At 45.1% G+C, this 106,029-nt stretch overlaps 7 protein-coding genes, 2 long non-coding RNA genes and 2 other non-coding genes across 36 annotated transcripts in view; 6 read left to right on the top strand and 5 right to left on the bottom strand.

Annotated features, from left to right (window-relative positions):
* LOC125879424 (lectin-like) overlaps positions 1–240 on the top strand; it is a 9,362-nt gene extending 9,122 nt beyond the window's left edge. The window contains exon 5 of the mRNA XM_049561303.1: positions 1–240. This exon is cut by the window's left edge and continues 942 nt beyond it. The gene's annotated coding sequence lies outside the window, so the exon portion shown is untranslated.
* A 3,915-nt stretch (positions 241–4,155) lies between these two features.
* Positions 4,156–9,857, top strand: LOC125879419 (properdin-like). The gene is made up of 11 exons (XM_049561297.1): positions 4,156–4,333; positions 5,813–5,951; positions 6,042–6,205; positions 6,322–6,489; positions 6,657–6,866; positions 6,948–7,115; positions 7,299–7,490; positions 7,640–7,813; positions 7,923–8,120; positions 8,331–8,442; positions 8,616–9,857. Exons 1-11 carry the CDS (start codon positions 4,264–4,266, stop codon positions 8,743–8,745), a joined length of 1,725 nt encoding a protein of 574 aa, XP_049417254.1. The 5' UTR covers positions 4,156–4,263; the 3' UTR covers positions 8,746–9,857.
* A 3,830-nt stretch (positions 9,858–13,687) lies between these two features.
* LOC125879427 (uncharacterized) lies at positions 13,688–16,129 on the top strand. Its single transcript, XR_007447889.1, has 3 exons — positions 13,688–13,764; positions 13,842–13,929; positions 16,070–16,129. It is a non-coding gene; the product is annotated as an uncharacterized LOC125879427 (long non-coding RNA).
* Positions 16,130–22,681: 6,552 nt separating this feature from the next.
* On the top strand, positions 22,682–29,745 carry LOC125879420 (uncharacterized). The gene is made up of 2 exons (XM_049561298.1): positions 22,682–22,708; positions 26,571–29,745. Exon 2 carries the CDS (start codon positions 26,573–26,575, stop codon positions 28,223–28,225), a length of 1,653 nt encoding a protein of 550 aa, XP_049417255.1. The 5' UTR covers positions 22,682–22,708; positions 26,571–26,572; the 3' UTR covers positions 28,226–29,745.
* Positions 29,746–34,444: 4,699 nt separating this feature from the next.
* On the bottom strand, positions 34,445–52,910 carry LOC125879416 (uncharacterized). 2 transcript variants are annotated; one of them, XM_049561291.1, is made up of 10 exons: positions 50,481–52,910; positions 45,112–45,173; positions 44,657–44,761; positions 44,397–44,525; positions 43,680–43,819; positions 43,415–43,583; positions 42,846–42,974; positions 42,126–42,261; positions 40,800–41,086; positions 34,445–39,831 (listed from the first exon to the last, which is right to left on the bottom strand). In XM_049561291.1, exons 1-9 carry the CDS (start codon positions 52,229–52,231, stop codon positions 40,822–40,824), a joined length of 2,886 nt encoding a protein of 961 aa, XP_049417248.1. In that variant the 5' UTR covers positions 52,232–52,910; the 3' UTR covers positions 34,445–39,831; positions 40,800–40,821. The 2 variants fall into 2 exon arrangements, with proteins under 2 accessions (XP_049417248.1, XP_049417249.1); XM_049561292.1 differs by lacking the exon at positions 44,657–44,761 and having other exon boundaries at positions 50,481–52,909.
* Positions 52,911–54,238: 1,328 nt separating this feature from the next.
* On the bottom strand, positions 54,239–54,320 carry trnas-uga (transfer RNA serine (anticodon UGA)). The gene has a single exon. It is a non-coding gene; the product is annotated as a tRNA-Ser (tRNA).
* A 1,564-nt stretch (positions 54,321–55,884) lies between these two features.
* On the bottom strand, positions 55,885–76,143 carry kpnb1 (karyopherin (importin) beta 1). Of its 4 annotated transcripts, none has more exons than XM_049561290.1 (22): positions 75,806–76,142; positions 74,829–74,887; positions 70,669–70,851; positions 70,368–70,568; positions 69,874–70,026; positions 69,518–69,577; positions 69,305–69,394; positions 68,163–68,273; positions 67,954–68,055; positions 67,252–67,476; positions 66,861–67,052; positions 66,602–66,732; positions 64,785–64,932; positions 64,192–64,263; positions 63,935–64,079; positions 63,749–63,831; positions 62,393–62,500; positions 60,175–60,318; positions 59,837–59,942; positions 59,417–59,531; positions 58,863–59,024; positions 55,885–57,440 (listed from the first exon to the last, which is right to left on the bottom strand). In XM_049561290.1, coding segments are annotated over exons 1-22 (2,631 nt in total). In that variant the 5' UTR covers positions 75,846–76,142; the 3' UTR covers positions 55,885–57,439. The 4 variants fall into 4 exon arrangements, with proteins under 4 accessions (XP_049417247.1, XP_049417245.1, XP_049417243.1 ...); XM_049561288.1 differs by lacking the exon at positions 55,885–57,440 and adding an exon at positions 58,405–58,566 and having other exon boundaries at positions 58,829–59,024; positions 75,806–76,143; XM_049561286.1 differs by lacking the exon at positions 55,885–57,440 and adding an exon at positions 58,470–58,631 and having other exon boundaries at positions 58,829–59,024; positions 75,806–76,143.
* Positions 57,565–58,822, top strand: LOC125879425 (uncharacterized). 13 transcript variants are annotated; one of them, XR_007447882.1, is made up of 4 exons: positions 57,565–57,695; positions 57,827–58,440; positions 58,474–58,703; positions 58,736–58,822. It is a non-coding gene; the product is annotated as an uncharacterized LOC125879425 (long non-coding RNA). The 13 variants fall into 13 exon arrangements; XR_007447887.1 differs by lacking the exon at positions 58,736–58,822 and having other exon boundaries at positions 58,474–58,570; positions 58,604–58,710; XR_007447886.1 differs by lacking the exon at positions 58,736–58,822 and having other exon boundaries at positions 57,827–58,246; positions 58,313–58,473; positions 58,506–58,613.
* Positions 59,660–59,799, bottom strand: LOC125880221 (small nucleolar RNA SNORA79). The gene has a single exon (XR_007448033.1). It is a non-coding gene; the product is annotated as a small nucleolar RNA SNORA79 (small nucleolar RNA).
* A 1,521-nt stretch (positions 76,144–77,664) lies between the features above and the next one.
* LOC125879422 (uncharacterized) lies at positions 77,665–79,200 on the top strand. Of its 10 annotated transcripts, XM_049561300.1 has the most exons (5): positions 77,665–78,082; positions 78,127–78,170; positions 78,259–78,302; positions 78,391–78,566; positions 78,829–79,200. In XM_049561300.1, exons 1-5 carry the CDS (start codon positions 78,005–78,007, stop codon positions 78,868–78,870), a joined length of 384 nt encoding a protein of 127 aa, XP_049417257.1. In that variant the 5' UTR covers positions 77,665–78,004; the 3' UTR covers positions 78,871–79,200. The 10 variants fall into 10 exon arrangements, 1 of the variants encoding a protein (XP_049417257.1); XR_007447871.1 differs by lacking the exon at positions 78,127–78,170 and having other exon boundaries at positions 77,665–77,906; positions 78,171–78,566; positions 78,697–79,200; XR_007447870.1 differs by lacking the exon at positions 78,127–78,170 and having other exon boundaries at positions 77,665–77,950; positions 78,171–78,566; positions 78,697–79,200.
* A 92-nt stretch (positions 79,201–79,292) lies between these two features.
* On the bottom strand, positions 79,293–103,446 carry zgc:158376 (uncharacterized protein LOC100101643 homolog). The gene is made up of 11 exons (XM_049561293.1): positions 103,115–103,446; positions 96,669–96,869; positions 92,808–92,951; positions 92,385–92,471; positions 91,681–91,866; positions 91,542–91,574; positions 88,986–90,283; positions 87,432–87,595; positions 86,704–86,865; positions 85,540–85,761; positions 79,293–85,332 (listed from the first exon to the last, which is right to left on the bottom strand). Exons 2-11 carry the CDS (start codon positions 96,852–96,854, stop codon positions 85,058–85,060), a joined length of 2,757 nt encoding a protein of 918 aa, XP_049417250.1. The 5' UTR covers positions 96,855–96,869; positions 103,115–103,446; the 3' UTR covers positions 79,293–85,057.
* Between the last annotated feature and the right edge of the window lie 2,583 nt (positions 103,447–106,029).

The following is a 106,029-nucleotide window of genomic DNA, read 5'->3' as shown; positions in this document are numbered from 1 at the left end:
CAGCGCTGTCACCAAAACATTTAGACATTAAGTTTCAACATACTCACGACATATGACATGTGCAGTAAGATATCAGTGCTTTGCAGAAACGTACGATTCCAACATTTATTCTCGTGACTGGATTTAACAAAGCAGAACTTTGTCAGATCTACACTATAAGAAATGTTGATACATGCGTTTCTGTTTAATTCATTAGAATTTTTATTCAGTTTTATTAAATGTTTGGGAGAAAAAACAAAACACGAGGTTCATTTCAAACATTATTTTCAGTCACCAGACTGTTAAGTAAAAACTCTCAGACCTGCTGCTGATCTGTGAAATAAGAGCAACAACTCGCTCAGTGACACAGTTCAGTCATGTGACCCTCGTCTGGCTCGTCGTAGCGTCGCTCCAGCCTCCTGTAGACCAGTGACTCTGGTAGAAAATGACGGCTGCGTATTTAAATCATCCGACAACATCCGACCCGCTGTGGTTCAGGACTAAAACTTCCTGTATGCAAGTCAGGTTTCAAGTTTAGCACCTGACCTGATCCAGGTACGTTATCTTTATGGGAGCTGAGTGCTGTGGGCGTGGCCATGCTCACATTTTAAATTTAATGTTAAAGCAAACATGTAAATACAAAAGCAACAAACAAATTAATTGTTTGTCACTGTTCTGTGAAATGCTTTAATATTTTACGCACAATTCTATCAGCACTTTAAATATGTATAAATATATTAAATATAAGTATCAGGGACTTGAACAAGATTACTTGAATATGATGCCACTGAAACATGCCATAGCTTTTATTTATGACGACTCATTTACTTTTTTTTAATTTCATTTTTGTTTGATATAGTTGTAGGTTTTTGTACCAATGTAGAAACACACTGTTTATAATTATGGACAGCACTTTAAATATGTATAAGAATAAATATGTATTAAATATGTGTGTAGAATTGTGTTTGGACCCAGTTAAATTGATATATGTCAGTAAATAAAAATTATCTGATGTGAACATTATTAAGAGCTGAGACACACAAACCAATCGTGTTGTTTCACAGTAAATGAACCGTAAACCTCAAATATAAATAACTGTGACTGTTTAAAACATAGATCACACCTGTGTCTCAGAAGCTGAAGGAGCGTCTCAACCTGGGCTCCATGTTTGGAGAAGATGACGGAGGACGGAGCTCCAGGAGTCGGCAGACGTCTCCTCCCCCCTGCAGGGACAGAGGACAGTCCTCCTCCTGGTCCTCCTGGTCTGTCTGAGGAGGACAAAAAGTCCGTTACACCGGGCAGGGACTTGTTTTACTGTTAGCCGTTAGCATCAACACACTCATGAACATAACAGATGTTAAACTGTTAACGATGCTAACGTGCTAATCACCATCACCACTAGTTTAAACTGGTCTGGAGTGGATTAACACATTGTGTTACCTGAGCAGGTGGCAGGAAGTCGCCCCCCCCCACCCCCACCCCACCCCGCTTCACTCAACTTTATTAACAACTAAAATAAACCTTCATTTTAAATCTAAAACTTTTCTCTTATCAATGATTTTAACTTTCTTGTTGTGTCTGTCCAGAAAGGAAGACTCAGATCAGCTACTGACGTTTTAAACATTTGGGTAATGAATTAAAGCAGGGGAGAAGGCCAAAACAAACAAACAAACAAACAAAAAAGCAGACTTTGGAAACACCACCTCCTCCTGCAGCTCCTCCCCTCTCTGTCCTAAGCTCCTCCCACCACATGCATACATTTGTAACAGTCACCCAGTGTCTCTATTCATTCATTCATTTCATCTGATTTCATTCCCTCAGCCACCTCACTCCCTCCACCTCACTCCGTTCACCTCGCTCCACCTCACTGCCTCCACCTCACTGCCTCCACCTCCCTCCACCTCACTGCCTCCACCTCACTCCCTCCACCTCGCTCCCTCCACCTCACTGCCTCCACCTCACTCTACCTCACTCCCTCCACCTCGCTCCCTCCACCTCACTGCTTCCACCTCACTCCACCTCACTCCCTCCACCTCGCTCCTTCCACCTCCCTCCACCTCACTCCCTCCACCTCACTCCACCTCACTGCCTCCACCTCGCTCCACCTCACTGCCTCCACCTCGCTCCCTCCACCTCACTCCCTCCACCTCACTGCCTCCACCTCGCTCCACCTCACTGCCTCCATCTCGCTCCACCTTGCTCCACCTCACTCCCTCCACCTCGCTCCACCTCACTGCCTCCACCTCACTCCCTCCACCTCGCTCCACCTCCCTCCATCCACTTCGCTCCCTCCACCTTGCTCCACCTCACTGCCTCCACCTCCCTCCCTCCACCTCACTCGCTCCACCTCGCTCCCTCCACTTCGCTCCACCTCACTCCCTCCATCTCCCTCCACCTCGCTCCACCTCACTCCCTCCACCTCGCTCCCTCCACCTCGCTCCCTCCACCTCCCTCCACTTCGCTCCCTCGACCTCGCTCCCTCCATCTCCCTCCACCTCGCTCCACCTCACTCCCTCCACCTCGCTCCCTCCACCTCACTCCACCTCGCTCCCCACCGCTATGAACTGCTTCACCCAAGTCATCCTCACTGTGACCTCGTCACATGTCCACGTTTGGTCATGGACTTTCCACGTCCACATATGACGTCCAAGGTACCCTGGGTGTGTTGGTTGTTGACGTTCTGGGACGCCGTGTCAACTTCAGCCTGTTACATGCATTGTCTGTTTTCAAAATACACTTCTGTTTTCACAGGAAATGTACAGTTTGATACAGTCTCTTTCAAAATAAAATGAAATAAAACAATGACAGCGTCCAGTGATGTATCGTGCTGATGTGAAAGGACGACTGTTTTCGTCAGTGTCTGACGCCAGAAGGCACCGACCAATCAGACTCTGTTTTAATCTCTGTTTTAATCTCTGTGGCGTTCTGGGCTTCATTGCCCTTCATTGAACGTTAGTGTCACACACTGTGAGACAAACAGACCCAGCAGCTCAGGACTTATTGTTTGACAGGTGAATGTACCTGACAGGTGAACGTACCTGACAGGTGAACGTACCTGAGCACACAGGTGCAGAGTCCACGATGAGGCCGGCAGGTAGATCCAGACAGGATTCAGCTGCAGCTTCAGCAACAGAGGCTCAGAGCAGGAACACAGGGTGATTACTGATGGATGAGCTGCTGATGAGGGGAAGTGGAAGCAGGTGAGCAGGTGAGCAGGTGGGCGTGGCAGGTCAGGTGACTGCAGGGCAGGAGAGACAGTCTGAGGACATCTGGTGGACAGGTAGAGGATGGCAGTGAGGAGGCCTGAGGATGAAGGGACACAGGGTTCATCCCAACATCCCTCCTCGACTCCTGGAAATCAGTTGGCATCCACCATCTTGTCGAGGAGTCGAGGAGAGAGGAGTCGAGGAGAGAGGAGGCTCTCAGCAGGGAGGGAAGTGAGGACACACATGGAATTCTTTTACCGACCGACACACTCCCTGATTGGATATCAGTTATTGATTGGACAGCTGATCGGATGGATCTGATGCATCAGTTTCACACAGAGTGAAGACACATAAGAGATTAACCTCACGTGTGATTTATCCTGACCTCATGTGAGGAGAGGAGCTAGCTGCTAGGCTCAATTATACAATGTAAATTAGCATATGCTTATGCTAATAATGTTAGCATGTTGTATTTGTGGAGGAAACATCTTTAATATTAGAAAATTAATTTGTCTGTGAATCTTGTGAGTCATGAGACTGATGTGTGTTTGAAATGTTCTCTGTTGTTGTTTTACGTTTTAATGACCTCACACACTGCTGCGTAGAGTCTTCACCATTTATTACTGATTATATTTCTATTAATAATCTGAGTCTGTGAAGAAACTGAAGAACACCAAACCAACAAAACCTGAAACTGGTAAACACACACACACACACACACAGAGTCACATGACCTCTGTCTGTGTGTGTGTGTGTGTGTGTGTGTGTGTGTGTGTGTGTGTGTGTGTGTGTGTGTGTGTGTTGCTTCATCAAAGGTCAGTTTGGAGGTCGGTGAACTTTACAGGAAACCCTGCACCGATCAACACACACCAACTTGTTCTGATGTCTGCACCCCACCGTCACCTGACCCCACACTGCCACACACACAGAGGTTTACCTTATATGGACATCCTGTTTGTCCCCACAACATGACAGAACGTGACCACAGAGGGTCGGACAGTCGGAGAGGGGACGGCTGCTCAGACAGAAGTTAGAGGGAACGAGTGAGGACGTCTTGACGTGTTTCAGCTGCAGCAGGATGGAGGTCCTGACAGTTCTGAGGGTTCTGCTGCTCCTGGTTCTGGTCCTGGGTTCTGTGCAGCGCTCTGGTCAGTCCCTGTTTTATCATCTGTGTGTCTGTTGGTGTCTAACTGCTGAACAGATTTCAGATTGTTCTGTCCGTCCAACTCTGAGGTCAGTTTTAGTCTCTGACTCTTTCTTTGTGATAAATACAGAATGTGATGCAGCTTCAGTGTGTGTGTGTGTGTGTGTGTGTGTGTGTGTGACAACACGCAACATCTGAAATACTTTATATTCATATTAAAATAACAAACAGCGTGAACAGTTGTTGATGAAGGTCACGAGGACGAACCAGCAGTGAAAGTTTCCATTAAGAAGATAACGAAACAAGCTGACTCACATTTTCTGGAAATTTGCCTGAAAATTGTGAAACTTTAAAAAACATGAACAAACTTTACCCTCTGTTGAAATTCTAGGAACACACACCCACACCCACACACACACACACACACATTCTTGTACCTCTATCCTTATGAGGACCCTCATTACCATACAATGTTCCCCAGCCCCTAACCCCGAGGGACTGCTCATTACTTATGGGGGGGGGGGGCATACAGATTTAAATAGTTGTATTTTGTATTTATTTTTTAAAGAAAACTACCAAAAATACACCCTCAGGGTTGGAAGGTAGGTTTTCTTTTAACCTCTCTAACTCCGCCAGGACGCCGACGTCCTCGCTCCCCCCTCCTCTGTTAAATGGTATCTTCCAGGCGCACTACGTCATCAAACCATGTGATGTTTGGTATTGCCGGATTCAGGAAGCTCTCGACTTTTCAAAAATAACATTGTTTTTCTTTCATTTATTATGTATTTGGCACCAGAGCAGCCTAAACACACAGAGTCCAACATCACGATGAGTGGTGACAAGTCATGTCATGCCGTTTTTCGACGGGAAAAGTTAAAGGGTTACTCGCAATCTTATGTGGAGCTGTTAGCGGGGACTTAGCTGGTTTATAAAAGGTAAGAGTCTCACTCCTACCACTATTTTTGGCTGAGATACACCGTCTAGAAAGTGGGATCATAACGTTTCATATGGCTTTATTTGGTGATATTTTATGGTGTTTCTGTGTCATAAACAACATCAGCTATCATAATCACACCTGATTTCAATAAGGTACAATGTTTGAAGCTGGCTGAGTGTTGTTTGATCACTGATAGTACTGTTTTGAAGCAGAGTGACCCACTTGTCATTTGGAGCTCCGCCTGGATCTTTTCATGGTAAAAACACTGTAGAATGGTCATACTTTGAGCAGTCTTCTTCAAATTTGAAACAAGTGTTCACTGATAGTGCAGAGACTGTAACTTGACCCTAAGGACAGGCCGATGAAGAAATGACGAGTGACCACAATGTCCTCACTCTGTTGTTAAAATACGTTTGGTGGTCCTCACTATGTATCATGTACAAGTACATGCACACACACACACGACTGTGGAAGTGAAATTCCATTTATCATCATTAATAATGTCCTGATGTGTGTGTGTGTGTGTGTGTGTGTGTGTGTGTGCAGGGTGTGTGCGGTGTTTTGCACGGTTCGACAGTGTCCAGGGTCGATGTGATGAAGAGCTCGGTGAGGTGGATGAAGACAACTGCTGTCAGAACACTCAGTATGGTTACCAGGCAACAGACGGAGTGTGTCGGTCCTGTGGGTCAGTGCACACACACACACTCACACACACTCACACACACAGTCTGTCCTGGTCATCAGACCAGTGAAACCAGTATGTGTCTGTTCTCAGTCCTCCGGTGTGGTCTCCCTGGTCGCCGTGGTCACAGTGTAACGTCCAGTGTGGGGAGGGAGTGACGCAGAGGAGCAGAACATGTTACGGTATCGGCCAATCAGAGTGTGACAACCCTAGGAACAAACTGGAGACAAAACCCTGTAACAACACCTGCTGCGACGGTACACACACACACACACACACACACACACACATTAATCACTTATTGATCACTGTCACTGTGCATGTGGCAAATCTGTGTGTGTGTGTGTGTGTGTGTGTGTGTGTGTGTGTGCAGGTAAGGGGTGGGGCCCGTGGCTCACCTGGTCGCCCTGCTCAGTGACCTGTGGAGGGGGCGGAGTCAGGAAGAGAGCCAGAGTCTGCTCCAGTCCTCCTGAGTGTCGTGCGACCTGCAGCGGTCCTTCAGAGGAGACAGAGAAATGTCCAACACAATCCACCTGTCCAGGTAACCTGATGGTGCCCACAAGGGGGGAATTGAGATGCTGTCTCTGAATATCCAGAACAGATGCAGGTGGTCTTCTAGAAGGTCACATGTTGACGAGACCGGCGACTGATGGAGCATCGGTATTTACTGAGTTGGGAGTGAGAACGTTTTGTCTCTGTGTCTCTCAGTTCATGGTGGTTGGTCCGGTTGGTCCGATTGGATTCAGTGTTCTGGTTCATGTATCAGTGGCCAAGGTGCTGATGTCATCATTCCCTCCAGAGTGCGATATCGTTCTTGTTCGAGCCCCACCCCTTCCAACGACACAGTGCCACTCGGCAACGATTGCCCCGGAGACGAGTTCCAATCACAGGACTGCAGCGAACTCCCCAACTGTCCAGGTAAGAGAACAAACTGATCAGGTAACAGAGGTGAAATCTGGAAATGAAAACCTCACGTGCTCTGATTGGCTGTCTCTGCAGTGGATGGCAGCTGGGGGGCGTGGTCTCCACCTGGGCCGTGTTCCGTCTCCTGTGGGGAGGGGCTTCGGCTATCTATCAGGAAGTGCGATAAGCCTGCCCCTCAATATGGCGGTCGAGTCTGTGACGGGCCGAGCACTCGGAGCAGCGTCTGTCAGAGTTTCTGTCCCGGTAACACCAACGATATCAAGATAAAGATCAATAAACACTAACAGAATTTAAAACGTTACAGTAAAAATCTCTGTCCCTGTCTGTCTGTGTGTCTCTGTCTGTCTGTCTGTCTGTGTTTCTCTGTCTGTCTGTCTGTCTGTCTGTGTGTCTCTCTGTGTTTGTGTATCTCTGTCACCATGACAGTCGACGGGTTCTGGTCCGGTTGGTCCAGTTGGAGTGAGTGTTCTTCTTCCTGTATCCCACAAGGACGAGCTCCCACTAGATCTCGCCACCGCTCCTGTTCCAACCCCGCCCCCTCAACCAGCCCACCTGGCAAAGGTTGCCGTGGTGGCAACAGCGATACAGAGAACTGCAACCACCTGCCTCACTGCCCAGGTACATCTGTCTGTGTGTCTCTCTGTTTTTAAATCATTAACAGTACCGCCCACCACTCGGACAGGAACTAACATAATGGGACATCAGACTCACAGGTGTCCTCACAGAGACGATAAATATCTCCGTCTTCCTGTCTGTCTCTGTATCAGTGAACGGAGGTTGGGGGTCTTGGTCCTCCTTCTCTTCCTGTCCTGTCACCTGTGGAGTGGGGCTTCAGGTGTCTGTCAGGAGATGCGACAGCCCAGCCCCAAAACATGGCGGCCAGTCATGTCCTGGAGAGGGACGTCGTACAAGCATCTGTAAGACCAACGTCCACTGTCCAGGTACCCCAAGATTCTAGTCTCTTATTGCAGCAGCTGACTCTGTCCGCCAGTCTGGACTAAAAACAAATGTGACTCCTCAGCTTGGAGTGTAACTGCTGTGTATTTGCAGTGGACGGGACATGGTCAGAGTGGTCGGAATGGAAACCATGTAAATTCCCGTTTGGTGGGCGAGACATCCGCTGTAAGAAGATCGGTGGCAGTCAGACTCGAGAGCGTGAATGTCTTCATCGAGCTCACAATGGATCCATCTGCAGCGAGGGCTCCCTGACCGAGAGGCGGGTCTGCTATGATGTCAGCAGATGTTACCGTGGGTGACACACACACACACACACACACACACTGAATCAGTCAACTTTGTTAAATTGATAACTTTTTTAATACAGTTAATCCAGGTATCAACCATCACCTCATCCCAACGTCTGATGAGGACACCCTTCATGTCTCTCTAAAGATGAGATGGATTATCTTTATCAATCAGTTTCAACAACAGCCAATGACAGGTTTGTGTGTGTTGCAGCGAAGGGCACCTGGGATGGCTGGGAGCCATGGAGTCTGTGTAATCCTCCCTGTGGATCAAACTCCAGACGCATCAGGAAGAGACGCTGTACACCTGATTACAGCGACTACAGGTGAGTTTAGTGTTGAAGCAGCAGAGGTGGTGTGGATCAAAACAGAGGTGAATCAACGATGACATACACGAAGAGTTGAAAACATCAGATCTGTGTGGAGCGATGAGGACACTGTAACCTTCCTCACATTAATACATGAACACTGACAGAAATATGTACCTGTGTGTTTTCAGTCCTACCATTGGTCGTCTGAAGGAGCCAGCAATATTCTTTGGAAATCCACATGCCGACTGTGGCTCACCACCTGAGGGTGGACAGAAGATTGAAATTCAGCCCTGTGTCAACGTTCCCACCTGCACCTGAACACCTGCTCGCCTACGACTTTAACAGCACCAACATATCCTGTTCTTCACTTAGTTTAATAATGACATATATCTCACCAATTAGTTCAGCAACATCAACATATCAGCTCATCACTGAGTTTAACAACACAAATATATCCATCTCATTGATGAGTTGAACATCACCAACATATCTAACTCATCGATGACAAACACTGTAGTTACTACCACTTATCACTTATTTACGTACATTACTTGAGTAAATGTACTCTCCACCACTGTTAAAATGTCTAGCTTTGAACTGACAGGTGTTCCTAATATTTTGTCCGCCCAACTGAAACCAGTGAGGACAGACAATCATTTAGAAACACCCAACAGATGACTCACCGCTGAATTAAACAACATCACTCATCCAGCTTCAATCTTCAGTTCCAGTTTGTTCTTCTGTCACTGAACGGTTCGTCCGTCTGAAGATCTCAGATAGAAATGTGTTGTACTGCTTTGTTCTCTTAAAGCTGTGTTTTTAGTTTCAGTGTACATTTATACTACGCTGGATTTTTGTTACATTAATCTCAGTTTATTATATTTCATGTTTTATATTCTTATATTTTTTCATGTACATTTTTAAATTTTCTTTGCATTTTATAAAAGATTGTGTGCATCTTAGTCTCCCCTTAATCTGTGGAGGTCCATCAGGCTCCAGAGGTGTTTGCTTGGAGCAGTTTGGGTCAGTTAATCTCTAAATCCCTGAAAAAAACAAACAGTTTCATCACTTATACTTTATGTTTGTGTGCATGACAGGTTGATGCACACGCTCCAGGTGACATTTTCCACCTTTATATTGTGTTTTGTCCTTTGTTTGGGGACAGATCAGGATGTCCCCTGTCATTCTGTCTCTGACTCAAAGTTATTAGATCAACTTGTGGCTTCATTGTCTGATTTCATCTTCATCGATCAAGTTGAGTCAAACTTTATTTGTAGAGCACATTTAAAAACCACCACAGCTGACCCAAGTGCCGTGTCAACTTCAGCCTGTTACATGCATTGTCTGTTTTCAAAATACACTTCTGTTTTCACAGGAAATGTACAGTTTGATACAGTCTCTTTCAAAATAAAAGCACTAAGTCGGTACAACACTGCCAGCTGTTTTTTCCTTCAACATCACACGCGTCGTTACCTTTAGCCGGCACACACACGTGGTTACTTTTAGCCAACACACACGTGGTTACTTTTAGCCGACACACACGTGGTTACTTTTAGCCGACACACACACGTGATTACTTTTAGCCAACACACACGTGGTTACGTTTAGCCAACACACACGTGGTTACGTTTAGCCAACACACACGTGGTTACGTTTAGCCGACACACACACGTGGTTACCTTTAGCCGACACACACACGTGGTTACGTTTAGCCGACACACAGACGTCGTTACCTTTAGCCGACACACACACATGGTTACATTAAGCCAACACGGGACGGGAAGCACAGCACCACACTGCCTCCTGCTGGTGACATTAACATGCGGCTGCATTGGTGGGGGGGCTTGCCCAGAGGCCATAATAAACCCTTACAGATCATGCTCAAGTTTTTTTCTCACAGAAATTATTTGTTCAAAGTAAAAACCTAAATAAACTGTTTTGTATACACTATAAAACATAAGTTCACAGAAAATGTGACCATACATTTTGTGTGCATCACATTTACAATCTCACAGGAAGTGAACACTGGCCTCCTGCGTGAAAGTCTGTGGTTGTTGGACCCATCCACCAACACTCCCACCCTACTCGGGCTTTTGCCGCCTTGAATTTTGCTGTTGTTGCACCATGTTTCCTCCTGACACTGCTGGGTACTGTTAAACAATAATGGCAACCGACTATGTATGATACCAACGTGAAAGGATGACTTTATTTCATCGATGTCTGACGCCGGAAGTCACTAAGTGCCAGATTTCCATAACTTTGGAGTGAGAGCGGGTCAAATAATCTGACCTTATGGAACAAGTTTGTTTTGATCTCACTCCCTCTGGACTTTAGCTCATCGTTTACTCAACTCTCTGACACTTCTCTCCTCGTGCACAATTGACAATCAGAGTGAATTCATTCACTGATTGACTCTAAAGTCTCAGTCGCCGATTCAACATGTTGAATTGGCCAAAACAAAAGCTGATGACTGCAGAGGAAACTCATTTCAGCTGCTTGTATCTGTGCTCTCATTCTTTCAGTCACTACCCAGAGCTCATGACCATAGGTGAGGGTTGGGACGTAGATGGACCAGGAAATAGAAAGCTTCACGTTCTGGCTCAGCTCCCTTTGAACAACAACAGACCAGTACAGCATGATGATCCATCTCACGCTCCATTTTAGCCTTACTCATGAACAAGACCCTGAGATACCTGAACTCCTTTTCCTGAGGCATTAACAGCAGATTAACCCATCGGCACCACGGTCGGGACTCATGCTGTTTTTAAGCTATTGTCAAGCGATGCGCTGAAACCAGCGTGGACCAACAACACTGGCGAACAAGATGAGACAGATCGATGCTGCTATGGAGGCTGTTGTAAGTGGACGTCTTCATAATATCACCGAACAGTTTGGAGTGAAATAGTTTGTTTTATGCTGCTCCTTAAAACCACAGCTAAACAGGTACGATGATGATTTTATACCTAATATTCATGATTATGATTTTTGTCAGTAATTCTATTAACTTTTATTGTATATCACTGAATTATTTGACTTTATGATCTATGGATACACTGCTGCTTGTTTTCTAAACAGTGTCTTGTCAGGTGTCCTTTACCACTCTGAAAGGTGCCTATAAGTACAATGCATCATTATTATTATTATTATTATTATTATTATTATTATTATTATTATTATTGTTATTAGTAGTAGTGACAGCAATAGTATTTATGTTGGTATGACCACACATCTGGGTAGCGCACCAGCAAGGGGAAGAACAGCTGTTTAAAAACTTGTGTCATGTCAGTTTTTTGGCAGCAGATGATGCACTACCTCCAAAAATAAGGAGATTCAAACTGACCTAAACCTGCTGGAGGAGAAACAGAAGGCTCTGGAGCAAAGGCTAACCTCAGAGCATTGATCCTGTCCATAATAACTTTACAAAGATTTCACAGTGTAAACATGTAGCAGCTCACTCCTGCACACACAGAGCAAACACATGATCCCCTCCAGTCTGACAGCTGGCACAGATGATGATGACCCAGCCCTATATATCAAACATATCAAACTCAGGTCTGTGTGTTCTGGTTCACAGGCTGTTGGTTTTGTGCCGGGTCAAACCTGCTTCCTTCTTTTAATTAAACACAGAAAACACAACAGCCAGCAGCAGCAGTCTGAATCAAACTGTCACAGATGAACACAGGAGGCAGCACACAGGGGGAGGATGCTGGACCTCCTGACCCTTCGCTCCGTGATGTTCAAAGTCAAAGTGTATATTATTGAAATCCAGTTATTCAAATAAACACAAGAAGTTTGTGCTCTAGAGAAAGGATCAGCACTCAGTGAATAACCTCCTAAGCCCTATGACAAGCTATAATGGCAAGGCTTAACTATACAGACCAGTGAGCAGTGATAGGCTCCATACATGCGATCTCCAGGTAGAGACAGTGCTGATACTACCTTTGCCATAATAAACATGGACATTATTCTACTGGACTGTTTTGAATTTAATCTTTGACCTGTCATAAAAACCTTTCCTTCATATCCCTTCCTGCTCATGACCGGACGAAGCTTTATGTCATTTTACTGCACAATTTCTGAGAAATATCAAAGTAACATCCTTCAAATCACATTATAACACATTTAGGATTTCATAGTATTAAAATTTTCATTTAAAAAAAAGTAAAAAAAAATACTTAGTAGATTAAATAAAAAATTCAGAGGATTCCTCTTCAGGATGATCAACGTATTCTCACTGCGACCTCGTCCACATATGACGTCCAAGGTACCCTGGGTGTGTTGGTTAGGTTTAGCCGACAAACTCACGTGGTTGGGTTTAGGAAAAAAGAACAGGGTTTGGTTTCTTACAGGAAGTGAACACCGGCCTCCTGGGTGAAAGTCCGTGGTTGTTGGACCCACCCACCCCACTCAGATTTTAATCAAGTTATGTTTCTGCTTCTTAACAGTCACATGGATAAGTCAGAGTTTACAATGAACCTGGGGACAAATCCTAGTTGGCTCACATTAGTTATTTGTTGAGAGCATAAATAGAGAGATGTTGAGCTTTTCAGATGATGATCAGTAAGTGTGTGCTCGTAAATCAGCCCTTAAACCTGTCACACACTGCTGGAGACATGACACACACATTATTTTATACAACCTGTCACCTTGAGTCTGATTTATGATCCATGAGTTAACCTCACTGGATTAGTTTAAAGATAAAAACATACAGAAACATCAGGACTAAAATATTTAGATATTTCGTTGCTAAATCTAATAAACAGAACGTTTGCTGATCGTGTGGATGGGAAGTTGACGACACAGAGTCGTCAGAGTTTGTTGTTGTTTCTGAGTTCAGTTTTGGAGTCAGTGAGAGTGTGAGAACCAGATTATGTCTGGAGGCTCTAACAGGTTTGACTCGGTGATAAACCAACAGCCTCCAGACCAGAACACACAGCTGATGTGTTAAAGTAACCACAACTGTTTACACTGGTTGTTTGCCTGCTCTCAGCTATGTACTCAACATCACCCAACACCACCTTGCTGATCGGGCCGGGCTCCTCTGACTGATGTAGAGGAATATTTTAACATGACGAAGACACATAATCAGAAGATGATTCTGTACAATAAAAGTGAGACGAACAGGTCGATTGTCACACAGACGGACGAAGAACATCTGAGGTGAGTTCATTCCATGATGATCTGATGAAATAAAGAACATCTGTCTGTTGTAACAGAGGAGACCTTTCTGACATGTTCCAGGTTATACTCCAGTTTGAGGATCCGCTGAGACAGTCATGCGTTCTGCTGTGGTGTCGGCTGTCGTTCTGCTCCTGGTTCTGGTTCACATCCAGGACTGTAAGACCGACGCACACAGATCAGGAACGTACACCTGTGAGACACTGTAAGGTATTAAACCTCTCATATTTTCACAGCTCTCTCCAATTCGGCTCGAACCATGTGCCTGCGGAATTATTCACCCAGACCCTGTGGCGGCGGATGGATCCAGGTGACCGGCAACAAGTGTGTGAAGTACTTCAGACTGTCCAAAACCTTCTGGTAGGCCCAGGTGACGCTGCCGACACGACATGTAAACTCATCCTGTTCAGTCGCGCTGAAGACTCACTCTTCTCCACGTCTATTGATTTCAGAGTCACTGCGCCGGTCAGGGAGGTCACCTGGCGTCGATTCACAACACAGACGAGAACGGGCACGTGATATGTTTGAGCGTGAGCACCCACAAAAAATCCCAGACATCTAATGACTATTTCTGGATCGGTGGAAGGAGCTCAGCCCCGGGAAGCAGTAACGGTTCAGCTGAAATACAAACAGTGGTGACATGTAACTAAGAATTGTTACATGTGTTACTCAAGTACTGTACTTAAGTACAAGGAGTTGTACTTTATTTGAGTATTTCCATGTAATGTAACTTTATTCTTCTGCTCTGCAACAACATCTCAAAGGAAAATGTATTGTACTTCGTACAATTTATCAGGGCCGCCCACTCCAGCACCGCCACCGCCCACTTTGGGCTCCGATATGAACACAGGCGATGTCAGAGAAGCTCCTGAGCCCAGCTGTTCAAAAACATTTAATCTGGATCAGAATGATGTCATGTTTGGCTGTGCAGGATCAGCTGATCTGGTTTTTCAAAGCAACACTGGATCAATCACACTGATCCAGATACAAACTTCTAAAGATCACCAAATCCGGATAACCAGAGGTCTCACTTATAAACACTGCGTACGCACAAAACAATACCGGAAAGAGTCGGACGCCACTTCACCCGCAAATGTGGTTATTAATAAAAACAGACTTGATGGGAGAAACTTTGAGCAATGCTTACCCACATTTTTGGGACAGGAAATTAGCGACGCAGACGGTGAGGTGGAGCCTGATTGTTGAAATTGGGTGTGGTTACATGATGGCTCCTCATTCAGAATTAAAGTCTTTCCAGGTAGTTTACATGGGAAATATCCATTCTGAATGAGGGTTTACACAGAGATCAGTTTAATCGCCTTTATTCAGGTCTGCGCAAGGTTTGGGGCAGGGAAGGTTTCTGATTGGATAGGGGGCGGGGCAGATGTTACGTGTTTACGTTTACCGGAAGAAAACACTGTAGTCCTCGCTCCGGATAACAAGATGCTTGACGACGCCGTTCTTAGTGCCTTTTTCGGGCTTGTTTTGCTTATATTCTTGAAGCAGCAGTACGACAACAACCTTGTTCTGCTAATGCTTCGTCTGTTGAGGAGGAGAAGGGAGGTAGAAGGTCGAAGAAGGGAGACAGAAGGCCGTGCTGTGGCGAATGGAAACCAGTGAGTGCAACGAGTCCGACTGCTCTATCTCAGCCCGTTGCTATGTGCGCTATATACGTCATGGCGCCAGAAGGGCAAGGAAACGAGCATGTGCAGAAAGACTGGGATGAACTTAAAGAGGAATAAGTGTATACAAGTGCGAGAAATTCTTTCATTGGGAATTAGAAACGGAATATTCCAGCTCCTTACATCGGATTGAATTTTCAGTCACATTGGCCATTTTCATTCTGAATTAGGTGTTTACAAGATCATTGTTAATAGGAATGAACTTTCATTCCAAATGAAAAGGGAATTAAACTGTCCATGTGAACGCACTCATTGTCAAACATTTTTTGGTGCACGCCATTTTTGGCTCTTGTCTGTACGTCCATTTTTAGTGTGGCTCCTACACAGTGTTTTATAAATGAGACCCCAGAGCTCTAAATGGAACGACATATCACAACAAAGGCAGTCTGCAAACATACCACAGGTGGCGCCAAAGAGGATATACGTATAATTTTACAGTCAGTGAGTGAATCGATACACTGGATCCCTTTAAGAGTGAAACATTGAGCTCTGCGGGCACTGCTGCACGTCTGGAGATTAAACAGGAAGTGAAAACATATTCAGCAGGAAGTGACACATTCATGCCGCTGATATTCATCAAAAACATCACAAGAGGAAAACATTTTTATTTTTTATCCTGCTGATACTCACTTTACCTTCAGTCAAGTTCTGAATGCAGGAGCAAAGTGTTGTATTTGTACTTTTACTGCAGTTAAGAATCTGAATACTTTCTCCACCCCTGAATACTCGACTACTCTTCTACTACTCTATTCTCTGACACCTGACTGTTTCCTTTTCTTCAGCTGTCTGGCTATGGATGGACCGACAAATCTGCGTTTGGCTTCACTAAATGGCACCCTGGGCAGCCAGTGAATAGAGCCAGTCACACCTGCGTGGCGATGAACTACAAACGTAAGTAAAGTCATGAAGAAGAACGATTCATTGGTTTTTAGATTTATAGTTCAGAGGTGATGAGTCACCAACAAAGACGCTGCCCAACCACCACCAGCTTCCATTTTTCACAACTTATAGATATGAGACTTTGTGCGATCAATAGATCCATTTCTCTTTCAAAACTCGGACTCAGTGAGTTCTGCTCCTTCTCCGAGATGATAGTCTCGCTCCAGATGAACTGCGCCTTGCCTGCAAAGTAGACGAGAGCAGGCAGCTGCAGCAGGAGGCGGTGGCAAAAAGCCGTGGTGAAGTCAAACCGTTTCCTGACAGTTCCCAGCAGCCTTCAGTCCGTACAGGAAGTCACAGAAACACTCACTTCCTGTCTGATATTATGTCGATTTATTAAAACACAGTCAGACTCATGTATCAGTTTGTTCTCAGTCTCCAGCTGTATTAATTATGATGGAGTAAGTTATTAAAATGTTTTACAGGTGATCTGTAGTTTATGTTCATGGTTCATGGTTTGACCTGTCGCCATGGCAACAGAGACTGAAAACACTGTGTCTGACTGTAAGCTTCATATTTTATACAAGACAACAGCTTTCATTAAACATCAGTCGGATACAGTCAGAGCTTCACATCTGTACACATGTTAGTTTGAGAATAAGCAGCAGTCTGTGATGATGTTAAACACTTCAGTAATTCAAACTGACTTGAACTCATTCATGAAAACAATTTCAGAGACACGGACTGAGGGCATAAAAAGTCTTTGATCTTTAAATGAGTCCTGTGAAAAATGGGAGCAAAACAAAAGTGTTGCTTTGAGTTCAGGTTCAGTGTAAATATATATTTACAATTTACAGAATTATGTGACTTGTATATGGACATTGTTTGTTGTTGTTTGTTGTCCTTGTCTTTAGCTGTTTGTCTGTTTCTGTCTCCTGTAAATCGTTACGTGTGTGTTCACGTGTTGGGCCCACGCAGCAGGTCATGAAACATGAGTCAAACACTGATGTCACTGAATATGTGTCTTCCAGACTGGGGCGACTGGACGAACATCGACTGCAACAGCAAGAACTTTGTGTGTGTCAGATAAATGTGATAGTCATCATGAAGTCCTGAGCTGCAGTTTGATGTTAATCAATAATCAATACACAAACTGTCTGAACTTAATAAATGATCAATGAACATGTTCCTGCTTCTGTGTCAGCTGTTTGTTCATCAGTGTGAAACAGAAGACGTTTCACTCTGATGCTTTAAATGTTCATTATTAGCTTCATCTGACTTTTCATCACAGTTGTTTTCATGACTGCAGGTGTAAAACACATCCCACAGGTTTCTGAGAGAGATCTGACTTTTTATCTTCTCTGACTTTTTCTGTTAAAAACATCAAACAGTCAGAATCACAGATTTAATGTTTCTGTACGTTTAATTTACAGTTTACAAACGCGTCTTTTTTAGATTATTAATAAGTTTTATAAACGTATGTGCCAGTGACAGAAATAAAATATTCAGTTTCGTTACTTGAGTAAAAGTATTTAAGTATTAGCATCAAATATTGTCACATAATTAAAAGGTAAAAGTCTCATTCTGCAAATCAACTTTTAGTGTTATATAATTTTGTCACCTCCTCATTAGAACACACATCACAGGACAACCACGGACTTTCACCCAGGAGGCCGCTGTTCACTTCCTGTAAGATTGTAAACCCTGTTCCTTATTTCTGAACCCAACCACGTGTGTGTGTCAGCTAAACGTAACTACGTGTGTGTGTATTGGCTAAACGTAACTACGTGTGTGTGTGTGTGTGTGTGTGTTGGCTAAACGTAACCACGTGTGTGTGTTGAAGAAAAGTTGGTGGTGTTGTACCAACGTAGTGCTTTTATTTTGAAAGAGACTGTATCAAACTGTACATTTCCTGTGAAAACAGAAGTGTATTTTGAAAACAGACAATGCATGTAACAGGCTGAAGTTGACACGGCGTCCCAGAACGTCAACAACCAACACACCCAGGGTACCTTGGACGTCATATGTGGACGTGGAAAGTCCATGACCAAACGTGGACATGTGACGAGGTCACAGTGAGGATGATGATAGCAAGATTAAGTTATTTTCCTTATTTAAATGAATGAAGCACTACAATGAAAGTACCCGGCTCAGCTGGTGGAAGTCTCTCGTGCGCCTGCTCTATGGACCCAGTGAGGTGTAAGCGGCGCTGATCATCCAGGTAATTTCATTCTGAGGAACCTTTATGTGCCACTGAGTGACTTTCAGAGGAATGAACAGGTGACTGCCTCCAACGCTCTATCCAGGTCTCTTAAGACATCCATGATTTGAAAATGTGGATTTGTGCTTTATATCATTTTGGTCACAGCTTCTGCAGCCGCTGACCTCTGACCTCAGGGTCTCATGTCTCCACCACAGAGTGAATCTGGCTTCATGCAGCTTCTGATTTCACTCTCTATGTCTCCATCTAGTGGCTTCTAGTGGTACTACACAAGCTCTAATAAAACCTCTCTAAATTCATTCTGCTTCATTTTACAATGGCCGGTCTGAGCACAGGTGACGTTCACATGCTGTGATGTGGTTTGCTGGAGGTTTTGGGGGGCTGCAGCTGCACAACTCCAGAGTGAGATTCACTCTACAAGTAAAAAGTGTTTTTAAGCAAAGATAAAATCTTTCATTTACTCAGTTTCATTTCTTCACTTAATCTGACCCTGTAGCGTCTGTACTGATGCTGACACCTCTGCAATAAAACCTCCATGTGTTTCCTTTAATTTGAGGAATACTCGTTTAATTTTAGGCGTGTCATTTTGCGGAGGCCTGAGCTGGAGGTCGAGTGATGAAACTCAGCAGGTGTTTTAATGTTAAAGATAAGTCATAATTATACATGTTAAATCAATGCAGTGCAGTAAAAGTACAATATTTCTCTCTGAGATGTTTTGGAGTAAAAGTTTAAAGAGGCCGAAAATGGAAATACTCAGATAAAGTACAAGTACCTCAAAACTGTAGTAGTAGTTGAGTAAATGTACTTAGTTACATTCCACCACTGCGAGGGACCGATAAATGAAGCTATCAGATAAATGTGACGTACAATATTTCTTCATCAAATTCAAAGGACAAGCACCTCACAGTTTGTTTTCACGTCGTCGTGTGACCGCTTGATCATTTTCTGTTTGATTATGAGAATAATATTCTGATAAGAAGACGTTCAGCAAAGACTCACATCTGACATCTGGGCGGAGTTCTGATTTATAACAGGAAATGTAATCTTCTTCATACAGAGTTATGAAATCTGATCATCTGTGAACTTTATGTCAGCGACCATACGATGAAAACGGTCGTCATGACACCGACCTTTTTCAAAGTCTTACATCGTGACAACTTTAACGAGGGCAGAGATCTCAGCTGGTCTCAGGACCCGGTATTTTCAGCCTGTTCTCAGTCTGAAATCGTCAAATACGGACGTCAGAAGCCATCTGTCATAGCAGTACGATACACTGAAGACAGGTGGCTTCATTTTGTAGCGCAGCTGGATGGAACCTTATGTGGCGGTATGATACGCCAGTACGGATGTGTATCAGGAGCTGGAGAGGTGGCAGGTGGGAGTTGTGGTAGAAGGTGAACTTGGTGAACAGCGCTGACAGAATGGTGATATTTAGCAAGCTGGGAATGAGAACGCATTGGTGTTGTGTCTATACTGGTTTACTGAGAGTCTTTAATGGGACAAAGTGATGGTTGATGTGATGAAGACGTCCTGTGATAAAAACAGATAAACTGTGTTCTTTTGTTCTGGTTCATGTCCACGAGGCTGAGACACAAACTTGAGACACGGTTCAGCAGTAATGCTCCTGAACTCTGTCAGGTTGTGCTGAAGAAACCCTTGAATTCTTCAGACCAGGTGGTGACGGATGAAACTGTATCCATCAGCTGATACAAACATATTCGCATTATTGTTCACATTTCTCTGAGTTTCTGAAACTCTGCAGCAGGTGAGGAGGTGATCAGACAGACGATCAGCGCAGAGGTGGACTGAAGGTTAATGTGGTCTTACCGGCAGGTGCAGGAATCATCCTTGACATTGGATCAGTCCTTCGGCGGGTCGATGATGTGGCGTCCTTCAAATTCATCCATTTAAGGATCCTTCCTTGACTTTGGGCTGATAAGGAAGGAAACAGGTGTAAAGGTGGGAGGGGACGTCAGTTGTCCAGGAATGAGAGTCTGAGGACATCTGGTGGACAACTGGAGGACAGCAGGTCTGTGGAGTGGGAGGACAGGACATGGAGACACTTCTCATACTTCAAGGAGGATCCTTAAAAGCTGAATTTCGAGGACTCTTGTCATCAAATCCTGTAAACATGAAGAAGCTTCAACATGAAACAAACTGTTCAGACTTTTTTTATACACACAATAATTCAGATGTGTGGAGTTCCTCAGGGTTAATTCCTTGGGCCTCTTATTAAACTTTCAAATGTCTCTGTGTCGTCGGACTCCTGAATCACCCTGCTGGGGTTGGTTTCACAATCATGACCTGCTCACTGTGTGTTATCCTGTAACTTCCTCACACTGTGTGCAGGTGATGTTGAGCAACAGATGATCAGAGGAGATTAACACGTTCACGCTGCTGAACTTAACAATAAACACGTCCATATTTGGAAGAAATGTTTCCATCGTTCAGCTCGACTGTTGGGAAACATCCTGAGAGGAAAGTGACAGTCATCACTGAGCATCGATCACACAGCTGATTCACTTTATTTCTACACTTCAGACACCGAACAGCAGAATTATTACAACTTATTATGACAGCTCTGTCTTTGTGTGGGGTTCAGGTGTCTTTATATTTTATTCAAACTAAAGAAAACAACTTTAAACTCATCACTGATGATGTGTAATCCAGCAGGGACACAACATCCTTGCCCAAATATTCTGTCCGATGGTTCAGACATTTCAGCTTTGTAAAGATTTGGATTTAACACAGCTTCACATTCAGTGGAAAAGTTTAAACATTTTAAAGGACTCTTTACATCCTGCAAACCCTCGAGTCAGTCTTCTCCCTTCAGATACCAGACTACACAGAAGGGATGCACCATATTGGATTGTTTGCCAATATATGATAACTCATTTGGCCGATAACCAATACTGATATCGATAAATCCACTCTTTTCCCACCTGATGTCAGTGATCATCATCAAGTCTCTTCTGTAGATGAATTAACATCATATTATACACAGACTCTGATGGTGACGGCCCACCGGCAGATCTTCAGTGTCTGTGATATTCATTCATTGTGCTGAATAAGAAAAAAACATGTTGGCTGATTCATTTTAAAGCCGATATCGGCTGATACAGATATTATATTATCGTGCATCCTTTCTGCGTTGCATTAAGACGAGAACAGTATCACTAACGCTGAGGCAATCCGCCTCCTGAACACTTCATCCATCCATTTTCATCCTCTTATCCAGGGCCGAGGCTCAGGGGCAGCAGGCTGACTGAAGCACCCCAGACGTTCCTTTCCTCAGCTCCTTCCTCCAGCTCCTCCTGGAGGAGGACTCCAAGGCGTTCCCAGACCAGATGAGATCAATAATCCCTCCAGTGTGTTCTGGGTCTGCCCCGGGGCCTCACTGTAGACCCTGTGCCAGACACCGGATCCATCTCACGCTCCATTCTACCCTCACTGTGAACAAGACCCCATCTGAAGATTCTTACAAGCTGTCAGTGACCGACAGTCCACCACCAACATTTACATCATGTCTCGTCAACAAAAATCAAACATAGATTTCATCTTAGTTTTTATTATCAAAATCTATTTTTAGCTCGTCATCGTCTCATTTTCGTTGTGGAAAAAAGTTTGTTGACTGAAAATTTTTGTCGTAGTTTTTCATATTTTTTGCGCGAAATTAACGCTGGTAAATACCTCTCTGTGAAATTAGAAGCTTTTGTGTGTCTCTAAAAAGACAGCTGCTGACAAGTGGCTAAATGAGACGACAGAACGTTGTCACGTCGATGTTTTGTTTTGTATTTGTAGATATTTTTGCATTGGGGGTCATTTTAAAACTTAAAATACACTTCGCTGATTTTACTCACTTTTACTTCAGTAACATTTTGGATGCACGGCTTTTACTGTGAACAGAGTGTGTTCACTGTGTGGTATTAGTATTTTAAATAAAGGAACAGAATAAAGAGGGATGTCGTATGTTGTAAAGCCCTGTGAGGCAAACTGTGATTTGTGATATTGGGCTTTATAAATAAAATTGAATTGATTTATTGATTCATCTCTGAAGAAAAGTGACACTGACAGAATTAAGAGTGAACGTTTCCTCACAGCTCTGTCGTTATGTAACTACCTGATGGAAGAGATAAACCGATAAACACTGGTGTCATTTTAATGTTGTCAACAGACTCTGTGTCCATATTTAGTCAAACGCTGGAGACTCAGAAATGTGCCATCTCACCGTCTGCTGGAGGAAACCTGGGGGTATAAGTAGTGGTGAGTCTGTGGAAGCTGTAGTCAACCGCTGAGGACTCTGCTGACACACAAACCACAGGTAGGCCTGTTTCCTCCTCCTCCTCCTCCTCCTCCTCTTCTTCGTCTTCTGTCTGTTAAACTGATGACTGACAAACACCAAACCTCTTTAGGTTTCATGTGTGGGAGAATTAACATCATTAGCATTAAAAGATTTTAGAACATGACACACACAAAAAAATGATACTATTAGCTATCTGCAATAAGCAACACCATCATCATGATCATGACAGTGAGTTTAGAGAGCTTAGAGCTCGGGTTATTTGTGTAACCACCACCAACAATAACAGGGAAAAAAACAGTGAGAGATGAAGTTTGAGACGACTGTCAGTCCGTAAATAATGTGCTAAATATTTTAATATTCTACAGGAACACTTTAAAATAAATTTATAAACCTCGTCAGAATATTAATTTTAACACATTTAACCTTCTAATGAACAAAGCTGAAAGTAAAGACGTCCAAGTTTCTGTAGAATTTAACACAGATTCAGTTACAGGTTCATCATGTGATCATTTTATCTAGGGTTGTAACGATATACTGGTTTCAAGATCAGTGGTGTGTTGGAGGGTATACGCAGGTATACGGGGTATAGCCACTTCTTTTTCTGGCCATTTACAGTATACCTACCTGTCAGCCAGAAAGCCATTAGACTATATAGGAGAGTATGTCCACTATCTCCTCTGTGACCTACCCATCTACCAAGTAGCACATCCACCTGATCAGCTACCACTACACCACTGTTCAAGATTAACTTGTAATATAAAAATTGTCATTAATCATACCGTGTACATTTACTTATCTACAGTACTGAAATAAATATACAACCGGACAAAGAATCTCACCTTTAGTTAAATTGTGGTTTCACTTTTGTTTAATTTTAAAAAGAGCCCTTTTTCAGTCCTTTATGGGTCGTAGTAACGAATAATAATAATAATAATAATAATAATTGTGTAATACTGCCATGTTTTCTGTGGCAGTTATCAGACCTTAAAAACCTTATACTGTTGTCACCCAAATTAATCTCACTTGAGGGAAGAGTTTTACACCTGAGGGCTTAAATCATAGGATGTGACCATTTTTAATTCATTTACACAATTTATGTTTTTGAGGCACTGAGTTCGTACCCAGATAGTTTTCAAAATGCATCTATTACATTTAATGAAACTGCTGTTGGGGCAGGTGGTGGTTAGCACTGTCACCTCACAGCAAGAGGGTTGCCGGTTTGATCCCGGGCGTGGGAGCCCTTCTGTGTGGAGTTTGCATGTTCTCCCTGTGTCAGCGTGGGTTCTCTCCGGGCACTCCAGCTTCCTCCCACAGTCCAAAGACATGCAGGTTAATTGGTGACTCTAAATTGTCCGTAGGTGTGAATGTGAGTGTGAATGGTTGTCTGTCTCTATGTGTCAGCCCTGTGATAGTCTGGTGACCTGTCCGGGGTGAATCCTGCCTCTCACCCAGTGTCAGCTGGGATAGACTCCAGGGACAGAATTTGCAGAAGATTTTTGTCCATGATCACAACAGAAATAAACAAGCTAAAACTGTGGTTTGACAAAAATAAATAATAATAAATCATTAAATCTAAGCAAAACAAAAAATATGCTGTTTGGAAAAAATAAACCTGATTTCAATGTAGAACAGACAATAGATAATATAAAAATAGAACAAGCTTATGAAATAAAATTTCTAGGTGTGATCCTGGACCACAAAATAGCTGGAAATCTCATGTAAGCCACACATGATCAAAACTGGCAAAGTGCACTGCAATACTGGGAAAAACAAGACACATTCTGGATCACAAATCATTATACACCCTATACTGTTCACTGTTTTTACCACATCTGTCATACTGTGTGGAGGTCTGGGGAAACATCCATAAAAGCATTCTCTCTCTATATATATATTTACATATTTACTTGTTCCTACTCCTTTTCCAAACGTGTATGAATACTTTATTTTTTTCTTCATTTGTATATTTATGGCATTTCTATCTTTTTTTAGTTTTTCTACATGTTGGAAAATACAAATAAAGATAAACATTAACAGAAAAAAACGTAAGTTTTAAAGGATTTATATATATGAAATAAATATGATTCATAAAATATTTTGAACTGCTTTTTAACTTCTAAACTCTCCTCACTGCGTCTGCTGTCAGATTAAAAAATATATAAATTTTATCAGCTCCGTCAGATTCTCCCTCTGAACATCCATCATGTCTGATATTCAAGAACAAACTCAGTCAGTGGCAGGTCAGTCCGTTACAAATTTTAATAGTCCACACTTTGATTTTTGTAAATAGATTTTCCAGAGTAAAAATCAAACCCCCCCCCTAAAATTAGATTTTGTCTCAATTCTTAAGAATGAGATATATTTATTAATGTGACAGCAGTCGCAGTGAGGAGACATTTAATCTCATCTTTAAACCATTGTTCTTATTTAGTTTGGATTTCGAGGGCCGACAGAGTCGAGCTGTTCTGGTTCAGACTGACCTGGTAGAAATATTATTGAAAGAATTTATCAAACAGAAATCTGAGCAGAACCTGCGCAGCATTCACACCTGTTTGGAAACCAGGAAGTGAGACAGGAAGTCCCTGTGATGTAGCTGACTCCCTTATACCTGATTAAATTATGTATTTATAGAAATCTCACAGAGCTGACAAAAATCTGGGACACACCTTTAAAGGGCCAACATTTTCACAAGACATATTTAAAATAAAGATGATTCTAGCAGGACACTGTGACACAGATGTTCTCAGTACGTGCTGTTAGTTTGAGATTTTAGTTTGAAGTTGTGAGTTCTCGTCTGGGACGACATTTTTTAACACAGGGCAAGTTTAGAAGTTAAAAAGCAGATCAAAATATTTTACAAATCACATTTATTTCATACATACAAATCCTTTAAAAATAATGTTCCAGCCCAGAAACAAGATTAGTGTGTTGATACGTTTTAATTTGAAGGCTGTTTTGGTAGGACATGATTTTGAAACACATATCAGTTTCAACTCTACAAAGACAAATATTAAAGGTAAATGTAGGTTTAATAAATTGATCAAATGTGACATGAATTGATATTTTTGATTTTCTGTTAGATTTATTTTCCGCTGTATTATTATTATTTTTTTACCTATTTAGTTATTATGACCTTTATTTGTTATTTGCTGTTATGAGTGACGTAAACAATCCTTGACAGCTGTAGAACCTTTTCATATCAGTAAGCAGAGAGCTCCACAGGTTTTAGTCCAACAACTTGCCATCATTTGATTTATTACAGAAACATCAAATCCTGTAACAACAACCCACCTCAGACCTTCATGCTCTCCACCCTCAGGCTACATGTCCTCACACAACCGGTCCTATCATGAACCTAATGAAGGATATGAACATACAACAGTTTATATATCGCAGGAAAAGTTATGGACATGTAACACTTTTTACATCTTATCAGAAGTTATGAACGTAAGAGACTCAAAACAACCACAAAGACTCAAAACAACCACAAAGACTCAAAACCACAAAGAGACACTAAACAGCCACAAAGATGCTAAAAACGACCACAAAGACACACAACAAGCACAAAGAGACAAAACAACCACAAAGAGACTCAAAACAACCACAGAAACTAAACAACCAAAAAGAGACACAAAAAAACCACAAAGAGACATGAAACAACTACAAAGACTCAAAACAACCACAAAGAGACAAAAAACAACCACAGAGACTAAACAACCACAAAGCGACAGAAAGACGACGCACACATTGTGTTTTTTTTGTTGTGGTTTTGTGTTTCTTTGGGTCCAGGTGTCTCTCTGTAGGAGAGGTGGGACACCTACTGTCTCACAGAGCGTCCATGTTTAGGACATGATTCCATGTTATTCTCTCTGTGTTGCAGTCATGGCGTTCCCTCGGCTCTCTGCCTCCATGCTGTTGGCTTCTTTGATTCTCCTTCTCTACTGGACGGCCGCATCAGCTCGGTCACATGACCGCACCTCCTCCAACCTGTCACCCCTCTACAGGGTGAAGAGAGACATGCCTTCCAACACCAAAGAGAGAGTGGCAGCATCTTTTACAGTGCTGAAGGACTCCCTGTCTGTGGTGAAAGAAGTGGTTGGAAAGAGTACCACCAGTACGGTGTCAGGGGTGATTAAGAGTCTCGTCAACATCGCCAGCTTGGCGCCAGGCATCGCAGGTCTGGTCTCCTCTTTTCTCAACTTGGCCTTGTCCTTCGTCCCTCAACAAAACCCTCTGAAGGCGCTCAAGGAAGGGTTTGCTGAAGTGAACAGGAAGCTGGACTCACTCTCCATCCGGATCTCCAACCTGGCGACAGATGTGGAATGGTTCAACTACGCCAGCGTCTACTCTCAAGACGAGGTCCGCATCCTCAACGCCTGGAAGAAGTTCGGTGAGTTCCGTGAGAACAGTGAGCTGGTACAAAGTGAAGATGATAAACTCAGACTGGCAGAGGTATTCACCAACTACTACGAGAACACGGCAACCGAGGCCAGCGTGGCCAACCTTTACCATTACCTGACGGTCAGCAACATGTCACTCAGTGGAAACCTCAACGACCTGCTGAGGAAGAAGTTCAAATGTAGCATTCGTGAGATTGGCAATTATAACCTGCACTTCATCACTCTGCTGTGGAGGGGGATGGTGCTCAACCAGCTGTACTGGGACCTGATCGGTCTCAGTCAAACGGGCATAACAGATCGATACACCGAGATGTTGAAGAACGTCTCTAGTGCTCAGGTATCAGTCGTGGAGTTCTGCCTCAACAACTATGAGCAGTACGTGACGAATGATGCGGAGGAGATCAGCAAAGCCCTCAGTCCTGACGACAAAGAAGCCATCGCTGAAAAGGTGAAAAAAGCTCTGGATGAGAAGTTCTACTGGTACAACTGGGTGGTGCTGGTGTACAAGTCTGACGACGACAGCTACCACAGATTTTATAGCAAGATGATAAACGTCTCTGTGAATCCAATCACTGTCTCTGTGGGCTACACTCAGAAAGCTGACGAGATACATAAAGCACATGTAATGCATGTGCTGAACCAGTGCACCTTCTATAGAATGCACCCGACTGGTCCATTTACGGCCCCAAACTATCCTCTGTGTACCCGCATCATACAGAAAATAAAAGAATGTAATCAACTCGTGGCTGGCGTTCCTATCAGAGACTACGTTAAGGAGATAGAATCCGGTACAGGTGATTTTGTTCAAGTCCCGGAAAAACTGATGCAAATCCATTGTAAAGGGAGCAGGTTTACGGACAGGATGTCCGTTTACTACTCCCGAACCATCGATCCATGTGTGTCTGACACATGTGAGACAGGAGAGTGCAAGAGGCTGTTGGACTCCAACGAACATCTGTGTGAGTGTCCTGATGGTTACTATGGAGACAGATGTGAAAAGGAGCTGAACCCCAACAATGTCCCAGCGATCGATAAAAGCCAAACTGTGCCCGACTTCACCAGCATCAACGCCAAGCTGAGAGCGATGGAGGCCAAACTGGACGACATCCTCAATAAGACGTGTCCTGCTCAGTAACAACTGAAAACAATCTTAACTCGTCGCACACAGAGCGTCAGAAGGTGCCGCGTCCCTTCGCTTTTTTCAGCTTCACCATAAAATCATTTCCACTACACTCAGAGTGAGACAGACTGACGGACACTGTGACCTTGGACAAACTTCCACAAGGACAACTGTCACCGCAACAGTCCACCGATCATGACATGAGGGTCCTCAGAGAGGGACACATGGAGACCCCTGACAGACTGAGAGACAGCACTGTCAACACCATCAACACCGTCAACACTGTGTCCTGACACCTTAACACCATCCTAACACCATCTTAACACCATCCTAACACCATCCTAACACCATCCTAACACCATCTTAACACCATCCTAACACCATCTTAACACCATCCTAACACCATCCTAACACCATGTTAACACCATCTTAACACCATCCTAACACCATGTTAACACCATCCTAACACCATGTTAACACCATCTTAACACCATCCTAACACCATCTTAACACCATCCTAACACCATCCTAACACCATCCCAACACCATCCTGACACCATCCCAACACCATCCCAACACCATCCTAACACCATCCTAACACCATCCCAACACCATCCTAACGGTGAAGCACGGTGTGTCCTGATCCTATAGATCTTGTCCGTGATTGGTTCCAGCGGAGGTGAAGACACCATCAGGACACTGTCAGGACACCATCAGGACACCGTCAGGACACTGTCAAGACACCATCAGGACACTGTCAGGACACCGTCAGGACACTGTCAGGACACCGTCAGGACACCATCAGGACACCGTCAGGACACTGTCAAGACACCATCAGGACACTGTCAGGACACTGTCAGGACACCGTCAGGACACTGTCAAGACACCATCAGGACACTGTCAGGACACCGTCAGGACACTGTCAGGACACCGTCAGGACACTGTCAAGACACCATCAGGACACCGTCAGGACACTGTCAGGACACCGTCAGGGCTTAGAGTCTCAGTTTATATGAAATTCAGCAGGTTCAGATCAGAATATTAAAAACAAAGGTGATTTCAGTTTTAAATGTTTAAACATCAACTAAGTTGTAATTTCATTCATTGAAAGCTTGAAGGTCCTGAAAATGATTAAAGATCTGAATTAATTAAGTTATCAAAGTGGATATAAAACTGTTAAATGAGCTTCAGCTTTTAGCTTTAAATAAAATATTGTGATCATAAATGAATTATTAATCAAAGACACGTTGTGTTCTGATTTGTTAGATCAAAATGGGCACATTAAAGATTAATGAAACATTTAAACAAGTGTTTGTCTGAATTTCTTTCTGTTTAATATTCATCATTATGACACACTATCACAACTCATATGACTTGTTATTATATCTTATTATTATGTATATATATATTTACTGTCCTTTGGCTGAAGCAGCTCAGATGTGAAGTCTGTCACAGTCACATGTTCTTTGCTTTGAGACTCTGTTAATTTTCAGCTTCAGTCGAACACTTTCTCTTTGACTTGATTTTCAGCAGCTGGAGTTTCAGATTTGTCAGTAAAAATTTTGAAATCTTTCTTCAGTAATTCAGTTTTCTGTTACTTCACACTTCCAGCACACCTCACTGGGAAATATCGTACTTTTTACTGCAACACATTTAGTCTATAACTTTACAGATTCAGATCATTAAAACCAAATATAATCAATGATCAGTGATGATGTATTATAGATTAAACCTCCCGGCAGTTTATGAAGTCACTAAAATAAGCTCCTCTTTACCAGCTGTGCTCATTAACACATCAGTAATATAACTCTGAGTCCAAAGAAGTCTGGACGCTGTAAAACATGAAAAACAAGAAAAACAGAATGTAATGATTTGTAAATCTTTTTTGACCCAGTGATGAAAGTTATTATATTCAGTTATGATCAAGGAATTAATAAACAGTGTTAGCTAATGGATAAGAAATCAACTTTTTAACTAGCTAACATGCTAGCTAACTAACTCTGTCTGCTTCCTTGATCAGAACAATGGAAACTTTCACCACTGATCATTTTAGAAAGGATGCCACAAGAAAACATGTTCTTTGTTTGTTATATAATGTGCATTTAATTTGGTTCCTGTCTGCATCCAGGCATCAGAAAAAAAATGGTTTGCTAATATTAGCTAGCCACATTAGTGTGCTAGCTACATTAGCTGTGGCTGATCGCTGACAGACAGAAACAAACTTCTACGGTCCATCGTTTGTTTTTTAATTTGAACACAGAACATGTTTTCTTGTGGCGTCCTTTCTAAAATGATCAGTGGTGAAAGTTTCTATATTCTGTTCTGATCAGGGAGTTTACGCAGGGTTGCCAACTCTCATGCATCTGGCGTGTGACACATGCATTCACCTTCCATCTCACGGTCTCACTCTGCCCAACCAATTCTCACACCCGCGACAAACGCTGGAAAAAAGGCTGGCAGCCGAGTATTTTAAATTAATTCCAAACAGCCGGCGCGCCTAATGGGCGGAGTTGAAGTTTGCAGCCAGACTTCAGAGAGAGGAGGAGAGAGGAGAGGGGCAGCCCCCGCCTGACCGGCGTACCGGTTGAGTGAAATGGAGTGCAGCCAAATGTTTCTGTGGAAAACTACTCTCTGACTGGTGCGCAATCCATATTTGCACTTTGATTGGGCAGCTCTAGTCTCACAGTCAGCCGACCACGCTGCCGTGCTGTGATGTGAATCAATCGCACAGACCAGACGTGTGCTGCTGTGTGTTAACTATGTTCAGCAAACCAGCCAGCAAGAAGCAAAAAACCTTGCACAGTTTCTTCCAAACAAACCGTGTAAGCTGAGTGATGCTGTTGCATGTAGATAATGTTAGCTAAATGATGACTAATTAATAGAGGCCAATATATCAAGTTAAACTAGTTAACAAGAACACTAATGTTATTGTTACCTATGTTAAATACCTTACTAGCTAGTTTCATGCTAGGAATAAACCCACTCCTCCTTAATAAGAACTTGTGCTCACTATTGCTTTGCACATATTTTTAATCTTTATTGCCACAGTATAAAGAGCTGGGTCAGGGAGGAGACAGTGGACCAGAGGCCAGCAAGGATGATCATGCAGGGTCCTCACAGGTGAGGAGAGATTATAACTGGCTGAGAGAAAATATCTAGAGCATAAAAGTGACTTTGAGGGTAATTTCCACAACTATGTCAAAAGGCATTCGGAGACCTTTGTAAAGGTCAAAAATGAGATAAAATGGCCTATAGTCTAGAAATATATCATGAAATGCTCTTTAGACTACAATAAGACACAAAATATATTATTATTCCCAAAATAATATTTTAGTTAGATCTTAATCAAAATATATTCAACCATGAATTTTGCTTTAAATCTTAAAATACTAGGCTATATGCCACAAGTCCTAGTTTCTGGTTTTAACTAGTTCAGTCACTCTGAGCTGAATGCAGGTTCACTTGTGAAGGTCCTGCAAGTCAGGGTGGCTTTGAATGAAAGTAGGTATTGACCCTCTCCTGAATGCTGCCCCTAAACCCACCTGAATGCAGGAAATCACATCTATCACATCCAAAATTTTCTGGGGGACACACACTCCTCAGCTGAGCGTCCAGCAGTCATTACACACTAAATATCACATTACAATTAACTGGAGACAAAACTGTGTCATCATAAACCATCAATATAAAAACCACAGCTCCTCTGTTCACTGTCAAGTGTTCACAGGAATTCATTCCCTCTCTAATATCAATATGGCGGCATCGCTGATGTTTGATCCAGCGGCCAATGAGGCCTCTGTGTCTCTGTATCTATGGTTACAATGAAAAAACAATAAAGTTTAACATGTTCAAATATCTAATATCTTATCTTTGTCCTGGGTTCAGTTGAATATAGGTCAGAAAGGATTTATAAAATCTTACATTCTGTTTTATTTATGTTTTACACAGCGTCTCCAGGTTTTTGGATTTGAGCTTTTCATGTAGATGTCACCATGGAGTGGACGGTGCCGCGTCAATATGCCGACGGCCCACAGTGCTGATAGCCCACAATGAAGACAGCCCGCTTATCTGTGCGCGCACGCATGCACACGTGAGAGTGAGAGAAAGTGAGAGAGAGAGAAACAAAATATATATGCTAATAGTATATAAGATAATATAATTATATATGATAGGAATAATTAATTAATTATAAATTAACATATAAGGACGTCTGGGTTTTCCTTGCTCAGCAGCCGCAGGTAAGCAGAGAGAGAGAGACAAACACAATTACGCTCAGGCCTTGCTTTGACATGGATGCGCAATTGCACAGGCTGGTAGCACGAAATCATCAGTGCAGGAGGGAATACAGAAGCAGCGAGGAAAGCTCCTGGGGTGAAGGCACTGATGACACAGTTTGAAGTTCACCTGGGCTTGAAGATTTGTCTCCAGCTGTTCTCTGCTGCGGAAAAGGTGGCGTGTGTCTTTCAAACAAAGGACATATCCACAGGGACTGTCCAGTCCAGCGTGAACATGCTCAGCGCACACTATTGAGGACTGCAGTCAGAAGTGTCCTTCCACCGTCTGTATGCTGACGCACAAAACAACACACTCATCCAAGCACCTGTCCTGCCTCCAGTGCGTCGATCGCTGCGCCGCCTTGATGATGGTGTGGCGCAACATGAGTGGCGAAATCCTGAGGAGATGTACAGACGTCGCAGTCTCCATCGGTGCCCAGTGACGCGCCGTACCTTGCTATCAAATCGGTGTCTTTGGGGTGGTTATGAGATGCGGTGTTGATCACATGGATTCGCACGTTGTTTTCATCTACATTAAAATCAGCAGTTGTCAAGAAGACATTGCAAGTTTTTCTCCAACAATGCCAATATATCTTGCCTCCGGTGGTCCTTTTATTTATTTGGTATCTAAACCTCTCATTTATTAAAACTTTTCCTGTGCGGTTTGCTAGCTGCATGTAGGCCATTTTCTTGGCGGGAATCGGTCAGTATGGAGACGAGGGCTGCCAAGGTGCGACTGGACTGGCATATACCTTGCCCTGGCAGGCTATGCTGACCAATCACAAACTGTCAATTAAGAAATCACTGCGCTCTGACTTCAGCACCACGGGAGCGCAGTGGCTGCTACTGCTGCCATGTGCATCAGTGAGACTCACTGTGGAGCCGTCCAAAGAAAAATGATTTTCCCCGCTAGTCCTACACAGCGACATGTTACCATGAGAAATAAAGAGGCTATAGCCTTAATAGGCAAAGTGAAGCCAGTACCAATGTTTCCTCCAAATCATCTCCTGTCAATAAATATTTTCTTTGGAGTGGACTATTAAACTTCTAACTTCTAAACCTCTAATTCTCTCTCTGTCCTCTTACCTCGGCTGAGCCAGGAAACGCAGACCCGTCACTCAGACATCCTTATATATTAATTTATATAATTATTCATATAATATTATATTATCTTATATACCAGGGGTCAGCAACCTTTTGAGTTCGAATTGTGTGTGTTAAAGAGAGGGCAGAGAGAGAAAGAGAGAGAGAAAATCAGAGAGAGAGTTCGGTAGAGCGAGTTATAGATGGAGTGAAAGGCAACAGGGATTGGTCACATGGGCTCGCTATCAAACGTGTGCGAGGGAGAGAGCATTCACATGCAGGGAGTGAGCTCCTCCTCCCTCAGAACTGATCATCACGCTGCCCATCGGCACAGCGTGTGGACTCCGGTGTGGACTGATGTGCATCATGAGTACTTTCACTTGTATCAGATTACTTGTACACAGCAGTACTGACACTTACTGAGGTCTGAGGATTTGTTCCACCATTTTCCAAATGTCTGAAATGTTGTTTGTTAAAGACCTTTGTCTGAATGAAAGAGAGTAAAACTGGAGACATCAGGAGCTAAAGATCATAAATCTGAGATATGTGACGCCAACTTTTCTGTCAGTGTTGTCATGGAGACAGAGAGGAGTCAGACACACCTGCAGAGCAGCTTTAGTCCCGCCCACACTGTTTATTAACAGGTGACTGCACAGAAAGAAACACTGCTTTGGACCACAGATGACACATTACTACGTCACAGTTCACCTCTCAGCAGCTCGCCAGTCCTTCACTGTGCAGTATTAATACTTATTTGTGCCCCCTCCCCCCTCCCCCTTCACTGTTATGACATCATGGAAGTGTCCCCACAGGGCGCTCAGGTCCCAGCTCCAGTGTCCCCAGTCTCTGCTGGGACCGAACTCCCTCAGAAACAATAAAAGTCCAGTTCGGCTCGTTCCAGTGAAACATCAGGTTCAGTAGTTGTCACGGTAACTCTTCTTCTTTTTTTAAAATTTTTTGGTAGTACTGCCGCAGCAGTGTGTGCGGCCGGTCGCCTTTAGGATCCTGCAGTGATTGTTCCAAGACGATCAGGACGTTTGACAAACCATCAGTGAGACTGAACCAGTTTTTATCTTTGAGCAAACTTTCACTCTCGTGTTTATGAAACTGCTCTCAGACTCCATGTCAGTCACGACCTTCATAATCATTTCAGAACATTAATATGAGTTTCTTACTCGACTGAATGTCGAAAACTGAACCAGCATCTAAAGTCCTGAATGATACCTGCAGCTTTATCTTGTATCATCCATGACTGAACGTCAGCTCGCCACCGTCAAGGCCTCAGAACGCTTCAAACTAAGCCTCCGTCCGTCACACCTTCACACACCTGACCAACCACTGCTCTCAGCTCAGACTTTTCACTCAAACATGTCATGACACAACATTTAGCCCAACTGATTCCACCATTAGAAAGGTGTGAACGAGTCCTAAGCATCATTTAAACTCCTCTCACACCTTCCTGATGTCTCAGAGGGCTGAACTGTTTCACAACTCTGAAACAGACGATCCAATTACTGACCATCAGCTCACAGGCAGGGCTGCAGAGATATATCGGTTTCAACGTATACTGTGATATTAACAATCAGCGGTTAACACACCGTGTACGTTTAGGTTCATTGAATCTCTCCTTTATTTTCTAAGAGGAGACTTTTTACAAAAACTTCACCAACAAAATATTTCAGATTTTAGTTATTGTGTTGAACCAACAATAACCCTTCTGTTTACATTCATTCCTTTTAACTCCTTCATTTACTTTATTTGTTGTGTTCACAACGGGCAAGAAGAAAACAATTTGCATGAGTGAATTACATGTAAAGACGCCCAAATCCCTGCCAGGCAGCGTGATGGACACAACGCAAATGACGTAATATATGCAAATTAAGTGTTTCTAAAGAAGCAAGTAGCCGATTTTGCATCATACGCTGATTCGCAAAAGCTGAAAAATCTTAACTTCACAACCGATTTGTTTAACAACAGCCAATTGACCTATGGCTAAGCCCCGCCCTCAAACGTGATGAGCCAATCACAGTGCGTATAGCCATTCCCATACACTGGGACATTCTCTGCCTGGACGTCCATTGAAATGCATTACAGAAAGTCAGTTTGTTGGGTTTTATGAGCTTTTTCTGAGATTTGAAGTTTAAAAACGGTCAAACGGTGTGCATGGGGTACATGCAACTCTGACACAAGGTATCCTGAGAGGCTGGGCGACCAGGTGTATTTTTACACTTTAAACCACATCTCAAGCGAGAAAAGTGTCTCCTTTGGATAAAGTTGTGTGGTAACGTTAGACCACAACATCAACTCAACGTGAATAAGATTAACAGTGATGTCTACATCTGTTCTAAGGTAAGTCAACATTGTGTTTGAGGCAACATGTTGTCACTTTGCTGCAAAGAAATATAAAGTTATCTTTAACATCTCTAGCTAACGTTAGCTAAAGTTAGCCTAACGTTAGCTCCTAGCTGCGTTGTTCATCATGTCACCTTGTTTGCTGGGAGTTCATTAGCCTATTTTGTTCTAGTTTTGTACTTTGGTGATGGTACATCATTGTTAGCTGTTGTCCAAAGGGCTCTAGTTAAGCTAACGTTAACTTCTGGAGCTTAGCTTCATTAACTTATCTGTAATGGCAGAGATAACAAAGGTTGGCAAACGTTATGCTGAATGATTCAGTGTAAATACTGTAGCACCAAACTAACGGAGGTAAAGATGGTAAAAAGGCCGTTATCCTTTTCTCATATTCTGAGCCAAAAACCTTAACTTCAGTGGCACTTTAACTTGTTGTCTTTGATGGTGACGGCAACCAGATGCGGTTCACAAGCGTACACTGTGACCTGTAAATGTTGGCTTGTAATTTAAGCTTTTCATCGACCTTCTCAACAATAAAATGATGAATATATCCCTCCAATGCGTAGTTTAGGCCCTTTTGGTTACTTCTCAATGACATCTGATCGTTATGTCTCCAAAAATCATCAGTTGCCTCCTGTGAAATGCCGTGTACTGTGACACCTGCCATAGCGCCGCTCACTGAATGCTGATAGTTTGTCCAGGTGAGTGGAGGGGGCGTGGCTTAGCCATAGGTCAATTAGCATTGAGATCCTCCGGGAACATATGACACCGAGGACGTACCGACAAAAAGTTCATTCATCCGTTCACCAATTTCACATGCAGAATGTTTTCTGTTCCCCATATGAAGTGAGATACAAAATATTCTAGCATTCAAACACAACACAAATATTTGCATTGTGTTTGATGTGAACACGACATAAGGATCATTCTGACTGATAATAATAATAACTCTATGACACTGTGATATTTTCTGAGACAGTTATCATACTGTGACTACTGCATACTGCAGCCCTACTCGCAGGTTAAAGGCCTCCTGTCTGACATCAGAATTTTTTTTTAAATTTCTGAAAACTGATAATCTAACAATCACCACCACTTTAAGCAGTGACCGGTCAGCTGTGTGAAACTAGTCCAGGTTTTAACGTCCTATAAAGAAGTCGAAAATTTAAACTCAGCGTTCATAGAGGCCAAAACAGACAGTCCACCAATCAGGACCAGTTTACCTGGTGATGTCAAGGCAGGTGTGTGACGTTTGAGCAAGATGTATAGAGTAAAGAGGAAGTTCAGAACAGCTAGAAACACTTTGGTAAGTGACTCTGAGCCACATGAATACAAACACAGCAGAAACTGTAACAAAACAACTTGTAAAACTTGTTCATGTTCAATCAGATTTCTCTGAAAACTCATTAAGTCATCTGAAAAATAACAAGAATAAAGGTAATAAATAACATTTGAAAATAATAAAATCCAAAACGGAGTCGAGCTGTAAAAACAGTGATAGTAGTCATGATAACAAAAAGAAAAGCTAACAAAACTCGTCATCGGTTCAGCTCGTCTGTGTTCGACAATGTGACATTACTTACAAGCTAATGCTAACATTGGCTAACGCTAACTAGCAAGAACATCAAGTCAAGAGTCAAACTCTGATCTTGATGCCCCTCCCCCTCATCGATGACATTTTATCAGAAACATTTTTCTTCTCAAACGGCTTTTCAAAGTATAAAAAATCATTGTCAAACTTGCCTGAAGTTTTTTAAACAAACAGATCCAAACATAATTTCAGCTGGTGAACGAACACGCAGGGAGAGACGGGAGAAAATAAGGAAATGTGACAGCAAACAAAACGTCGTCACACATCGACACGTGTCAGAGCGACGTTATGTCGACAGCTACAGAAAACTAATCTGCCATTACATGACATTATGTGGAAGATGACTGCAACAATTTCACTACTCAAAACTGTAAAACTTTTCACCAATTTAGTGATTTTTCCAGGCCTGGAAAAAGTGACCAGGTTTTCAGTGGCCATGGGTAATTAGGTCTGAATACCATTTAAACATTTACACGCCAGTTCTAATACCAGCTCCCTGAAGTCCAGGTCAGACCAAAGATTCATGACGATATGAAACTGTTTTAGAATGTTACAGAACTGGCCGGTCTGAGCTCGACTCAAGCAGGCTGATGGTGTCACCTGACACTCAGCTGGTCAAATGGCCGGTGGCTGGTTTTAAAGCACGTCACCTGTTTCAGCAGCCAATCAGCTTGTAGTGAAGTCTGCTGGTCAAGTAAAAATGACCACAGACGGCGTGTTGGCTTGCTGCAGCAGGTGCTCCGTCCCCACCGTCTCACGGCGGTCACTTCCTGTCAACGTTACAGATCAGAAGCACAGAGAGTCGTTGACTAGAGATGATACGCCGTCTCATGGCGGTCACTTCCTGTCAACGTTACAGATCAGAAGCACAGAGAGTCGTTGACTAGAGATGATACGCCGTCTCATGGCGGTCACTTCCTGTCAGCGTTACAGATCAGAAGCACAGAGAGTCGTTGACTAGAGATGATACGCCGTCTCATGGCGGTCACTTCCTGTCAGCGTTACAGATCAGAAGCACAGAGAGTCGTTGACTAGAGATGATACGCCGTCTCATGGTGGTCACTTCCTGTGAACCACCAGCTTTTTGCAACATCACAGAACGGAGCGTTGACAGAAGGTGTTTGTGTCAACTCGTCTGATCGTCAATCTTCGGTCTGAACTGGACTTTAATCTGCGTTGTTCAGTGTTACAGGTTACGACCCGATCCAAAGTTCACCTTCAGCTGTTGACGCTTCAGGTACTGACGGCTTGGGGGAGGTTGTATTTCTAACATGCCGACTGTGTTTAAGGTCGGACTCGAGGCTGAATTCACAAACATTCTGAGAATACTCTCAAACCCACTTTTCCACCAACATGAAACGTTCCACTTCCCCTCACCTAGTTTTGAACCATTCAGAGCATTCTGACCAAAAACAAACTGAATCAGAACCTGAAAAGTTTGTTTCTCTGCTGGAACCAAAAAACAGCAGGTGTTCCTTCACCTGAAGTGTGACAGTGATGACATCAGTGGGCGTGTCATTTTCTACAGGTTGGAAAGAGAGGACAGAGAAGGTGACCATAGAGACGTGAGAGTGACCTCACGTCTCGACTGTCACCTTGAGGAATCATCAGAACAACAGAGCGTGCAGTGGTCTCAGTGGTAGTTGGTCCACACTAAAAACAAATATCTGTAACAACAGGACAAAAGTGTGTACGTGCTACACCCTGATGATATGACACAATATTACGCCATGACTCCTCCTCTTTTTAACCTCGTCACTGACCAGCTCTGCTGCTGTGTGGATGAACTGTTACTTCCTGTTGTGATCAGAGCTTTATGCACAGATCTCACCATCATCACTGAACATGGTCAAGAGCTCCGTGAGTTGAGATTATTTTGTTGCAGTGTGGACTCATTGTGCTGAATCTGACCATGAGTTGAAGTTAGTGACGCACCACACGGACACAGACCGCCGGCGTTTCTGTTAAATACTGGTCTCATGTTTGTGTTGGAAGTTAAAGGATCCTAAAGGCGACTAAATGTTTCCTCACGCCGAGGTTCTTTGTTTTTTTTTTATTAAGCGTCTTCGCTAACAGTGATGTCACAGTTAGTCCAGCTGCTCAGTGATGACATCAAGAGAGAGGCGGAGTCTCCACATCCCCTGTCCCTCCCCCGTCAGAGCGCTCGGAGGAGGGCGGATCATCTGAAACCCGCCTGGATACAGGACTGAGCGCAGGGAGCTGATTGGCTGCAAGTCTGTGAGTCCAGTTTGAAAGTTTGAGCGTCCTTCAATCAGCTGATCGAGTGTCCGAAAAACAAAGAGAAGACGAAGAAAAGAAAAGGACTGCAGGAGAGAGAGAAAAGAAAGGGTTTCATTATTTCATTTATCAACAAAAATCTTATTAAGTATAATTTAAGTTTTCATTAAAATGTCTCGTTAATGTCATTAAACAGCTGCTTGGACTTGTTTCAGTGGCAAATTAATCGACATTTGGTGCTCTAGTGAGAATTTGTAACTGTCTGCCTGTCTGTCTATCTAACTAACGAACAAACTAACGAACTAACTAACTCACAAAGTAACTAACGAACTAACTAACTAACCAACGAAATATTTAACTCACAAAGTAACTAACAAACTAACTAACGAACAAACTAACGAACCAACTAACTAATTAACTAATTAATTAACTAACTAACTAATGAACTAATGAAATATCTAACTCACAAAGTCACTAACAAACTATCTAACTAACAAACAAACTAACAAACCAACTAACTAATTAACTAAATAACTAACTAACTAATGAACTAACGAACTATGTAATTATCTAACTATCTAACAAACTATCTAACGAACCAACTGTCTAACAAACAAAATAAAGAAACCAACTATCTAACTAACTAACTAACTAACTAACTAATTGTCTATCTATCTATCTATCTATCTATCTATCTATCTATCTATCTATCTATCTAAATATCCAACTAACTATCTGTCTAACTATCTAACTATCTAATGAACTAACGAACTAACTAACGAAATATCTAACTAACTATCTATCTATCTATCTATCTATCTATCTATCTAACTGGTCCAAACTACACTGGTGACATCTTGAAAATGATTTTCTCCCAGTTAAAATGAATCAGAGACGTCAGTCACATCCTGTCAGTGTTATAAATATTAATATTTTAAACTAACAGACATCTCATTTATTGATCTCATTTATCCCTCTGATTAATTATGACTACAGTCAAAATGCTTAGTTAATTAATGACAGTAAAGTCTTACATGTTAAATCTGTAACTCACATTGTCCTCTGAGGCTCCAGTGCTACGTTTGAGACTGAACGCCCGATTGGACCCCCAACTGAATATCTGGCTGGACCCCTGGTTGGACCCCTGGTTGGAGGATCGGCTGGACCCCTGGTTGGACCACCGGCTGGACCACCGGCTGGACCCCTGGTTGGACCCCTGGTTGGACATCTGACTGGACCCCTGTGTGGTGGCTGGGCTCTGGTCCTCTCTCCTTCAGGGACTGACTGATCTCCTCTTCAGGGTCGTAGTAATAAAACTTCCTCAGGTAGGAGATCAGAGGCCTGAGGAGAGAGCAGATGGTGTCAAACACCAACATGTTCAAAAGACACTGCCTTAAAACTGAGGGGAACATTAATGGTCACAGTGTAACAGGAAGTCAGTTAAACTTCAGGGAGATCAATGACGTGATTGTGAATCAGTTTCAGCTGGTGCAGGGGGCCCTGGGTTCCTCCTGGTGCAGAGGGCCCTAGGTTCCTCCTGGTGCAGAGGGCCCTGGGTTCCTCCTGGTGCAGAGGGCCCTGGGTTCCTCCTGGTGCAGAGGGCCCTGGGTTCCTCCTGGTGCAGAGGGCCCTGGGTTCCTCCTGGTGCAGAGGGCCCTGGGTTCCTCCTGGTGCAGAGGGCCCTGGGTTCCTCCTGGTGCAGAGGGCCCTGGGTTCCTCCTGGTGCAGTGCCGCCACAGACTGTCCAGGAGCTCACTGATGCCCTGATCCAGATCTGGGAGGAGATCCCCCAGGACACCATCCTCCGACTCATCAGGAGCATGCTCAGGCGTTGTCAGGAGGTCACACAGGATCAGCCTGTGGTTTACACGTTTGACTCTGATTTTAAAATTCAGTCTTCAGTGGGTCGATGATTTTACCCCAACTGAGGGGGACCAAACATGGGTCTCCCTCAGTTCTGAAGTACTGTTAAAAGATTAATGGGGACCCCATGAAGAGTAGCTGCTGTTGTAATAACAGTAGCTAATGTGGATCTGAATAAATAAACATAAACAATGAACCAAACATGGGGACGGTAAGGAACGGTTGTGTTGGTACCATCCACAACTTTTCACTGTGGGAACAGAAACAATGCGACTGAACCGGACCGCTCTGTGGAAACGTGGCTTTTGTTGGATTTAGTTTCTAATGTTCTGATAATATTTCATCAGCTGACAGGAAGTCCACGACTACAACTGTGGACAGGAACCAAAGTTTGTGCTCGTCATTTCTTCTTCTCTGACAATCCAGACTTGATTTTAGGATTCATAAATTATTTCAGATTGTGTGGTGAGGTGTGATGTCACTAAGGGTCACCATGCGGCCAGTGGCGTGGACTCACGTGGGCAGCGGCAGCTCCTGGATGTGGTCGATCCGAACCAGCTGTCTGATGCAGAAGCGACAGAGATGCTGCAGAGATTTAACACTGCTGAACCTGGAGACCGGGTACAGGAGCTGGACCGGGGTCGGGGGCAGACCTGAAGACAGGTAGCAACATTTCATTAAACAGCAGTTAATAAATCAATAAAATAAAGACGATATAAAATCATTTGTTGTTTTCTGTTTCATTTGAGTCTTTTCAAACAACATTTAAATATTTAAATGTATTTTATAAAAGAAACTGAAAAAACTACATCAACACAACCTGGAGGTGGAGACAGACAGACAGACAGACAGACAGACAGACACACAGACAGACAGGTGGAAACAGACACACAGACAGACAGACAGACAGACAGACAGGTGGAAACAGACAGACAGACAGACAGACAGACAGACAGACAGGTGGAAACAGACAGACAGACAGATGGAGACAGACAGACAGACAGATGGAGACAGACAGACAGACAGACAGACAGATGGAGACAGACAGACACACAGACAGACAGGTGGAAACAGACAGACAGACAGACAGACAGACAGACAGACAGACAGGTGGAAACAGACAGACAGACAGACAGACAGACAGATGGAGACAGACAGACAGACAGATGGAGACAGACAGACAGACAGACAGACAGGTGGAAACAGACAGACAGGTGAGAGCTGATTGGCTGGTTACCAGGGACTCTGGAGCGCAGGAAGTAGAGGAACTTTCCGTTCTTGGAGTGCATGATGGCTCGTTCTATGAACTCCACCACAGAGTGACAGCGGTCCTCAAACTTAGGGTGACACCACAGACTGAAGGTCCCTGCAGCAGGACACACACACACACACACACACACACACACACACACACACTGTGTCAGATGTGTGTGTGTGTGTGTCAGATGTGTGTGTGTGTGTGTGTGTGTCGGTGGGTACCTGTACATGTTACACAGTGAGGACGAACATAAATACATTAGTGAGGACGTTTGCCGTTCCTCTCTTTAAGGGTCTGTTACAGGGGTCAGACCTGGTGTCAGGGTTCAGGGAACAGTCAGGTTTAGGTGACGCCGGGTTAAGACTACACAGCATCAGCCCAACATGGCCGTTAAACGGCGTCAGCGGGGATTGTGAACGCCAATGAGTGCCACGTAGTCTGACCCTGGCGTCTGGGTGAAGGGCTGGGGAACGCATTATGTCGATGAGGGTCCTCGCAAAGACAGAAGTATAAGAGTGTGTGTGCGTGTGTGTGTGTGTGTGTGTTACCTCTATAGTGCTCCATGCGTGTGTGGTGCGTGACTCCCTGCGACCTGAAGCTCAGACTCAGGATGTATCGAGGGTCCGAACTGTCTCGGACCAGAAACGATCCGTCTGGTTTCCCCTTCAGCTTCATCTCCGCGTCCTCCCAGTTCATCGGCCCCCAGTACCAGCCACACTGAACACACACACACACACACACACACACACACACAGGTTAGCTCCTCCCCCTCATCACTTCATCTATGACTCGTGTGTGTGACTCTGACCCCACCTTCTCCAGTTCTCTCAGGCTGGTGGCGAAGCTACCGGCGTCGGGTCGACTGAGGGGGCAGCGAGGGGCGAGTCTGGGAGGGGGGTGCTGACCGTCGGGACGCAGAGGGATGGGCCTCGGTAACCCTCTCAGGAAGGTGTCTGATGAACAGGAAGCATCAGGTGAGTCAACAGTGACGCCGCCAAACTGATGGTTTGTGTTCTTGTTCACTGGCGCACGGTAAATATGCTCTGACTGTGTTGTTCACGTGCTAACTGGCTAACTAGCATCAAGACGCTCTTCCTGTTTCCCTTTGTCAGTCATGAATACAGACGACCGCCGTCTGCTGCTGTGGAGACTTATTTCCTCTCAGCAGGAGCAGAACGGACGAGCTGATTGGCCGTCAGCTGAAATCTCTGTGGTGCGTTCATGTGCAACATTTCAGCTGAGACATGATGGCGTGAGGTGACGCAGCAGGAGGTGTGTTGGGAGGTTGCGGTCATCTCTCTGGTGTCAGTTTAGTGTGCTTGGACCTTTAACTGTTTGTAACCATGGTAACAGAGCTGTCAGTTTGGCAGCTGATGTCATGATGTGTCTCTGAAAGTATCCAGAACAATGACATCATCACCTGACATCATCACCTGACATCAGAATGACTGAATGATGTCAGATCAACAGTTTTTAGGCCTTGTGTTAACGTTCAGACAGCGTGTGTGTGTGTGTGTATGTGTGTGTTACCGTTGAGGCTCAGGCTGTGTTGGATGGTGCTGATGGAGGGGGGCAGGGCCAGCGGGCGGGGCGGCAGCGACTGCATGGACGCCCCCACACTGAAGGGAGCGTGCTGCTGAGGAGGACCCCCGAAATCGTCTACAAGACACAGAGAGACATTAGAGTCCACACCTGAGACTCACCTGCAGAGGGACACACCACAAACACACACACACACACAGAGGAAGTGACAACTGAGAGAGGAGGAAGAAGAAGAGGAAGAGGAGTACCGAGCAGACTGAGGCTCCGTCTGGGAGGAGGAGGAGGAGTCGGGGGGTGGAGAGAGTTCACCCCCCTCCGAGAAATATCCACATCAACCAGAGACACCGTCTCACCTGGACAGACACACACACACACACACACACACACACACACACACACACAGTGTGTTAGAGCAGAGGAGTGTTAGTGTTCAACAGGAGAAGAAGAAGAAGCAGCAGCGCCCCCACATGGACACATCCAAACACTGCAGAGCTCATTTTACACAACTGAACTATTAAAATCATTATTATTGTTTTTATTAAACATGAAGGCAGGTGGTTTTAAGGCGGACTGAAGCCGTCTCTTAAGGTGGATTTTATTTTGAATGAAGGACAAGAAAACACGAAGCAGCAAACACACACACACACAGACACACACAGACACACAGACACACACACACACACAGTGACAGGTGTGTCGTTACCGGTGAAAGCAGGTGTGAAGGGCACCGGAGAGAAGGCACTGTGAGGTCTGGACACCTGCAGCCTGAGGGAGACAAACACAGAGAGACACTGCATCATCATCATCATCATCATCATCATCACCAGCGTTGGGACACGTCTGTTTCGTGTTTTAAGGTCGACGTCCTTCGTTAAACACTGAACAAACAGTCACACAACGACACAGAGGGAGCGTGTCGTTCACATGTCGACTGTGCTCAGTGTTCACACGTCACACCACGAGACCTCTCCAGTGTGTTTCTGTGAGTTTGGCGGTACATCCAACCAGCTCAGGACCTCCACATCCAGAGTCTCCATCTGTGAGATCGTCTGAGAGCAGACGCCTGAACAAACCCCCAGATATTATCTCAGGTGGTCTCACGCTGCTGTCAGTCCTAGAGTGGTCTCCTCTGGTCTGAATCAGGGACTCATGTTGTTCCAAAGTTGTATAATTGCCTAGAGTTGGTTGGTGTTCTCACGGCAGCATTTACAAGAGGACCAGATCAAATGCCTTGTGTGAGAAAGCTGCTCTTGATTGGTCAGAATTTCCATGTGGGAAAAATCCAGGAAGTAAAGCAAACGTTGAAGAAGAGTACACTTGCAAGATAAATGTGACACTTTCTAATGTCACAATGGAGGGACAACTACGCAGGTTGATTTTAGCGCTGCTCATCGTGGACTATATTGCTGTCATTGTTCATTTTAGTCAAAGCATACAGTTTGAAAACGAGGCAAACGCGGCTCCAACTAGAAAACAATGTTTTGATGCATTGGATGTGCTGAATGTGCATATTAAGGCAGTACAGGCCACGCCTCTTTTATAAAACTGAACATCCAATCAACAGTCACGCAGCGCAGCACCAGTTATAAACACAACGTGTTTCACATAATGACCATAATTTAAACCATTTCCAGGCCTGAAAAGAAGTTTTTCTAACTTAATAACTTTCCCAGTTATCTCATGACTGTGGGGACCCTGAACATCTCATCATCAGCCTGTGGTCAGAGTCTGGAAACAGGAATATTAATAAAATCTTCATTTCAGTTCAGAAGGAAAATCATCGTTCAGATGTGCTGGAATATTGTGTGAACTTTCAGCTGCATCTCGTCGCTCAGATAAACAGCGTCACACGTCCTCTGAGTGACTGCAGTCAGGTGTTTCTGTTAAGGTGCGGACACACCAAGCCGACATCAAAGAACTAGCGGCGAGGAAAGCCAACTGTTGCATCGTCTGCGTCGCCTCACGTCGCCCTGTGTCAGTTGCATTTGAACACACTACACGGACTACATCCGACGGCCAAGTAGCACGTACGTTCTGCGCCTGCGTGAGAGAGAGCGGAGTGAGAGAGTGGTACATCCTGTCAGCCGAGGGGTTTCCTATCTGTGCAGCCGAGCACCGCAGCACCTCCACGGACTATTACATCCAGACGGTCCCGGTGTTTCCTCCGCAGGCTCCACTTCACTCAGCTGCCCGATAAACCCGCTGCTAATTTGCACCAGTCGACAGTTTGAGACACGTCAGGTGATGATGACACGACACTGTCATTATACTGTCAGATATGACATCATCGGCTTGTCAAATGATTTTTCAGCACCGGGCAGGGACATATTTCTGCTCAGGGGAGGCGCACACAGATTTAAATGGTTGTATGTTGGATTTATTTTAACGCCAGATTTCACTAATGTTTACACAACACGTTTTCTTTAACAGCCACCAATATGACATCATGTATCTCAGCCAGAAACTGAGGACAGAAAAACAGAAATTATCATCAGCGTAGGGCTGCAGCTAACCATTATTTTCACTGTCGACTAATCTGTCGATTATTTCTTCGATTAGTCGACTAATCATTTCATCGAAAAATGTGTTAAAATGATGTCTTGTTTCGTACTCACGCCAAAGGGTCTGAGTTCACCATCATGGGAGAGTGTGTGAAGCTGCCAATATCTGAACGTAAGAAGCTGCAATAAGAGTATTTTGGGTACTTTTCTATGAAAAATGACTCAAACTGATTAGTCGACTATTAAAATTGTCACCAGTTATTTTAATAGTTGATTAGTCATCGATTAATCGACTAATTGTTTCAGCCCTACATCAGAGTTTCACATTTCCAACGGTTCTTGAACACATCATGTGAGACGAACACTTCCATCAGGAAACAGAATCAAATCTATTTCATCACATTTGTTTACTTTCAATCATTGAAGAGTTTTTAAAATCTACGACGTGATGAGACGTCACACTGAACATGTTCTCACTGAGTGATGAAGAGGAGGAGGAGTTTAAAGTCTCTTCATCTCCTCTGTGATCTGAGTCTCTGCTTACAAACTGTGTCAAATAAAACCCTTTCTTTTTTCCATGGTAACAAGCTTGTGACAGGTAAGACTGGTCGCCACACCTGTCACACACACACCTGAGCGTTCAGACACCTTTTTCATCGCTTCACTAAAATCCAAACACTGTTGCCATGGTTACGGGCTGTGCTTCATCAGGAAGTGTCGAGTCAAACGAAGCCGTGGCCGTGGCAAAGCCTCATCTCCCTCTGTCTCTCCCCCGAGCAGCGAGGATGCTTATCGCCATGACAACAGTGAGAAAAAGTTGTGCAGGAGTCGTCTGAAGTTTGTTCTGCCGTTTTATTTTTAGATCTGACCTGAGACCAGCTGGACTGAGAAACAGGAACAGATACAGGATCTATTTCCTGTCCGCTGAGGAGCTGAGATACAAATAAATATACTCACAGTGTGGTGCTGAAACAATAATTATAATAATACAGTATCTGAGTTTTTATATTTCGGTCAACTGTCTCTTGTTACTCCGACATTTTCCCAAAAGCACCTTAGTTATTAACTACAAAATAGGGAAGGAAGGAGGGAGGGAGGAAGGAGGGGGGAGGGAGGGAGGAAGGAGGGAGGAAGGAAGGAATGGACAGAAGGAAAACCTGGATTTTGTTCTTTAAAACCTCTTGCACTCCACCCCCATTTTGTAGCAGAAACGCCTAAAATGACATACCCAAATTAAAATGACTGTAGCTTCTGAACCGCTCTGACTACATGCATGCATGAGGTCTTGCCAGAAAGAAAACTCCCTGAAGTTTCTTGTGAAAGTGTCAGAAACACTCTAGGTGATACAGAGACAGAGTAATGGGCCTCTGAAGTCAGTAACAAGTTGAAGATTTTGCCTAAAATAAAATAAAAAATGTGTTTGAGGATGAATAACTGTCTGTGGCTTCATCTGAGCAGGTAAATGACACTGTGGGGCTGTAGGCACACTATCAATGAACACTTGTTTCAAATTTGAAGAAGACTGCTCAAAGTATGACCATTCTACAGTGTTTTTACCATGAAAAGATCCAGGCGGAGCTCCACATGACAAGTGGGTCACTCTGCTTCAAAACAGTACTATCAGTGATCAAACAACACTCAGCCAGCTTCAAACATTGTACCTTATTGAAATCAGGTGTGATTATGATAGCTGATGTTGTTTATGACACACAAACACCATAAAATATCACCAAATAAAGCCATATGAAACGTGAAAGTTATGATCCCACTTTCTAGACGGTGTATCTCAGCCAAAAATAGTGGTAGGAGTGAGACTCTTACCTTTTATAAACCAGCTACGTCCCCGCTAACAGCTCCACATAAGATCGTGAGTAATCCTTTAACTTTTCCCGTTGAAAAACACCATGACATGACTTGTCTCCACTCATAGTGATGTTGGACTTTGTGTGTTTAGGCTGCTCTGGTGCCAAATACATAATAAATAAAAGAAAAACAATGTTATTTTTGAAAAGTCGAGAGCTTCCTGAATCCGGCAATACCAAACATCACATGGTTTGATGACGTAGTGCGCCTGGGAGATACCATCACCCCTGTTCTCATCCACCTTCACTGGCTCCCTGTACAATACTGCATCCACTACAAAGACCTAGCCCCCACTTACCTCTGTGACCTCCTTCAGGAATACACCCCCTCCCGCACCCGCCGCTCAACCTCTGCTGGACTCCTCACCATCCCCACCTCACACCTCAGTACCCCAGACTCTGGAACACCCCCTCTCGCCCCCGACACACACGCGCACACACACACACAAGACAGTCAGACTCCATCACATCATTCAAATCCCACCTGTTCAAACTGACATATTGATATCTTATCTAACTGGACTCTGTGCACTACACTTGTTTCTATGTTGATGTTTTGTTTTAATGATGTCTTTTATCCTCTACGCTCTGTAAGGTGACCTTGGGTGACTTGAAAGGCGCCTCCAAATAAAATGCATCATTATTATTATCGTTATTATTATTAACATGGACGTCTCTTCCCAGAGGTCATGACCCCGTCACTCAGGATAATCCACAGACGTCAGTGTGAGCAGTTTGATGTAGGAACTATTTTCTTTCTACTGAACTACACCCACCGACCGTATCACTGCGCAGAGGGAGGCGTGCATCTACTGTTCTAACGCCACTCTGTAAAGAAGACCCCGCCCACTGCTCTCACTCAGCTTCATGATTTATGGGCGTCAGGGGCGACGGATGCCATGAAATCAGGTTTTGATCTGAAACCTGTCAAACAGAATCACTGATGTTGATATATTTTAGTTCTCTGACGTCGGGTCGAACACCTGGTGAATGATCCGTCTGCACAGACAGTTTGAAAATGTGACCTTAAACTTTACGATCTCAAACTTACAACACGTCTTCAAAACGTCACACCTGTCCCGCCCACAGTCCGTCCTGCTGACTGTCCTGTTTATACAGACATCCTTCTGTGGCGGCTCAAAGGTGAGACGACTCTGTCCCCTCATTCTGCCATCAAACCTTTTAAGCTCAGTCCATAGGGACTTGGGTTGGGAACAGGAGGGTCGCCTGTTTGAGTCCCCGTCCGGACCAAAATATGGAGCGTGGACTGGTGGCTGGAGAGGTGCCAGTTCACCTCCTCCTGTTTGTGCATGTGTGTGTGTTTCAGACCTGTGTGTAACTGACAAGCAAGAGTGAAAACATTGAATTTCCCCTCAGGGGGATTAATAAAGGAAATAAAATTAAACTTAAATTAAAAAATTAAATTAAATTAAAATACAGAACGATGAGGGGCAACAGCGGCGTGAACGACACCTGTTTGTTTGTTTGTTGCAGTTGTAAACTTCATGTGTTGCTGTTTGAGTTTCACAGAACAAAGTTTTGAGTGAACGACCTGATTATTGATCAAACTGATCGGTAGGAACCAACAGGTGATCACGTGTTCCTGTTCAGCTGCTCTCAGGTCAGTAAAACAAGCTGTTGTCATGGTAACGAGCATCCTCACTGTCATCAGTGATCATCAATAATCGATAACCCCCCCGCCCACTCACCTGCTGCTGTCGGGCTCCGTGTTGCTGCAGGTCGACCCCCACACGTCCAGCAGACTCCCACCTGACGAGGTGGACGACGCCAGCGAGGGCCTCTTGTCCAGCAGCCCCCCCGACCCCCCGCTGGAGCTCTTGGTTCTGAACAGCTTGCTGAGCCGGACTTTCAGGGACCCCCCTTTCCTGGACTTCCCCCGCAGCGTCTTCTCTCCCCCTCCCTCCAGGACCACCAGGGGGGAAGCGGACCGCCCCGCTCCCCCAGAGGCCACGCCCAGTTTGGGGGTGGTGGCGCGGCTCTGGGGCTGGGAGCGGGACTGGTGCTGATGCTGGGGGCGGTGGGCAGGATCGGGGCCGGAGGACGGGAGGGGGTCAGGGGAGACCTGGAGGCCGCTGAGGGCTGCCGCCGCCTGGAGGGCCTGAGGGCGGACAGGGGGGTACGGGCAGAGGGGGGCGCTGCTGATGGGGGCGCGGGGGTCTACACAGGGGGGGAGGGACACTGCAGCACCGAGGACTGCCAGCGAGGTCCGGCAGGTCTGATCTGTGCAGACCCCCGCCTCCTCCGCCAGTCTGTGGACCTGCCGCATCAGACCGCTCAGAGTCCCGCTGGAGAACACAGGCCCCGCCCCCCCAGACGTCCCTCCTCCACCCACTGTCTCCCCCTTCTCAGCGCCCCCTCCATCCCTGTCCCCTCCCTCCCCCAGCCCCCCCACCTCCTCAGACCCCAGACCCTCCAGAACCAGCAGGGCGTCGCTGGTCTCACTCGGGTCCTCCCCGGGCCCCATGCCCCCCGCCCCGCTGTGACAGGAGCATCGAGACAGGGGGAGCACCATCTCCTCCCCCCCGCCTCCTCCTCCCTCCCTCCCCTCCCCCAGCTGACCCAGCCTCCGGGCCAGAGCCAGGACTGGGTCCTCCCCCCCGCCGGAGTAGTTCTTCCTGGGCTCCAACAGGCCCAGACGCAGGGCTTGGTCCAGCAGGCCCGGGGGCCACTTGGCCAGCCGATCAGTCAGCAGGCGGTGTCGGTGGCACAGGACCGACCCGGACTCAGAGTCCAGAGCCGGGACGTCCTGCTGGGGCGTCTGGGACCCGTCAGACCCCTTGGACAGTCTGAGGACCGGGTGCCACTGGAGCAGCTGCGGCTGCTGCGGCTGCAGGGTCTCCTCTGCAGACGGGACGCACTGAGAGTTCTGCTCCTTCCCGCCTCCTGGGCCGGGACCGGCCGTTGTGGTACCGGGACCGGGACCGGATCCGGGGTCCAGCTGCTGTCTCTGTCTCTCTGCCTCCTCCTGGAGGAACCCCGGGGGCGGCTGCTCCAGTCCGCACTCCAGGATCCGGTCTCCGGACCGCAGCAGGTTCTGAAACACCATCAGCTGCGCCCTCGACCCGTGCGCCCCCGAGCCGTGCTGCACCGGGAAGTCCACAAACCGCTGCGCCGCTACGGTAAAGTCCTCGGGCGGCGGAGGGGACAGCGGCGCCTCGGAGCCCGGCGGGGCCTGCGTCAACACCAGCCCGCCGTCCAGCTCACCTTTCCCGGGGAGCGGTGAGCTGTAGTGCGGGGAGGCCGAGCCGAGGCCTGGAGAGGGGCCGCCGGAGTCCAGATCAAACCCGCCGCCGTGGTGACCCAGCACGGCCTTAACGGGCCCGAAGCCGCCGCCCCCGGACATCAGGTCGTCGGGCTCGTCCAGCCGGTCGTACTCCGCCGCGGACACGAGACGCATCAAGACGAAGTCCGGAGACATTTCTTGTTGCGCGTCATTCATCCTGACAGGCTAACGGGAGCTAACGGGAGCTAACGGGAGCTAAACGGGCTCCGCTCTTACATAACACCGATATAAATAAACAGCTGCGGAGCTAACGGTGGCTAGCTGCTGCATCCTCCCCGCTCAGCTCACCGGGCAGCCCGACCCAACACCGGCCGACGGCCATGGAACTTCCGGACCGGTTCGTGACGGTAACGGCTCCGCTGGACATGAAACGACATGAGAAAACCCGCCCGGTGCCGCCGCTCGGTGACGTTAGCTAGCTGTTAGCCTCCTACCGACTCATCCTCCGGTGAGACAACACGGATGTGCTGATGATGGGGGGCGCGCGGGGCGGCTGCGCAGCGGCGACATCAATAATCGATCAGCTGATTGATAAACGGACAAACCGACACCTCCATCCGCTCATCAACACTTCCCGGTACCGGAGAGCTCCGTCACTACCGGCTGTGACAGCTCTTCGTGATCATGTTGAGAACGCCGTTAACGGCAGTTAGGGACCGTTCGGTACTTACAGGGGGTCACACACAGTGTTGCCAGATGTCGCGAGACAAGTAAGCAGCCAGGCCTGTGACAACGAGCCCAGAACAAGCGACTTTTCTACGGAGGCCCACGAGGTCCCGGAGAGAGAAAGTTAAATAAACTGTGTGCACGGTTTTACAGTCTGTGGGGACGGATTGTCAATTTACATTTTCCACAAGAGGCAGTTAAACCAGCTTTAACATTATTTAACATTAGAAAACAGATGGGATATCAAATATAGACTGATGTACCGAGTACATTATATACACAGTAAACCTCTGATAATTAACATTTGCACACACAAATAAATATCATCCTGAATTCACAAATTCTTCATTTATTATTGCTTTTTATGCACTCATCTAACTTTTGTCTTTTAGTTACAGGACTGACGTTTTCCTAACCAGGAAAAAAAACACATTACCCTGCTCTGCCTCTGATTGGCTAGTGCTCGTTGCCATCAGGGTCAGAGCCAATTAGAAGCAGCATGCGGGTGGGAAAAACTCTGCTGTCTGCTGTGTGCATGGGGAAAGGGGAGGGACAGAGGGAACAGGCAAAGCTAACTATCCTACGTTTAAATAACATATCGAAAATATCTGCTTGACAGCTTGCTATGGAGCTGGGAACAAGTTTTATTACTGATTATTCTGCCTATCAATTTTTGATTCAATTATTTATTTATGACATACCTTTTAGACAAACTGTTAAGATAAGGTAAGAAACGACAAGATAAGATAAGATAGGTTAAGATAAGATGAGATGAGACTCTTTACCCCACATCGGAGACGTTGGCTTGCTTCAGCAGCTCAGAAACATCAGAAAAAGAAAACTGTGACAGATTTGTCAATAAATAAAGATCAATAATACAAATATCACTAAACTATCAATAACTGACAGATTCTGTGCGTTAACGACTGATGGTCACACATCAGAAGTTAAACTCACACAGTGTGTAACATGTTTTATTAAGTACATATATGAATATGCACAGTCAGAGGTCAGCTGTGACACTGGAATAATATTAAAGTTATATAATAATGTTTCAGACATGTCTCCATTATTAAAGAGATCTTTAATCTCAGCTTAAACAATAAAATCAGTTATTTTTGTGTTTTATTAATTATTGTTTATTTTCCGTCATGTTTTGTTGTTTTTATTTGTTCATTTATTTTTTGTTTTTATCCTTATTAATTTTGTTGTATTTATAGTTATTTTTGTAGTTCTGTGTATATTTGTGCATTTATATCATAAATACATCTCTCAGGGCTTTCAGCCTGAGCTCATATTCTTCTTCAGACTGCAGATGTTCAGTCAGAGGACCTTTAAATCTGTTCTTATTAAACTGACTTCATTCCAACATGAAGCTCAGCACGTTTCTGATGTATTATTGTTATTATGATAACACGGAGGATCTGACCAGAGAACAGACGTTGTGGACTGACGTCACACGCATGAAAATATGACGTTAACTGCGTCATGGTGCGTCGCTGCGAGCAGGGTTCGAACCTGCGCGGGGAAACCCCATTGGATTTCAAGTCCAACGCCTTAACCACTCGGCCATCACAGCTGCTCTCACACAGCTTTGAGATCAGCTCCGAGTCTCTGAGTCAGAGGGGGCGGAGACACAACCTGATCTGAGACCAGTTTAATTCTCTCTCTCTGGAAATGACGTCATTATCCGTGTGACCTTTGCTGCTGCGCCTCCATCAATGAGTTTTTATTTTTATAAAACTCAACCTCTGATGTTTGAAAATTAAAAGTAGATGAAAGACTTCTTGTCTTACCCCTCACAGGTGAGTGTTACCCCTTTCAGGTGAGTGTTACCCCTCACAGGTGAGTGTTAACCCTTTCAGGTGAGTTCTATTCTTGTCTAACCCTTCACAGGTGAGTTCTATTCTTGTCTAACCCTTCACAGGTGAGTTCTATTCTTGTCTTACCCCTTTCAGGTGAGTTCTATTCTTGTCTAACCCTTCACAGGTGAGTTCTATTCTTGTCTAACCCTTTCAGGTGAGTTCTATTCTTGTCTTACCCCTCACAGGTGAGGTTCTATTCTCATCTTACCCCTTTCAGGTGAGTTCTATTCTTGTCTAACCCTTTCAGGTGAGTTCTATTCTCATCTTACCCCTCACAGGTGAGTTCTATTCTTGTCCAACCATTTCAGGTGAGTTTTATTCTCATCTTACCCCTTTCAGGTGAGTTCTATTCTTGTCTTACCCCTTTCAGGTGAGTTCTATTCTCATCTTACCCCTTTCAGGTGAGTTCTATTCTTGTCTTACCCCTTTCAGGTGAGTTCTATTCTCATCTTACCCCTTTCAGGTGAGTTCTATTCTTGTCTAACCCTTTCAGGTGAGTTCTATTCTTGTCTAACCCTTTCAGGTGAGTTCTATTCTCATCTTACCCCTTTCAGGTGAGTTCTATTCTTGTCTAACCCCTTCCGGTGAGTTCTATTCTTGTCTAACCCCTTTTAGGTGAGTTCTATTCTTGTCTAATCCTTCACAGGTGAGTTCTATTCTTGTCTTACCCCTTTCAGGTGAGTTCTATTCTTGTCTTACCCCTTTCAGGTGAGTTCTATTCTCATCTTACCCCTTTCAGGTGAGTTCTATTCTTGTCTTACCCCTTTCAGGTGAGTTCTATTCTCATCTTACCCCTTTCAGGTGAGTTCTATTCTTGTCTAACCCCTTTTAGGTGAGTTCTATTCTTGTCTAACCCCTTCCGGTGAGTTCTATTCTTGTCTTACCCCTTTCAGGTGAGTTCTATTCTTGTCTAACCCCTTCCGGTGAGTTCTATTCTTGTCTAACCCCTTTTAGGTGAGTTCTATTCTTGTCTAATCCTTCACAGGTGAGTTCTATTCTTGTCTTACCCCTTTCAGGTGAGTTCTATTCTTGTCTTACCCCTTTCAGGTGAGTTCTATTCTTGTCTAACCCTTTCAGGTGAGGTTCTATTCTCATCTTACCCCTCACAGGTGAGTGTTAACCCTTTCAGGTGAGTTCTATTCTTGTCTAACCCTTTCAGGTGAGGTTCTATTCTCATCTTACCCCTTTCAGGTGAGTTCTATTCTTGTCTAACCCTTTCAGGTGAGTATTAACCTTTACAGGTGTGTCTCTGTGGTCAGAAGAAGCAGCAGCAGGACACTCAGTACAATATAGACTTTATTAGTTCACTAAAGTTGAATATGAAATAAAAAGCAGATTGGCTTTAAATGATTCACAATTCAGTAATAATCGAGTTGCCAGGTTCATCATGTCAACACAGGAAGTACCTCCTCCCTACAGCTGCCACACCTCTACAAAATAAAAGCTCTCCGAGGCTGGGGACACTTCACTTCCAACTCCAGGATCAGAATATTCTGACTTTATTTCCCGATGAGAGAACTTCCTCTGGTGGTGACTGTGATGACCGTTACAGACTGAAAGTGAAGTGGTCAGACCCGGAGCCGAGGCGGGCAGACGGCACTGAGCGTGCTCGCAGGTTTCTGCAGCCCAGAAACTACGTATGTCCCAACAAAACGTCCCCGTCAGCTGCTGCTACCAAACAAGCCACGAAGTGAGTTAAAAAACAGAAAAACAAGAAAAATCATGGTTCTTTGTGGCGCCGCGTAAACAAACCGACAGTTCAGCTTCCAATCAGCAGAGTCCAAAACATTTCATCAGTCCAGGAGTCCAACAGACGACAGAAGAGACCGAAATCACCAGAACTGCTTGGGGAATGTTTCATATCATTTTATTATTTTTTTACTTTATTTTCATCATAGCAATGGAAAAATAGAACCTTATACAAACGTCTTCAATTCTCTGCATTTCTTTTTAAACAAGCAAAAATGGTGAGTGACCCGTTCCCAAAACAAGTGCAGCGGGGAAATAAAAACTCAAACGCTTCACCAGCAGCTCGCTTCCACTCCTTTTATTTTCCGCTAAACTATTTTCCATTTGGCACTCGCTCCTCGGAGGATTCCTCTTCGAGTTTTTTTACTTTTATATTGTAGGAATTTAGTGCTGTTGTTGTTGTTTGGATAAGAGCGTCGAACACTGAAGACTGAGCAGGTGGAGGTGTTCGTGTCCGTCAGATCTCCTTCGCTGTTTAAAGAAGAAGAAAAATAAGAGCAACAAAAATCTAAGGTTTTCCACAGAAGTCCACAAAGTCCGCTTGGTTTTTGTATCTTTGATTCCTCAAAAGTCTTTTATATTCTCGTCGTGTTTGTATCTATTTCCCCTCCTCCCCCCCTCCCCCCGGCTCGAGGGGCGGCGGCGGGTCGGTGACGTCATCGTGATGTCGCAGGAGAGCCCGGCTTCAGCGAGAGAGGTGGATTGTGGGAGGAGGGCTTGAAGGTGTTTTGATTTGGGGGGGAGGAGGAGGGGGGAGTCAGAGTCCAGTCCACAGGCCGTCCAGGAGGGGGGGAGGAGGGGGTTTGTGTGGGTGGTGGTGGTGGTGGTGGTGGTGGGGGGGGGGAGTCGTCGCCTGCTGGAACATCATCTCTCGCTCGCTCACACGTCTCGCTCTCACACATACACTCAGCTCACACTTCATCTCACGTCATGTCACTTCATCTCACTTCTGCTTCGACCGGACGCTCGCGACAAAGACAGAAGAGTTAATTCCAGTGGGGCAGTTTGTCCTCGTTGTTCACTGATGTCCATCTTTCAAATCTCTCTCTCTCTCTCTCTCTCTCTTTTCCCCGACCGGCATGAATCTGAAGAGGAGAAGAAATGGTCAAACAGGAAATGTGTCATCATTCAGACACAACAGTCAGACTTACATCTATTAATTCTGTAAGTGCTGGTCTCAGATGTTGTGGTTAGGTTTTCCATCACACTGTCAGAGTGGTGCATGATTTCTCTTCATAGACCAGCTGTGTAAATGGGCTCAAAACCCCCATAATACTTCATTCAGCAAGCTTAAATGGGGACAATTTATCTTATGTCCCCGTAACGCTGTGTGCAGTCAGGTGAAACGTCCCGTAACGCTGTGTGCAGTCAGGTGAAAACGTCCCGTAACACTGTGTGCAGTCAGGTGAAACCGTCCCGTAACACTGTGTGCAGTCAGGTGAAAACGTCCCGTAACACTGTGTGCAGTCAGGTGAAAACGTCCCGTAACGCTGTGTGCAGTCAGGTGAAAACGTCCCGTAACGCTGTGTGCAGTCAGGTGAAACCATCCCGTAACACTGTGTGCAGTCAGGTGAAACGTCCCGTAACGCTGTGTGCAGTCAGGTGAAACCATCCCGTAACACTGTGTGCAGTCAGGTGAAACGTCCCGTAACGTTGTGTGCAGTCAGATGAAACGTCCCGTAACACTGTGTGCAGTCAGGTGAAACGTCCCGTAACGCTGTGTGCAGTCAGATGAAACGTCCCGTAACGCTGTGTGCAGTCAGATGAAACGTCCCGTAACACTGTGTGCAGTCAGGTGAAACGTCCCGTAACGCTGTGTGCAGTCAGATGAAACGTCCCGTAACGCTGTGTGCAGTCAGATGAAACGTCCCGTAACGCTGTGTGCAGTCAGGTGAAACCGTCCCCGTAACGCTGTGTGCAGTCAGGTGAAACGTCCCGTAACGCTGTGTGCAGTCAGATGAAACGTCCCGTAACGCTGTGTGCAGTCAGATGAAACGTCCCGTAACGCTGTGTGCAGTCAGATGAAACGTCCCGTAACGCTGTGTGCAGTCAGATGAAACGTCCCGTAACGCTGTATGCAGTCAGGTGAAACCGTCCCGTAACACTGTGTGCAGTCAGGTGAAACGTCCCGTAACGCTGTATGCAGTCAGGTGAAACCATCCCGTAACACTGTGTGCAGTCAGGTGAAACGTCCCGTAACGCTGTGTGCAGTCAGGTGAAACCGTCCCGTAACGCTGTGTGCAGTCAGGTGAAACGTCCCGTAACGCTGTGTGCAGTCAGATGAAACCGTCCCCGTAACGCTGTGTGCAGTCAGGTGAAACCGTCCCTGTAACGCTGTGTGCAGTCAGGTGAAACGTCCCGTAACGCTGTGTGCAGTCAGATGAAACGTCCCGTAACGCTGTATGCAGTCAGATGAAACGTCCCGTAACGCTGTATGCAGTCAGGTGAAACTGTCCCGTAACACTGTGTGCAGGTTGTGTGTGTTAATGTGTGTGTGTGTGTCTGACCAGGCCTGGCTCTTGAGCTTGCGGAGCTCCTTGGTGGCCCAGGTGGCCAGCGTCTTGGTCTTGGCGGTTTTGGAGCGTCTGCCCTCCGTCAGCAGGTCGTTGATGAGTGGACGAACCTCCACCAGCTTCATCACGTCTTTACCAAACGCTGTGCACAGGTCGCTGGATGCACACACGCACAAACACACACACACACACACACACACACACACACACACACACACCATGTCAACAACAAACAGTGAGGCTTTTATTGTGAAAGAACAGACTGAAGGAAACAGCTTCTTTGTCGTCTTTAAACAGTTTTAGATTTGATGGAAACAAGTTTGATATTAAACTTTAACTGTTTCATCCTCTTTTTATGTATTAAAAGTGTGTGTGTGTGTGTGTGTGTGTGTGTGTGTTGGTCTCAGATGTTGTGGTTGTGTTTTCCATCACACACTCAGAGTGGTGCATGATTTCTCTTCACTGACCAACACATGTAAACTGGATGCTGCCAACCATGTAAACATCACATACTATTGTCTGTGTGTGTGTGTGTGTGTGTGTGTTACCCGATGAGTCCAGCAGCGTTGGCCACCACGCCATCAGAGTGATCCTCATCCTCAGCTATGTGATGGATGAAGGAGAGGATGAACTCCACCCGAGGCTGAACCAACATCACATCAGCTACAGCAGGAGGAGGAGGAGGAAGAGGAGGAGGAGGAGGAGGAGGAGGAGAGGGGGAAGGAAGAAATGATTAAGACAAGCGCTGTGGTTACAGAGGCGGCCATCTTTAAAATCATCACTTTGTTTTATTTTGTCGAGTCCTGCAAAACCAGGAAGCTGTGTGTGTGTCGGCAGCTGCCTGCAGCTCTCTGGGTGAAAAAGACTCAGTGATCTGTGACGGCGTAAAATCCTCCTGATGGACTGTGGTCAGGAGGAGGAACCGCCGTCACCTGACTCTGTGTGTGAGGTCATGTGACGTGTCTTACGGTGTACGTTCTCCTGGTCTCCCTTCAGGCCCTGGATGATCCCGGTGTAGGCCTCCAGACATCCCTCTCTCAGCTCGTTCAGGTAGTCCACCATGTCGTAGTCCGTCTGCGCACATGCACACACACACACACACACACACACACACACACACACACACACACACACACACAATGACTCAGACACCTGTGGACGGGGACGTCCCCACTGACTGTCTGTCCCCTCATCAGACTCATGTTACAGCTGCAGTGACGCTCCTCCACCTGAGCGGTTTCTTTTTTACAAAATGTTGATGTAAAGGACTTCCTCTGTGTGTGTGTGTGTGTGTGTGTGTGTTTACCTTGTCCACCTGAGCCTGAGACGCCTGCTGCAGAGTGTCCAGGACGATGTCCAGGTATTTCTTAAACTCTCCTCCGATGGCCAGAGCGATGTCCCCGAACGCTGACAGGATCTGAGGCTTCACTGACCGATGGACGTTCTCGTTCTGGACACACAGAGACAAACAGCTGGTCATGGGACGACATCACGTTGAGGACAGATCAGCTGGACGCGGTCCAACAGGACACAGAGAGATGATCATGTTCAGTGGAGGACAGGAGTGACAGACAGAGACGAGGAGTGACACAGGAACAGTGACACATCTGTGAGGCTGCTACCACTCATCCTGTCAGGGGTCATGAGGGGCGGAGCCTATCCCAGCTGACATTAGGTGAGAGGTGGGGTTCAGCCTGGACAGGTCACCAGACTACAAGACAGACAATGAGGGACGGGTCCACTATCAGGACCTGTCCCCAGGTTGATGAGGCTCCACTACAATCTCAACCAAGTTTGTTCCTCCCTACGACCCGCCCCCGCTCGATTTCTGATTGGCTAGTAGCCTAACTTTGGTCCGGTTGGGAGCGAGAGGTCTTCGTTTAAAGCGCTTCTACCAGAGCCCGTCTGCAGTCTGCAACGCACACATCAATGCCACATCAACTTTTTTTTGGTCTTCGCCGATCGCCGCAAGTCAGAGTCAGCAAATTAACCTGCATGTCTTTGGACTGTGGGAGGAAGCTGGAGCTGTCTGTGGTTTGAAGTCCACCAGGACGGACGGACGACACAGCAGCTGCACGGCTCCATAAACAATCTGCGTCACACCTCAGGTTCAGAAGTCGTCGGTTCACTCTGCTTTTTTTGGCAACAATTAAATCGTAGGCAACTGGACTTTGATTTTGTCTAGAAGACGTTTCGCCTCTTATCCAAGCGGCTTCATCAGTTCTCAACGCATCGGTCTGACTAGTCCTCACTAGTCTGACAAACAGTGGAGTAAGACTCAGGTTTTTAACCTCTGTGGAGGTGTACACCCACCACCCTCATAAGACAATACTTCGTTAGTGGAGTTTCACTGGACCATTGTTTGGGTCAGGTGAGTCACACTAGTGAACGAAACTGGACCTGAGGAGTTTGCCCTTCTGTGTTGAGCCATGCGCTTGTTTAATGGTTCACTCTGCTGTTTTGTGAAGCAGTCTGACGTGAGGATGAAACCTGTCGGTTGAGTTTTGGAGCCAAGATAATCATCACACGAGACACGCTGCAGAGACACGAAACACTCGACTGATCAGCAGCAGCTTCAGTAACAGAGGAATCATTTCACCATCTGATCAGCTCATCAGTTTCAGATCGTCCTGTGTCTCTGAGTCTGAAACCGATCCACAGGATGTTTCAGAGTGAGAGCGTCAACATAACCACAGACACTCACCACAGCTGAACTCTTCCTCACTGCCTGCACACGGCGCAGGAAGTGAGTAAGAGGCCTCGCCGTGCTGCCTGACATCAGACACAACTGTCAGCTCGTTACAGACTTCACATTAAAACAGAACCATCTGTCAGCTGGAACTTAAGTTTCAGTTTCAGTGAAGCCATGACATCATCACAGTGCTGAACAGAGGAAACGGGTCACAGTGACGAGTTGCCAACGAAGGTCTGCTGGTTTTTCCGTGGTTTTATGGGTGGAGCTGAGCACAAATAATCCTCCGCTGTGAGGGTCATAAGGACAGAGGGATGTCGTATGCTGTAAAGCCCTGTGAGGCAAATTGTGATTTGTGATATTGGGCTTTATAAATAAAATTGAAATAAACTATGACGTCAGACAGGAAGTCATCATGTGACGGTGACACGCCAGAATTAAAAATAAATGAACAAGAATCTGAGTGATTTATGATCACATAACCTCTGACAACCTGATGAACAATCTTTGGTGATGTGTGGTTCATCTGAATCTCAAGGACTTTAAACACTGTGCTAAGAAAGTGTTTTTCTTCAAGGTCTTCCAGGACTTGATTTTTCCCCTTTTTATCCCCAACATTCCAGCACCTCCAGGACCTGATGTAAAGCCTGCTTAAAGCTCACAAGTTTGAGGCTTTTTAATGAGCCACAGAAACTGTGCAGGACAGAGAGGATGAGAGGAAGGAGGGATGTGAAGTGGGTGACAGAGTGAAGAGACAGACTGTGAGGGTGAGACAGACTGACACACACACAGACGGACGGACAGACAGAGACTTCCTCCTCGTCTTCCTCACCCCGAGGTTCTCCAGCAGCAGCTGCATGATCTCGTCACAGTAAGGCAGGATGTTGGACATCAGAGCTCTGCACAGGTCACACACCAGACCCACTGCCGCCAGACACACCTGTAACAACACCATCATCATCATCATCATCATCATCATGTATCTGAGACAGTAGTGTCTTTCCATCTGTGCAGTCTGAGGGTTTCTGCAGGTTCACACTTCACACAATGAGATTTAACAGCTCTAATCGTACGGACGAACTGTGACCAGTTTTAATGAATCAGTTTGGGTGTCACTCAGTCCGTTTCCATGGAAACAGTGAAGTGTTTCTACAGTTCCAGCTGGACGAGGACATCTAACTGGTCTACTGTCCTTGTCCCAGTATACAAGCACGGGAGGGGAATCCATTTATTGAGCCAAGTATGTGCGACTCCTCTACGATAGGTGGAGATATGCCCCCTTTCAGCTTGTTAGTATTGGACCTTTTTCCTGTTGACCTATTACGTCACAGACCAAACAATGGACAAACAAGTTAGCTACGGTTAGCTAGCAGCTAACTGCTACCATGGTGGACAACTTTACAGCTCTGTACATTTGGTCCGTCCAAAAAGTCACGGCTCTGGATGTAGATTTCTCCATGTTGTTACCGGCTTCTTCTTCTCTTACACATTTAATGCTATTGGACTTCCGGGTCAAAGCCCGGGGCGGAAACTGTGGAGCATGCTCAGAGCGCCTCGGCCAGTTTGGGTCTGACTGACTGTATACATGCAGGAGTCACATGATCTGGGTGTGTTAGTCCCACTGTGACACATTCACTGCAGGACCATTTCACTCACACTGACATGTTTCCATCTGTTTTCTCTGTCGTCATGGAACCGTGCTGAGTGTGTTGTGACTCCATGTGTACAGGAGGAGCCGGGGATCGAACCCGCAACACTGATCTACCAAACTACAAACAGCTGACAGTGAGGAGCTGCTGCAGGTCAGAACATGAAGAGTGGAGGTCTCAGATAAATGTGGTTTGTTTTACATCACAGTCAGCGTGGTGCATGATTTATCATCACAGACCAAACACACATCAACATGAAGCTGTCGGGTTACGTGTGTGTGTGTGTGTGTGTGTGTGTGTGTGTGTGTGTGTACAAACTATCCGCTCAAGAATGTGACGACTCAGCAGTTGTTAAATTTGTGGTAAAGTTGTGATGACAAAACTGCAGAAATTCACGGAGGCTGACTGAACCTGTGTTCACTGCTGCCATCAAACATCACAAATCCTGGAGGGACTGAAGGGTTAACACAGTTCCTGTCCAGTGTTAAAGGTGTTGGTGAGAACCAGCAGTGGGTGGAGACAGACAGGTGGAGACGTACCTGATACTCAGCGTAGTTCTTCAGTCCGATTCCCAGGAAAGGTTTGAAGGCATCCATGTATTTCTGGAAGTCACTGCCAAGAACTGAAACACACACACACACACACACACACACACACACACACACCGACAGTCAGCAACAACACAAGTCTTTACCGTGTGTGTGTGTGTGTTTCAGAGTGTGTACCTTCCACCAGCGTGGACACGGCCATCAGAGCATCCTCCTGGACGCCCCCGGAGCCGGCGGTGCTCTGAAACATCCGCAGCAGAGACGCCATCACCACGTCTGAAATCTGCAGGGCGTCCTGATGCTGCACTTTACGCAGGACATTCTGCAACAACACAAACAGGAAACACTCACAATGTCACAATAAGAGCGTGAACACGAGGCCTTTGACTTCACCAAAGTAAGAGCGTGACAGAGTGCCAGGTGTGTGCTCTCACCTGTAGAGTGGCACACAGCAGCGACTGCAGGTCGTTGAACTGGATTCTGTCTGAGGTGCTCTGAATGTGAGACTGGAGACACAGGAAGTGACATCATTACACAGGAAGAAGCAGAAGCTGCGGCTACATTTTCAAATCTAAAAGAAATTGTATTGTTTAATTTATCTTTATTTGTTGTAGAGGGACAATGTACATTAATGAACATTTTAAAAATAAAATGTAAATGCACCCAATTGTAGCCAAAAGGCTTAATTTCCATTGGCAGTCCCCCTGCCAGAAGGAACACGGCTACGTGACCTGGTTCACATTTTTGTTGATTTAATTTGCTGTGAACAGATGTGTTTTCATTTGGTCGTGTGTTTAATGTTTTTTTTAGTGAAGAAGTTTTGACTTCCTGTTTGAAAACTTCAGAATAAACTCAACAAACTCTGTAGTTAAACTGAAATGACTGAAATATAATCTGACATCAGTTACCTAAGTCTGTCTCTCTAAGCCGTCAGATAAAGTCTTTCTGTGTCCATTGAGAGGAAATGTGATTTTCTGATCTGACACTAAACCACTGATCCCTCCTCCGCCCTCCTCCGGTGTCTCACCTCCATCTGTAGGACCTGCTGCAGTCTCTCCATGATGACCAGCGTGGTCTTCTGGACTGCAGGGTAACAGTCCTTTGCACTGTTCTTCACGATCTCCATCAGAGCCTCGTAGGCTGCAGAGCGCAGGTTGTTCTGGTGACCGTCAGGTCTGCACAAGAATTATCATCATCATCATCATCACTCTAGCAACAAGGTTTACATGTATGTTCAGTGACTGTGACCATGATTCTATTTTGGGGCTGCAACTAACGGTTATTTTCATTGTCTAATTGTTGCAGCTCCAGTCTGTTTGCAGTCAAAATGTCCAGGAACAGAGAAGTCAGAGAACGTAAGAGTTTTATTTCCTCCAGCTGATGATGTCACATCCTCCTGTTTAACTTCCCTTAATATCAGATCAATAACTAATCAAAATTAAAAGCCTCAGTGTCTGAGTCAGGCTCTGTAGCAGAGTAGAAATAAGTTTCACCTTCAGCTCAGATTAAATCCTGATGTTTTAGTTTACAGTCGTGTTGGGGAAGTTCTGATCCTCAGATTGTTTCTGTACGAGCTGTGTCAGAATTTGTGAACTGATGTTGTGATATAATGTTCTGTTGCTAAACACAGTCCCCAATCAATCAATCAATCAATCAATCAATCAATCAATCAATCAATCAACCAACCAACCAACATGTTCGCCATTTTCTGGCATGAGAGAAAAACAAAGTTATCTTTACTAATTCAAAAAAGAAGAGCACGACTAACTGATTTACAGATCAGTTATTTTGTGGGTCACGTTTTCCTTTACAGTCCAGTTAACGTCAGGCTAACATAGGGTAACCGTCAGGCTAATGCAGGGTAACCGTCAGGCTAACATAGGGTAACCGTCAGGCTAACGCAGGGTAACCGTCAGGCTAACATAGGGTAACCGTCAGGCTAACATAGGGTAACCGTCAGGCTAACATAGGGTAACCGTCAGGCTAATGCAGGGTAACCGTCAGGCTAACATAGGGTAACCGTCAGGCTAATGCAGGGTAACCGTCAGGCTAACATAGGGTAACCGTCAGGCTAACATAGGGTAACCGTCAGGCTAATGCAGGGTAACCGTCAGGCTAACATAGGGTAACCGTCAGGCTAACGCAGGGTAACCGTCAGGCTAACGCAGGGTAACCGTCAGGCTAACATAGGGTAACCGTCAGGCTAACATAGGGTAACCGTCAGGCTAACGCAGGGTAACCGTCAGGCTAACATAGGGTAACCGTCAGGCTAATGCAGGGTAACCGTCAGGCTAATGCAGGGTAACCGTCAGGCTAACATAGGGTAACCGTCAGGCTAATGCAGGGTAACCGTCAGGCTAACATAGGGTAACCGTCAGGCTAACGCAGGGTAACCGTCAGGCTAACGCAGGGTAACCGTCAGGCTAACATAGAGTAACCGTCAGGCTAATGCAGGGTAACCGTCAGGCTAACATAGAGTAACCGTCAGGCTAACGTAGGGTAACCGTCAGGCTAACATAGAGTAACCGTCAGGCTAATGCAGGGTAACCGTCAGGCTAACATAGGGTAACCGTCAGGCTAACGCAGGGTAACCGTCAGGCTAACGCAGGGTAACCGTCAGGCTAACATAGAGTAACCGTCAGGCTAATGCAGGGTAACCGTCAGGCTAACATAGAGTAACCGTCAGGCTAATGCAGGGTAACCGTCAGGCTAACATAGAGTAACCGTCAGGCTAATGCAGGGTAACTGTCAGGCTAACGCAGGGTAACCGTCAGGCTAACGTAGGGTAACCGCCAGGCTAACATAGGGCTGGTGTCAGGTCAGGGTTAGCGTAGAGTTAACTACCTGTCTGTGGTCTCGAGGAGTTTCTGGACGATGATTTCGAAGGACGAGGACAGACAGTAGGTGCTGGGCTCCTCCTGGTCCTCTGCAGCGTCTGTGGCTTCATAAGCTGCTTCAGCCAGAGACGAGAAGGCCTGACAGGAAGTAGCAAACAGGAAGTTAGAGTTGTGTTGGTGACGAGCAGCATGAAAGAAAGCATGACCTTTAAGTGTCCAGACACATTCAATTAACCCGTCATGTGTCACATGACCTCACAGCTCACCCAGCACACGTTGGAGGCCACTCTTGGCTCCGCCCCCAGCCCTTCGATCAGACACTGCAGCAGGGGGGCCAGGTACACCTCGTTGATGGCAGCTTCAGGTAGCAGCTCACAGATCCTCCCCACCGTCCACGCCGTGGTGTCCCTCACCACCACACTGGGGTCCTTCATCAGCTCGATCAGAGTCGGCATCGCCTGCGGGGGAGGGGGGTGTGTAACAGGTTAGTGACTGACCTGTGTGGCGAGCGGTTTAACTAGTTACTGACCTGTATAACAAGTGGTTTAACTAGTTACTGACCTGTTTGGCGAGCGGTTTAACTAGTTACTGACCTGTATGACGAGCGGTTTAACTAGTTACTGACCTGTTTGGCGAGCGGTTTAACTAGTTACTGACCTGTATGACGAGCGGTTTGAGCTGGTTGAGTTCAGGTCCTTCCAGGATGGATCCGAAGGCCATGACGGAGGCGTCTCTGTAGCGCCAGTCGGGGTTTTTGATGTGCTCTTTGATGAAGGGCAGAACGTGAGGAACCACGTCGTCCTCACAGCAGGTGGCCAGCAGCATCAGACACACACCTGCAGCCTTGCAGGGGTTCCAGTCGTCGTCGTCATCATTCTCGTCCTGTGAGAGATTGAGGTCAAAGGTCAGGTGACGCACTGCGCCACAACAGAATATAAAGCTTAAGGTTTATTAACTCTGGAACTACATCATCTCCCTGTCCACTGGGTCAGAGAGTGAGGTCGCACAGGTGCTGCCCAGGTGAGCAGGAAGTCATTTCATTATGTGTGTGGGTCTCAACCTTCCATCAGCAGTGATCACACTTCCTGTCTCATATTGTGATGCAGTTTGTCTCATGTCCACTGGGTGTCCTCACACTTTACAGACTCAGAGAGGCGTGCCTGTGACAACCAATCACATCTGATAATACAGAATGTGTCACACCTAGCAACAGGGTCGACCACGCCCCCTCACTGAGCTCAAAGTGTCTGTCGCTATGAGAACTTTCCTAAATCTCTCCTGAGCTCAGACTCTGAGACATTTGGTCTGAGTCAGGAGCTCTGAGAGGATCTCAGGATGTTTGTGCCCCAGGTGTGTTACCTGTTTGGTGAGGGTCTGGGTCAGGATGGGGACCAGGTACTGCAGGGCCCCTTTGGCGTAGAACTTACTGGTGTGCTCCGGGGGGCGACCCTGCTCCGAGGCCTGCCATTGGACGAGAGCAAACAGGAAGAGACCAACATACTCAGTCAGAAGGCAGTTTGGTTTAACAAACTGGGAATGATGATGTCATGACGTGCGCTCCCACAGACCTCTGAGGCCTCGATGGCCAGATCCATCTCCTCGTCACAGACATTGGACCAGAACTCGATGCCCTGTAAGGCCACCTCATCAATGTCGCTCTTCATCGCCTCAATAGTGATCTGAGAGGAAGAGGAGACAGACAAGGGAAAGTGAAGAAGACAAAAGTTTAATGTTTCACATCTGGATTTTAACTCTGACTTAAAGCTGCTTTTTGAACCTGAAGAGTTAAGAACAGCTGCTCGACCTAAAACAACAAAACCACCGTCAGCATTAACACATCTGACAGATTCTTCTTCTTCTTCTTCACACAATCTGTAGATTCTTTAACTGTGATTAAAGATGATCCAAACTGAGTCTGAGCTGAGCTGGAGATCTGACCGCAGACAGAGCCGCTACAATGATCAGAGTTCTTTCTGTCCTCTTACGTTTGTACTTTTTTTAAACAGAGAACAGATTTTATTTTGTGACATTCACTGGAAAAGAAAAACAAATACAGCCAACAGGAAGTAGCCTGGCTCGTTAATAGCGATGGTCGTTTATCAGAAACTCTCAGATCCTGCTGATCTCCTTCCGGTCAGCTACATGTTCATCATGTCGTCATGTTGTTTATTACTGATGCTACGCGAGTTTGATTTGGTGTGGTGACGCCGTCAGCACAGGCTGATGATGTAGGCGACTTTATAATTTGACAGAACGACTCACAGTGATGAAGGCTGGTTCAGCCAGTTTACCTAAAATCAAACCAGTTTAAACTGGTACACCAGACAACTAGAAGTTGACCCAACTCTGCTGAGCAGACCAGAGACGTTTGACACTTTAACATCACTGCTGAACGCTGCTGCATTACGTCAACGCTCGTCTGTGGGTGACAGCGCAAAAAGTTTTCCCAAATAATTCATGTTGACCTCATTAATATAATTTAGATCATAGAGCTGCACCTGATGATTATTCTTTTACTGATTAATCTAATGAAATCATTCATTCATTCATTCATTCATTGTGCTGAATAAGAAAAAACATGTTGGACGATTCTGCATCATGATGAATCCAAGAATTGATTATTACTGCAGCTCTACTTTCACCTGTTACAGATCTGACGTGTGTGTGTGTGTGTGTGTGTGTGTGTGTGTGTGTGTGTGTGTGGACTCACTGCGAACAGAGCTGGACCCATGTACGTCTCCATGTACTGATAATACAGAGACATGATCTTCACCAGGTTCTGTAAGGCTGCCACACGCACCTGAACACACCACGCAGGGAGAAACAGAACACGCGTGTCAGAAACACAAGGACTGAGTTTAAAGCACTTTGATCAAAGGGGACACGTTGGGGGACACATTGGGGGACACGTGTCAACACTCACTCTGGTGTCGGGACACTGCGTAGCTTCACACACCACCTGCATGATGAAGTGTCTCTCCGTCTGAAACACAGGAAGGAAACTATAAACATCTGTTTCACAATAAAACAAGAATAATCATCTTTAGATCGACTCCTACAAAATAAAACTTCCTCCTTCATTACTTTTTATTTACAGTTTTTTTTCCTGCACAAACAAACTTATTTATATGCTGGAGAATAAATGTAAACAACTCTTCATCAGATGAAGACGTTTGACTGATCTGACCCTCTAATATTTATTCACGCAACGTCACCTGAAGCTCTCACAGAGGGTTCACAGAGGGCTGAGGAGACAGGAAGTGTGGTGTACGTGGTTACCTCCTTGTCAAAGTTGGCTTTAGTGAACTCCAGAGAGTTGAGCAGGGCGTTGGTGGCGGCCAGTTTAACGTTGTTACTGGGCTCCTCCTTCCTCATGCCCTGGATGATGGCTGTCAGGATCTGGTTGGCGTTCTCCTGCAGCTGCTCAGGGTCCTGAAGGAGCCACAACAGGTTAACATTAACATTAACACAACAGTTAATGACTCATCTCTGCTATGATGACGATGATGATGATGACGATGATGATGGGGGAGGGGTCACCAGTTAATTAGTTTACAAGGTCATGATGAATTATCAGCACGTGTCATGTTTGACACAGTGTGAAGTCGTCTTTCTGCCGGTGTGTCTGCAGGACGTCACCACGCAGTGAACATCAGTGGATGTGTGAGCAGAGGAGAGTCTGTGTGTCAGAGACGTGATGATTGGACGTTTGTCGTCCTGAGTCAGAGTGGTGCAGTGGCTTCATGTATCAGTGTGTGTGTGTTATCACTCACGATGTCCTGACAGATGTATCCGATGGCCTCCAGCGTGGACTCCTTCATGTGCTCGGTGCTGGTGGGGTCGGTAACGTTGGCCACCAGCTGTGGGATCAGCTCAGGCCACTGGTTCACTGGGATCTCTGCACAGGCGATCCCGGCGACGCACTGCGACGCCGAGCTGGGCCGGTACGTCTCTGTGCCCAGAGTCTGTAAAACCTGCCGGACAGACAAAGAGACAGACGGACGGTCAGGACGTGAGGACTACATGAACGTGAGATGAATGTCATGACAGTGGGGACAGTCTCAGGGTCCTTACGTAGTTCTTGATCTCGCGGCGAGCGTTGGCGTCGATGGCCAGCCATCTCTGCTGGTACTGTGTCTTCACGTCGGGGTCTTTGGAGGTCAGAGAGTTCTTCACCTGCAGACCGGCAGCGACTCGAGCCACCTGAGTGTTCCCCGGGTTCGCCAACACTTTAGACAACTCCACCAAGAACGTGGGCTGAGGGAGGACAGGAGGAGGACAGAGGGAGGACAGAAGGAGGACAACAGGAGGAGAGCAGCAGGACAGAGGGAGGACAGGAGGAGGACAGGAGGAGGACAGCAGGAGGACAGGAGTCTTCATCTGTGATTGTGATCAGTTTGTAAATTAAACACTAAGAAGTTAAAATATTTAAACAGTGTGAGACAGAAATAAGGTCGTGTGTCTCCACATGACGACTGACTGTGACCAACATGGCGTCTGTGCGCGGCATTAAATACCAGAAACAAGTACGTGAAGTTTGAAAACCTTCAGCTCAGAGTCGACACCAGCTGATGAAGACGATGTGTTACTGTAGAAAAACCCTGTGTGTGTGTGTGTGTGTGTGTGTGTGTGTGTGAGAGAGAGAGATGGAGCTACTCAGGAGGACGTTGATGGTCAAACATGGAGGGAGGTTTTGTTGAGTCATGGAGACTGTGATATACCAGAGATCATGATGGGACGTTTCCAGTGATGATGCAGCACCTCTCACTGACTGTCTGAGGGTTGTGTGATATGAACAGACGGTCGTCTCACTGCTGTAACTCTGCACCTTTTCACACAGAGGTGGCGCTGCAGAGCTGCTGTGAAGTCCCGTCTTTACATTTTTACACGACCATAAATGACGGCGGCGTCATGGCGCTCCTGTGTGTCATTTTAGACAGGAGGACTACAATATTTCAAACTGAGCCGCTGCAGACGAAAGATGAAACTGACGCCATCTTGTTTAATAGACTCATTTTTGAAAGCGTTGATCTCACTGACAAACACATTTCCTGTGGCGACTTCATAATAAAAGTCAGCTCCTGTTTTGGAGGTTAAATGCTTTTAATGTGAAGCTGCAGCAGCAGGAACTTCACACAGCGCTCAACAGATACTGAACGCCATCAGAGAATATCTGGTAAAATGTCTGCTGTAATCTGTGTCATCAGTGATGTCACGGGTTTATTAACTGGAGGAGCCGTACATGATTGTTACTGACGTAATGTCATCGTTATTGACATGTGATGCCATCATCATAGACATGTGATGTCATCGTGTGACCGTCCTCAACGCAGGAACATTAGGAACATTATTAAGACCTGCTCAGCTGTCGCCTTGTTTGTTGTTGACTCCGCCCTCCAGTGCCATCTATTGGCTGTATCTATGACATCATAAGGGACACATGGAAGCATGAGGGCAGTGAGGTTTCAACATTTGAAATGGACGAAGCTATTTTTGTGCACCAAAGAAGATGCCGCCATCGTTTGGTTTTGTGAGAAAAAACAAAGGCCTGACTGTGTAGAGGCAGAAGGGCTCCAAACACACTGATTATTGATAGGTTATGGATTGGTTTTGTGTCCCATGAAGAACACATAAATATCAGCTCTAATCCATATTGTCTTAACAGTTTAAATTTCATTTGTTAGTTCAGATTTCTGTCTCGGCCCTCAAAGTGTCCTCTGGAATATCAACTTTATTAACACTGTATTAATTAATAATAAGCTGCAGAAACATTCCTGATGTTCTTGACCCAAACAATCAGTCACCAGGTTACAGCTTCTCCAACTTGGTCATCAGCTGGTTTGGACATTTGAAGATGTCTCGTTGGACTCAGGAAATTTCACACAGAGCTGCTACTACAGCTCTTCTTTACATTTTTACACTGAACCAAACAACGGCGGTCATCAACACAGAGCCTACGCCTGTAACCTACGCCGTAGCCTGACGTGCACCTTTGCTTGGAAAATGTGTCCATATAAGACAAGTCTCGCCACCAGACAATCAGAGATCTCCGCCTTCTGATAGTCTGGGGACACTCCTTTCTAAAGTGTGTTTAACACACCGGAGAAAACGGCCCGCAACAAAGCAACACCTCTTGCCTTTTTAAAAAAGGACACGCTCTCCTGGAAATGTGCGCTCCCCCTTTTCTCATCCGCAAGGAAACAAACACACAGAGAGCTTGAAAATGGATGGCAAGAGATTTAACTCCGTTTTATTAAACGTGTGTTCAGTCCACAAGATTGTGGAAATGAAGGACTTACAGTGACTTTGTTTAAAACTTTTAACGCAGTCGGACTATGTTTACGAGCACAAGAGTTCAGCGAGCTACTGAAGGACCGCCCTGCAGATTTACTATTGGTTCTGCAACGCAGGGAGTTTTTTTAAACTCTGAAATTGTATCTGCCCATCTAAACACAAAATCAGGGAGAAAGTCATCAGTCTTTAGTTAAGCAAAGCATCTAAAGGCTTGTGAGTCTAATATAAGACAAGTGTAAAGTTAAAGGCCCTGACACACCAAGCTGACGATCGGCCATCGGTCAAAGTCAGGTCGACGGTGAGCGTCTGTCAGCCTAGTTTTTGCGGTGTGTCCCGCACCATCGGCACTTTGGCATCGGCGGATTTTCGGCCGATTGAGCATGTTGAATCGGCGGCGGAGCTTGTCGGTGAGAGAGATCACTCTGATTGGCTGTTCAGGTTTTATTTCCTCGCCCCTGTAGCGAGTGAATCTGCCTGTAGTGAAACCGGGGCTAACCGGTGCTTCCTCCTCAGGCTCCACTTCACTCAGCTGCCCCACAGACCCGCTGCTTCTTCCCACTTTAACCTGAATAACAAACCGGAGCTAGCTGGGAGCGGCTAGCGGAGCGTTAGCCGCAGCATGACCAGAGGGAAGCACAGCCAGTTAACCTCCGCTAGTCTCTGAGCTAGTCCCGGCTCTCCGTTTGGATCCAACCGGAGCACCGAGCCCTGGTTTGTTATTCAGGTTAAAGTGGGAAGAAGCAGCGGGTTTATCGGGCAGCTGAGTGAAGTGGAGCCTGCGGAGGAAACACCGGGACCGTCTGGATGTAATAGTCCGTGGAGGTGCTGCGGTGCTCGGCTGCACAGATAGGAAACCCCTCGGCTGACAGGATGTACCACTCTCTCACTCCGCTCTCTCTCACGCAGGTGCAGAACGTACGTGCTACTTGGCCGTCGGATGTAGTCCGTGTAGTGTGTTCAAATGCAACTGACACAGGGCGACGTGAGGCGACGTAGACGACGCAACAGTTGGCTTTCGTCGCCGCTAGTTCTTTGATGTCGGTTTGGTGTGTCAGGGCCTTTACAGCACTTCACAGAAACCCCACTGCTGACCAGTGTTTGAGGCGTAACTGCAGAGTAACACAGACACACTACAGCACAAGTATAAAAGCTCACAACAGCCAAGACCACGTGCGTAGGCTGCAGCGTTAGTTCTGTGCAGAGCTGATGCACAAGTATAAATCCACCTTGACTCTAGTGGAGCAGCAGAGACGAGGGTAAGATGCAGATGTAGGAAACACCTGGCGTTTGAAGGAGAGTTTCCTCACAGATTCTACTGCCTTGATTTCCATCATGCAGAAAAACTTTCTGTATAAACTCCACTGAGCCTCACGAACATGAACATGACCTTGTCCCGGTCGTGTTTGTTGAACTTTGACCTCCCTGTGTTTCCGTGGGTACAGTGACGGCTAGTTAGCAGATGTTAGCATTTAAGACTCTTAACAATGTATTTAGGACATTTTAATAGCAGTTGAGACCTTATTCATATATATATTTATATATATTTATTAATTCAATGTCTTTTTAAGGATCTGCACGAGTCTTGTTGATGATTTTTACTTTTCTTTTAAATAATCGTTGAATGATTTTTATTGTTCAGATAATGAGCAGATACACATCTGCAGCCCTCACATCAGATGGGTGTAGCTGCCTCCATGAAATGCTAACGCTAGCAGGCTGACTGTGTGTGTGTGTGTGTGTGTGTGTGTGTGTGTGTGTGTGTCTCTGTTAATGGGGTGGTGGTGGTGGTGGGGGGGAGGAGGAAGCAGCAGCAGAGGAGAAGCCGGGCGGGCTCCAGCTGTCCTGAGCTCCTCTCTGCTCCCTCCACGCTGCTGCAGCAGCTGTTAGCTTCTCCCAGCACCACCAGTAAACACCACCAGTAACACCAGCACCATACTAACCAGGTTCTCTATCGCCGCCTGCTCCAGAAACTTCTGTGCCGCCTCCAGTTCATTCCGATCTGAGGAGAGAGCGGGGAGAGGAGGGGGAGAGGGGTTATAGCTCATTAGCTGACGGTTAGCAGGAAGGCTAACGTTAGTACGGAGGTTGTGGTGTGAGCCGTTAACGGGCTGGTTAAACGGGTTCAGCAGCTGTTCCAAACACAAGACACCGAGTAATTACGGTCACAATCTATTAATGAGTTACATCAGTTTCATTAACACACCCTGTGTGACCGGAGACACACGGCGAGCCTCCAACGTGCGTGTTAGCCACCGTGAAGCCACTGATTCTCGGTTAGCATGCTAACATTAGCCGGGCCACCGGGACACGTTTGAAGTGACAGAGATAAAGTTTTCCGGACAAACAACAAACCGGTTAAAAGAACGTTAACTCCGTTTAAAGATGTGGGAGACTATTAGTGAAACAGCTGAGGGGGACTTTTCCCTCCTCTCTGCGGCTCAAAAGTCACGTTAGCCGGGACAGGCGTGCGAAGAAGCGGCCGATAGTTTGAATGATGTAAGCTAACTGCTGACACATTAGCAGAGAAGCTAACTGAGGCATGGGCAGGGTCTGCGCTCCTCCTCGGCTCCATGCAGCTGTCACACCGGCCTCCATGGAGCCACACTGCCAGCCTGACAGTGTGATTCACCTGCCGGGCTGCTCAGGTGCGCGGCCCGGCAGGTGAATCACACTGTCAGGCTGGAATCAGACGGCGGACAGAGTGCTAAGTCACCAGCTGCATCTGCGGTGATTGAGGCCGTATCGTTAGCCGGGTTAGCATTAGAGCTAGCAGCCCGCTAACGAGGCATTTCCCTCCTCCCTCCTTCAAACTTTCACCGGCTCACCGGAGCTAACCGCCGCCGCGCTAACACCGCAGCTACCGGCCCGAAGTAACGTTACAGCCCCGGAGAGCGGCCGTGTTGAGTGTGCTATTCACCTGGAGAGACGGTTTTCTCGAGGATCGTGATGAGCTCCATTCCGTCCCCCGACTCTCTCTGGCTCTTCACCCGGTCGCTAGCTGAACAGTTTCGGTTGCCGCGCAGCGCCCACAGCGGATTATATTTCTTCCACGGAGCTCGGTCGGTACCGGCCACAGGGCGGGTTCAGTCGGTGATGGAAGAGGCGGGAGTTCCCCGGTGCTCGCTCGGTGTGTTTTCACTCGGATGGTGCAGGAAATGTTAACGGCCGTTAACGTCTCGTAGCTTCACCGCCGCCCGTTCGCATCCTGTGTTGTCGGGAGGGAAAGGGCCGCGCGCTTCTCTCCCGCGGAGGGATATCACGCACTGGTAGCGCGACGTGCTGCCTTCAGGACCCGTCGGACGTTTTACCGCCGTCCGGTTGGTGCCGAGCAAAAACAAGTCCCTCCCTCCGCGACTGCAGAGGTGGGGCCGAGTCACTGCTCTGCGAGTCACAGGGAAGTCCCGAGTCAAGACTGACAAGTCCAGAGTTAAGTCCCGAGTCAAGACTGACAAGTCCAGAGTTAAGTCCCGAGTCAAGACTGACAAGTCCTCAGTCAAAAAAAGGAAGTCCTGAGTCAAAACAGTCTTTTTTGATTTGTCGAGTCACATCTGCAGCCCTCACATCAGATGGGTGTAGCTTCGTCTCTGCTGCTAAGTTAATATTTTAGTGACTTGAGTTTGACTCAAGTCCAAGTCATGTGACTCAGGGCCACAACTCTGTAAGAAAGTACTCAGACCTTTCACCACAGTCAAAGTACTGGTGCCACGGTGAAGAAATACTCGGTGGGATACTGGGTGGATTCATCTGTGATCACAGCATCATTGATTATAGTCTGTAATCAATAATCTGTAAAGTAACTCAAGCTCTCAGATACATGTAGCACAGGAAGTAAACATTTCCCTCTGAGATGAGAGAAAGTACCATAACATGGAAATACACAGGTAAAGTACCTCAAAAGTGTACTTAAGTACAGTACTCGAGTAAATGTATTTAGTTACTTTCCACCACTGTGACACAGATGAAGGTAAATGTTCCCTCAGTGAGAGTCTGCTCAGTAAAATGGAAGAGCTCATTTGACTTTATGAAACACGGGAACCAAATATTTTCAAATGTCTTTAAATTCTTTCAAAATAAAATCACAAACAGTTTTTTTTTTTTTTTTTTTTTTAAATTTTCATAAAATTTAATTAAAGATGAGAAAAACAAATCAGTGAATTGGAGTTTACGACGAGCACCTGAACGCAGCAGTACACTCCTCACATCGGTTTCCCGCGCGACCCCGTTTGATCCTGTTTTGCGCGCTCCGTCTCGCACGCACCCGCGTGCACGCTCCCGAATCCAGATTTGATTTTTGTTTCTGCTAAAACGTTTGTTCTTAATTCAGAGAATTAATTAAATTTGATTTTGTGGAAAGTTTCATGATTTTAAGTTGAAACAAATTTCAGATGAAAGATGAGGGCAGCTGGGCAGGTTAAAGGAGCAGTCCGCAGAAAATACTCAACACTTTTAAAGAACTTTATATTTGTAGGTTTCAGAGTATTTCATCTGACAAATAAATATTTTTTACAGTTCAAACACGGTAAAAAAAGAATATGCAATCATTTACTGAAATTAAAAACACGTAAAATCTTTGATCTTAAAAACTATTTATTTTAGTTTAGTTTAATTTTGCATAAACATTTAATTCACAGCTGAAGCAGTCGACCCGTGCACTCAGAGCCGCAGAGAGTTCCTGAAACAAGCTGATTTCTGACAATTAAAATATGTAAAAAATCTTTTTTGTTCACTTATTTTTAAGAAAGAGACGTGATGACATCTGATGATATTTAATGGGACTATGCAGGAAAAAGATCTTTTACTGAAGTCATTAAACATCATTAAAATATTGTGTTGTGACTCCAGGTGCTCTGACATGTTCTCCCCGTGTCAGCGTGGGTTTCCTCCCGGTGCTCTGACATGTTCTCCCCGTGTCAGCGTGGGTTTCCTCCAGGTGCTCTGACATGTTCTCCCCGTGTCAGCGTGGGTTTCCTCCCGGTGCTCTGACATGTTCTCCCCGTGTCAGCGTGGGTTTCCTCCAGGTGCTCTGACATGTTCTCCCTGTGTCAGCGTGGGTTTCCTCCAGGTGCTCTGACATGTTCTCCCTGTGTCAGCGTGGGTTTCCTCCAGGTGCTCCCACATGTTCTCCCTGTGTCAGCGTGGGTTTCCTCCAGGTGCTCTGACATGTTCTCCCCGTGTCAGTGTGGGTTTCCTCCAGGTGCTCTGACATGTTCTCCCTGTGTCAGCGTGGGTTTCCTCCAGGTGCTCCCACATGTTCTCCCCGTGTCAGTGTGGGTTTCCTCCAGGTGCTCTGACATGTTCTCCCCGTGTCAGCGTGGGTTTCCTCCAGGTGCTCTGACATGTTCTCCCCGTGTCAGTGTGGGTTTCCTCCAGGTGCTCTGACATGTTCTCCCTGTGTCAGCGTGGGTTTCCTCCAGGTGCTCCCACATGTTCTCCCCGTGTCAGTGTGGGTTTCCTCCAGGTGCTCTGACATGTTCTCCCCGTGTCAGCGTGGGTTTCCTCCAGGTGCTCCCACATGTTCTCCCTGTGTCAGCGTGGGTTTCCTCCAGGTGCTCCCACATGTTCTCCCTGTGTCAGCGTGGGTTTCCTCCAGGTGCTCTGACATGTTCTCCCTGTGTCAGTGTGGGTTTCCTCCAGGTGCTCTGACATGTTCTCCCTGTGTCAGTGTGGGTTTCCTCCAGGTGCTCCCACGTTCTCCCCGTGTCAGCGTGGGTTTCCTCCCGGTGCTCTGACATGTTCTCCCCGTGTCAGCGTGGGTTTCCTCCCGGTGCTCTGACATGTTCTCCCCGTGTCAGCGTGGGTTTCCTCCAGGTGCTCTGACATGTTCTCCCCGTGTCAGCGTGGGTTTCCTCCAGGTGCTCTGACATGTTCTCCCCGTGTCAGCGTGGGTTTCCTCCAGGTGCTCTGACATGTTCTCCCCGTGTCAGCGTGGGTTTCCTCCAGGTGCTCCGGCTTCCTCCCACAGTCCAAAGACATGCAGGTTAATTGGTGACTCTAAATTGTCCGTAGGTGTGAATGTGAGTGTGAATGGTTGTCTGTCTCTATGTGTCAGCCCTGTGATAGTCTGGTGACCTGTCCAGGGTGAACCCTGCCTCTCACCCAGTGTCAGCTGGGATAGGCTCCACCCCCCGTGACCCCTAACAGGATGAGTGGTTATGGAAAATGAATGAACTACAAAGTAAATAAATACATCTCTGCAGTACCTCAGAGCTGTACTGATGTTCAGATTGTGACAGCAGCGTCTGAGCCATTGAGTTCTTAAATGAATAATAAATTACAGATCCATTTTTTAAATATGAAATAACAATAATCAGAACCATATGAAGCACCAGCTCATGTTCTTTAGTTCCTGTGACCAAGCTGCAGACGTTTAATTCATCTCAATGAACAAATGAAAGAGTCGAAGGTAAAAACGAACCCATTGCTTCTTTATTAGTTAGTCATTTTACAGTAGTCACTCATACGTAGCTGCCTTGAGTTGGTCTTTTTGTGTCTTTTTACTTTTTGTTCCAACTTCTTCCTCATTTTTTTCATCAACACAACGGAAGAGTCATGGACAAAGTATCAAAAAGAACAAAAACAAGATAAATGCCCCTTTTCACAACAAAAACTACATTTGGCAAAAGGTGAGGATGAAGGCGATGATGATGATGATGATGATGATGATGGTCCAGTGCATCTTAAACCATGGATGAAGAGATTCGGACTTTTTTTTGTTTGTTTGTTTGTTTTTTACTAAGACAACAGAGAAAAGGTGAGATATGTCTGAGCGTCTGATTGGATGAGAGCTCTCAGGAGTCAAGGCTTTTTCGTCCAATCAGATATGATCTCCTCACTTGTTGCTAGGTTAAGTTTGAAGCTGTGATATGCATCATTGATCCCCACATTACAGTTACAGTAAAAAAAAACAAAACAAAAACAACTAAATCACATCTGAATACAAAAAATAAAATATAAAAACTGACCTTTAAACACAGTGAAACATTGATCTGGTGTGTTTATGGCACAACAAGGCGTTTATGGCATTTTCAAATTGATCTTTAATACTTTTTATTTCATGGACTACAGCAGACCAGCTAACACCAACCTGCTAGCTGACGTAGCTAACGGTATTATCTTATTACCTCTACTGCACTGCCACGAAACTTTAAATAAAAATCTCTCAAAAAAACAAAGAGAGAAAAGATTCTCAGATTTCACAGTTTACTCCGACCATCAGTCCAAAACCCCCAAATATTCACTCTTACTGACGTAATAGACAGAAAACCAGCTGAGACAGTGAATCTGTCTTTTATTTAATAAATGCTTTAAAACATTCAATTGATCGTTAAAATTAAAGTTTAATCTGTTGATTTAACTAAACGATTAAACATTAATAATAATAATAATAATAATCTTTATTTACACCTGACAACCTCCTCTGCTTGTCCTGGGGCAAACTGGTGCAGCTAGCTTACATCTGCCTTTTAATGCTAATGAGCAAACAAGCTCACGAAGATTTGGGAAATTAGCGTTATAATTAGCGTTAAATCATGGTAGTTTTTCCGCATTTTCCGCTCTTTTTCAGACATGATTTAATTTGTAGATTTTATTTTACTTACTTACTGAATAAGTTAGCTCATCAATATGCAAATGTAACAAATTAATTAGCATTTAACTGCTGCAAAACAATTTATTAGTTTGCTCACAAGCTAATGTTAGCATTACTTGTCCTTGTAGCTTGCTAACAGCTCTGTTCCACAGTGTCATTTAAATGTTCCTATTTGTTTTTCAGTTTAAATTTTTCTGACTTGTCATTAACATTCCCCAACCTCCGCTGCCTTTGTAGCAAGCTAACACTAATTAGCAAGCTACTGTTAGCCTGTTACCTTACTAATGAGCTAATAAGTGAGCTCATTTACAATGCAGATGAAGCAGATTCATCAGCTTTTAACCACTGCAACACTTCTTCTATGAGGAGTTGGCTACATATTAGCAGACTCACAGGCTAATGCTAGCATAACCTTCATTCTCCATAAAGCTAATGTTGGTTAGCTAGCCAGTGTTAGCTTGTTTCCTCAGCATGCTCATGGGCCAATTAGTTAGCTAATTTACAGAAATGGGCTAAAGTTCGGGAAATTAATCAGCATATTTGTAAACACTAGAATACAATTTATTTGTTAGCTACATATTAGTTTTCTTACAAGCTACCGTTAGCATAACTTGTCCCCATAGCTTTACAAAAGCTGTGTTCCGCGGTGAAATATAAATGTTTTTTAGTTTTAATTTCTCTGACTTTGCACTATAGCTAACATTCCCCAACCACCACTGCCTTTGTAACAGGCTAACACTAATTAGATAGCTAGTGTTAGCCTGTTAGCCCAGTTTGCTAACGGGCTAATATGGAGATAGATTTGTCCAAGTATTATTTGTATGAACAGATCAACACCTCCCATGAATCAGAAACTATTTTGCAAATAAAAATGCAGCTGCAAATACACAAATGTCACACATAATAAAAATTATCTGAATAAATGTAATTAATCTACAAATAAATAAAAAAAAAACATTTCCTGACATTTACAACTTTCAAACAGATATCTGTGGATCTCAGTTCAAGGCTGCAGATTTACATTTTGTGCAGTTCTTTTTGTTGGGATTTGTGTATTTGTTGATCTGTATTATATTTGCAAAATATTTTTGTGAATTTAAAAATCTTTTCTGTATTTAAGGAAGGTGTTTTATATTTACAGATTACACATGAAGACACAGATTGTCGATCTGTTCACACTATATAATACAGAGACAGATCTTTCTCTAAAGTCTGACGACACAGCTCATTAACAAGATCAGATTAACCTGAACCACTTGAACTAAACCACTAATTAGCAGCTAACGTTAGCTAGCCAGTGACTGTTTCCTGCTCCTTTTCTCGACCTAATTTGAATCGTGGATTCAGTTTTTCTTGGAGAACAGTGCAGCAGAGGTAACGCAAACACACCTGTGACAGAACGCTTGAAGCCAATGAGCTACATCATATGAAGCTAACATGAGACTGTGAAGCTAACAAGCTAACCAACATGCTAGCCAGTATAAAGCGGCCTGAACTCTACTGAACTTTGATTCTAGTCAGTGTCGTCCACAAAGAGTTTGGCTGCTGTTTGATTTGAACATGAACATGAAGTAAAGAAGCGCTCAGTGCCGCTGCCTGACGAATAGACAGCCAGGACACACGGATAGTAAACAGCCACAGTCGACACGTGATTCATCTCCGAGCATCACTTAAGAAAAACTTCTGTCTTTGCACTTTTTATGAGACGCATCAAACAACGATCCTGGCGTGAAATTGACTTTGTAGTTTTTTTCATAAGTGAGGCCCCTGAGGAAACTACAGGAGCCCATTTTAGCCAAAAAACTGATGTAAAGTTTGGAATAAATACGAAAACACTCAAGTAAAGTTTAACTCGTCAGGATCAAGTTCACAACTTTCTGAATCATTAGATCATAAAACAGAATCAAGATTGTGAGACAGCGAATGAAGATGAGTCAAAATGATTATTAAATTATCAAAAAGAATTATGAGTTAGAAAAATCCAGATAATGAGACATAAAGTCAAATTAATAGAAACCAAACGCAGATCATTTACAGTGTGTCATGGTGATGACTTTTCATAACGAGTCATAATCTTGATTCAGTATCTGATCATCTTGACGTGCCGTGATTATTCTAAACTTATTTGGCAGAAATGGGCTTCCGTAGAAACATATTCAAACAGGTGAGAGTCACCTGAAGGACGCAGCAAACAGAGGAAATGTTCATCACAGAAACAACATGTGAAACATTCTGAAGGAATGTGTGTTTGGACTGATGGAAAATAAATATAAGAAATACTCCTGAGAAAAAACACCGTCAATAACTTCCCAAAAGAATCTGATCAGAGGTGACGGACATGGGAGGAGGAGGAGCAAATGTTTAAAGACAAAGAGGGGAAGATGAATGAATGAATGAGGCGAACGTTGAAGACACTGAGGCTCAGATTCAAACACACCCAGCGCTGTCGGTCTAACACACACACACACACACACACACACACACAGGAAGAAGAACACCCCCAAAACACACCTGAACAACCTTCACACCAGTGACGTCATTGCGAGACATTTAAAGGAACAGTCGGACATTTTACTGAAACTGTTGGATCTGTTTCAGAGATACGTCTGGTTAGCTTAGCTTAGCTTAGCTTAGCACAAACACTGAAAGCTGGTGGAAACTGTTAGCTTAGCATAGCACAAACACTGAAAGCTGGTAAAAATTGTTAGCTTAGCATAGCACAAACACTGGGAGCAGGAGGAAACTGTTAGCTTAGCATAGCACAAACACTGGGAGAAGGGGGAAACTGTTAGCTTAGCTTAGCATAGCACAAACATTGGGAGCAGGTGGAAACTGTTAGTTTATCTTAGCACAAACACTAGGTAGTTGTAAACTGTTAGCTTAGCTTAGCACAGACACTAGGTAGTTGTAAACTTTTAGCTTAGCATAGCACAAACACTGGGAGCAGGTGGAAACTTAGCTCCATCTGTCTGATTCATGTCCGTGTTTAAATTTAAACGACCTGCTGCAGGTTTAAATTCAGCTGAACGACAGACTGAAGCTGCGACGATCAGACAATTAATCAGAACAGAAAAATAATCAGTAACTACTTTAATGATCATGTGATATTTCCAGGTTCAGCTGCTCTCTGTGGTCTGACATGACACTAACTTTGATATCTGTGACATATGATGAGGTCACTGCGAGGCCCGTGCACACGCCACGGTTTTCAATGTAAACAGGCAGAAGGTGCGCTCGCAGGTGAGAGCTACGCCGTCACTGTCACGGGTGGTGGTCGAACCACTTCCTGTTTACTGAGAACATTCAGAGGAACTGTGCCGCCGATCAGTGTTTGAGGTGTCTCTTACTGGTCTTACTGGTTCACACTAGGTTCATACAGTCACATTTAACACTGTTTTCAACACACACGCACACGCACACACACGCACACACACAGGTGTGTTTACATTCACTATGATGTCCGTTGGCTCGTCACTACAGAGGAAATGATTTCTGATTTTCTCTCACGACACTATAAACTTTATTTTTCATATTAATTTTCAGGACACACTGAACGTCAGAGCTGCAGACGTCTCATGGATCAATCGTCTCTTCTGATGTTACTGATCTTTGATTTTTTGTTTGAGTCATTTCTTAAAGAGTGTTTCAGCTTCACTGATGTGACGGTTTCTGTTTCATCTCACTGAACTTTGACCTTTGGACTGTAGGACCAAACGAAGGCGTCACGTTGGACTCTACAAAACGTTTCTTTTACAGACCAAACAACGGAGGAAATAATCTGCAGATTCATCGATAATGAAAACGGTCGTTTAACCGTTCCAAACCTCGCAGAGAGACGAGGCGTCCGCTCACCCAGAGTCAGAGCAGACACACGTGTTTAGCCTAGCTTAGCACAAAGACTGGAAGCAAAGGGAAACTGTTAGCCTCGGTGTCTGACCGATGCTCAGTGATGCAAACGTCACGCTGACCTTATTTTAAACTTCCCAGAAACAAACCAAGTTTCTGACTTCCTGTTGTTAGGGTTTTTTTTTGGGTGGATGTGTGTGTGTGTGTGTGTGTGTGTGTGTGGGGGGGGGGGGGGTCGATGATGTCACCTGTCAAATCACACAAACTAAATGTGACCAACATGAAGTCTTGATTTTCTGTCCCATTTTCTGCAGCTGCTGACGAGCAGGTGATGCCCGGTGATGACTGGTCAAAGGGTGGAAGGACGGAAGGAAGGAAGGATAGCAGGGAAGGAGAGAAGGAAAGGAGTGTTGGGGTGATGTCTCAAAGGTTAAGGGTCATTTACAGTAAACTACAGATATATACACACACCCAAAATTGTACAGAGAACAAATATGTACATGCTCAGGGTTTCTATTTTTTACCTATTACCCACAACTTTCCTAAAACAGCTTCCTCTTCCTCCTCCTCTTCTTCTGGTCGCTGGACTTGTTACATCAGGAGAAATGTTGCACAGATGCCTCCTCCTCCTCCTCCTCATCTCCCTCACCCATCTGTAGTGTAATGAGGTTGGAGGCGGGGCTTACAGGCCGTCTGGACCAATGACTCAAGTGTCACATGACCTGCAGGAGGACTTTAGCTGTTCTTTAGCAGCGTTCTGTCTTCAGGAGGACAGGAGGACGAGGAGGAGGCGGACGTGGAGGAGGAAGAGGATGAAGCAGCGACCGTGGTGGTGGCGGAGGAAGAGGAGGATGAAGAGGTGGAGGAGGAAGAGGAGGAGGTGTGGGAGGGGAAGGAGAGCAGCTGTCCGGTCTCAGAGGAGAGGAGTGAGCAGGAGCGCAGGTCCACCGTCTGCAGGGAGGGGCAGCGACGCAGCAACGGGACGCACTGCTCCGTCACCTTCGCACAACCTGAAACACACACACACACACACACACACACACACACACACACAGGTGAGTTCACATCTTTAGTAGGAACCTGCTGCTGCAAACACGTCTCAGCAGGTGAAAACAATCGGCAGGTGTCTACCAGGAAGTGACTGATGTTGTTGGTGTGATGTCACAGTGATTTGGCCAATAGAACACCAGACCTGCTACAGTCTCTGCTGTGTTTACCTGCCAGGTTGATGTGGGTGAGGCTCTCTCTCAGGGGGGAGATGGGGGAGGTGAGGGTGTGCACCGTCTGGTCTGTGATGTTCCCACAGTGGCTCAGGTCTAACCTGCTCAGGTGAGGGACATAACGCACCAACAGACGAGACGACGCATCCGTCAGGTCCAAACCGGCCAATCGCAGCTCCGTCACGTTCTGGAAACGCCCCACTCTGCTTTCACCATGAGCTGAGCGACCAATCAGAGAGCAGAGAACAAAGATGTGTTAATGAAACAACAAAAGTTTTAGAATCTGAGTTTAAGGGTTTTTTTTTTTTACTATGAAACAAAAATAATTCAAATAAACTTCATGAATTTATCAGTTTGTCCATAAATTAAAAAAAACCTTAAAAAACACCCTTTAAAACCCCTTAATTAATAATTAAATAGATTTTAATGGGTACACAAGTTTGCCCTTAATTTACACATTAAGTGAATAAATTTGACAAATCCATTTCGTGTTGTTAAGGTAAAGTAAAACCCCTTAAAACTAGTTTCTTTAAATGACATTTATTTCCAATTTAAGGTAAAATTTAAAGGGCTCACCCTAAATCTTGTGCTAATTAATAGCTCAATTAATGGAAACAAAACATACCTTAAATACATTAAGGTGATTTAAATGGTTAACCTGAACATTTAAGGGGGTTTGAAGGGTTTATAAGGGACTTGTGTGTAATTTGGATGTGAAACAGCCTTTAAATCTGAACCAATGAACAAGTCAAAGAGCTCTGAATATAACCCCTTAAAAACACTTTGATATCAAAAGCCCTTACTTAACAGATTTTAAGGACATGACATCTCCATTTATTATCAGTTTATGATGTTTATTATAATCAATTAATTGATTAAAAGTAATTAATATAAAACCCCTTAAAATGTACAAAGTAATATTACACAGACGCCCTTATGTTGTGTGTGTATTGAACTCAAAGCTAAAGACGGTTTAATTTCCAATCATTACATTTAGTTTCAGTCGCTGTGATAACGAACCTCACCATGACGTCACAATAATCTGCTCATTCAGAAGAATTCATCTCTGTGAACCGACGTGTTCCTGAAACATTCCAGAGCAGCATGAGACTAACGCTTCCTGCCTCTGAGTGTGTTCCTGTCAGGTGACGTGTCTCTCACCTGTCCTGGTGTCAGGTGGGGGGGCCAGCAGCTCTCTCAGGTGAGAGTCTTTGAGATCCTCCACTCTGCTGAGGTCCAGCAGCTTCAGACAGGGACAGACGGCCTGACACAGAGCAGACACCGCCTGCCACGGACACCCGGACACATTCAACTCCAACAGACCTGAACAGGACACACACGGGACAGGTGAGACTTACAGGTGAGACTAATGCAGGATTGACACATCTGTGTCGACTCAATACTGTACCTACAGTGTAGGCTCCACCTGGACACAGAGCCTACGCTGTAGCCTGACGCAGACCTCCTGTCTGTCTCTGTGAGCTGAAACCATTTCCCTCAGTGGAAATGTTGCTGTTGTCCCTGGCTTCATATGAGCAGAGGAAATCTCTGCTAGCTGCTAGGCTAATTTATACAATGTAAAATGCCATAGGCTTGTGCTAAAAACATTAGCTTGTTGTATTTGTGGGGAAAATGTGTCCAGATAAAGACAAGTGTTTGTCTGTGAATGCTGCGAGTTATAGTGAAGCTGATTTGTGTTCATGTTTAATGTGTGTTTTGAATCAACTAAACTTCACAGAAGCCGCTGAGTGTTTGAAAAACAGATTATGTTTTTGAGAAGATCATGAAATAAAAATCATTTGGACGTGTCAGGAGAAAGACAGATTTGTAAAGTTGTGTCGTAGAGACTGAACGTCTCCAAACAGGTGAACAGGAAGTGTTGGCAGCACCTTGTAAGCGGTTGATGAGCCACATTAACTGTTTCTTGGAGATGTTGGTATAACCCAGGTTGAGAGAGACGGGCTGTCGGCGGATGATACCACTCAGCATGGGGGGGGTGATGGAGCGCTGCCGGCTCAGATCGATCTGAGTCCACAACCTTTTATCACAACACCTGAAGAAGAGACAAGAGACAGACACTAAACATGTGATGTCACAGACAGAGTTACGTAGACGCTGCATCGACTGTGTTAAATTGTCTTCTTGTCCCTGGTTAATACTTGTGGAGACGTCCCTATACAATATCATTTAATGTGGAAGTAGCGACTTTTCAAATAGCTAACATGCTAGCTAGCTAACACTGTCTGCTCATTAACTCCCTGATCAGAACAGAATATAGAAACTTTCACCACTGATCATTTTAGAAAGGACGCCACAAGAAAACATGTTCTGTGTTCAGATTACTGCAAACAGGTGGAAACTAACATTAGCTTGTTGCAGCGCAGCTCATTTGGTGATTACAGATGGTAATGGCCTCCTATTGGTGTATCAAGTTGCTGTGGAAGAGTTGTGCCTCCCCAGAGGTCGACCTGGTGGGTAAGTGGCTTCATTTCGAGCTACAAAACCCTTTTAGCATTTATGCTAACAGTGCTAACAGAGGTAGCAGTGCGAACATAGTTAACCATGCTAAAGGGGCTTTGTGGCTCAAAACTGAGCCACTTACTCACCGGGTCGACCTGCAGGGGCAACACCTCAGCAGCAACATGCTCTGCCAACAGGACGCCGTGACCAGCTGTAACAAGATGGAGGGCGGATACAATGTTTGCACAGCAACACTGTAGCGTGCAGCGCCTCTAGCTAGCTCCTACCAGACCCAGGTGGTGCACAGTGCAGTAAACTGAAGAGCTGCAAAATTAACCTGCAGACCGACACCTGTGACCGGTCAAAAATATTCTCAGCGATTAACCTTTGACATCTCTGAGACATGACTGACTGTGACACTGACGTTTAAAACGTGTCGTCTGCTCTCAGAGAACTCTGCTGCATATCCAATCAAGCACTTCGGAACCATCAGCCAGCCTCAGCTTTGGGTTAACGTCACTAATGTTACACCATTGAGGCTCCACCCTGTCGAGCAGCGTGTCAATGCATCATCCAGAGACAGACTGAAACAACCAATCACATCTGTCCAAAGACCTGCGTGATCAGTAAAGACTGTTTTATCCGACTTAATCTGTGACAGCAGATTTATTTTAGTTAACATATATTTTATCTTCCAGAGTTCAGGTGAAGCAGGAAGTGACCTGATGATGTAGCTTGGGGTCAAAAGTTTTGGTTTAATATTTATAATATTTATATTTATCTTATTTGTCTCCTCAGAGATGCTCTGTGAAGAAGGACCCGTCTGATTTGGACGCAGCACAACGTGGGTGTGAAGACGGCACTCTGTTTGTTTAGATGTGACGTTGGCGTATGGTCCAGAGGCTGTGAGGCGTCTATGTTTCTGCATCTACGAGTGATGTGGCAGGAGAGGTGATGTCACTGTGATGTCAAGTGTGACTCACCAGCGGCTCCAGGTGCGACACACCCTCATGCAGACACACAGCTCTCTCTGGCTCAGGTGAGTGAAGACTCGGAGCCACACGTCACGTGTCATGATGTGGGAGGAGCCAGAGTCCAGCGGCAGGCAGCTGGGCTCGGGGCAGGTGGGCGGGGGACGCACCAGGTGTCTCTCCATCTGAACGGGCCGGGGGGGCGAGGGCACAGCTGGAGGGCTGCGCTTCATCATCTGAGAGCGTGGGGCCAGACGGGACGGCTGTGAGCAGGGAGACGCCGCCATGGCTGACATCATCAGGCCACCTCCCCCCCCTCCCCCGCCGTTAGAGGTGGGGATGGAGGAGGAGGAGGAGGACATGTTGCTCCTGGACGTCTGGCTCTTACTGTTGCTACGGATCTTGTTGCCGCGGCTCCCGCTGCCTTTGGTCCCGCCCCCTCCTCCGCCGCTGTGTCTGTGATTAGTCAGAACGCCACTGGCATTCTCCTTCTCCCCTCCCTCCCTCCCCCCTGCTCCCCCTCCCGTCCCTCCTCGTGTCCGCCCGTTGCGTGCCTCCTGCCCGTTGCTGCGCTGCTTCCCCGTGAAGCCGTCATGCTGCGAGGATGGAGGCATCTGATTGGAGGAGAGGGGTGAGGGCGGAGGGAGGGAGGCGGAGTTTTTCCTGGTCCTGTCAGAGGTTGGCGTGTCCTCCTCCTCTCCGTCCAGCAGTCCTCCTTTCCTTCCTCGTGGAGGTAACCCCGCCTCTCCTCCTCTCCGTCGTGCCTTCTCCCCCACTCCCTGCTCTTCCTCTCGCACCTCCTCCTCCCCCCTTCCCCCCTCCCCTTCCGACTCCTCGCTGGCGCTGAAGCCCAGCTCGGCCAGGCGCCGCTCCCTCTCCCTCTCCCTCTCACGCTCGCTGCGACTCCTCTCACGCTCAGCCCGCCCGCCGCTGCTGTTGCCATAGACGACAGGAGGAGGCGGGGCAGGTGAGGAGGATGAAGGTGAGGAGCCTCCTCCCGCCTGCTCCCCCCTCAGGGAGTCGTCAGAGTCGGACTCAGAGTCAGACTCGGAGCTGGAGGAGGAGGAGGAGGAGGACTCAGGCCGGCGCTCCAGCAGACACATCCTCTTAAAGCGCTCCAGTTTCTCTCTGTGATGCGAGCGCTGGTCCGCACTCGACGTCCCCCCTGCACCTCCCCCTCCTCCCCCACCTCCTCCTCCGCCAGGTTGAGAAGAAGAAGAAGAAGAAGTGGAGGAGCCCTGTAGTCCTCCTGCTCCTCCACCAGCTGAGGAAGTGGGACCGTTGGACTCCACCGCCTCCTGTTTGGGTTTCTGATGGAAACAAGAAAACAGAATCAGGACGTCTTCGTCTGTAACGACAGTTTGTTCGTTCGGTCCATTAATTAAACGTTTTGTTCGGAACGTTTTACATGTTCAAATGTTTTTATTTTCCAACGTGTGAACAGCTTGTAATTTAAACAGTCTCAGGTATCGGTGACACACGGACAGATTTTTCAGGGAAAACCCAAAGGATGTGACCTTGTGTGCATTCCTGCGTGTCTGGCTTCTCTTCAGCTACGCTGCAGCACTAACAGTGTGCAACACGAGCAAACGTTAGCTTGTTTTCTAACGCTGACTTATTTCTAGCTAGCGTACAAAATACTCTTGACTAATTAACATAATTTAATTTATCCAGAATAACCCAACTGCTAAATTAGTTAGCTTGCCATTTCCAAATAATTTTATCAGCTCATGCTACAAAGCAGCCAACGCCAGATCAACACAGCTAAGCTTAGTTACAGCTAGCTGGCTAACATTAGCTTGCTTGCTCACTAATGTTATCGCAAGCAATATACAACCTGAATGGATATGTCAATTAGCCAATTTGATGTCTCCCAATTATTTTATATTAAGAATTATTTTTATTTTTTTATCAGCTAATGCTACAAAGCAGTCAACTATCTATCTATCTATCTATCTTGCACATTATCATTAGCAAGGTACAATCTGAGCAAATATGTCAGTTGGCTAGCTTGTTAAATTACTTCCCAAGCCAACATTATCCACAATGCTACCTTATATATCATGACAAGTTAGTGTTGATTTAGCCAAGAATAAATGATGAAACAGTAAATAGCGCTTTCTACTAGCCTGCAGTCAACGAGCTAACTGTAACCTGAGCTTACGTTAGCCAGCTAGCTGTACCTTAGCTACTCTACATGATCTGCAGTTGGTTGCTTTGTAGCGTCAGCTGATGAAGACATTTACAAACAGGAAGTTGATTAGTATCATGAAGTCAACGGTCCAAATGAGATACAGGAACATAACAGATCATAACGTTATTCTAAATATTATTTTAATTTATTTTCCAGCATTTTATCAACATAGATACAGTCAGTTATTTACGCAAACGCCCACAAACATCACATCCTTTTACAATGAGGGGGAAAACAAATCAGTTCTGCACCAGGTCAGGTACCAGAGGGTACCCCATAATAACAATAACAATCATAACAACTGTCAACTGTCAATAACAATAATAATAATAATAATAATAATAATAAAAATAATAATAATAATGGCTTGGTACCTTTTTGAGGCGTTTCTCGTGGGCTCCTTTCATCTGAGAGAGAAAAAGGAAGAAGAGACAGATGGTCAGTCAGAGCTGTTCACAGGTTGGACACGTTAACTTCCCGTCAGATCTGCTCTGTGACTGATTAACACTCCACCTTCTTCTTGGGCCCGCTGTCCTGAGGCAGCTCCTTCTCCTTCTTCCTCTTGTGACCCCCCTCTGTCCTCCCCCCCTCCTCCAGGGAGGGAGGGGCTTTCTTTTTAGGGGGAGGGTCATCTGTGAGCTTCCAGCGGCCCACCTCGCCGTTATCCAGCCGCCGCTTCCCCGAGCCATCCGGCTGGTCCTGGACACACACATGAGGCTGCTTTAATACAGATGGTTGCACACCTTCTCACCGGCTTACTGGTCTGACTCTCACCTTACTGGTCTGACTCTTACTGGTCTGAGTCTTACCTTATTTGTAGCCCAAGCTGCCCCCATCCTGGCTACCAGGAGGAAGTGGACTCCACCTGGGCCCTCAAATGAGTAGATGGCATCTAGGGAGTGTTTTGGTAACCCCAGGAAGACTAGCTCATCACTTAGGTGGCAGCTAATGGGGACCCTTTTAATAAATAACAAAAACTTGGGACACTGGGATTCACTGCTGAACCCTCTGGAGGTGTCGTGGGCCAATCAGCGAAACACCAAGGAAGGAGGGCGCCCACTTGATAACCCAGAGGACGCCATCTCTCACTTGACCATCCCACAGAGTCTCTAGCAGTGTCTCAAGTGTGCAGTAAGGGATATTAACATCTAGTCCTACACAACAGATCTTACTGGTCTGACTCTTACTGGTCTGACTCTTACTGGTCTGAGTCTTACCTTACTGGTTTTGCCCTCCTTGTGGCACTTTGGACACTCCCAGCAGTTTGGGATCTCATCGTTGATGATTCCTTCGGCTTTACCCATCTGTAAACACACAAAAACAATTTAACCCAAATGAAAAGTTTAAATCAAAGGCCATCTTGTTGAGTCAGCATCTGAATTGGGTGTGGTATTTCGTGCCTGGTCTCCATGGTAACAAAAACAAATCATTAAACTTTATAATAATTCAGACTGGAGGCGGTTCGTTTTGACATCATCAACAAGGAAATCAAACAAGTCGTTTAATAATCTGTATCTTATTTTGAAAGGTGAGAAACAGGATGTGGTGACAAACAAAAGATTCAAATGTGTCAAACGTGCAGCTGTGACATCAGAGCGTGAGGTCAGAGGTCACAGCTCCAACACAAACAGATCACTGACCTTCAGACAGCTCGGGTGGATGATCTCGTTACAGATGGTGCACTCCATCAGAGAGAGGTTGAACTTCTCCTCCTCGGAGTCCACTGTGTCCTCCTTCCCTGCCTCGCCACATGCAAAACACACCGCCGTGTGAGGCAAGACCGGCTGTACAGACACACAGGCAGACAGACAGACAGACAGACAGACAGGTGGAGAGAGACAGACAGACAGAGGGTCAGCTTGTGGCTCTTTATGATGATATTTATTTGTTGTAGTCAGCTGTATGATGATAACTGGAAACTAAACACCAAGATGGCATCTGCATACGCCAAAAAGTTTCCAGCTTTATTTCACCGTGTTCGGCCCACTGAATCGGTGCAGTCGTGTTTCACTGACTCAGCTCAAAGACTTCACATTGTGATGATGTCACAAATCATTTTACGTATACAGAACCTCCATTGATGAAAAATTCAGAATAATTTTTAGGCTGCAGAGATTTTTTTTTTTACTGTAATGACACGAGTGGCCACTGGGGAAATGGAAGCAAAGCTGAGCAGCGTTCCTGAGGGGACTGTAAAGAATATCAGACGTAGCTACGGTGATGTCACTCATTGGTTTGTGGACTCCTGTTTTCATAGCCTCTGGTTCAGCATTACAGCCGTTGCCATCTTCAAGAGGGCGGAGCTGTGGAGGAGCGAGGGGTGGACCTATCTACAGTCAGCAGACAGCCTGTCAGTCAAAGAGGTCCCGCCCCCTTGATGATGTGAATTTAAGCCTTAATAAAATATAAACAGGTGAGTTGTGTAAAAATGTGTAAATGATCTCCAGAGACCGAACAGGCTGTAAACATGTTGATTTCTACATGTGAACATGGAGCTCTGAGGGGACGCACTCTAGTGGACGTTAGAGGAACTGCAGGTTCTGGTTTAATTAATTTTCAGCCTCAGATGAAGCTGCCTGGTTGTACTGTGTATCTGATGTTTATCTGTTGTGTATCTGTTGTGTACTGTGAGTGTAACGTCTGTGTTGTCTGTTATCCGTCTGTAGCTCTGAGGATCAATAAATCTGATCTGAATACAGCTGATCACCATATGAAGCTGTTTCAGTTTTATTATGATGCCTGAAGTGAAGATTAAAGAGGAGGAGCTGCTCCTTCGGATCCTTTTATCTCTGTGGAACCACCAGAGGGCGCCTCCTCCTCCTCCTCCTCCTCCTCCTCCTCCTCCTCCTCCCGTAAGCACACAAATAAATAACCCAACAACAGAAATAATATGAAGACTGACTGGCTCAGCGTGTGTGTGTGTGTGTGTGTGTGTGTGTGTGTGTGTGTTAGAGCATCTCGATGGATCAAAGCCAACTCTTTCTCACTCACAGCGCCAGCAACCATCTCTGGTTGCCACGGAAACCCAGCATCGTCGCCTGCTGGGCTCCGGCTCTCTGCTGATGCTATTTGAAGAATCGACACAAATAAAATAAATAATTAAAAAAGAAAAATCACACCTTCAGAGTTTGAAGCCGACAGTCTGACTGTGTGTGTGTGTGTGTTTGTGTGTGTGTGCAGGTGTAACAGAGGATTATGTCGACATGTTAACGTGTCAGTGTGCGCTGTGGTCTGTGTGAGTGAGGACCAGTGTGTGTCCACAGATGTCTCTCTAACGTCTGTGTGCAGAGATCAAACCCACAGTTGGTAAAAATAAATGACTGTGTTGTGCTGACACTGTGACTGTGCTCAGTGAGACAGGAGACACAGCGCTGTGGGAATGAGTTAGCATGTTAGCACTTCCCGTTCCTCGTCTTTAAGTCAGTGTAACTGAGAGACTTTCACCTTCTGTTCTACGTCAGTAAATACCCCACTGTCAGTTTACAACCTTTACGTGTCTCTAACATGTGGCTAAACGAGACTTCACCCTCGCTGTGTTTATACTCGCACTCTTACGAACTATTCCAACTCCAATTTTCCTACCTGTATATTTATCAGTTTCCTGTGGACGTAACAATGACACATATTCATAGTGACCTGTTCAGTACGAGGCTTTCAGTTTAGTAAACATCACAAACCGAACGATACGTTAAACGATCCTGTTGCAGAACGATACGTTAAACGATCTTGTTACCGAACGATACGTTAAATGATATTGTTACAGAACGATACATTAAACAATCCTGTTGCAGAACGATACGTTGAACGATCCTGTTACTGAAGAATACACTGAACGATTGTGTTACCAAACGATACGTTGAATGATCCTGTTACCGAATGATACGTTGAACGATCCTGTTACCGAACAACACTTTAAACGATCCTGTTACCGAACAATACGTTGAATGATCCTGTTACCGAATGATACGTTGAACGATGCTGTCACCGAACAATACGTTGAATGATCCTGTTACCGAATGATACGTTGAACGATGCTGTTACCGAACAATACGTTGAATGATCCTGTTACCGAATGATACGTTGAACGATGCTGTCACCGAACAATACGTTGAATGATCCTGTTACCGAATGATACGTTGAACGATGCTGTTACCGAACGATACGTTGAACGATCCTGTTACCGAACAACACTTTAAACGATCCTGTTACTGAACGATACGTTGAACGATCCTGTTATTGAATGATACGTTGAACGATCCTGTTACCGAACAACACCTTAAACAATCCTGTTACTGAACGATGCGTTGAACGATCCTGTTACCGAACAACAACTTAAACAATCCTGTTACTGAACGATACGTTGAACGATCCTGTTACCGAACGATACATTGAACAATCAGGTTACCCAACGATATGCTGAACGATCCTGTTACCGAACGATACGTTGAACGATCAGGTTACCTAACGATATGCTGAATGATCCTGTTACCGAACGATATGTTGAACGATCCTGTTACCGAACGATACGTTGAACGATCCTGTTACCGAACAATACGTTGAACGATCAGGTTACCGAACGATATATTGAACGATCCTGTTACGAACGATCCTGTTACCAAACGAGACGTTGAACGATCCTGTTACGGAACGATGCGTTGAACGATCCTGTTACCGAACGATATATTGAACGATCCTGTTACGGAACAATACGTTGAACGATCCTGTTACAATTGGAAAATAACATCTACAGACTAAACTGAGTTTAATAAAAAGTCCTCCAGTGCGTCATCCAGCAAACATTTAGACCAACCAAAAAACCCTGCGACACAGTAATGATGGGAACCAGTTTAATGGTCCGTTCACGTGTTTTCAACAAGTATTTTCTGACATGTGTAAGAGGCCGTACACACACCGCGTCTTTACTGTACTGTACCGTCTTCCAAGAGCGTGGCAGCAGGTTGCGTCTGAGGTTGCTAAGCGACCATAACCAGCACCGTATCACAGCCTGTTTACCTGAAACCCTGAGGTCAGAGCTGATCTACTTCCTGTGTGTCTGTGGGACAGATGTGACGCTCTGACAGCTCTGCACTAACATGATCAACTTCTCCTCCATATTTATCACACACTGATATTTACTGAAGAAAGAAAGATATCTGTGCTGTGATTGGTTGGTCCTCGTCACATGACATGTGGTCATGCTGCTGCGCTCCAAAAGCCAAACTGTTTGTCTCAGGGCACTGTAAAAAATCATGTTAATGTCTACTTTTTAGTTGTGTTGAAAACAGTCAAACTGTGGTGTGTTTGATTGTTTTTAATGATTTGATTTACTGTTTAATAGTTTATGAATTTCACCAAGGGATCAATAAAGTTTTATCTCAGCATGTACTTGAGGAAATGTAGTTTCCACTGCTGTACGAGAACCAATCAGGACGTGGTCATACATGTAAACCTTAGTTATCTGTGTGTGTGTGTGTGTGTGTGTGTGTGTGTGTGTGTCTCACCGCCGTGCACTGTCTCTGGAGGCAGGACTGCTTCATCCGGCCGGGCCCTCCGAACTTCTTCATGTCCTTACAGAAGTGACACTCTCCACACTCGGTCCTCATGCAGGCCTGGCAGCGCCGGCACCGTGTCCGCCTGCGCCTCGCCCCCCCGCCTGCCCCCCCGCCCAGCGCCTTACTGCCCGACATCACCCAACAAGTCAGCTGCAGACACAGAGACACAGATGCGACACGTGAATGAGTGAACACATGTGAACAGGTAAAGAGACAGGCTGTCCCTCTGTGCGTCATCAAATCTGACGTCTCAAAGAAACTGCCAGACGTCTCTGATCCTCTGACATCATCATCCTGCTGCTGTGACAGATCGTCCCTCTGATGACATCACGTTTCATCTCTTGGACCCAAACAAAGATGGCAGCCTGAATGGGAGCTGCTGCCTCATCCGGCTGCCATCTTTTTTTTGGGTCAGGAGCTGCAGTGATTAATCAGTTAATCCGGCTATGAATGCACGATATTGGATTTCTGTCAATATTCGATATCAGGAAGAAATCAAGAAAACTACTTTTACTTAGGTTGTTTTTATTTTATTGTTGGTCCTATAGATATAATATTATATAATATTCATATATACCAGGGGTGGGGAATTGATGCAGCATAGTATCCTGATATGTGTGGCAATATCATATCAATGAACACGCTTCAAGTATCGACATTTTCATTACATAAATTATTAATATTACAAATACAGATTAAACTTTTGTTAGCCTGTCATATTACAGTGTAGCATGTCAAACATTTTTTTATAAAAGTCATATAGTAGTATAGTAAGTCCTACAAATGTTATAACAGTCACAGCACAGTGTGTTATGAAAATGTTGTAACAGTCACAGCACAGTGTGTCATGAGAATGTTGTAACAGTCACAGTATAGTGTGTCATGAGAATGTTATAACAGTCACAGCACAGTGTGTCATGAAAATGTTGTAACAGTCACAGCACAGTGTGTCATGAGAATGTTATAACAGTCACAGCACAGTGTGTCATGAGAATGTTATAACAGTCACAGTATAGTGTCATGAAAATGTTGTAACAGTCACAGTACAGTGTGTCATGAAAATGTTATAGCAGACACAGCACAGTGCGTCATGAGAATGTTATAACAGTCACAGCACAGTGTGTCATGAGAATGTTATAACAGTCACAGTATAGTGTCATGAAAATGTTGTAACAGTCACAGTACAGTGTGTCATGAAAATGTTATAGCAGACACAGCACAGTGCGTCATGAGAATGTTATAACAGTCACAGCACAGTGTGTCATGAGAATGTTATAACAGTCACAGCACAGTGTGTCATGAGAATGTTATAACAGTCACAGTATAGTGTCATGAAAATGTTGTAACAGTCACAGTACAGTGTGTCATGAAAATGTTATAGCAGACACAGCACAGTGCGTCATGAGAATGTTATAACAGTCACAGCACAGTGTGTCATGAGAATGTTATAACAGTCACAGTATAGTGTCATGAAAATGTTGTAACAGTCACAGTACAGTGTGTCATGAAAATGTTATAGCAGACACAGCACAGTGCGTCATGAGAATGTTATAGCAGTCACAGCACAGTGCGTCATGAGAATGTTATAACAGTCACAGCACAGTGTGTCATGAGAATGTTATAACAGTCACAGCACAGTGTGTCATGAGAATGTTATAACAGTCACAGCACAGTGCATCATGAGAATGTTAGAACAGTCACAGTACAGTGTGTCATGAGAATGTTATAGCAGTCATAGTACACTGTCATGAAAATGTTATAACAGTCACAGCACAGTGTGTCATGAGAATGTTATAACAGTCACAGCACAGTGTGTCATGAGAATGTTATAACAGTCACAGTATAGTGTCATGAAAATGTTGTAACAGTCACAGTACAGTGTGTTATGAAAATGTTGTAACAGTCACAGCACAGTGTGTCATGAAAATGTTGTAACAGTCACAGCACAGTGTGTCATGAGAATGTTATAACAGTCACAGTATAGTGTCATGAAAATGTTGTAACAGTCACAGTACAGTGTGTCATGAAAATGTTATAGCAGACACAGCACAGTGCGTCATGAGAATGTTATAACAGTCACAGCACAGTGTGTCATGAGAATGTTATAACAGTCACAGCACAGTGTGTCATGAGAATGTTATAACAGTCACAGCACAGTGTGTCATGAGAATGTTGTAACAGTCACAGTACAGTGCATCATGAGAATGTTATAACAGTCACAGCACAGTGTGTCATGAGAATGTTATAACAGTCACAGCACAGTGTGTCATGAGAATGTTATAACAGTCACAGTATAGTGTCATGAAAATGTTATAGCAGTCATAGTACAGTGTGTCATGAGAATGTTATAACAGTCACAGCACAGTGTGTCATGAGAATGTTATAACAGTCACAGCACAGTGCATCATGAGAATGTTATAACAGTCACAGCACAGTGTGTCATGAGAATGTTATAACAGTCACAGCACAGCGTGTCATGAGAATGTTGTAACAGTCACAGCACAGTGTGTCATGAGAATGTTATAACAGTCACAGCACAGCGTGTCATGAGAATGTTATAACAGTCACAGCACAGTGCATCATGAGAATGTTATAACAGTCACAGCACAGTGTGTCATGAGAATGTTATAACAGTCACAGCACAGCGTGTCATGAGAATGTTATAACAGTCACAGCACAGTGCATCATGAGAATGTTATAACAGTCACAGCACAGTGTGTCATGAGAATGTTATAACAGTCACAGTACAGTGTGTCATGAGAATGTTATAGCAGACACAGCACAGTGTGTCATGAGAATGTTATAACAGTCACAGCACAGTGTGTCATGAGAATGTTATAACAGTCACAGCACAGCGTGTCATGAGAATGTTATAACAGTCACAGCACAGTGCATCATGAGAATGTTATAACAGTCACAGCACAGTGTGTCATGAGAATGTTATAACAGTCACAGCACAGTGTGTCATGAGAATGTTATAACAGTCACAGTATAGTGTCATGAAAATGTTATAGCAGTCATAGTACAGTGTGTCATGAGAATGTTATAACAGTCACAGCACAGTGTGTCATGAGAATGTTATAACAGTCACAGCACAGTGTGTCATGAGAATGTTATAACAGTCACAGCACAGTGTGTCATGAGAATGTTATAACAGTCACAGCACAGTGTGTCATGAGAATGTTGTAACAGTCACAGTATAGTGTCATGAAAATGTTGTAACAGTCACAGTACAGTGTGTCATGAAAATGTTATAGCAGACACAGCACAGTGCGTCATGAGAATGTTATAACAGTCACAGCACAGTGTGTCATGAGAATGTTATAACAGTCACAGCACAGCGTGTCATGAGAATGTTATAACAGTCACAGCACAGTGCATCATGAGAATGTTAGAACAGTCACAGTATAGTGTCATGAAAATGTTATAGCAGTCACAGCACAGTGTGTCATGAGAATGTTATAACAGTCACAGCACAGTGCATCATGAGAATGTTAGAACAGTCACAGTACAGTGTGTCATGAGAATGTTATAGCAGTCATAGTACACTGTCATGAAAATGTTATAACAGTCACAGCACAGTGTGTCATGAGAATGTTATAACAGTCACAGTACACTGTGTCATGAAAATGTTATAACAGTCACAGCACAGTGTGTCATGAGAATGTTATAGCAGTCACAGCAGTGTGTCATGAGAATGTTATAACAGTCACAGTATAGTGTCATGAGAATGTTATAACAGTCACAGTACAGTGTCATGAAAATGTTATAACAGTCACAGCACAGTGTGTCATGAGAATGTTATAACAGTCACAGCACAGTGCGTCATGAGAATGTTATAACAGTCATAGTACAGTGTCATGAAAATGTTATAACAGTCACAGCACAGTGCGTCATGAGAATGTTATAACAGTCATAGTACAGTGTCATGAAAATGTTATAACAGTCACAGCACAGTGTGTCATGAGAATGTTATAACAGTCACAGCACAGTGCGTCATGAGAATGTTATAACAGTCATAGTACAGTGTGTCATGAGAATGTTATAACAGACACAGCACAGTGCATCATGAGAATGTTATAACAGTCATAGTACAGTGTCATGAAAATGTTATAACAGTCACAGCACAGTGTGTCATGAGAATGTTATAACAGTCATAGTACAGTGTCATGAAAATGTTATAACAGTCACAGCACAGTGTGTCATGAGAATGTTATAACAGTCACAGCACAGTGCGTCATGAGAATGTTATAACAGTCACAGCACAGTGCATCATGAGAATGTTATAACAGTCATAGTACAGTGTCATGAAAATGTTATAACAGTCACAGCACAGTGTGTCATGAGAATGTTATAACAGTCATAGTACAGTGTCATGAAAATGTTATAACAGTCACAGCACAGTGTGTCATGAGAATGTTATAACAGTCACAGCACAGTGCATCATGAGAATGTTATAACAGTCACAGCACAGTGCGTCATGAGAATGTTATAACAGTCACAGCACAGTGCATCATGAGAATGTTATAACAGTCACAGCACAGTGCGTCATGAGAATGTTATAACAGTCACAGCACAGTGCATCATGAGAATGTTATAACAGTCACAGCACAGTGTGTCATGAGAATGTTATAACAGTCACAGCACAGTGTGTCATGAGAATGTTATAACAGTCACAGCACAGTGCATCATGAGAATGTTATAACAGTCACAGCACAGTGTGTCATGAGAATGTTATAACAGTCACAGTATAGTATCATGAAAATGTTATAACAGACACAGCACAGTGCATCATGAGAATGTTATAACAGTCATAGTACAGTGTCAATGTTATAACAGTCACAGCACAGTGCGTCATGAGAATGTTATAACAGACACAGCACAGTGCGTCATGAGAATGTTATAACAGACACAGCACAGTGCGTCATGAGAATGTTATAACAGTCATAGTACAGTGTCAATGTTATAACAGACACAGCACAGTGCGTCATGAGAATGTTATAACAGACACAGCACAGTGCGTCATGAGAATGTTATAACAGACACAGCACAGTGCGTCATGAGAATGTTATAACAGTCATAGTACAGTGTCAATGTTATAACAGTCACAGCACAGTGCGTCATGAGAATGTTATAACAGTCATAGTACAGTGTCATGAAAATGTTATAACAGTCACAGCACAGTGTGTCATGAGAATGTTATAACAGTCACAGTATAAGTTGTAAAATGTGTCTGTTCTTTACCTTTAATTCTTTAGCTGTTGTCCTTGTTTTAATTGATCATAATCATAGTATAGAATGTAATAACATCACAGTAAAGTATGTCGTAAAATTTTATTATGTAAGTCACAGCATCGTAGTCGTATAAACATTCTAGGAGTCATTGTATATTATGTTATGATGTCATAGAGTCATGTTGAATACGCCACAAACTGTCACGGTACAGTGTGACGTGAACATGTTATAAGGTCATGGTATAGTCTGTGGTCATAATGTCATGTGTCATGACTTAGTTCAGTCACAGGGCAGAATGATCATGTTATGAGGTCACAGATCTGTGTGTGAGTACATGTTGTATGGTAACAGTATGGTGTGTATCTGGGTGTGTGTGCGTGTGTGTGTCTGTGTGTGTGAGTACATGTTGTATGGTAACAGTATGGTGTGTATCTGGGTGTGTGTGCGTGTGTGTGTCTGTGTGTGTGAGTACATGTTGTATGGTAACAGTATGGTGTGTATCTGGGTGTGTGTGCGTGTGTGTCTGTGAGTACATGTTGTATGGTAAAAGTATGGTGTGTATGTGTGTGTGTGTGTGTGCGTGCGTGTGTGTGTGCGCGCTATATAGAATAACCGGAGTCAGTCCCTTGATGTGTTTGTTCACATACTGAGCCGATAAATCTGATTATCAGTAGATTTATTGATAACACCTGGCCTCGTGCAGCTGTAACACCTGAGTATACCCTCTGATGATCGATCACTGATTATCTGATCTTATCTGATCAATCCATGAAGCGAGCTAGCACAAGTTAGCAGCCAAGAATAATGAAGATGCGCATCTGGCTCCACTTGCGAGATTAGCCGCTAACGGCTAACACCGATAGCGCGTCACAGTAACCTACATTTATTTGACACGACCACACACCTGAACACCTGTGAACGTTTCTACGCGTCAGGTGTATTGTTAATTAAATATCACACCATGTGAAACGACACTATCCCTCCCCATCCCCCCGGGATCTGAGATGTTACGCTTGCTAACGTGTTAGCATGATGCTAGCTGTTGTCTGTCCCTGCAGTATGCTTCCTCTTTCATTATCTGTCCGCTTCATTAAAGACACACCGGACACACGGAGCCTCGGTAACCGGCACCGGACAGAGATAATGCTGCGGACACTCACCTCTTGGTCTCAGGTCGCATACTCCTCGGTCTCTCATTAGAAATAATATTAGCCAGCAGTTAGCCAACGTTAGCTTCGGTGTAGCCTCGCAGCTAGCTGTCCGCTTCCTTGTTTCTTTCTTTCCGCCAGGCTGCTGTTAGCTCCCGGGCTGCTTCACACGCGTCCCATCGGTGTTAGCCTCCAGTGTTCCAGGCTAGCTCCCGGGCTAGCCTCAGTAAGGGACCCGCTGTGGGGCTAAATGTATCCAAACTGATCGATAATATCGATAAAGTGAAGGGCGCAGTGCTGCTGAGTGAACCGAGCCATTCAATCCACTGCTCTCTCTCTCTCTCTCTCTCTCTCTCTCTCTCTCTCTCTCACACACACACACACACACACACACACACACACACACACACACACAGCCCCCCTTAATTTTCAATGTCTTTTTTTTCCAATTTCAATATGCTTTATTGGCAGGTGTGTCAGGTGGACAACAGATAACAGCTTAATACAGACATGATGTAGACATGATGTAGAAATGATGTAGGCATGATGAAGACATGAAGACATGATGTAGACATGATGTAGAAATGATGTAGGCATGATGAAGACATGAAGACATGATGTAGACATGATGTAGGCATGATGTATGCATGGTGAAGACATGGTGAAGACATGATGAAGACATGATGTAGGCATGATGTAGACATGATGAAGACATGATGTAGACATGATGTAGGCATGATGTAGACATGATGAAGACATGATGTAGACATGATGTAGGCATGATGTATGCATGATGAAGATATGATGTAGACATGATGTAGACATGATGTAGGCATGATGTAGACATGATGTAGACATGATGTAGGCATGATGTATGCATGATGTTGACATGATGTAGGCATGATTCAATTCAGTTCAATTCAATTTTATTTATAAAGCCCAATATCACAAATCACAATTTGCCTCACAGGGCTTTACAGCATACGACATCCCTCTGTCCTTATGACCCTCACAGCTGATCAGGAAAAACTCCCCAAAAAACCCTTTAACGGGGAAAAAACGGTAGAAACCTCAGGAAGAGCAACTGAGGAGGGATCCCTCTTCCAGGACGGACAGACGTGCAATAGATGTCGTACAGAACAGATCAGCATGATAAATTAACAGTAATCTGTATGACACAATGAGACAGAGAGAGAGAGAGAGAGAGAGAGAGAGAGATGCAGGTAATGACAGTAGCTTACAACAACATTATTGAAAGTAATAATATTATAGTTATAGTTCTGGCTACTGTGGTACAATATGTTGAAAGTATGTATTAATATCTGGCAGTATACATGTGTGACAATAGTCATATGTGTATAATAACAGAAGAAGTATGACTAATGACTAATGATGGCAGCAGCAGCAGCAGGAGGCATCTGGCAGGACCACGGCAGCAGCACAACCACACACGTCACGCTGTCCAGGCACCGCTGTGATATGAGTTAATCTGAGAGACAGTGGAGCACAAAGGCTCCGGAGAAGAAGCCGAGTTACTGACATCCAGAATGGCCGAGTTAGCTAGATGCAGTAATAGGATACGAGAGAGAGAGAGAGAGAGAGAGAGAAGGAGAGAAGGTGCCCGGTGTATTATAGGGGGTCCTCTGGCAGACTAGGCCTAAGTCAGCCTAACTAGGGGCTGGTACAGGGCAAGCCTGAGCCAGCCCTAACTATAAGCTTTATCAAAGAGGAAAGTCTTAAGTCTAGTCTTAAATGTGGAGACGGTGTCTGCCTCCCGGACCGTAACAGGAAGATGATTCCACAGGAGAGGAGCCTGATAGCTGAAGGCTCTGGCTCCTGATCTACTTTTGGAGACTTTAGGGACCACAAGTAACCCTGCGTTCTCAGAGCGCAGTGTTCTGGTGGGATAATATGGCACTATGAGCTCTCTAAGATATGACGGAGCTTGACCATTTAGAGCTTTATAAGTTAACAGTAGAATTTTAAATTCAGTTCTGGATTTTACAGGGAGCCAGTGCAGAGAAGCTAAAACAGGAGAGATATGATCTCGTTTCTTAGTTCCTGTTAGTACACGTGCTGCTGCATTCTGAATTAGCTGGAGAGTTTTTAAGGACTTACTAGAGCTACCTGATAACAGAGAGTTACAGTAATCCAGCCTTGAGGTAACAAAAGCGTGGACCAATTTTTCTGCATCTTTTCAGGTCAGGATAGGCCTAATTTTCACAATATTACGCAGATGAAAAAATGCAGTCCGTGAGGTTTGTTTTAAATGAGAATTAAAAGACAAATCTTGATCAAATATCACTCCGAGGTTTCTTACGGTAGTGCTAGAGGCCAGAGCAATGCCATCTAGAGAAACTATGTCATCAGATAAAGAGTCTCTGAGTTGTTTGGGGCCAAGAACAATAACTTCAGTTTTGTCTGAATTTAACATCAGGAAATTGGTGCTCATCCAAGTTTTTATGTCTTTAAGGCAGTTATGGAGTTTAGTTAATTGATTACTTTCTTCTGGCTTCATCGATAAATACAACTGAGTATCATCCGCATAACAATGGAAATTTATAGAGTGATTTCTAATGATGTTACCTAAAGGAAGCATATATAGAGTAAATGGATTGGTCCGAGCACAGAACCTTGCGGAACTCCAAAACAGACTTTGGTACGTAAGGATGGTTCATTATGAACGTGAACAAACTGAAAACGATCAGATAAATAAGATTTAAACCAGCTTAGTGCTGAACCTTTTAGGCCAATTAAGTGATCCAGTCTCTGCAGTAGAATTTGATGGTCAATTGTGTCAAACGCCGCACTAAGATCTAATAAAACAAGTACAGAGACAAGTCCTTTGTCTGAAGCAATCAGAAGGTCATTTGTAATTTTAACTAGAGCTGTCTCAGTGCTATGATGCACTCTAAATCCTGACTGAA

The sequence above is a fragment of the Epinephelus fuscoguttatus genome, linkage group LG19 (assembly GCF_011397635.1).
Source record: "Epinephelus fuscoguttatus linkage group LG19, E.fuscoguttatus.final_Chr_v1".
In the NCBI taxonomy this organism is placed as follows: Eukaryota; Metazoa; Chordata; class Actinopteri; order Perciformes; family Serranidae; genus Epinephelus; species Epinephelus fuscoguttatus.
This window is presented reverse-complemented; position numbering and strand designations above follow the sequence as displayed.

Coding starts and splice junctions, on each gene's coding strand:
- LOC125879416 (XM_049561291.1), bottom strand. CDS start 52,231: ATGAATGACGCGCAACAAGAAATGTCTCCGGACTTCGTCTTGATGCGT. Junction 43,820..44,396: donor ACACAGCCTGAGCCTCAACG/GTAACACACACA, acceptor CCTGTTCATCAG/ACACCTTCCTGAGAGGGTTA. Junction 41,087..42,125: donor CAGGAGCTGCCGCTGCCCAC/GTGAGTCCACGC, acceptor CTCTCTCCTCAG/GCCTCTGATCTCCTACCTGA.
- LOC125879419 (XM_049561297.1), top strand. CDS start 4,264: ATGGAGGTCCTGACAGTTCTGAGGGTTCTGCTGCTCCTGGTTCTGGTC. Junction 5,952..6,041: donor GGAGTGTGTCGGTCCTGTGG/GTCAGTGCACAC, acceptor GTCTGTTCTCAG/TCCTCCGGTGTGGTCTCCCT. Junction 6,206..6,321: donor TAACAACACCTGCTGCGACG/GTACACACACAC, acceptor GTGTGTGTGCAG/GTAAGGGGTGGGGCCCGTGG.
- LOC125879420 (XM_049561298.1), top strand. CDS start 26,573: ATGGCGTTCCCTCGGCTCTCTGCCTCCATGCTGTTGGCTTCTTTGATT.
- LOC125879422 (XM_049561300.1), top strand. CDS start 78,005: ATGTTCTCCCTGTGTCAGCGTGGGTTTCCTCCAGGTGCTCTGACATGT. Junction 78,083..78,126: donor TCAGTGTGGGTTTCCTCCAG/GTGCTCTGACAT, acceptor GGTTTCCTCCAG/GTGCTCCCACATGTTCTCCC. Junction 78,171..78,258: donor TCAGTGTGGGTTTCCTCCAG/GTGCTCTGACAT, acceptor GGTTTCCTCCAG/GTGCTCTGACATGTTCTCCC.
- kpnb1 (XM_049561288.1), bottom strand. CDS start 75,845: ATGGAGCTCATCACGATCCTCGAGAAAACCGTCTCTCCAG. Junction 70,027..70,367: donor GATACATCTGTCAGGACATC/GTGAGTGATAAC, acceptor TGGCTCCTTCAG/GACCCTGAGCAGCTGCAGGA. Junction 60,319..62,392: donor TGCTGCTGGAGAACCTCGGG/GTGAGGAAGACG, acceptor CTGTGTGTCCAG/AACGAGAACGTCCATCGGTC.
- zgc:158376 (XM_049561293.1), bottom strand. CDS start 96,854: ATGTCGGGCAGTAAGGCGCTGGGCGGGGGGGCAGGCGGGGGGGCGAGG. Junction 91,867..92,384: donor AGGAGGGCAAAACCAGTAAG/GTAAGACTCAGA, acceptor GTGTGTGTCCAG/GACCAGCCGGATGGCTCGGG. Junction 87,596..88,985: donor TGTCGCACCTGGAGCCGCTG/GTGAGTCACACT, acceptor TCTCTTCTTCAG/GTGTTGTGATAAAAGGTTGT.